The sequence below is a fragment of the Marmota flaviventris genome, chromosome 7 (genome assembly GCF_047511675.1).
Source record: "Marmota flaviventris isolate mMarFla1 chromosome 7, mMarFla1.hap1, whole genome shotgun sequence".
NCBI lineage: Eukaryota > Metazoa > Chordata > Mammalia > Rodentia > Sciuridae > Marmota > Marmota flaviventris.
The window spans coordinates 53,216,904-53,361,082 of NC_092504.1; the positions used below are offsets into that span (position 1 = coordinate 53,216,904).

General features: G+C 34.2%; 1 protein-coding gene across 1 annotated transcript; it reads right to left on the reverse strand.

Moving 5' to 3' along the window:
- Nucleotides 1-28,532: 28,532 nt before the first annotated feature.
- LOC114102097 (transmembrane protease serine 11F) lies at nucleotides 28,533-95,290 on the reverse strand. The gene is made up of 10 exons (XM_027947351.2): nucleotides 95,280-95,290; nucleotides 63,735-63,886; nucleotides 56,497-56,615; nucleotides 43,794-43,861; nucleotides 42,028-42,191; nucleotides 38,856-38,894; nucleotides 37,651-37,852; nucleotides 35,799-36,058; nucleotides 35,191-35,333; nucleotides 28,533-28,691 (listed from the first exon to the last, which is right to left on the reverse strand). Exons 1-10 carry the CDS (start codon nucleotides 95,288-95,290, stop codon nucleotides 28,533-28,535), a joined length of 1,317 nt encoding a protein of 438 aa, XP_027803152.1.
- Nucleotides 95,291-144,179: the final 48,889 nt, after the last annotated feature.

A 144,179-nucleotide genomic window follows, 5' to 3' on the forward strand; every position in this document is an offset into this window, starting at 1 on the left:
AAATGAGACTTGTTTTAAATGAGACTTGTGTTTTCTTTTACTTTTCATGTTCTGGCAAGCTGTGTACCTTGTTTTCATAGCTCCAGAGTGCGCAAATAAGAAAGACATAATATTTCATAGCTGAAAAGTTGGAAGGAAACAGGGTTAAGAAAAGCTGGGGAATGAGCAACCAGGTGGCAGAAATTAAAATATTATTAAAATAACTGATGTTTAATAGATAAGAGTTCAAAAGGGAATAATCAAGGTCAGAGAGTAGTGCTACCCAAATCCTCTGTGCATTAATACAAATTTATTGGAATCATCTTAGGAAAATAGTGTAAGGAAATTTCAGAGAATTGAGATATTTAAAACCCAATAAGGACCAAAAAGGTCATACATACTATTGACAGAAACTATTGAAGACATCATGACTGTTAAATTCCTCTCTAGCATTTGTCAATATTGCTTATTTTTGTTTTATTTTGTTTAATTGCAGGGTGGGTGGGGGAAGTCCTGCTTTTCTATTAATGTTTTCTACTAAGCTTCATTCATCCTTAAAAACCTTTTGTCCTACTGCCATTATACAATGAATTTCAATCTCTACAAGAAAGCAGGGCTTGTTTTGAAAATTCAAACAGTTGGGAAATCATTTTTATTTAAAAATTAAAATTTGAAGCTTGAAAAGAAAATCAACCAAAGTCTTCCTTGAGCGAGAAAGAACTTTTGAAAGAAGTATTTGAAACTGCTGGAATATTCACACAAATGCCGAGAAAGGAAGGATCATGACAGATCATGGATTTGACAACTCCAGAATAATAGCTGTGGAGAGCTTTTACATTCAATGAAAACTTGAGTCTCTAGAGGGTTTCCATCTCTTCCTTCTTGTCTTTCTTCCCTCTATTCTTTCCCCCATTTTCTTCTTTTATTTCTTTAACAACTTTATTGAGATATAATTCACATATTTCTTTTGTTTGGGGTTCTGACAAACTATGCATCTTGTTTCCTAACTATAGGGCTTAACAATTTAAAGTGTACATTTTCAGTGGCTTTCAGTATATTCACATGGCTGTGCAACCATTATCACAGTCTTTTTTTATTTCTTAGTTTATTATTATATTTATTGTTTGAGAGACAAGATCTTGCCATGTTATGCAGGCTGGCCTGGAACTTACAATGTCCTGCCTCAGCCTCCTTAGTAGCTGGGACTATAGGTACATGCTACCATGTCAGGCTTCATAATCTAGTTTTAGTATTTCATCTTCCTCCAACAGAAATTTCATAGTTATTAATAGTCACTACCCATTTACCTTAACAGTAGGCAGCCATCATCCCACTTTCTGTCTCAATTATGGACACTTTATATTAACAGGATCATATAAACATGTTGTCTTTTGTATCTAATTTCTTTCATTTAATATAAAGTTTTTAAAATTCATCCATGTTGTAGAAGGTATCAGGACTTATTTTCTTTTTATTGCCAAATAATATTCGATTTTATGAATTTTCCAGATTTTATTTATCGATTCATCAACAGATAGATATTTAGGTTGTTTCTGCTTTTTGGCTACTATGAATAATGCTGCTATTAATGTTTATGCTAAAGTTTTGTACAGAATACATGTTTTCATTAGTTTAGATTATAAATCTAAGTGGAATTTCTGGGACACAGGATAATTCAGTTTAACTTGTAGTGGAACTGCTAGACTTTTTCAAAGAGCCTGTATCATTTTACAATTCCATCAACAATGAATAATGTAATAAATACTCCACATCTTTGCCAATTTTTTCTTTCCTTTTGCTGTTCCACAGAAGTTTCTGTCTCTCTTTTCTTCTAACTTGTTTTTATTATATATATATTTGTCTTTTTTTTGTCTTTTATTATATATATATTTGTCTTTTTTATTATATATATATTTGTCTTTTTAGTTGTTATTGAACACAATACCTTTAGTTTATTTTTATGTGGTACTGAGGATCGAACCCAGTGCCCCGCACATGCTAGGTGAGCACTGTATCTACCACTGAGCCACAACCTCAGCCCTTATGTTATTCTTTCTACCTTAGTCTGTTCATTTCTTCTCAGATCACATTTCTTATCCCTCTTCCAAGCTCCCTTTATATTCCCTTTTAGTTACAGGTTTTAAAACAAAAACAGGCCTTAGTAAAATTATTCACAAGTTTCCCGATTACCTGCTCTCTGAACTTTGAAATCATATAGTATTTCCCTCTCCAGGTCTCCTTCATCTTATCAGTCCACCTCTGACTTGTTTTCCCTATGTGTCTCTGCATTTCCCTAATCCATCCTACCTCAGGCATTCAATATATTTTCCCTGTACAATTATAGGAGACATTAACTGGTCTCTATTTCCAGATATGTTGTCACTAATTGAATTATCTTTTAAGCATAAATTCTGATGATGTGATTTTCTTTATTCAAAAACCTTATGTTCTCATATAGGCTGTAAACTCTTTTACCTAAAAGTACAATAAATAATTATAGATATCTCATTATGTACTAAAAACTGTGATCACTGCCAGGAAAACTGTCACGAAGAGCACAGACAAGATCCCTGCTGTCATGGAGCTCATAGTTATTAGAGGAGACCAAAATGAACCAATAAAAATAATCAGTTTTGACAGGTGAAAGTAAAATTCATCAATGCGTGACTGAAACCAGAGGCTGGGGGCTGGGAGTATGGGGTGCTAGACTTAAGTAGCAGGAGTCATCCATGAAGAAATGTCATTTGAGCTGAGAGGTGAATTGGAAGGAAACAGGCTTAAGAAAAGCTGGGGAATGAGCAACCAGGAGGCAGAAAGTTCTGAGAGCAGGACAAGAGTGAGCTTGTTGAATTTCTTCAGTAAATGAAGCCAATGTGGCTGAACTGCAGTGAGTTCCAGGAAGGGTGGGGGAAGTTGGCCACAAAGGATCAGATCTCAGGGGCTCTGAGAGGTAAAGGCAAGGTGATACTAATTCTAAAAAATCCATTGGGTAGCTTTAAATGAGTGAGAGAGGTGAATGTAATTTACTTGTTTAAAAGAAAGTTCTTTCATTTGCTGAGTTGAACTGACTTTAGTGCTCTTAATGCACAGAGCTTCCCTTCACCTGTGCTATTATGTTCCTTACATTCACCCAACCTAGTGCTTTGCTCACAACACCTCCTCCATCTGAAATACCCACTCTCCTCTTTCCCCGGCTGCCTGCATTAACATTTCTGGAAATCTTTCAATGTGCTGTTCTAATGCCTTCTCCTTATTTTAAGAGCCATTTCCTTTCATGGATCCTGCACAGTTAACTCTCTTGAAGTTTTCTGTTATTTTTTGTTGCTCCTCATATTATCATATTGGTCATGTCCTGTCTTCTGTTCTGTATACTTGTGTCACTGAGCTTCCCCTTCTATCTACTTTAAGCTGCTCAGTCCCATAGTTAGGCCCTATATCTTGTCATTACCAATAGCTTCAATTTTTCCATAATATAAACCTTTACCGAGGTTCCACTTACTACTGCCTTATACCTTGTTTTTAGTCCTAGTGGGCCTTTAACTCATTGATCCTACCACCTTTGCACTCTATCTCTCTCATTACTCTCAAGTCAGTATCACTCTTCTTTCCTAGCATAAATCCCATGGGCTCTCATTATACTCATTGTCTGACATACAACCTCAGACCCACACTCTCTTGCTCTGAATCACTTTGAAAAGGAAAGTCAAGAATTAAGACAATTATCTAGATAATTAAGATGAAAAGCTGGAACATTCTCTTAATTGCCAGATAGTTTTCTTGATGTTCCACTGATCTGCATATTGTTGTCTCTTTGGGATCTGTCTCCTATTAGGATTATTATCTAGGTTGATGTTTTCTTTTGAGCAAGAACAAGACTGATAGTTGCCTATTTACTCCTTTGCATTTTCCTGCTGAGCTTTATTAAGATATTGACAAAAGTTGTATATATTTAAGGTATATAATATGACGTTTGATATATGTATACATTGTGAAATTACTACCACAAACAAGCTAATTAACATTTCTAGTGCTCCATAGAGTTGCCATTTTTATGTGTGTATGGTGAGAACAATTATTACTTACTCTGCAGAAAATTTTAATGATATAATACAGTATAAGTCCTATATTGTATATTAGATTTACTGAACATTGAGCACTCTAATGTGCCAGACATATAAGAAAGATGTTTGAAGACAATGAGCTAATACACTATTCTAATTATCAATGGGTTCTGGGGAAAATAAGTAATAATGATATTCAACCTCTTTCATCCAATTTGGCAACTCTCACAAAATGTTGAAGAGAAAGTAGGCAAGATTTCTTCCATGTTACTTTTTTTTCTTAAAGGTGGTTGAAGCAGCCTTACTAGCTCTCCAAGAGGTTGTGTATGTGATAGGAAGAACCTGGGTTATTTTCAGACAGGATTCCTTAGTACTCACAAGAGGTGTGACCTAGCCGCACATGTCAGTGCCTGAGGTTATTTTGTAAAAATGGAGATAATCTCTTTAAGGCTGTTGTGAGAAAGAAGATATGGGAAGTGTTCCCTCAATGTTAGCAATCATCAGACTTGATTAAAGAAGTATCTGTGACTGATTGAACCGTGGAATAGAATTTGATGGTTTTAAAAAGTTTAACAGTTGATAGCTGCTCTGATCAAGATGGATAAGCCATAAAAAAAGGGCTGGGGATGTGGCTCAAGCGGTAGCACGCTCGTCTGGCATGCATGCGGCCAGGATTCGATCATCAGCACCACATACCAACAAAGATGTTATGTCCGCCGATAACTAAAAAAAATAAATCTTCAAAATTCTCTCTCTCTTTCTCTCTCTCTCTCTCTTAAAAAAAAAAAAAGTCTTTCTCATTTTGGAGTTTCCTGTCAACATTGTAATCAAGGGATCTCTGTCTAGATAATTCTTTTATCCCCACTTTCCTCTTACTCACCCTTGCATTTTAGTGGCAAGATACCAGCCAGAGGGTGACTGTTACCTCAGCTAAACATAAACGTCATTTGCATACATCTGATAAGCTATCCTAATTGGTGGGAACTCTTTCTGCCTGATGCATTTGCGTGGTGTAATCGGAGCCTCTTAAGAGAGGTTTTCTGTCTTAAGGCCCCAGAAAAGGAAGGGAGTGGTCTTTTACTCAAGGTTGCCCCACCTTATTTCAAACAGGTTTGAGAGAACAACAGGTGAGGTATAGAGGTAAAGCATAGGTTGTACTACTAATAATAACAATGATAATTAGTAGCTTTCATTTATGAAGCACTTTACAGTTTATAAAGTACTTAACATGCTCCATAACTCTTGATTTACCCAACAACTATGTGAAATTCATATGGTAAATATTGTTATGCCCATTTTTCAATTGAGGCTATTAAGGCTAAAGAAAATTTCCCAAGAAAGTAAGAGCAATATCTAATGGATCCCACCTAAATTCCATATCTTCTGTTTATTAATACTTTCCTTTGTACTTTCTAATGCAAAATTACCACTCCAAAGGGACACATTAGAAAAACAGAAGCTTGCAAACTGGGAATAAGTTTTGCTGAGCAGAATTATACTAAGACATAATTTTATTATTTTCAGTAGATTTGAAAGAATTCCAAACTTATGAAAGTGATGGATGGTCAAAAGTAAGAGCACTAGTATTGTCTGTGGTTGTCATGGCAATCAAGGATATCTGCTGGGGCTGCTCAGCAGACCTTGAGAGAGAGGCAGGCCTTGGTCACATGGTATATGTCTTAAGAGAGTGAGGACACTGTCTAGACAGTGACCTTCAGGTCACCCCCAAAAGGAGGATGCTAGGAAATATTTATTCCTTTTGAAGAAGCTAAAACCTTTTAGGGAAGAAAATTAGTTCACTTGCAAACAGAACACAAGAAGCTATTCTTTGGGGTTTGTTCTCAAAATTCTGAATAGGAATCCAAATGAAAAAATATGGTAAAAATATAGTCAGGAAAAAATTTTAAAAATGACTTGGGACAGTGGGTACCAACAAATTTTAGAGTTTTCCTGTGGATGGGAAGAGGGAGACAAGTCATCTATGAATGTGAGGTTGATAGAGAAATTTATTTTCTTCTGGTTTGGAGAGTTTAAAATATACTTTAAATGACAAAAACTAACCAGCAGATATTCTGAAGTTAGGAAGGGCATTGGGTGCAGAGCATTTTTAATGTTCATGAATTATAAACTATTAGTTTCACTGATATGAAATTTATCTTCTATGTAGTTTAAAAGTGGTCATATATAAACTGGGTGCAGTGACACAGACCTGTAATTCCAGCAACTTGGGAGGCTGAGAAAGGAGGATTATACATTCAAGGCCAGCCTGGCAACTTAGCAAGACCTTGTCTCAAAAAACAAACAAACAAACAAACAAAAAAACAATAAAAAAAGGCTGGGGATGTAGTTTAGTGGTTAAGCACCCGTGGGCTCAATTCTCTCTATCAAGAAAAAAAAAAGTAGTCATATATTGACATTTTCATCTGACCCAATCTAATAAATTGGGGAAACTTGTATAACTGTAAGGTCCTCTTGAAAATATGAGTAAAAATGTGAGCAGATAGGTTTGTTGGTTTGATGTGAGGAAGTTGAAGGCATTTTTATCTAGTTGATCAACAACTTTATTTCTTTGAAGTAGTAGAATATGAGACAGCAGGTGATGGGAACTGGAAATTTTAGGAAGATAGAGAAGTTGGAATAGCGTGAATGATGAAAGAGAAATTGGCAAGAGAACTTATTGGAGTTCATGATACCAATAAAGAATTTGTTTAAATAAGGAAACTAAGAATCACAAGAGAAACAAAGATGTGTGTGGATATGTGTACAAATGTGTGTGTGTGTACATGTGTGTATGTGTGTGTGTGTATTGAGGGTGGCAGCTGATACATATAAGGAATTTAAAAATTAGAAGAATAAGTGAGTTTTTAAAAACTCTGGACCATTAGAAGCAAGACTGTAAGAAGGAAGTTTGGAACTGTGATAGAAATCCAAAGTTATGATTCAGATACAATCATTTCCAGTCATGACAACTACAGGGTGGGGATATGAGAGTAGTGTTTGAATAGATTATACAGATGAGAACATCAAGGAAATAAATGACTAGGTTATTGTGTACCTACCACAGGCACTGATGCTACCTAGGGCAAATGTAGGAATTGGAGTGGAAAAGGAGTTTGGGAAGGAAGTGCAAAAGTCTTCAATAAATAGGGGGCATAACCGGGGCCGGTGGGGGGGGGCGGCTAACAGGTTAACATTGAGCAAGGACAGTAAAATTATATGAACCTCAAAATAGATAATTTTACAAGGCTGTAGAGAGTAATGGTCAATGACAAGGATAGCAAAGATCAAACACTCAACCAAGAAGTTATCTTGAATTCTTGGGAGAATGAAAAACACTTATGTGAGAAGGCCATAAAGAATTATATCCTGATCCAGGCACAGTGGTGCACACCAGTATTCCCAGCAGCTTGGGAATCGAGAGGCATGAGGATGGAGAGTTCAAAGCCAGCTTCAGCAACAGGGAGGCACTAAGCAACTCAGTGAGACCTGTCTCTAAATAAAATACAAAATAGGGATGGGAATGTGGCTTAGTGGTTGAGTGCCCCTGAGTTCAATCCCTGGTATCAAAAAAAAAAAATTATGTCCTGAGGAAAGAACTATATTTCAGTTGTTCAGGGGATTACTATAGGGAGTAGTCAATGAAACAAAGAAATTTATCATGTAGAGTAGTTTGTTAATCATGGAATGGCATTTCAGGAATTGTGAAATTGTTTATGCAGAAAAGAATTTGTCTTTAGGAGCCAATTTTGACTAGGCAAACATTATCCAGGGGGATATTTATTACTAAGATAATAATGATTATCATATATGGATAAGTGTAATACTGACTTCAATTCTATTGAAAATTTTTAAAAAATGAATACATTAAAGTATTTTCATGACACTTTCCTGTAAAAATACCTAATCACAAATTAACACAGATATGTTTGTGTCTTATTTAAAAATATATGTGAATATACATATGTACATTCATATGTATATGTGTGTATATATATATATATATATATATATATATATATATATTCTGATATAGTTACAGTTGCATTTTTAAACTTGAAATAATGCTAATTCAGCAATATTAATTACTCTTGTTTGGTTTGGGTCCATCTTCTCATTTTTCATCTAGTGCTACACGGACACTACTGAACTCCTATGACCCAAGGCCCTATCATAAAAGACAAGGGAAGTTTCTCACATGGCAAATTTGGTCTCTAGATTTAAATTACTAGATCCTGTGTTCTACATTTATACCTTTTTCACTTGACAAAATCTTTTTATGTCTGTTGTTAAATCAACAATCTTGATTTTTAATAATCTATATGGAAAATAAATTAAAATTCACTTCTTGGGTGTTACTATATGAAAAGAGACTCTAATATTTCTATATGAGGAAAAGAGAAATGTAAAATTACTCCAACCTTTATTGTAGAAATGAAATCATCTTAAGAGTCTATATTATAGTTACTCATTTTTAGGAAAGCAAATAAGAATTAGATGCTATCAATGTATTTATGCTTATTGACATCATTTTAAATACAAAATGGTTTCCTAGAAAATGAATAAAATATTTCTACATAAAATGTAGCCATAAAAATGGTATAAAATCTATTTGTGTGAAATGGATGAGACCCAAACAACCAGGAGATGCATTGTTCAATGGAAATTAGTCTAAATAAATTTGAAGAACAATTAAGTAATGCCCTAAAATGTGTGCCAAACATTGTACTCAATACTGGCATGTACAACAAAAAATAAGATAATATTTTCTTCACATTACTCTCAGGTGACAAAAACTAATAAAGATCTGTTTGTGTGTTCCAAATGGAGAAAACCCTCCGAAGCACTGATTATTTATGGGAAGAGGAGAAATGGCTTTTCAACACCTCTGCACCCATCCTCACAACTTCACCCTTCACTTCCCTCTGAACCACAAAAAGGAAAACAAACCTGACACTGCAAAAATATATTATGTGAGCATACTAATTATATAACTAGAAAGTAAGACTGGAATTTCCAAGAATCTTTGCCCTGGAGAGGACAGTTTTGAAAATTTTGAAATAGAAGCTAACAGAAATATACAAGCCTAAATGATTGCCAGGCCTATTAACTAGATATAGGTCTTCTGCTTTCCCAGAGTTTTATTTCACTCCATTTCCCCAGTTTCCTTCCTTTTATGTCACTAACACTTGTCTGTCTACCTTTCTTGTGAATTTATTTGACCTTTATCTAGTTGTAGTACAAAATTAATATTTAGATAAGTCCTAATAGAAACATAATTATTGCATGTCTCTCAGGACAAGAATGACTCCTGGTACGTAATAGTACTTGAATCAATGCACAACTGTGAAAGAGAAAATGGATTAATTAAATTATTTTTATTGATATGGCATCATTATTTTTCCCCCTATGGATTAGAGATCCTTTTAAGTAAAAATAGAAAGATGTTTTTCTTTTAACAAAATAAACCTTAATTTGTGGTGAAAAAAGAAGAGCAGGTAGAAAGGGAAACATTTTGTATTATCTATTTATTTTATTTTTTAATTGGTGCATTATATTATACATAAAAGATTCCTTGTGGTATATTCATGCATGCATGTAAGATACTTTGGTCAATTTCACAAAAGGAGAACATCTTAGATCATTTGGAAGAATAAAATTAACTCTTAAGAAGATTGTGGTCTGAAAATCCACTTGTTTCATTGAATTTTATATACAAATATCCATTTATTAATAATGAAGAAAAATGCAATAACTCTGCTTATAAACCATTAAAAAAACATCTGAAATTCCCTCATTATCCTGAGTAGGTTTTACTAATTTATTTCATATTTGTAGGTGAAGAACTAATGTTCAATAATGTCAAAAAATATTTTTAAAAATGCAGAATGCATCATAAAGGAAAATGAGGGCTAAAATATGTTTAAGGTATATTTCTATAGATTTCAAAATCTATTAATTTACAAGAATCTTGCAATTATATTTACTTCTCACTTTTTATATGCTTATATAAAATTATTCTTATATTATTTCTTAATTTTTAAATTTTAAATAGCAAAGTACATCTTTAAATTAAAATTCTATTTTTTGAGTTTCAGTTATATTTATCAGTTTCAGAATGGGATTAAATACAATATTTCCTATACATCTGGATATTTCCTTTCTTTTTCATGAACCAATTTAATGCACAATTTAGGAAGATCACAAATAGTATTACATGTTCTAAACTCTTGAGTAAACTTGAGAAACACTTCCTTCCTTGTGCCATTTCACTGCTATAAACTTACAAATACATGCCTGGCTCTGTTTTTCCTCTCTCTCTGTCTCTCTGATTATCTCATTGTCACATTAAACTTTTCAATTAAAATTCAACAGTAAATTAAATTTTAAACTGATCCAATATTAAGTTTTTAAAACTTAAATGTAAAAATCATTAGCATAGCTTCCTGATAGAGTATTATTACTATGGCATTTTCTCTAATAAAAGAGCAAAAATGATTAGATTGCCAACTCAAAATAATTTCCAATTTGCATTGGCAACCACAAATATTAAAAAAAATCTTTCAAACATGAAATAAAATTAAACTTACTGATACATCACACACTGTTGAGAATGTAAACTCCTCCACCACCACTGTGCTGCTTTGTGATTTCTCGTCAAATGAGTAGTATCCCAGGTACTCTTTCATACTTGTAAGCTGACTGAAGTTAAGAATACTTAAGGATTTAAAAAAAAACTAGTTTTACAAGTTGGGAAGGGTAAATATTAACCAATAGTATGGTTTGAGGTGAAGACTCACTTGATAAATCTTTGTTACAGGAAGTTAAGAATTTCCTGGTTCTGGCTAATTAAAATTAAGTGAGAAACATTTTCAAGTCTAAACCCTAAGCCACACCCTTTGATGCTTTGAGGAGTTTTGTATTTGCTTTTCAAAAGGTAGCAGTCTTCCTTCTGAGTCAGTGCAAGTCTGATCTCTGGCCCAGCCATCCATCTCTACAGGAGGCAAGTCTGAAATAAAATCAGCTTTCATGAATCTTTAATGCTCTTGACTAGTGCAATAAATAGGACAGTGCTCATTATATCTGGCCCAGTGGTTCATTTGTATCTATTCTAAAGGTGGATTCTTTTTAAGGTGGAAAAAGTAATACATATATTGAACCAACGGTCATCTTAAGGTCTTCATCATCTAATCATCTATGCATGCTCAACTTTTCAGCCACATTATTTATTGTCTACTTTCTTTGAATTAGTCAAGTTCTCTCCATCCAATCTTTTTGTCCCTTTGAGTTTTTGTCTTGCATGTGAAAAAACGTCTTTTCTTTATGTTACAGTCTGCAATTCAAAATCCACTTCACTGTTAGTGTCAATTCATATATTTAATTAGGATCTTTCTGCACTGGCTCCATAGACTGAAAGTCTCTAAGGTAATTTCTCTAGAATGTTCTTTCCTCTAATTACCCTAAACATCACACAACCTGGACAATGCTTTACCCACACTTTTCCTTCAAGGGAGCTTCTAACTTTAGTTTGCTTATTTTAGGGTTTTTGAACACATTTCTTCCATTAGTGAATGATTTGAAAATTAAAGTTGTGATGTCTTCCAAAGCACTTCCTAGTACTCTTGCAAATACTAAGGCATTCTGTACTTATTGAGTCTTTCTGGTCATCATTCTGGCAGTTAATGTTCCCATTTATTTCTCTACTCCTTCATTTGAAAAAATGTTTTTGACAGAACAGGGACAGGTTATAATTACAATTAATAAATTAATATAGAGAGGAAAATATTCAAACTGGCTAATAAATTTAAAATTCTACATTTTTGTCATTTTTCTATTATTGTTTGACAACTTACCATAACCTCTCCATCTAAAAATTATTTATTTTTATTCTATAAATCAGAAGTATAGATAAGTTTGTACAGCTCAAGTTTGTTTTCTGCTTAGGTTCTCAGAAATTGGAAAGAAAATTATATACCTGACTATGGTGAAAAATCACTTCTAAACTCATTCAGCCAAAGGCAGAATTTAGTTCCTTGTAGAAGGAGTAAGGGCCCTCTTTCCTTGCATACTGTGAGTCAGAGCTGTCCTCAGCTTCTACATGCTGCCAATACCAATATGCCTTAACACATGGCCCCTTCAACGAAACAATAGTACATCTTCTCACACTTGGAATTTCTTTTTCTGCTACTAGAAAAAGCATATAATTCTAAATTGCTTTATTTATAACATACTACATTAGACCCATTGGATAAAATCCCTTTTGATTAACTTAAAGTCAATCTATTAGTAACTGCTATGATCTGAACATTTGTGTTCCCCACCTCTGCTGCAAATTTATATGATGAAAAGTTGACCACCAAAGTGATGGTATTAGGAGGCAGACTTTGGGAGCTAATTAGATATGAAGGTGCTTAAAAGTTCTAAATGATGCTTACAAAAGCAACGCCGAGCGCTGCCTTATCCCTTCTACCATGTGAGAAGGTGCACATATATGTCTATATAACAGACTGAATCTGTTAGTCTTTTGACATGATGCTTCCCAGACTTTTGAACTTGCCGCAGTCCGGCTGCAGCAAAATAACTGGGGGGTGACGAACGACTTGTGTAGATCAATACAGCAGGAGTGGGAGCCCTTTATTGTAGGACAACAGAGGTATTTATACATTTCACACAGCTTATCTTAATTAACATAAACTAGATACAGCATTCAACCAATAAGGAATCTCCACACTTAATGGCTCACTGGCATTACTTCACAAACCATTCCCTCTGGCATTTTTCCAGGCGCCATCCAGACTTGTTTACAGACTCTAACATGAACTGTGAGCAATACATGTTTGTTGTTTATTATCTTTTTGTTATTGCAACTCTAACACAATTAAATAGTAACTTTAATCAAATTTATTAAATCTCTTTTGCTATGCAATGTAACATGATCAAGGGTATATACCTTTGGGATTTAGGTAGTGGGATTTAGGTAGAAGATCTTGCAGGATTTTTTTTTTTCCGAATGTCTACTATAATACCAAAACAAATGCTATTTTATATGCTTTTAATTATACATCTAATAATGCTAGCTAATTTTAATTAAAAATTGGCATTCCCATATTTCAGAGACATGATAAATTGGTAAAATAGTTTCAGAAAAAAACTTGCATAGAGTCATAAGGAAGAAAGAATGTCTATGAATATGGATTTTGTAGTGCATTAGGCCTTAAAAAAGCACAAATTTTTAAATGCTTTTTTAAAATGAAGAATGAGGCAGAAATTGCAAAAGAGAATTTAAAATAGAAAACAGGAGGAGGAAAATTATAAAATTCTTGCACATCAAGAAAATGAGACTGACTTGGAAGATGGTGGAGTAGAGGAAAGCTGCATCCCAAGCTACACTACAGTGTGAAACCAAATCAGTGGGTGTGCAGCTTCTCAGTGATGTGGGTGAAAGAGGTATTTTCATAAATTTTAATATTGGACATTCAAAGTGGCTTAGGGATACAGAAGTTTGGATACAATAAACAAAGAATACATCGGAGCCAACCTGGTTGCCCCAGAAGCACTGCAGTTGCAGATATACTATAGAGTGTGTTGGTGGGGACATAGTTTTGTACAGAGAAGGCTGAGATAAAAAATGCTGCTTAATCTTAGTGATCCAGAGGCTTCAGTGTGCGCTGGTGCTCAAAAAAAGCATGCTCGGTATCTCAACTTGCCTCAGAAAGTTGATGAGGAGCCATCTGGAATTCTCAGTTGAGTTCTATCGGGCCTTTATAGAAGAAATAACACCAGTCTTTCTCAAATTATTCCATGAAATTTAAAGAGAAGACTCACTCCCAAATACATTTAATGAAGCCAATATAACTTTGATACCAAAACCAGACAAAGGTGCATCAATGAAAGAAAACTATACAGACCAATATCCGTGAGACATCGATACAAAAATCCTTAATAAAATATTAGCAAAATGCATAAAAAAACACATCAAAAAGATAATATACCATGATAAAGTGGGTTTCATTCTAGTGATGCAAGTTTGGTTCAACATATGCAAATCAATACGTGTAATTCATCACTTAAACAGAATTGAGGACAAAATTTACATGATCATTTCAATAGATGCAAAAAAGCTCTTTGGGGCTGGGGATGTGGCTCAAGCGGTAGCGCGCTCGCTTGGCATGCGTGCGGCCCAGGTTCGATCCTCAGCACCACATACAAACAAAGATGTTGTGTCTGCCAAAAATCTAAAGAATAAATATTAAAAAAATTCTCTCTCTCTCCCTCTCTCTCTCTCACTCTCTCTTTAAAAAAAAAAAAAAAAAAAAAAAAAGCTCTTTGATAAAAACTTGACAACCATTCATATTAAAAATGCTACAGAAACCAGGGATCAAAGGCACTTACCTCAACATCATAAAGGCCATTTATGACAAACCCCAAACCAACATCATACTAAATGGAGAAAAACTAAAAGCATTTCCTATAAAATTAGGAACAAGACAAGGCTGTCCATTCTCATATTCTTATTCAATATAGTACTTGAAACATTAGTCAGAACAATCAGGCAAGAAAAGGGAATCAAATGGATATAAATAGGAAAAGAAGAAATGAAAGTATCTCTTTTAGCTGATGATATGATACTATCTAGACCCCCCCCCCCAAAAAAAAAAACTCCATTAGAAGACTTCTAGAGCTTACAAATGAGTTTAACAGCATAGCAAAGACATGAGATAACACCATAAATCAATAACTTTCCTGTATTACAACAGTGACTCAGCCAAGGAAGAAACCGGGAAAATAGTCTCATTCACAATAACCTCAAAATGATTAAATAACTGGAAATTAATCTAACCAAGGAGGTAAAAGAGCTCGACAATCAAAATTGTAAAACACTGAAGAAACTGAAGAAGACCTTAGAAAATGGAAAGACATTCCATATTCTTGGATAGGTAGAAGCGATGTTGTCAAAATGGCCATGCTACCAAAAGCAATATACAGATTCAGTGCAATTCCCATCAGAACACCAATGACATTCTTCACAGAATTAGAAAAACAAGTCTTAAATTAATTTGGAAGAATGAGACTCAGAAGAGCAAAAGCAACACCAAGCAAAAAAAGTGAAGCAGACGCATCACAATACATGATCTGAAATTATACTACAGAGTTATAGTGACAAAACAGCATGGTATAGGCATCAAAATAGACATGAAGACCAATGAAATATAATAGAAGACACAGAGACAAATCTACATATCTATAGCCATCTGATATTTGACAAAGTTTCCAAAAATATATATTGTAGAAAAGACAAGCTTTTAAACAAATGGTGCCTAGAAAACAGGATAGCTATATGTAGAAAAATGAAATCAGACCCTTCTCTCACACCTGCACAAAACTCAAATTGAAATGAATCAAAGACTTAAGAATTAGACTAGAAACTTAAGAAGTGCTAGAAGAAAACATAGGGTTAAAACTCCATCACCTAAATATTGGCACCAACTTCCTTAACATTCACCAAGAATTCACCAAGACAAAGACCCCCAAAGTGCAATAAATTAAACCAAGGATCAATAAGTGGGATGCCATCACACTAAAAAGCTTCTGCATAGCAAAGTAACCGATTAAGAACATGAAGATGTATGAATTGCCAAGATCATTGTAATGTCATGTGTAGCTAAAAAAAAAAAAAAAAAAAGAACATGAAGAGAGAAACTACAAAATGGGAGAAAATCTTGTCCAGTTACTCTTCTGATAGATGATTGATATACAAAATACACAAAGAACTCAAAAAAATTACTACCACAACACAAAACAAATCAACAAAAATCCCAAATCACTTAATCAATGAATGGTTAAAAGAACTAAACAGAAACTTCTCAAAAGAAGAAATACCAATGGCCAACAAATATCCAAACAAATGTTCAACATCTCTAGCAATCAGGGAAAAGAAAATCAAAACTACACTAAGATTTCATCTTACTCTAGTCAGAATGACAATGATTAAGAATATGAACAACAGTAAATTCTGGTTGTGGAAAAAAGGTACACTTGCATATTGCTGGTGGGACTGCAGACTAGTAAAGCCATCTGGGTATGGAGATTCCTCAAAAAACTAGGGACCACCATATGACCCAGAAATCTCACTCCTGGATATTTCCCCAAAAGGTCTAAAGTTAGGATATTATAGTGATATGGCCACCTCAGTGTTTATAGCAGCACAATTCACAATAGCTAAATTATGAAATCAACCCAGGTTCTCATCAATAGATAAATGGTTTAAGAAATTGTGAGACACGCACGCGCACACACACGGAGTTCTACTCAACCATAAAAAAAGAAGGAAATTTTGGCATTTTCCAGTAAATGGAAAGGAGGATGGAAGAATAGGATGACATAAATAACCAATCAAATATAAATTAATATATGAGGTAAAGAAAGTCTAGTAGAGTAGAGGAAGGAGAATGGGACTGGGGAGGGAGGATGGGAGGGAAAAGAGGGAATGAAAAGAAGGGGATTATGAATTGAAATCAGTTTCCATGCATGTATTAGTTTGTCAGAATGAACTCAACTAATATGTGTAACTATAAAGTTCTAATTAAAAATGAAAAATGAATTTTGTCTTTTCCCTAGGTAACAAAGGTCCTTTTTTTTTAACAAAGGTACATTAATTAATCTCTTTTTGTATCATACACATGACTGTCTCTGGAAATCTGGTGAAAATTCTGTACCCCTTTCTGTAATAATGTTTTAGATACACAAAATAGAATACATAGAATTATAAAGTAACCAATATATTGAACTATAGCCATCAAAATATTTTGAAAAATTGTGATATAGTAATAAATCAACTTCTTTACCAATATATTAAATAATAAGATATGGTAATTATGGTGGAACCTGGGTGATCTGGTGATGGCTGGTATATGGGCAGTGAGAATTCACCAAGACAAAGATAAGCAGTTAAGAGAGTTTATTGGAGAAAGATACACTGTAAGGGTGCACTGGGGACACAACAAAGACACTTGTCCGTGGACTCAGAGATCTGGGCTTCATGTGCCTCTGAATTCTTTATTTGCATTTGGCAAACTTTTTGCTAGAAGTAATTTATGCTAAGCAAGAGGTTACTGACAGATTCCTGTGGCTTTCCCTTAATGCTTATTGCACACATACCAAATGTTTATTCACAGTTTTTTTAAATTAAAATGAGTTTCAAGTAATATGTATAGGGTCTTACACAGAGACTTCCCCTTCTTAGGTGACTCTAGGTCAAACCTGGAGTCTCTGCACATGCTTCTCAGGATGGTTGGCAATCTTTTCTGTGACTTGTCCAGTGGCATTCATCTAAAAATAGCAGATCTTGCTGAGGAGCACATACAGCCTTCTGGCTTCTTCTGTAAGGAAGTCTAATCCTCACCAATTTTCAAGGACTATGCCAGTCAGGAAATTGATAGCCACTTGTTCTTCTTCAGTGGCAGCTACATTAGCCTTCTAGGATGTATGAACCATTATAGTAAAAATAAGTTTCCATAGTTCAAGGAGTGGGAAACTTGCAAACCAGAAGTGGCCTCTAAAAATTGAATGTCCTATTTCATGGTTTCGTAGAATGGGGTTATAATGGTCATGACCTTCCCAATCTTGGGAAAGATTGCCTCCCAGAAAATCTGTGCATGAACTCTGAAGACACTGCTCCAGGAAGGAGCCCACATTTGGAATCTGTAATGAGGTTGCCATCTGATTTCTGTAAAATAACTGTTTTCATTAGCATTATTCCTGTGTTTCGTTGAGGGATCTCTTTTAGTTGTGTAATGTAGGGGTCTCTTGGTAAAGGGAATTAGTGTGCCACATTACGTCTTATAGACCATCTGAGGGATAGATATTTGGGCTGGATAAACATACCAGCATAAAACAGAAACACAAATACAATCTTCTTGTGTAGGAGGAAAGAAGATTTGTAAGTTTATGAAATTTAGCTAAGTTAACTCAGAACAAACCTGTGACTTTGAGTCCTTTGTGATAGTTATTATTGGGAACTTCCACACAGGAACCATTTTTTTTTTATAATCTCCTAGTTTTACTTACTTTTGGGTAGACTGACACAAATATACATCTCAAGTACATTAAAAGAACATTGTCTTTTCTTTTAAATATCCATGTATAAATGTGTTGGTTATACTTTCCTGCCAGGTATTTAAGACCAAGTTGGTCAAAAATTGAACTTGTTCTTATGTACTGTTAATTTCAGTTGAGATGCCTCAGTGGTAAATCTTGGAAACTTGTGAGAAGCTGCTGTGTGTCTCTTTTAGTTTCTTTATCTATCAGTTGTGCCATCTTTCAATGTGGGTCAAATTCTTGCTGACCACATGTGGCTTACCTTAGAAGCAACAGAGAAATTTCTCTCTCAAATGATCCTCCTTTTTGCAGAATGTGTGCTGGTTGGCTTCCTGTTCTCTAGGGTCTTCACAATCCCTATGATCAGGAGGTTGGGTGACACACTGGAGTTTCAGGGCCATTTGATTGATTACTTCATTCCCTGAGTCCTGACTGAACTCAAGAGTGTGAGGGTCAAAATATTGGCTGCTTTCTCCTTAGTCCTTTTAATTCTTTGCCTTTGGTCTCTATTTTTTTTTTATGTGTAGCAGGACAGTTTCGACAGTTTTGAAGGAGAGTAATGGGTTTTAATATTAATATCTATAATTTACAGTCCTCCCTTCTGTTTAATTTCAGTTAGTATTAGTAGTGGGAGTCAGTATAATATTCTATCTGTATTGTAGGTGATGGTTTACCTTTAATTAACTCAGATTACTCTGTTAGAAATAGTACATCTGCATTAACACTAGCAGGCAACAATTATAAAATTTTACAAGAAAAATAAAGAATTAAATTAGCAAAAGCAAAAACATATTTAGTTTGTATAGTAGTTTGAACCAAGAAACATAATATCTATTATAATATCAATGTGTCCTTGGTGTCTACTTACCCCAGGTTAGGCCCATATTTGTCAACTCAATTACATTTGAAATCATATACAAGTTTTACTTTCTTTCAAAACTCTTTTAAAACTTGTAAATATCTTTTATAATTTACCCATTTTAATGGTTAATTTTAGGTTACCCATGAGAACCAAGATATTAGACAAACCTAGTTAACATTTTAAGCCATCATTTTTCTGGTAAAAAAAAAAAATTCCTAAGAGCAATGGACATTCACTGTAAACATTTTATAGAAATTAGTGCTCTCTTGATTGGTTGACCACCTAGAAAAATGTGTGAGTTGGTAACATGAAATATATCTTTACTCTGATTTTTTTTTGACCAATTTAAGTCATGTGAATTAAAAGGCATTCTTTTTTTTTAACATTTATGAGCACCCATTTATTTATAAGCCAATTTTGGTACCATGTACACAATATATAGACACAAGCACGCATGTAGACACAATATACAATACACAGCTGGCACAAATATGCATAAAATTAAACAGGAAACAAATATTTTATAGTGTTTTACCCAGTATTAAATCCCCACCAGTAGGAGATAGAAGAGCTACAAAATGTTTGTTACACAGTGTCTATGAGATTTAACTCTTTTAAAATTAAAATAGAGCCTGTCACAGAGTTTTAAAGTATGGGTCAGACATGGGAAGGGCCTATGCAGTTGGGGATATTAGGAGGAGGGTCTGTCAGCCTCACCAATTGCTGAAATCAAAGGTTCAGGTGGCTGCTCATCCAGATTCACTCTCATCCTCACTACTGATTATTTTCCCTTCTCTGGACTCTTCTTCCTCTTTCCTCCTTCCATTTTCCCCTTCTTTCCTTCATTTCTTTGTTTACTATGATAGAAAATTTTTGAAAATTTTTATAGCCTTCCTATTTTCATTTAATTTTATTTTTTAGTAATTTTATTAGGGCATTATTATACATAATAGTGGGATGTACTATGATATATTCATATGTGTACATAGTATAATTTGGTCTGTTTATTTCCCCATGTCTTCAGTTTTTCTCCCCTTCTGTTTCCCCAGTTTTCTTCTACAACTCTACTGGTCTCTCTTCTATTTTCATGAGTTTTTTTTTTCTTTCTTTTCTCTCTAGCTTTTGCATATATAGAAAACATACAACACCTGACTTTCTGAGTCTGGCTTATCTCACTTAGCATAATGTTCTTCTGTTCTATCCTTATTCCTTTGAAGGATATAATTTTATTCTTCATTTTTAATAAAACTCCATTATGTATATATACCATTTTTTTCTCTATTCATCTATTGAGAAACACCTGGCTTGTTTCTATCACTGGGATATTGTGAATTTTGCAACTATAAACATGGGTATGCACCTATCATTGTAGTATGCTGACTTTTCTTTGGAATAAATACTGAGGCATGGTATAGCTAGGTCACATAGTGGTTCCATTCCTCACTTTTTTTTGTGAACTTCCATACTGATCTCCATGTTGTCATACTAATATACATTCCACCATCAGTGTAAAAGTGTTTCCCCCCCCCACCTCCTCTCCAGCTTTTACTATTGTTTATAGCTTTTTTAGATGGAATTGGGAGATGAAAAGAGAGGATGAAAACCCTGGAGAGAGGGGCAAACAATGAACCAAGATCTAAGCCAGAACAGAAAGAGGTAATAGTAAAATGGAGATTCTGGTTAACTGAGAAAAAACACTTTGGTGATACAGAAAGGAAGGAGCAAAAAACATACAAACATTTATTAGTGTAAAAGTGAGTCCAAGGAAGTTATGGAAAATCTCTTTTGTCCTCTTTTTTTTCCCCCTCAACATAATTAGAACCAAAGAGAGGAGGGAAAGCCTGGGCTGAGTACTTATGGTGGGGAAATGTTGACTTCTTGGAACAATAGTTGTAGTAAGAGAAGAATGGAAGCATGTGTTTTCAAAAGAAAATGTAAAGAATTGTCAGGTGCCATCTTACCATTTTACCAACAGCTAATTTAAATTAGCTTATTTAAATTTATAACAGGTATTATAAATTTCCAAATTTATAACTGGTATTAATACATACGGTTGAATGAATGAATTTTTTTTTTAAATCTGTTCACTAATTTCAGGCATAAAAGAGCCATTGAGTTCTGGGATTGATAGGACTGGGAGTTTGCTGGATTGGAAGGCTGCAAACTAAGGATCAGGGAATTGGAAAATGATAATTATGGCAAAGCTGTTTATACTACATGCAATGAAGTCCAACAAGTTTACATTCAGGGGAGTGTGGCTTTTAGGAGGTAAACATACTATGAGAATGTGGGGACCTAGGAAATTTAGTAAATTAGAAAATTAGATTTCTAGAGCAGAATAGAAATTAACTTCATTTGGATATATAAACTCAAAGAATTAGGGGTAAGTGTGGGCCATCCAATAGGAAGCTGAAATTTACCACAATGAAGATGGGAGTTGGGTATAGAGATATATTTTGAGCCAGATGCCTAGTGCCTTAAATGTCAGTAGTGATCTAGAGATTGGAAATAATATGGAGGGACAATATGTGGTATGGCTTGAGGCATGAGCCTCAAAGAAATATATTTTCATACCGTTACACAGAAAAAAAATTTCAGAAGATTACATAAGTATTTGGAAGTTTTTATTGGGACTTGGAGGAATTCTGATTTTGTATTCAATCCAGGAAGAAAGAAAAATCACTTGAGAGCTAAAACAAAGTAATGTTTTAGAAAGTGACCTCCAAAATTTAGTAAGATAATGAGGGAGCATCTGTAAAGAGGTTGAATATATAGGGACATTTGAATAATAGGCAATGAAGACAACATGCTATTATATCAATTTGTAAAATATGTATGCTATATGTGAGGGTTAGAAAATAAAAACTAAAAATAGTATTAAGTTGATACAATTGTGTGCTCTCTGTCCCCCAACTAATATTTGTTATAACACTATTTTTTTAAAAGTGATAAACAAATAATTGCTGTCCTTAACTTCTTAAAAAATAATCTTTATTGTGAAACGCATTTGTTTTTTTTCTATAAAATATTTCATCACAATACTGGGACTGAGCATTTTTCTTCCCAATAGCTTCTTTTTTTATTCTCAAATTCTGTTTATTTCTTCTCTTCACTTTTAAATTTCCCTTTTTTATCAAATGTATCTCTGCTGTTCATTCAAACTTCTAACCCTTTTTCCTTAAGCATTAACATTTGTAGGGCAAAATACTGGTGGATTAAAAAAAAATATTCCAAGATTCAGCAATCTCCACTTAGACCTAAACAGAAAGATAAATGTTTGAAGTTTTACAAAAGTTACTTATTTGGAATACAGATTAAAGATTGTTATTAAAATCATTAAGTTGGCAATTCCACATGTTTATGAAATTTCTCCTAGAAATATTTAGAAGGAGACATCTAAATATCTTCAATGGAAACTACCTGGGTTTGGGGATGGGAAGAGAAAGCAATCAAATGGAATAATCTCCTTATCTTCAAGACTGCATTTTTAAATAACAATGGGGAACACAGATATTGACAGTAGAACAAAATGTATAAAAATAGAACTTAACAGGGAAGCTATGATATCTGGTTAACATATTCATTATTTTCATGGATCTGTGATTTCAGTTAATGAATCTTCAATACTCTCAGTATAGACTAAAATATTACTTTGCTGACTCCAGAATGCTTTTGGAATTTTCCACTGTCAGATACATAATAGACCAAAAATGTTCCAAGTAGATCAACTATGGATATGATATAGTAAAATATGCTTTAAGTAAAATGAAGTTGGATTATATTTATTCTTAATTATATTTATTCTTAATTCTTAAAGCTATCAAGTTAACAATTTCATTTGACTTGTTTTTTTTCAACAAATATCAACCACCATATATTATTATAATATATATGCTATAATATATTTCTCATAAAAAATGTTAAATATAATTTCAAAAAAATGCAGTATTTGTGAACACATAAAACCATGCTATTAACAAAAATATTGTATAAAAACTTCTTTACAATATTAATACAGGTGCAGTAGCACTTGTGCTAATTATCAGTTCATAATAGCATATTAGCATTTTTGAGTAGGCATTAGACATTCTCTGAGTTTTGCACTTTATGATTCAACAAAAAATCCTCACAACATCATGAGGTCCCATAATGATGTTCTATTTGACAGCTTGAAGATAGTTTGGAGCAATAGTATATTACTCCTTTTAAATTTTGTGTTATAACTATATGTTCCACATTTCTTATTGTTTGTAGTTAAAATTTTTTAAACCCATCTGAATTCTGATTTTTCTTTTCATTTGTTTTATTGGTGCATGGTAATTATACAGAATAGTTTGTGTCATTGTGGCATAGTCATACCTGCATATAATTTGATTAGTTTACTCCCAAATACCTCCCCTCTCTCCTAATCTCCCTATTTTTTATCCACTTAATCTACTTCATGGTTTCCTTTCTATTTTCATGACATTCCTGTTTTCTTTTATTCCGTCTAGCTTCCACATGTGAAAGAAAACATACACTTAATTTTTTGAGTCTGGCTTATTTTGTTTAATATTATTCTCTCCATTTTCATTTATTTTCCTACAAATGGCATTATTTCATTTTTTCTTTATGGCTGAATAAAACTCCCTTGTGATTATGCCACATTTTCTTTATGCATTCATCTGTTGATGGATACCTAAACTGATTCCATAATGTGGTTATTCTGAATTGTCCTGCTATAAACATTGGTTTGCATGTGTCTCTAAAATATACAGACTTTAATACTTTTGAATAAATACCAAGGAGTGCTTATAGCTGGATCATATGGTAGTTCCATTTCTAGTTTTTTTGAGGAAACTCTGTACTAACTTCCATAGTGGTTGTATTAATTTACATTTTCACAGTGTATGAGAGTTTGATGTTTCCTTGCATGATTGCCGTTCTGTAGTGAGATAGAATCTCAATGTGGTTTTTTACTTCATTTCCCTAATGCTGAAGATATTGAACATATTTTTTCATATAATTGTTGGCCATTTGCATTTTTTAGAGCAGTGTCTGCATGGTTCACACAATCATTTATCAAATGGGTTATTTGGTATTTTTAAAATTTTTTAAAAATTTGTTTTAATTAGTTTTATATGGCTTTTTGATGTTTTAATTAGTTTTACATGTTTTTTTTTCTTTTTGGTTCTTTCCATATTCTGAATATTAATGTTTTGTCAGAAGAGGAGCTGGCAAAGATCTCTTCACAATTATTTCCTTTGCTGTGAAGAAGGTTTTAAATTATATACTATCCCATTTATCAATTCTTGGTTTTGTTTCCTGAACTAAAGGAGTCCTATTTAGGAAGTCATTGCCTGTGCCTCTATGTTGGAGTTTCCCCCCTATGATTTTTTTCTAGGGGGTGTGCTATTTCTGGTCTTATACCTAAGTCTTTGATCCATTTTTAGTTGACTTCAGTACAGAGTTAGAAATAGGGATCTAGTTTCAGTCTCATACATGTGGATATCCTGTTTTCCCAGCACTATTTGTCAAAAAGGCCAACTTTTTCCAGCATGCATTTTTGGTACCTTTGTCAAAAATCAGATGACTTAACTTTAAGGCAAGGAAAACATCAAAACCTATACAAGAATGTTCATTTTAAGCATTTATGAAAGCAGCTTAGTTAAAACTTTTAAAAATTTTTCTACATATTTTGGGTTTCTATAGTTTTCTTGGTAAAACAGATTTTCTAATGAATCATTACAAAGAACATGAGCAATTTACATTTGTCATTTTTAAAAACTTCAAATCTTTTACTGCTCTTCATTTTAAAATATAATATGGTTTTTTTTTATTTGTAGCATATAAAGGTTTTACATTACTTCATAATTATAAAGCTTAGTGTAGACAATGAGAAAAGGAATGACTGAGGTATGAATTTGGAGGATAAATTTTCCATGGAGTATTATAACTTTCCAGTTTAATTAGCTGGGCAGTATTGCCTACACATAACCATCCTTCATTTCCTTAGGTATAGGTATAAAAAGTAGGTTGTTCTCTAAAGTATAAGACTTGTGGATTGATCCCCAATGTACTTTGGCACATTTAGCTTATCTCACCTTTTTTTTTTTTTGGCGGAGCGGGGGTGGTGGGGGTACTGGGGAAGTAAAGAAGCAATGGTTTGGCAGTGTTCATTAATTTCAGTGACTTCTAGGATCACAATGTCCCTGCCTACTGAGCCTGCATAACTCAGGTTATAACATTTGGGAGAAGATAGGACTGGATAACAAGAACTTCAAGATTTTGTTCCTACACTGGCAATAGCCTACTGTACAACCTTGAAGAAATTCACTTGGTCTTGACATCACACTACTCAAAATAGGAGGTTGATGTAAATAATCACTTAAGTTTCTCCCAGTACTAGAAGCTATGAGTTCAGCATTAATTTCAATCATTTATGGGGGAGTTTATTTTTTATTTCCACAACTGCATGAACAAATGTCTCCCACACATTCTCTATCAAACAAATAGATTAACAAACAAATAAAAATATTAACAAATTTGTTCAGTTGAAAGGGCAGATTCCCATTAATATATTTTTTGTTGTTACTGTTGAGTTGTGAAAATGTCACTGAGAGATAGTTAACCATTAGCAAAAATTTTGGTTCAATCTTCTAGCTTCTAGCTTCTAGGTTATAAACTAGCTTCTTCTAGGTTTTAAAATGTAAACTAACTCTTTAGTACCCATGCTGCACAAAATTCTGTGAATATTTTTAGGGAGTAGATTTTGCATTATTTACTGTCAGATCATAGTTTTGATCTGTCTTTTAAAATCAGTTTGACAAATTGCAGGCTTTTTTCTATGAGAAAATGTGAATATTAATATAACATCACCACACAGGAGGCAAACTTTAATGTTTTGTTTGTTTGTTTTTAACCACAAATATATTTGCGAAATTCACAAAGCATTAAAATGCCAACACCGTAAAAAAAAATCAAACTTATTTATAATCTTAATGCATTTTCAGCATCAGCTGTATTGATATCAGTTTACAATAATATACTTTGCATTTTTAAGCAAGTCTTAAATATTCTTTGACTTTCATCTTTATCACTCAGCAGGAAAGCCTCACAACAATGCCATGAGGTAGATAGCTTAATGTCCCATTTGGCAGAAGGAAAACATGAGGTAAAAGACACTGCATAATTCCTATAACACCATTCAGTAGGTCAAATACCAAACTCGAAAGATGACACATAAATCCTCCTTTAAAAATTCCATTTTTCCATTGCTCAGCTTTCCATATGATCTTTTGTATTTATCTTCTCATTTGTGAATGTCATCAAATTGATTTTAATTAAGCATAGAAATATTTAAATAAGTATACAGTTTCACAGATATATATGCACAAAAGTTATCACAGTCTTGTGAAATATAAAAAAAAATGCACAATGTTACACGTCCATTATTTCAGAACTTACATGGAAGAAAGCAATTTGTTTTTTTGAGGCAGGTTTGCTTTCTTCTATGTACCAGAAGAGGTGTTTACCTTTAATATAAAAAATGTCTAAGATCAATCAAGCACATCTTTATTATGCCAAATGTTCTTTTGAAAGCTTTAGATGTTTTTGTGCTATTTGCAGAGTATAGGAACTTAGAATTAAGGAAGTATGAGAATTTAAGTTTTTACTCTGGTTATTCTGATAATATTTACTTGTTACTAGTCATCATATCAGAAAGTTGATAACTTTCCTTTTAAAAAATGAAGTGTGCATGTATGCATGAACCCTCTGTGCTTATGGTCTTACAAACAATAACAACTAGGAGATTTTCTTTAGTTATGTTTATCTTATTTACACATATTACAGAAAAGTACATATACATACAAACTAACAAAATAAAACAAAACTTTTGATCATTAAAGAACTAAATGGGCCAAGTTTTTCTCTGATAAATAAGAGCAAAAAATCTTGTCTCACATTTGAAGTGGGAATGAATACAGATGCACTTCTGTAGCCACAACCATGGCCCCAGATGGTCATCCTAAGTGTTTATCTATAAGTAGACATAGTTTGAAATAAATTAAGGAATATAAAAGTAATTTTGGTAATCTAGCATAGTACTTCACCTAATGTTTTTATAATGTAATTTAAAGTAATTTGAAATTGATTACATCACTTTAAAGAAGCAAAGGGCAATTTTTAAAAAGTATAGTAAGTTTTATTAGGGCCAAAGCATATTAATAATGATTAACAGTAATCATCCATTTTGAGAGATTACTGTTTGCAGACTCCGATGCAAGTGTTCTACTTAAGTTAATGCATTTAGTCCTTATAACAGCCATATGAGGTAGTACCTTTTTTTCAGTCCCAATTAGAGATGAAAGAGCTAATGAATAGAGATGTTAAGTAATTTGCTGAAGGAAATAGTTCAAATGTGGCAGAGACAAGATTCAAACTCTGGCAGCCCTGTTTCAAAGAGTCTGTACTCTGTATGATTTTACCCATCACTAGGCTTTGAGCTATATTTAAGCCCTAAGGTTATTCAGTTATTTGACAAATTTGAATTCGTTTATCTAAAGCTTGCTGAGGCATTTTTTCCCTTTATTTAGTGTATGCCAGGCACTGTCCAAAGTACTTCATACAAATTAGTTCTATAGCCTACGTTCTGATACACATCTGATCTGTTGGAAAGCTGAGCTGCTGACTTAAAAAAGCACCAGATATCATATGCTGATGTAGATATCATTAAACAAATAAGTGGATGGCTCATTCCATCAAATATTTAGAGTGTTTTTTCCACAAATAATCATTCAAAACCAATTCTGCTAATCTTTGTCCCCTTCTTTATATCTTCCTTGTACTCATGGAAAATTGTTCCCAAGAGTCTTCTTCATTTTGGGCTGACTCTGACTCTGTATAGATGGCAAGATATCATTGAAGAATAAATAAGAAATGCTTCTTAACAACACAACATGCTTCTGGAAGCTAGTCCTTGAGTGCCTAATGCAGTATTAATGGCAAGTTCAGATACATGATAATGCTCTGTACTGCTATATATAAACCCAGGTTAAAGTTCAAGTTATATTGCAGATCCCATGATCCTCCATTCCAGCTATGAAATGTCCAGTGTAGAATCTTGAAGCTCTGAATCTTCAGGAAAGACTGCTGTTTGACTTTTTGCTAGAAGAATCCCTGATGCTTCAGGTGTTAGTAAGGTAAGATTGTGACAGCCTGGCAGCACTTCATATCCTGTGAAAAATGATGATCCCCATCTTCCATCAAGGAATTACACCACTTGTAAGTATTTATCACATTAAGAACTATCACAGTTTCCCAGGTGAGTGAGGAATCAGTGCTAACTGTCATGTGTGTTGTCTTCTTCCCTCGAGGTAGAGTTTGTTCAAAAATTCACAAGATCCACCTCAGAATATTAGATTGGTTCAGGTCTCAAGAGTTTCTCGCCATGTAGCAAAAGCACTGATTCAAACCACATGAGTCTAAATGATAATATAAAAGATGTAGATGTTTCAGTTCTACTTGCCGTCAGTGTAACTCATGGACCATCCATGCTAGATACCAGTCTTTGAGGCAATCCAGTCTCGATACTTAGTCACTCTTGTGTAGACACCAGGTTTTTTGGGAAGAGCACATGATTGTCCCCAACTTACTATACCAACAATGTACCAGATGTCACGATTATCATAAACCAGAGGTCCACCAGAATCTCCCTGGAATAAAAGCAAATACATATTTGAAATTGTTAATTCCAATTTAAGTCGTAGAATGATTATTGTAATCATCTCTTTTCCACAGGGGAAATAAAACAAAATTTGGTACATAAAACACACAGCCAGACTATACATAGACTATACAATGTTTCTTTCAATTTTGTGCTAAAATTTTACATGGAATGTAACTAATTTACATGGAATGGTTACATTATGTCTGATCCATAATCTTTGGATTTTTTTAAAAAAATATTTTGTTTTAGTTGTATTGGACACAATACCTTTATTTTATTTTTTAATGTGGTGCTGAGGATTGAACCCAGTGCCCTGCACATGCTAGGCAAGTGCTCTACTGCTGAGTCACAACCCCAACCCCTGGATTTTTTTTTTGATTAGTTTGATTTAGTAACATTTTGTTCATAAAAATGCTAAATGTAAAATTATTATTTGTGATTGAAAATTTCAATGATTTCTCTTGAATATTGTTAGCTTGACTACTTTATTAGACCTATTCTTGGTCTCCTTTTCTTTTAATGAACTCTTTCTAATTCATGTTTTCTTGTTGAATTTTATAGATGTTCCTTTAAATCTGTTTGGAACAGGGAAAATTAAATAAATAAACAGATATACACATAGAGGTTAAAAGTATGAACTTAGTAGTTGAACTGCCTGAGTTTTAGGTCTAGTTCCATTAATTACTGACTATGTAATCTTGGGTAAAATACTTTACCTTTCTGAGCCTTTGCCACTTACTCTTTAATTTATTCTTTTCTCAACTGTTTATTGAGTTCCTATTATGTGTCCCAGCAATTTTTAGGGATGTTTGGAATACAGTGTTAACAAAAATGCAAAATTAAAACTGTGATATGTGCTATGGAAATATTACAATAGGGGAATGTGACTGATGGGCGAGAAAGGAAAGTTTTCCCCCATGAATCGTAACTGAGCTGATTTCTGAAGGAAGTGAGGTTGACCATGAAAAAGAAAATGGAGATGAAATGCATGCCAGGCAGAGAGAACAGTATTGCAAATATTCTGTGCATAAAGAATCCTGGAATGTTCAAGGGCCTACATGTAGCTGGGGTGGGGTGTGGAAAGAGGAGAACAAGGCAGGCCAGTTTTATGTGATGAGATAGGGGGTGATGAGTCCATGCAGAGCCCCGTGGGTCTTGTGTAGGTGTGTTTCTTTGTTTTGTTTTGTATTTGAAGATAAAAAAGAAAGCCACTGAAGTATTTTAAGGAGGGGTTTGACATGACCAGATTTGCATCTTGTTAGAAATCAAGCTGGCTTTCATTTGATTAATGCACTGAGGAGCTTAAGAATAAAAATTGGGTAATTAACAGGATGGCTGATAGCGTCTACTGAGGATAGAGGAAGGAAGGCAGAAAGAGGGGAGGAAGGCCATGGAAAGATAGTGATGGAGATATATTGAAGAAGGTAAAATGCATGGGATTAGATCATCAACTGCATATGGAATAGGAAAGCTGGGTTGAAAATAATTACAAATCAGGGAAGACACTGTTCGAAGAAAAGGGAGTGATGAACATCATAAAATATTGCTACTAAACCCAGAAAGAATAGGATCACAAATATTTTAAAAACATGAATGCCATTGGTGTGTCATTGGAAAGTTTAGAAAGAGCTACTTTGCTGATGTAAAAAGGCAAAAATCATATAGAAATAGTTTAAAAAAATTATTTGGTGTGAAGAAAATTAGTGTCAAATTTTTCCCAAATATTTCTCCCCAAATAAAGTAACAAGACAGGATGCTATCTGGAAGCATCTCAGTCAAGAAAGAGATTTTCCCCCCTACTTTAAAGCATCTGAGTAAAGAAGGATCTAGTGTAAGATAAGCATTGATTATAAACATAAAAAGGAAGTAATTGCTAGTGTAATCTTCCACAAATGGCCAGTGAGAACATAAGCAGAGAACTTTAGAGAAGAGATAGCTACTCTGTTGAGATCTAAGCTGAAAGTGGAAGCAGTGCGTCCAAGCAAAGAAAGGACGGCATGCTTGGTTCTGGGAATGGGGGAAATTCCCCTCTTATGGTTTCTTCAAAAATTGGAAAACAGCCATTTGCTGAAAGTAAGGGGTAGGAAAAAGTGGAAATTAATTAAATTTCAGACAATGGTAGATCGGGTGGTGGTGGTGGGGGGGGGACAAAACAAGAAAGCAGACAACAACAAACATGAAACAGAACAGAACCATCAGCTTTGTTATCTGGAATCTCTAGTGAAACTAAGGTTCTCTGTGAGGTTCTTTTTTTTTTCAGGAGCAATTAACTGCTTGGGTGCAAGTCAAGAAACACAGAGAGGAAGAAGACAGATACACAAACAGACAGACAGACACACGCACACACACACACACACACACACACAGAAGGAGCAACAATAAACTTGGAGTATACGCACAAGTTTTTTGTTTTTGTTTTTGTTTTTTTTAAATAACAGGTAGGAGTGATGTCAGCAAGATGGAATAAGAATTTTCCTGCTCAGAAATTTCCCTCAGAAATTCCACCAGCAACTATCTACATGAGAATTTTCTCATGAATATCAAGAGTTTGAGAATAAGACTGAAACACCCTTTTGGACCACAGAACTGAGGACAGCAATACAAGAAGTATAACAGGAGCAGTTCCATTTTGGCCATGTTGGCCCTCCTGAAAGCCAGCATAGCACCACACACAGGGGATTCTATGGGACCCTGTTTTTGTAGTGGGAGGAAAGAGGTGGAAACAGGCATTTGCTTCCCCACTATTCTGGGTACCAACATAAGAGACCCTCTCATGTCCCACCCCATTGGAACTTTGGAAGTATCAGCAAAGCTAGACTAACTGAGGTAAGTTAGAAACAAAAGGACTTGGGTGGTGCTCACAGTGACCAGAGGGCTAATCTTGGTGACTCAGTATTCTGGCCATAGGGTGGGGTGGGGGGCATACCACCACTACCAGAGCATAGCCAATAGCATCAAGCTGCAGGAAACATGGTAAATGGGTCTCCCAGACTTGAGACCCTGGCTAGATTCCCCAGCCAGTGTTCTGGTGCTCTCCTTAACTCTTCCACCAACTTTAAGGCAGAAATATGTTGGTGAATATCTACTGAGTGAACATTTGACCCCACCCATATCCAACTGCTAAGCATTAACACATCCAAACCCTGAATGTCTCCAAAAGTCCTTGCCAAGGCAGAAGTCAAGACCAGGTCAGTGAATGTCTGCTGAGGAAAGCATCTGACTTTGCCCAAGCCTATCATCTGAAATGCTATGCTACCAAGCCTTGGTACTCTGCTTAAGTCTACAGTAGGACAGGAGACAACCCCATGTTCATATATATCTGTGTAACATAGCCTCTGGCTTTTCTTCACCTATGCTCACAAGATTTAGTAATGATCTCAGAGCTCTTTCCCAGCCTCTGAGCCAAGAACATGGCCCTGCCCAACTATAGATATCCAACTGCAGAACAGGTTAGCCAGGAAAGTCAACCTATAACACTGCCCAAATAGAGCAATTACAGAGTCCAAATAATAGTTCAGCTTTAATACAGATTCCAGCCAATGGTCTCACTAGACAACAGAGCACAGCTAGCAGTTCTACTTGACCACAGAGCATAGGTAACATCCCATTACAATTAGCGAACACAATACGAGTTGGATGGAATCACTAACAGCTGGCCCCAAAAGAAGTCCAGGTGAGAATAAATAGTGAACTGCCATTGCCAAAGAACACCAAAAAAGCATGGAAGAGGTAGCTCTTTCCTCCAGATTATATATAAGGAACCAGGAACAACTGAAAGATAGTGGGCAGAGGGGAAATACAGGGTTGCTAGTCAAATAGAAAATGGGAATTTGTGCCTTTGAAGATGAAAGTGTTTATGATAACAAGGCCAGATATATAATTCACAATATTCTCAAAAAAAAGACAACACCTGGGAATCAAGCTAACAAAAGAAATGAAAGACCTCTATAATGAAAACTACAGAACCCTAAAGAAATAAATTGAAGAAAACCTCAGAAGATGGAAAGATCTTCCATGCTCCTGGATAGGCAAAATTATTATTGTCAAAATGGCCATACTACCAAAAGCATTATATAGATTTAATGCAATTCATATTAAAACCCCAACGACATTCTTTATAGAACTAGAAAAAGCAGTCATGAAATCTCTTTGGAAAAATAAGAGACCCAGAATAGATAAAACAATCCTTAGCAAGAAAAGTGAAGCAGGCAGCATCAGGATACCAGAACTTAAACTATACTACAGAGCTATCATAACAAAAACAGCATGGTATTGGCACCAAAATAGACTCGTTGACCAATGGTACAGAATAGAGGATACAGAAACAAACCCACATAAATATGGTTATCTCATATTAGATAAGGGTGCCCAAAGCATTCATGGAGAAAAAATAGCCTATTCAACAAATGGTGCTAGCAAAACTGGAAATCCATATGTAGCAAAATGAAATTAAACCCTATCTCTCACCCTACATAAAAATCAACTCAAAGTGGATCAAAGACTTAGGCACTAGAACAGAGACCCTGTGCCTAAGAGAAGAAAAAATAGGCACAAATCTTTACCACATTGGCCTAGGATCTGACTTCCTTAACAAGACTCCTAAAGCACAAGAAGTAAAATCAAGAATCAATAAATGGGATGGATTCAAATTAAAAAGCTTTTTCTCAGCAAAGGAAACAATTAATAACGTGAGAAAAGAACCTACATATTGGGAGAAAATCTTTACCACATGCACCTCCAATAAAGCATTAATTTCTAGGATACATAAAGAACTCAAAAAACTTAACACCAAAATAAATAAATAAATAAATAAATAAATAACAACAACAAATAACCCAATCAATAAATGGGCTAAGGAACTGAACAGACACTTCACAGAAGAAGAAATACAACTGATCAACAAATATATGAAAAAGTGTTCAACATCTCTAGCAATTAGAAAAATGCAAATCAAAACTATTCTAAGATTGCATCTCATCCCTGTCTGAATGGCAATCATCAAGAATACAGACAACAATAAATGTTGGCAAGGATGTGGGGGAAAAGGTACACCCATATGTTGCTGGTGGAACTGTAAATTGGTGCAACCACTATGGAAAGCAGTATGGAGATTCCTCAGAAAATTGGGAATGGAACCACCATTTGACCCAGCTATCCCATTACTTGGTTTATACCCAAAGGACTTAAAATACCCATATTGACATAGCCATGTCAATGTTTATAGCAGCTCACTTCACAATAGCTAGACTATGAAACAAGCCTAGGTGTTCCTCAATAGATGAATGGATAAAGAAAATGTGGTATATATACTCAATGGAATATTACTCAGATTTAAAGAAGAAAGAAATTATGGCATTTGCCAGTACGGTTGGAGTTGGAGAATATCATGCTAAGTTTGAAATAAGACAGTCCCATAAAACCAAAGGCTGAATGTTTTCTCTAATATGTGGATGCTAATTCATAATAAGGCAGGGGGCACTAGGGAAGAATAGTGTTACCTTAGATTAGGTAGTGATGGAGGGAAGGGGAGGGGATGTGGGGATAGGAATGAAACAGACATTATTACTTTATGTATATATGTGACTACATGACCAATATGATTCTGCAACATGTACACTCAGAAAAATGAGAAATTATATCCCTTCTATGTATGATATATTGAAGTGCACAAATGCATTCTACTGTCATATGTAACTAATTAAAATAAGAAGATTTAAATCCCTAAAAAAAAAAAAGAATAGGGTCTAAGGTGACTGAGGAAAAGCCTCAATCACCAGAAAGGAAATGTAGGAACTAAGAGTCCACCATTTAAATGGGTCAGTATTGATACTGCAGAGTTTGAGGTTGAGAGGAAACATGTTTTAGATGACAAAGTTTACAGTGTGTAAGAGGGACAAAGGGGAGTGGAGTGTTTTAGATGTTGGGGGATGATAACATATTTGACAGGTTATGAAGACATGAGTGATGTGCCCTTCAGAGAAGAGGTTTCCTTGTCTTTTGTTTATGACTTTGAGAAAGCAACAATAGATCATAAAAGTAATTGTGTGAACAGAAATATGGAGCAAGCCTTTAATTTCCTAATTTGTTAGATAGGAATAATTATAGTACTGCTTATGTTTCATTATATTAAATGAAATAACATGCAGCAAGTTCTTTTTTTTAATATTTTTTTTTTTAGTTTTCGGTGGACACAACATCTTTATTTTATTATTATTTTTTTATGTAGTGCTGAGGATCAAACCCAGCGCCCCACGCATTCCAGGCAAGCACGCTACCGCTTGAGCCACATCCCCAGCCCCCAGCAAGTTCTTTGTTTTTGCCTTAGCACACACTAAACATAATACAATAATATTTGTATATTAGATAAACTTAGCTCTTAGTGAAGTAGATGACATTTTTTTCCTTCCAGGTAAAATATATGCCAGAGTTAAAAATATATAATGAAAACTTTTCCTTTAAAGTTTTGGCCTTGACTTTAGCCTTACCTTACACGCATCCACTTTCCCTTCCATGAATCCAGCACACAACATCCCTGGAGTTACCAGGCCATCATACACATCCTTTCTGTTACATACATCAGTACCTATGGTTTCCACCCTGGCTTGACGAAGTTTATTTTGTGTAGGTCCTGTTACACAAACAAACAAACAATGTGTATTTCTAATATAATCATATACAAGACACGAGAGACTGCATTGTTATATATTTCTAGGAGCAAAATCACAAGGATATTTTTTTAACTTCAGTTATTCCTTAAGTTTATGTTCTATATAGTAAGTTCACACAAAGAAAAATAATAATCACAACCCAATTTTGTATCATATTGGTGGATCTTTCAGGGCACCCTTAAAACTGTGTACAAAATATTATATATTTTACATATTTGTATATTATAGAAAATATTAAAATATATGCAAATTTTACACATGTATATTTTAATGAGGGGAGTTTCTACAGTTTTCATGAGATTCTCATAACGATGGATCACATCAGTCTTGTCCAACTGGTATATTTTTGGTATAAGGAAACTCAGACCAAGGAAATTCATTGATACCAGGACATAGCTGCATAAAATTAGATTGAAACCACTCACCATCATCTACAATGGAACCAAATCCTGTGACAAAAACACTGGTTTTAGGTGGCAACTTCATAGATGAATCTGGGAGGCATACTCTCTGGACTATATTTGAAAATTCAACTCGAGTTGTGAGCTGAGCCAAAGCAATGTCATTTTCATTCGTTTCTCTATGGTAATTTTCATGGAGGATAATTTTCCCCACACTTCGTATCACAGCAGGTGGTGTTATAGTTGTACCAAAAGTCACAATCCATTGACTTGGGTCCTTATTCCTACAAAAATTTTAAAAAATAAAGTTAAGCACAACAAATCTTACCTTTTAATTTTTTTGGCGTATTATTATCTGTGTAAACTATACTATAATTTTGTCTTCCATATTTAAAAATATCATCATTTTCATCACAACTACCATCAACTTCATATTTCTCATTAAAAAAATTCCTAAAAGTGGTCTTTAAACATACTGCACCCTATCTTCCATCCATTTTTTCTTGAATCCTTTCCCATTCCAATTACACTACCAAATATCTCTCTTCAAAGTCACCAGTAATCTTTACTTTATCAAGCTCAATAGCCAATTGCCATGTATGTCTGTCAGCATACAGAGACCTACTGAAGCAAGTATTTCAATCATTACAGCTTATATTCTTCATTATTTAAAGATTCATTCTGTAAAGCCATAATTCTGATTTTTGTTTGTTTGTTTGTTTTATTTTTTTAGTTTACTTTAAAAGAAATCCACTATAAACTAAAGAGGATAACACTTTCACAAAAAGAGAAGCACAAAGATTAGTAGGATATGAGAACATGAGTAAATCAGAAAGCCTTAACAAGTGAGGGAGATTCAAATTCACCTCTAAGGCGTGTTGCTAGTTATTTTTGGGTCTCATAAATATATATAAGTGAGTCTCTTCTCAGTGAGGGAGTGACAGACAATCACCATAAATTCATTAGGTCATTCGCATTATGTCTACCACATAAAAAATGGTGTAAATATCCTGGAATCATTTGGGTTATTACCCTTAGAAGAATGAAAACAATCTTGGATCACCAAGGATAGGATTCTCTAGAAGGGTATACAAATAGTGGCTCAGGCCAGGCAAAGGGGCTTTATTCAGAACCTTTCTATCTTGAGACTTTAAAGGAAAATTTTCTATACCCTGAGGATAAAACTTCTGGATGAAAAGATGGTTATTTCCCTTATCTCCCGGGGTAATAGGGTGCCTGTGTATGTCTGTGTATAGAATTGACACAGCTAAATTTTGAGAGCTACAACTGTGAAAGCCCAAGGAGATAGCTCCCGCTGGATTATAAATGACCAGCCTTTGCTATTGTGAGGGCAGTGTGACAAAATAGCAGGTCTTGCCCAACTTCCACCTCTCCAAATTATACAAGCCCACTAGGGTTTCTTGGATAATGCAGTGAGAATGGAGAGTATCAAGAGGGATATTTATTATCATTTTTTATTATTTCTAAAGTCACACTGAATATTAACAGAGGGAAGTTAGAGGAATTAATTGGGAGGAAAGGACAGAACAGAAATGGATGACTTTGAGTATATGGAAGAGATTACACTTGTTACATGTATAATATTTAATCTTTGCACTAAAATCATCTGATATCATAGGAAAGATAGTACCGGAATCATGATGACACAGGGGAATCCATGGTAAGAACTACCAATAATTCAAACCAAGCATCATGGATGGGACATAGAGCAAGCATGATGCATTTATGGGACAGTGCCAGGTACATATTGAGTAGAGCAGAGGACAAAATAGTGAGATTGGGCCCTTCCCATGCATTGAATCAAAGGCCAGAGAAGACTGGGGAAATAACGTTCATAAAAGCCTGGTAAACTTACCTCCGGAAACAGTGAGCAGCTGTGAGCAGCCATGTGTTACTGATGAGGCTGGCTCCACACTGATGGCCTGCCCCTATGAGCTGCAGGCTGGCCTGCCATGGCCACTCCCCTTCCATAGCAGTCTCTCTTCCTTGGACAATCCTTTCTGTAGAAGACGATGCTGGTAATGGCATGTTTGAAGATGTCATCCTTATTCCACAGCCTGTCACACAGAAATATATGTTAGTTGAAAAAGGAAAAAGGAGGAAACACACACACACACACACACACTCACACACACACACACTCACACACACACACACATTTGTATTGTGTGGAGATACTTAGAAAATTTATTGTCTCAGCCCTCTAAACCATTCCCAGCACTCAACCTCTGAGGTTATTTTATATTTTGTACAGCTCTTACTAATTATATTGAGGCTCAGAAGAAATATTACCAACATTTGGAGGCACTCAGTCCAAGAATTGATTTCCATCTTTCTATGAAACATATATAGATGGATAATGTAAACTAAATCATAAATGAGATTAAATTACAAGAAAGGACAGTTTTAATTTAGTGCAGAATAGATTCAGAAACTGGAAAACACAGCCAGACTGGACAAGCACTCTGCCATGGGCTTGGGCTTTTCTAACCAAGACAGGTGAGTGGGGCAGCTCTAAAGTGCAGAAAAAGATTTCTGTTCTTTTGACCGTTACCCAGACATTTTGACTTGTATTTTATCAATAAATAGATAATTTACTGAGTATCAAAAATTTGTCCACAAAAGACCCAAAGTTTTCATGGGTGGGGTGGGCAGGGCTGAGAAGGGGGCAGAAAATGTGCATATCAGATATTCCATTAAAATGCAAGAAAACTGAAAAAAAAATAACAAAGTCTCAATTTATTACCAGTTTAAAACACTCTCTTGAGTTGTGAGAGAATATTAAAAGAGAAATATTTAAAGAATGTATTAATGTAATATCTGGAATACTATGTAATTTTTAACTCATCCCATGGATCATAAAAGTTCAAGTTACATTTAGTATAAAGTTATGAATATAACCTTAATTCTTAAAAATAGCAAAGTATAATTAAAGGAATACATGGTTTATAAAAATATAAATGAGCAAAAAAATCTTAGTAAATTATACTTCTGATTTTTCTGTGGTTCTTATTATCTTTACAGTGAAATAAATAGTTAATTGTGGATTTTGAAACTTACGACTATTGAGAAGATTCCTCATCTTTTTGCTGTCAATAGCTGGAAGAAGCAAAAACACAAGTTAGTTGGAAGAATAACATATTTGCATTTTCACGTTATATTGTTAAATTATCATTAATTGAAAAGTTAATTATCTGAGACATCTATATTTCAAGAGGTATAAGATGTTTTTATAACCAAATAATATACAAATAACCCTGTACTCTACTTTGGTTCAAAGTGTAAAATTTCACTTAAAAATAAAATCAGAGAGCATTTTATTTTCTAGTTTTGCTTCAGAAACAGAAAAAGAAATCAGAAAATCAGGAGAGAAAGAATAGGAATGAATATGCCTGGTTACTTTCTTTGAAGGCCCCAGTATAAGTTAGAGAAACAACCTCGAGTCCCATTGTAGTTAGTGTTTACCAAACTTATATGGTTTAAAGCAACTTCCCAATGACCAGAGTGCAGGGGGCATCTCTAAGAAGCAAAAGGTACCATAGATCCCTTGGGGCCCAATTTCAAGGCCCTGGTCTAACAAAAGGTAGGGATTTAGTCTAGGTAAATTGATAACCTTCTCTCATTGAGGATTGTTCCTCCTGATGAGTGCTAGGTAAGTTTGTGACTCAAGTCATGAGCTCTTTCACATACAACAGTCCAAAGAACCCACCCATGCACAAACTCTCACTGTACTTTATGCTTCTCTTTCAAGACATCTTTTCCTTTCAAGACATTTTTCCTTTCAGAGTTACTTTTTCCTGTTCTTCTTAACTCAGCTACATTGGATTTGTGTTGGTATGGTGGCCATTTATTTTGTTTTATTTGTCAGAGAAAATGGAGAATTATACTGTGCTTTTCTCAAGGAAAATGACTTTCCCTTGTAAGAAGTGAAAAGTTTCTTTAACCTTTATAGGTTAAAGGTTTATAGGGTTCCTGAAATAGAATTGACAAGGGTAGATTAACAGGAGAAAGTATATGCATTTATGGAAAAAAAGTGCTTGTATCTTGGAGTCTTCAGATTGAAAAACCCAGGGAAAACCATCTATTTTTATTCTTGTGTCTAATGAAGAATGAACAGTCAGGTACTGTAGAAATGTACCGAACTGAAGGGTGTGAACTAATGCTAATGCATTAAGGTGGGCAGGGGACCGACCCAGCAGGGCCTGACAATTCAGTCTTCTTAACCTCTCTAGGTGAAGTTCCTTCTTCCTGCGTGTAGGGCAGGCCCCTCAGGAAAAAAGGTTTTGTGATCTATAGTTAGAAATCATAGGTCAGAGAATTTATTTATGGCCAACTCCTACAAAGAAGGGCAAGGGAAGGTTAGAATAATATTTTTAGGTTTTACCATTAGTTTGGGGAAAGAAGAGTTCTAGCTTCTATGACTTACCATGGAGGAGAAAGGCCAGCAAAAGAAAGAAGGGATGGAGAAGGACAGAAAGATCTTCAGAAAGATCTCACTTCTAAAGCCTTTTTAAAAAAATCTCTCTTCTCTCTCTCTCTCTCTCTCTCTCTCTCTCTCTCTCTCTCTCTCTCTCTCTCAATGGCACCAGGGGTGGAACCCAGCAGCACCTTACTACCGAACTATATCCCCGGGCCTTTTAAAGTTTTCATTTTGAGATAGGGTCTCACTAAGTTAAATTAGGTCTTGTTAAGTTGCTAAGATTGGTCTCCAACTTGTAATCCTCCTGTCTCAGGCTGAATAGTCTTTGGAGGAGGCTATGCCACCATACTCTGTTTCTCAGGCCCTTTTGATTTCCTTTGGTTCAAAATAATCAGTATGACAAGGCACCATACTTTGAGGCAGTCTGTTCTGAGCCATAACATCTCACAGAGGGATGTGAGCCCCAATCCCTTCTAGGGATTTCCTGGATATGTCTATGTTTTTAATGAATGATATGTATATGGCAGAAGAAAACATATGCATGATTGAGCATGATCATAGAATATAGTTATTTTGGCATTAAAACAACCTGTATAATAAAAAGACTCTGTGCATGACCAGCAAGGCCCAAAATTACTTTTTATAATTGTAAAATAAAAAAGTCTACATTTAAAAAACTCAATAAACTATTAAAATTGATATTTTGCTTTAGAAGATATGATTATGCCTTAAGAACAGTTATCAGGAGTTGAGATTAAATTTGAGATCTCCCTTTACAGAATGTTAGAAAAAATTATATTTTATTTTGGAATATAGCTGATTAACAATCAAGGTGAATACCATACTCTTCATTATTTCTAATGACTTCAAGAAAAGTTATCCCTAATATCTGGAGAGATTCTATCTCAACATTTATGAAATGTTTTTATAAAACATTTTTTATGAAATTTGAAATAACTAACCTTGGAAATACATAACGTAAAATAAGGAACAGAGCTGAAATACCTATTTCATGTGAGTTGTATGCTACAATTGGAGTCAGAGGTAAGAAGATAAAAATACAGTTCCTGTCCTTGACACTTAAAATCTTATTTGAAATACACCATTTTATTTACTAATTGTATGTTGTAGAGGAAAATAAAAATGCCTCTTGGCTTGGATTTCAACTAGATGTAAGGTGATTTTCATTTTAGTTTCCTAAACTTTCTAAACTTAATTTTCTTCTACTTTGGGGGAAAAACAAAAAGAACTTTCCTAATATTTGTATGTGTGTGCACGTATGTGAAAACAATAAGAAAATAAGTGAAAAATAGTTTTAATCGGGAACAAGATACAGGACCTCTTTACAATTCATGTCACTTATTATTAGGCAGGCACACCTTGATAAAGATGTCTGTTTCTTTGACACTATAAAAATGAACCCCCAGATTCACAATACCTATGTTTAATTCTAGCCCCAAGGTTTGCTTATCCTATGTCTCAGAACTTCTCAGTTTCCTTACCTATAAGTAGTGAAAATAGTAGCTACCCTTTGGTGCTTTTGTAAGGATCCAAGTATCATATTATATGGGAAAAAATTAGAAACTTTATCAAAAGACCCTAGTAAAATGTAAAGAAAGTAACACTAAATTTCCCTTCATAGTGAATATTTATTTTACTTTAATTCCACATTGATATATTTATCAGTAGTGAATTCTTTAAATGAGAGAATACATTGACCAAATTCTTTTGAAAAATAAAGGAAATTGAGATTGAAGGGAACTACAAAAATGTACCCCTCCAAAAAGAAAGAAATTAAAGAAAAAGACTTACGTGTGAGTGTAAATGATGGTTTATTTATGGTCAGGGGCAATTGTTTGATCTTCAGACTTTGGTAAAAACTCCTTTCAATTTTTTTCCTGATTATTTCAGTACTGTCAGTAGATGGGTATCGAAACATGAGCACCATAAGAATGTTCACACCTTGTTCATCTGGACTAAGAGCAAAACAGCAGACAAATGGTGACATTACCTATTCAGAATCACTGAATTTAAAGAAACATAATGGATGATATATGATAATGCTTTTAAATTACTTCTAGATAAAGGGAATAAGAATGGCTGTGTAATGATCAGGAAGTGTTGGAAGGAAAGGTAACATGCTAGAAATATTAGGTAAATGATATTTCTGAAAAATCTTTTCCTCCGTCCTTCCAAAGCTAATGGGTTTAGAGAGATTCTTGGGAAGACATATTCATGAAATCATGCTTTACATGTATTTACACGACTTGCTTTTTAAAGAATTATGAGCAGAATTTGTAACTGAGGTCATTATTCTTCAGAGTGGTGTGGCAGAGACAAACCCAATGTCCTCTGCTTCTTCAACACAGAGCTAGACTTCATTTCTAACCCTTCTTGAAATTGACTGAAATGATCTAATGAATTTTGGACAATTGGATGTGGGCAGAAGCAATATTCCCCCATTTCCAGGCCTGACTATTTATAAAACTCCCATATTATTTTCCATGCTCTTGTTCTTCCTTGGTCTGCCAATTGGAAGTGGAAGGTCCTTTGGGCAGTTCCATCCCACAATGACCACCAGCAGAGCCTGGCACACATTGTCCCCATTTCTGCCTCTTTGGACTTCACCAGGAAGTGAAATAAAATTGTATTGTATTAAAGCACTGATATTTAGGCATTTCATGACCAGTTAATAGATGGAGAATTAGAGAAAGAAGTTTGTAAAGGGAGATAATTTGATCAATGATTCAAATACATAATACGTATTGTGATGTGTAGGACTAGAAAGCCTCCAATAACCTTTTTCAGAATGAATTTAACTTATATGATAAAAGAAACAAAGAAAGGAAGAGAGATAGGAAAAGGAGAAGGGTAAGAAAAGTAAAGAAACAAAAGAAAGAAGGGCAAGAGTGAAAAATAGGGATAAGGCCCTTAATCATTTAATCATATGTGTATTTACTTTATCACCACCAAGTAAACAAATTTTACAAATACACACACACACACACACACATCAAAAACAAAAACAAAACAGTATAGAATCTAAGTATAGAAACCCAGTATAGAATCTTTCAAACATACAAAAACGGGATTCTAGTAATTTAGTCTCTGATAATAATTCATGTTTAATTTAAATATATTACCTTTCACAAAAACATCAAAATAAAAAGACATTTAAAATAATATCAAATATGCACTGGCATTAAAGAAAAACCTATTGCACAGAAAGTCATAGTCTGATGGTTGTGTAACTGTAAATAAGGAAAATTTTAAAAAACTTAAGTTCTATTTAGCTCCTTGATTACGAGGCACATTGGTGTTCATAGTCCCGTCGCTCCCCTTTCTGTATCTTTTTCTTTCTCTCTCTCTCTTTTTTTTTTTTTTTGTAAGAGACTCTTTTGTCATTGCACACTTTACATCTTTCTATTGTGGTTGGGAAATGGTTAGGTCACATAACCTGAGTTTTTTGAAATCTTTGTGTCTCTACACAGAATTGCTAAGAGCAGCTCAGAAACCATGTTGATTAAATATTTCATCTTAGCAGTACTGGTTTGAAGTTACAAACCAAATTTACATACCTTATTTTGATAACATGAGATTTGATAAATCTACCCCCTCCAGAAGAACGTCGGAATATCCTAGACATCTGATTTAAAAAAAAAAAAATGTATTAGTCTTAAGAAAAATGTTACTCCTTGTGTTAACTAGAGACTTGGGAAAAGAAAGTTTTTAGTTAATCACTCATCACGTAGATTGGTTTTAAACAATGGTAAGTCTAACCTGAGTTTTAATTCTTACGGAACTAAACAAACTTAACAAAATTTTTCAACTTTGCAAAGTCTCTGTAAACTGAGATAACAACATCTGCCTCAAAGAGTTGATTTGAGAATTTAATAAAATTATGTCACATATTTCAACCAGTCTGCTTTCTAGGAAATGACTGATAATGTTATTTTTAATCACTTTCAAATGAATTAAAGTATGTGCTATTTTTAAAAGAAGCATCTTTATCTCTAAAAAAGCCCATCCTGTTTCTGCACTCAATACGGAGTATGCCATCTAGTCCACTACTCTATGTTTGTTGATTTCTTAAATTATTATGCCATTACTAGATCATTTGTCATAACTTATAACATCTGTCATGTGACTGACACTCCTCACATTGTTAGTCATATCTCTATGCTCTCAGATTTCACAACTGGTACAGGGGTTGATTATAAGTTTCATCACACTTCATACCAAGAGTATTTCATTCCTCAATTTTCCAGCATGAAACTTTGAAATATTTTGTATGTTCAGTGAACTAATTTCCTAAATAGTCCTGATTCCCTAAAGGAATCCAGTTGACCATTGAAGCACTGCCTTAGAGTGGAAGAGCACTGGATTGACAGAAGAACTTACAGACTCATGCAAGTTTATATAAGGTCCATATTGGAAACAAGTTTTGCTCTCTATTACTGTATCCTTTGAGAACAGGAAATATTATCTCCCTTCCCACAAGATTCCTCCCTCCCCCACCCCATTCCTCTGAATTAGTAACAATGTCAAGTAGATTTGACCTCCTAAATATTAAATCTACCTCCCTTGCTTCTATTTCATTGCTATTTTTAAAACTAGTCCTCAGAAACTCAAGTTTATGTGGTTCTACCCTATCTTTTCTCCCCTCATTTGTTCCTTCATAATACTAATAACCAATGATAGCTCTAGCTAGTTGATACATAGCCTAGCTAGTTCATAAATGATGGCCTGAACTCCTAACTGTTCCACATCAACCAGTGCTGCAAAGAAGGGTCCAAACGCGAAGGTCCACCATTCCATGTACACCAGGAACATTCTGAGAATTAGCTAGCTTGATGCCAGATGTCCACTTTTGGAAACAGTTCCTAGTCCAACCTCCCCAGGTATGAATGTAGAATATTTTCCACCAAACAATGAGGAAAAAAAAACACAGAGCAGACAGGAAGAACTAGGAAGTGGTTTTGGCAGAACCTATTACCCTAAGGTCCAGGGCATACAAGAGCACATTCATGCTCACATTTTGGACATCCACTGTGATCCTGGTAATGTCATGAGGCACAGTGATGACCTCACTTCATATATATCTTGTCTGCAGCTGGAACAGGAATGCTGCTGGAAGAGCAGGAATAAAATTATATAAATTTAGACTATCCTAAAGACTTCAGGGTTTTAAGAGCTAGAGAATATCCTCCATATTGAAGAGGATAGCCCAGTAAGGTAGACCACACGACATCAAGATGAGGGTTCCTCTTTGAAGAATGATCCTCATGCATTTCACGTTCTTGTCTCCAAAGGATTGACACATTAGTGTGTCACAAGCCAAAGCTAATTTGGTTTCAGATGAAATCCCAACAGCATTCACAACCAAAACAGTAAGCTTCACAGCATTTCCCTCAATTTTGCCCAGATGTCCACTGACAGTGCTAATAACAAACATCATGGACTATGCTAAGAACACAAAGCCTGTGAATGCAGCTAGCTCAGCAGCCTCCTGCCACAAGTCCTGGGAAGAGCTCCTTTGAGGATCCTATAGACAACTGCCTTGGCGGGGGACTGACCCATAGGCCAGTCAGATTCTGTCTGGGGTGACTCCAGGGATCCACAAGTGGATGTGCAAAGAGGCCTTAATGGCTGGGTGCCCATCTGAAGAGAGTAAGAGCAAGAGGCAGAGGTGGGGAGACAACCTGGCCCTGCTGGCAAAAGTTCCCAGTGCACACATTGCTAGGGTGGGGGAGGGGACAGATGAGGGGCACTCACCACCCAGGCCCCCATCCCTCCCTCACCCTGTCCCTGCCTCAGCCAGGGAGCTGGTCCTATTCTGGCTGTCACAGAATCCCAGGATGTGCATGAGGTGGGGAAGGCAAGGCTACCAATCAATTGCTCTCTTCTAATACACTAGGTTGGTTGGCACCTGAATGATTTTGCACATTCAATTACCTCTTCCAATAACACACTTTTTTGCCCCTAAGTGAATTTCTTCAATTAAACTTTGGTCTCCTTGAGAACTCCAATGACAACTAAGTTAGCTTCTACTTTGTCTCCTTTATTTAGGCCACCCCGGCAATCTTGCCCATGATTCTATTATAGCAATTTTTGCACTGGTATATATAATCTTTCTCCTGGTATAGATTATGAGCTGTGTGAAGTCGGAGTGTATCTGATTCATACTTATATTTCCAGTGCTCCACACATTGTCAGGCCTAGTATAAACACTTCTGGCATGGCTGATAAGTAAATGAATGAATGAATAAATGAGTTTAATTAAGAATCAACAACACGGTAAAGTTTCCAAGTGTAACTCCCCAAAACAGTGTGGGAGCTAAGAGTCCCCAGGGATAAGTCCACAAGGATGGTCATCCCAAGGGTTGCAGTAGTTCTGAATCATGCTAGTTAGGCTTTCATTGAACTTCTCTGAGCTCAATCATTTCCATATTTCAAAGAATGGGAAGAAACATCAATTTTAATTTCAAGAACTTCATTTAGATAAGTGTCCTCTGAAATTTTGAACTGTTTAAATATGACACTTTGGGAAAGGATGAGGAATCTATCATATCAGAGTATAAAAAAATTCCAAGAATCTGTTCAAACCCTGATATGATCAAACACTGGTCTCCTAAGGCATTGATTTATATTTAAAAACGTGTAGAACCTAGTAAATTACAATGGTGTGTGACCACTGATTCGTATGTATTAAGTCAATGCTCCATGGCAGGGATTAAACTGATTCCTTTCTTTAAACATCACATTATCTTGGGAGGAAAGTACTATTCTCATCAGCCCTATTTTTAGATGAAGAAATTGAGGCTCAGTAGGCTTAAACTTGTTTAAGGTGGTACAGGAAGTGGTAGTTCTGATATGTGAACCCAGGGAATCTGGCTTTAGATCTTGTGTTAACTACATTGATTGTCACAGAAAACCCTTAGTTACATACTTGAATACAGTTGTCTACTTTTGAGGGGGAGGATGATTTTACTAGTTATTATTTCCCTTTAAAAAAGATAGTGGCTATAGTGCTGATAAAATCACTTATTCACCATAAAACTAGAACCTAATTGTAGTCCTTGATTTGAACTCCAGCATTAAAAATTTGGGAACAATGTGGGTGGCTCTGACTAAGAGGTCTGGTACCTACCCAGTTACTGTTTTTGGCAAGCCTGAGCTTGCATCTTTCCTCTGGCTGAGAACTACATGCACATTAAGTCTTTAAGAAAGATCAGTAGTCGTTAGATGCTGGCAGTTTCTAGATGCCAGCTAGGGAATCCCTTTGAGGTCCATCCATGAAAATAAGTAAATCAAATTCTTTAGGATTCCTGTTACTTTCAGTGGAATATATACCAGCAAAGATAAAAATAAACCATCAAACTGATTCCTTTTCCCTTTCTTCTCCAGGAAAGTTTCCTACTACCTCAAAGGGATTTCCCCTTCTCTGATTTCAGAAAATACTGATCATTCAAGTCACACATTTTGGCAATTATATGTTGTACGGGGGCAGTTCTGATATCATGTATTATCTAAATTTTTTTTGTATTCTTTCCCACACATAAACTTCCATATAGAAACAATATTATAAACTCTTTTAGGGACGGGACCAAACTTTATTGACCTTGGCATTCTTCACAGCTTTGTACAAGGTAGGTGTACAGTAATATTTTCACTAATGATTGAATTTCCAGCTGTGGTTAAACTAAAGCAACATTGTGAGGAAAAAAAAATACTGGCTTTTGGACCCCTTGGTGATCCTTTCATTATATGTGTGTATCTTTTTTTTTCATTTTTGTCATTTATTTTTTCATTCAACGCAATCAATGATGAATCTCCAATGTTGAGTCACTGTGATAGACGATGTAGAAACACTGTGATAGAGTATTAAACAAAAACGTGTAGGCCCCAAATTCCTAGAATAGAGAGATAGACAGAATCAAGACACATAAATTATCAAACTGTAATAGAGGAAGGGTTCTGAAAATAGGTGATATTTAAGTGATATCTGAAAGATGAACAGTGACCAACAGAAAGCAGGGTCGTGGGGCAATCTTCCAAGTGGAAAAAGAGTATACGGAAAATTCTAAAGAAGACCAATATGTGTAGAGCACAGTTAGGAAGCAGCAAAGTATATAAAATGAAGAAATGATAGCCACAGTTAGTGAGGAGCTTGAATTTTATTCTAAGTACATTTGGAAGCCATTTGTGAAATTTTAATCAAATAAATAACAAAATATGTTTTCAAAGATCATTCTGACTTCTATGTAGATGTTAGTGATAACTGCGACTTGCCCATATAAAGGAAGATACTAGGTAGGTACAGAATGGAAAGAATTAATTGGAAATAGAAACATGACTTGTGAATGAATTAGACATGAGGACAAGAGAAACATAGGCATTCTAGCAATTAGGTGGACAGAGATGACATTTGCTGAGCAGGAACCAAATTATAGAGTGAGACGATGGACGAGGAAATAATAAAATTCAGACACTGTAATTTTGCCATGCCTCTGAGAAATCCAAGTGGAAATATCAAGTAGACTATCAAATGCACAGGTATGACACAGCTTTATCCACATGGTTCAAAAGGAGATAAATTTGCCTCCCTTTCCCACATCCCATAAGGGTGGCACAGTTTTGTCCTCTTGGTAACAGTGTTTAATGTAAATTAGGCCAACCAGTTGACAAGACTGCTTCTTCAAAAATGCATTCAAGGCCAATTTTGAAAATTTTTTTTTTCTTGCTTCAATTCTAACCTAGGAAAATGCAAATATAAAGCAGCTATTAGCTATCACAACTATCATGTAGAGAATAACCAAAAGGAGGAATAAAAGCCCAAAGGCTTGGTTTGATCTCCTTAACTCAGTCATACCCAAAGCCAGATGAGTCTTTAGGGTTTTCCAGTAGTCTTTATTTTATTTATCTAAATATCTTACTTTAAGTTATTAATTTGGTTTCTGTTATTTGCCACCAAAAGTGTCCTATTATGGAAATGGAGGAAATCATTTACAGATGACCAGAAGAAAGAGAAGCAAACCAGGATCACACCTTGGGTGATCTACAAGCCTGGGCCAATGAGGATTTAGTGTTTATATTGCTTAGCAAACAAATGAAAATCTTTTTTTATTTAGAAATTTCTTAAGAAGTTGGATTCACTTACATGTTGATGAATTGTGATGAAAGCAGAGTTGTAGCATGTATTTGCTTTCTACCCAACTGCAGTCAGTGGATGTGTGTACACATCCCCAGCTTCTGTAAGTATTGACTGATATCAACTCATACCTGCACTTCCCCAGAGGCTTGCCCTTGCCTGACCTGCACCACGCCCAGTGATATCTGGGAGGTAATGCTCCACCTTCCCTGGGAAAACCTTTTCAGTGTAAAACAGACAGCCCAGCCCTCATAGTTTTGCAAAGAACCACCTCTGTGATGTACTCTAAGCCCTATCCCTCCAAGAGAAATCAGCTGAGACAGCACTTTTGAAACCACATCTTTGTCTAGCTTCTTCCTTTGCTTTTTTCTGATGTCTCAACTTCCTTACAATGTTTTCTTGAAAGCTCTTAGTTAATGAACCACTTAACTAAGAACATTCAATCACAGATCCTGATTCTTGGGATCAAACCTGTACAAGAATTACTCAGTTGGAGCTAGAGAATGCTGTGCTAGCAATCTATTTCATTGTCTCTATTTCTTTCTTTCTTTCTTTTTTTTTGGAAGATCTGAAATCTTACATTTCTGATTTTTAGATGAGATGTAGCTTATAACTAGGAAAATGATGAATAAACTTTAATATTAATTTTAATATTAGGTGTTTTCAAGGGAGTTTTTGTATTGCAAGTGCTATTTCCTTGAAATAAGAAAAAAAGAAAAAGAAAGAATAAACTTAAAGATGGTCCCTTAAACTATGTTGTAATTTTTTAACATAATAATCCTACACAAAAAGGTTTTATGGAAGCTGTTATTGAAAGATGAGGTTAGACAAGTATAAAGCCAGCATCTGTAGGCTCTAAATAATGTCTTTATTGACATTAAAAATGCAGCATAGCATTTTGATTGTCAATTCATTCATTTATAGTATTAAGTTCTGGGGTTATTCTGAGAATGTATTTCTAAAGCAAAGCCAATATATTATAGATATCATGGAAAAATATCAGAACTGCTATTTATATTTATTTTAACCTAAACAAACAAGTTTTTACAGCTTTGAAATGTAGACTCCTGGCAGAAATTCACTAATTACCTGAGGCTCCCAAGAAGAAAATGGAAATGGGGCTGTTTTAGAATGACATCTAGTACAGTGCTAGTTTTGGGATGAGCACTCAGTAAGTCCTTTTTGTATTGCATCAAATTAGAGTCATACTATAGTCCTTAAACTTAATCTAATGAGCAATTCTTGGTATGTAAACAATTACTATCTTTAATTACTATATTTGTCACATTTAAGTCTGCCAAAAACAATGAAGTATTGTTGAAATATACATCCAGTTTTTAAGCAAAACAGTTTCATGATAAACCCTAGCACATATCTAGCTCTGGGATTTCAGGTGGGCTCTGGAGAACAGAAAGTTGTTAAAGACAATGACTATCTTTAAAATTTTTTTCCTGAAGAAACATGATTTAAACTAATAATAATTAAAAATGTTAAGAAATTGTTAGAAATGGATATGTTTTATTTACCACCTACTTTCTTGGCCACTAATAAAACATAGCATGGTTTTTATAATACCCTTCATTTGAAAGAACTCTAGAGTTTAGCATCTGCTAAATATTCATTAAACAAATACTTTGGCAAATTAATTGATGGATTGATGGCTTAACAGGTAAATGGATAGATGGATGAATGAGTTATAGGCTATGCTTTTATATCATTATCTTCAATAATCATGAAAGTCAAATCTATATTTGTCTGGAATGGAAAGAATCTATTAAAATCAGGAAAAGAATCTGCCAAAAGGAATAGTAATTAAGACTGGAACAACATGTGATAATTTTTACATTTTTAAAAAATATTAATTTTTTTGCTGGGCACAGTATCTTTATCTTATTTATTTTTATGTGGTGCAGAGGATCGAACCCAGGGCCACACACATGCCAGGCAAATGCTCTACCAGTGAGCGAAAACCCCAGCCCAAATTTTTACATTTTGAGAAGCTATTAGTCTAATAGTTTCTGGTGACAAAAGATGAAAGACCAACATATTACTGTCATCACAAAAAATATTGGAGTCAGCTAAAAAACTCATGCTTGCCTGCTATGCACAAGCCCTTACTGCATAAACACCTTATTTTATTTACTGTCCTTAAAGAAGAGCATTGGCATAGCATGAGAAATGACAAAGAGAAAGGGAAATAAAACATTCTGGAGTATGAAGGTATTATTATAAAAGAAATAATTCTAAGGACTAGGGAATTTTAAAATGCTAATTTTTGATACATGTAAATGAAGAGATTTTGGTTCAAAATGACATTTTGACAAAATGACATGTAATTTCTCTTTTTTGAAGACCCCATTAAATTATATTATATATCAAAATAAGGCTAAACCCATGATGCTGACAAAAATAAGAGATATTTCTTTAGTATACAGAGATTCAACTCATGCCAATGGGGGAAAAAAGAGTCTGATAAAGTGGGAGACGACACAGACTAGACCAGTGTTTCTTACCCTTGGCCATTAACATTGGGGGCCAGGTAATTCTTTATTGTGGGGAGGGAACCTGTCCTGTTGAATTGTAGGGTCTTTAGAAGCTCCATGGCCTCTACATACTATATGCCCTTAATACCCCCTCCCCATAGTGTGACAACAAAAAGTGTCTCTGGATCTTCCCAAGTCTTCTTGGGGACAAAATTACTCTTTATTGAGAACTACTACACAGCACTCTGAGTCAAGAGAACTCAGCCAAGGGAAGAATTCATCTGCTCTAAAAAAAATCTAAAAGAGGCCAGGCACAGTGGTACACACCTATAATCTCAGTGGTTTGGGAGACTGAGGCAGGAGGATTGCAAATTCAAAGCCAGCTTCAACAAAAGTGAGGTGCTAAGCAACTCAGTGAGGCCCTGTCTCTAAATAAAGTTCAAAATAGGGCTGGGGATGAGGCTCAGCGGCCAAGTACCCTGAGTTTAATCCCTAGTACCTACCAAAATAGACAAAAATCCAAGAGTTTCAGCCAATAGAACCAGTAAATACAAAAAAATAAGTACCTAGGATTAAGTCTAACTAAGAATGACTAAGACTTTTAAGGAAACAAACGTTTTGTTGAAAACATCAAATAAATTCTAAATAAATTGAGATATCAATTATCTTTACATTGGACTCTAGATTTGAAACAAGTTAAATCAAAATCCCAATATGAAGAAGTGTGTGTGTGTGTGTGTGTGTGTGTTACTTGACATAGAAAAACAAAGAACCAAAAATACCTAATGTTGGGTATAGTAAAGGACAAACCCCAAAATAATGTGGCCCAGTGAGAATGAATGAGGGAGTCACTATCTTTCCCCGTGACAAGACAGACCCTGGGGAGAAGATATCCATATAGTCTGAAATGACAATTTCTGGGAAGAGGCCAAAGCATTGATCCCACCCTAAAACTTACCCCACACCCTCCATCTGGCCCAGTAAAGATAAATCCCTGGTACTGACCACTGACTCCACACCTACAGACCACACACCCTCCATCTGGCCCAGTAAAGATAGCCCAAACAGATATGCTCATTAATTGAGTCACCTCCAAGTGTAATCAATATAAGCCTAACCCTCACCCCCTTTGGCTGGTGGCTCATTTTCCACCAGAAAAAAATGGGTCCGTCAGAAGTGTTACTCCATTCCTGAATAAAAGCTGTGCTGAGCTGATCTGTTTGCATCTGGCCTAGTCCGTTTGAACTAACACTTAAGATACACCTGAAGAAGAACATGATATTCCCAGGTTTACTGGGTTGAATGGTGGGTCCCTGAAGGATAAATCTAAATCCAGGAATCTGTGAATGTGACCATATTTGTAAAAGAATCTTTGTAGATGTAATTAAGTTAAGGATCTTCAGGTGAAAACATCATGGATTATCCAGGGAGGCATTGAATCCAAGGACGAGGGCCCTTATCAGCATGGAAACACACTGAGACAGAGAAGAAGGTCATGTGAAGATTGAGACATAAATTAGAGGTTCCATTTTATGTAGCAACAAGTCAAGAGATGCCCAGAGTTATCAGGAATTTGAGTAGGCCAGGAAGGATCCTCCCTAGAGTCTCCCTAGGGATTGCTAACATTTTAATTTCAAATTTCTGGCCTCCAGAACTGTTAGAGAATAAATTTCTGTTGCTTTCACCACCTAGCTTTGTGATAATTTGCTATAGCAGGCCCCAAAACCAATAAAACAGGGACCAATGCTTGTTGTCAGACAATAGAGGTCAAAGTATTGTGGGTGGTAATGACACAGTGAGAAACAAGGCAGCCAATGGAACAGGTTGGAGAGCCCAGTAACACTCAATTCACTTAGGGAAACTTGTTTTGTGGGAGATATGGCTTGGCAAGTCAGATAGAGAAGGATTGGCTATTCAATCAGTAGTGTTAAGAGAACTGCTTAATATGTATAATGGAAAATGAAGTCAATCCCTAAATTAAACTGACGTGCAAATATCAATTTCATACTGAGTAAGTCTTAAATGCAAAATGCAAAACCAAGATTTTTTTGAGGATAGAAAACATCAGAATCAGGAAAGATTTCTTACACAATCACAGAACGTATTGATAAGGAAAGAACGATACCTTTCAATATTTCAAAATTCAGAACCTCTGTTCATCTATTTCTAAATATAATAGATAAGTCACAAATGAAAAAAATATGCATTTAATACATATAATGGACAGGTGATTCATTTTCAGGCAAACGTGTTTCTAATAAATTTTAAAACGTCAGATGCAATAAGAAATTACAAAAAAATCACAAGTAAGCATTTATAGAAGATGAATTACAAATAGTTGATGATCATTGATGAATCTCATTAATAATCAGAAAGTGCAAATGAAATCCATAATGAGATATTATCACACGTTACCAGCATGGCAAACTGGAAAATCAAATTGATAAGTTTTGAGGAGGATGTAGAACAACATGAACTCTCATGCTTTGCCAGTAGCAGTGCAAATGTTTACAAATACTTTGGAGAATGGTCAAAATCCACTAGAGTTTGACTGAGCATAGTCTATGACACAATAAGCCCCTACTGGGCTTATTCTCTGGAAAGACTCTAGCACACATGCTAGTGCTAGGAGGCATGTAAGGATGTTAGTCATAAAGAGTGGAAAGAAATGTTTGTTAACCATGAAAAGTATTAGCAAATATTCTATTCCTATTAGGGCATTCTACGGAGAAGTAACATAAGCAAGCTCTGGTTTTATGTATCAAAATAGAAAAATCTTGAAAATATAATGTGAGTGAAGTCACAGATGAAAATGATCCCATTTACATAAAATTCAAAAGAAGCAATATTGAGTAGTACACTGTTTAGAGAAATATACATAAGTAATAAAGCTGCAAAGAGTAATTCCAAACAAGAGTTTTTACTTCTGAGGAAAAGAAAAGAAAGAACATACAGAGAGTAGACAAAGTTCTACTTCTTAATTAGGTATTCAATTTATAGTTCTTTAAAATGATTTACATAGTTTTTAAAGCATGATTACATCCAAACAAAAGTGATGACAGAAAACAAAAGCAAACATTAATAAATATTATTGCTAAATTTCAGAAAACTGAAAAAAAAGTATAAAAGCTTCTAGAGAAAAAACAGGTCATCTAAAAAGCAACACAATTCCTCATCTGTCACATTTGATAAAGTAGTAAAAACTGAAGACCTTAAATGGTCTGAGGAAAAATAAGTTTCAATTTAAAATTGTACATCCAAACTATCAATTCATTCTAACATAGGATAAAGGATTTTCCCAACAAGAGATAATTCATAAATTTTACCTCCCATGATTTTTTCCCGCATAGGGAAAAGGCTTAAGGACACAACACAACACAAGAAGTAAAACATGGGATTCAAGAAGCAATGGTTCCCACACTCAAGGGCAGGACTGTGTTAGCCCAGATTTACCTGTATGAAGTAGCCCTGAGGAGCAACCAGTTGAAGTTGAGCAGGAAACATGAGGTTTTTAGAAAATATATTTAAAAAAATAAAGAATTATCAAGACCTTGAAAACATCTGAAAATATAGTTAAAAGAAGGAAAAAAAAAGATGGTGGGGTGGGGGTGGGGGGAGGCGGATGGAGAAGAGAAATATTCAAATTTAACTCTGGGGATATTCTTTGAATGGCAAAGAATTGTGGCATAATTGTAAAAAAACAAAAGCACTGTTGTACTAAACATGTCAAATACTATTTAAATTAACTGTGGAAAGGAAAATGCTGTTTTGAAATTTAGAATTGGCCTGTGTAAAGGTAAATAACAGAATAAAATGCAAATATCCACCCCCACTGTTCATACTGAGAAGAGTATAATCAGAGAAGGGTAGGAAAGCTAAAGTCTTCAACTTTTAATTTAAAAAGAGAATGTCTATAGTTAATCATAAAGAATCATACTAATACAGTGTCTTTTATATTCAGCCATTGCTTCTTTTATCCAGAATAACTGTACACTTAAAGGAGTACACTCTAAGCTAATATGTTGGGGTTTACTAACAATGTTCTCCATAATCATTCTTTTCATTTTATTCTATTTGACATTTGGCCATGAGGAGTAGGGATTAGCTCATCAAATATAGTTTAAAAATTAGAAATGCCTCAGTAAATGTAGAGACTATCAAGAAAAAAAATATTTAGGTGCATAACTAAATTTGAGATTGATACCAAGAATTGTAGACACATCACACCCTTTTATATGACCCTATTAGTACTTTCCAAAGACAAAAGAAAGCAAAATGATAAGGTGAGTATGCCAGTTCTATATTGTTAAAGAAGGCTAAAGAAAATGAACGAAGAAGATCAAATCAAAGAGTTAAAAACAGGGAAAATATGTTTCAACCAACACTTTCCTAAGCTAATTAATTGTCTACTCTATATTTCCAGAAGATAATTAGTTGTCCACTCGATAATCTGCAACATACATTTGCTGGTACAGAGCGCTATTCTAAATTTTTTATAATATTATATATTTGTATAATTCTTACAGCTGTCTGGCCTAAATTCTCCATTTTACAGTCAAAGAAAACTGACACAGAGAGACCAAGTTCCTACACTCAACGTGACAGAAAAATTAATACATAAACATTTAAATTTTCTGTTGAGCTCACCATTCTCTCAATCTGATGACTCCTTTCTGTAAATTCTCTTGAGGATCTCATTGCATAATTTTCTTTATATTTGATATTTGTGACTTTAAAAGAGGCAAGGTAATAGAATGACTTATCATCTGAAAGATAAAATAAAGATCTACGGTTAAAAGTAACAAGCCTGCTAAAAAGACTACTGTGATGCAATCTGTTTCCCCTTAGGACAAAAATCAGTGTAGATACATTTCAAATATTTTCTAATTTCATCATTGCTGTCAGCGAAAATAGAAAATTCAGGTCCCCAAATCACTTACCAAATATTCCATTTATAGATGTTTATGTATATCACAATTTTCATACAATTGGGCATGCAGCATACAATGGAAAGTGAATATTGAACACAATGGCTGAAAAGTCATGTAAAAATAATTTATTTCTCAAAGAATTGCTAATGTACATATATCACACATAAACTGTAATATGAAGATATATTAAATAAAGTATAATTTTTTCTCTACCACTGCTAAGCTTACTTATAAAATATAACTCTATTGTTTTCATGTTCTTGTTTCCCATTCACTGTTAATTCTCTGCAGTCTACTCTCAATATACTACTCAAATAGCCATTGTCAAGGACAGTACTTATAATATTTACTGTTTACTGTTTTGGGTTTTTTCTTTGTTTTACTCCTTGATTTTTTGGCAACCTCAATTGTGTTCTTTAAAACCTCATCTTTGGCTCTACGAAGCCATGTAGTTTTCTTTCTTCCTTCTTGGCCACTTCTCATTTACAATAGAAGGCTCTTTATTTCTGTCCTCATTCTTACCTTCCTAGGTCCCATCCTTGGTACAGGTATTCATACTAAGCACTTCTCAGTGATCTTAACTAAGATGGCTTTAACCACTATTTGTTGGTGTCCCCTAAATTTTAATTTCCAGAACAAATTTTTGTCCTGAGTTTCAACTGCATATCAATTCACTTCAGAATATTCACTGTGCATTCAATAGGTACCTCAAATACTATAATATTCCTAGAGTGAAATAATCATTTACTGCTTCCTTTACTCAAACTGCTCAGCTACCTGCATTTCTCTTTGTGAACAGTACACATGGTCATTCATGGCATGTCTTTATCCTTATTCCAATATCAAACTAATCTTTCAGTCTTTAAATCCAATGGGTGCAGCCCATTTAATCATTCCAATCTCTTACTCATGTTCTCATTAACCACCTAAAATGCTTATTCAAAACAAAATGACATTTCTATTAAAAAGAAATCTCTCACTTATGTTCTCTATCTTAAATTATAATCTACTTCATAACAATCTACTTAATTGCTCAGACTAGATATCTTAATCTTTGATTCTTTCCTAGTTAATCATCAGATTCTGACAATATTGCCAACTAAGGTTTTTTTTTTTTTTAATACGTCCTCCTCACACATTCTGCTACCACCACTGCATGATCCAGTTCATACCCTCATCATTCTTTGCAAAATATAATAGCTTTTTGACTAGTGTCCTGCATCTAGTCTTGCTTTCCTCAAATCCGTTTTCCAGAGTGATCTGCTAGGCTGCAATTTTGACACTATCACTTTTCCAATGAAATTATTATCTATCGTCAATGGAAATGACTTATGGAGTTCTTCTAGGCCTGGAGCCTGCCTACCGCTTCAGTATACACTGTCATGTTCTCCCTAGAATTTATGTTGAAACCTCTGCAAACTGTATTTGTCTGCATTTACTCTGGTGTTTTCTTTCCTTAGGATTTTGCTTTTGTTTTCACTTTGACCCGAAATGTCCTTTCTCTGGACTTCTCCAATCCTATCGCTGATGTCAACACCTACCAAGAAAGTCCCTGGAACATCCAGACTGAAATGGGGACTTCACCTATGTGGCTAAGTATAGCTTTTGGAGCTCTCTTTTGAAGAGCTTTGCCTTGCACTTGGCATAGCATCATAAAGATCTATAGATTGTAGTATAATAGAACATCAGTCTCTGGCAAGAGATATTGTGCAATTTTTCATTCAAAAGGGAGGCAACATTTCAAGTAATGTTAACAAAAAGAATAGTATCTTAAACTTTTTAAAGTAATGAAATAATAAATAATTAAGTATTTTAATATCAAACATTTATTAAGTGTATAATGTATCAGACTCTGCACTGAATATTCTAATTTAGACTTTCATTTTTAATTTTTAAGACTATAAATGCTACATTGTAATCATGAGAAGTATTTACAAGAGAATAAACATAATATATAATCCTAATACCTAGAAGTAATTGATATTATTATTTTGGTTTATTTTTCTCTTATTAAAAATATTGTTTAGTTGGCTGAGATGGATTTTCACCACAGTTTTGAATCTTTCTTTTACTTAAGCATTTTCTTACTTCTTAAAAAAGTGTATTTTGTTCATTCAAAATTAGTTGAGAAAAATGCACCAAGAATGATATGTTTATATATATATATGTATATATATATACGTATGTATAATATATATATATTTTTAAACAAATATATACTATGTGACAATTTGTTGTTTTCTGCTTCTTTTTATTTTTAAGATTATGGCTTAATTCTTATTGATGGATGAATGAATAATTAAATAATATTTTCCAGGGCCTAACAGTCACTAAGCTCTCCATTGTATTGCCTTATTAAATTTAATGGATCCAGGCTACTTATCTGTGCATATCTTGATAAAATTTCATAGCTGAAGTTCTAGTACAAAAAGATTAAAATTAATGTGAAAGTCCAGTTCTAACTACTAAATTCTTAGAAATTTCATGCAACTCTACAAAGTAGGTTTACTTTTTCTCCATAATAAGAAATATAATAATTTCAATTAATCCTAAAAATTAATCCAAATTATAAAAATGTTTGTTGAAAATATAGTTTATTACATAATTCCAATAACTAACAAACAAAACAACAGCAACAAAAATAAAACAACCAAAATAAACCCCAAAAGCAGACAACTTGCAAATTCAAAGTTTGTACTTCCCTAGTTAATGCCATATTTCATGGGAATGGTGGTAATAGTGACTGGCTTTTTCATTAATCTTAAACGACTCTCAAATAGTTGTACAGTATGAAGCTATCACAATCATACATGTACATATATGCCATGAACTTTTCCACTGGCAAAAGATATTTGTAATATATATATATATATATATAGAATATATATATACATATATATTTAATATATATATGTATATATATGTTATATTATATTATATTATTATATTATATTATATTATATTATTATATTATATTATTAATATATATTATATATTATTAATATATATTATATTATATATATTCTATATATATAATATATATACATATATATATTTAATATATATATGTATATATATATTCAATATATATATATATATATATATATATATATATATTCAAAATCAATAAGAAATGACAGATAATTCAATAAAAAATGAGAAAAAAACTTAAGCCCTTAACAATAATAGTAAACCCAAATGAACAACTGATAGATACATTGTTGTTGATCAGGCAAATAAATACAAATTGAAGTTACAGTGATAACACTACAACTTACACCAAATTAGCAAGTATAAAAAGATATGCAGTAGTAAGTGTGAGTGATGAAATATGGAGCTATAGAAATTGCCATAAGGTGCTAGAAGAAAGTTTGGTATTAACCATACAGATAAAAATGACCCAGCAATTAATTCTATATCTACATAGGAAAACTCTTGCATGTGTGTACCAAAATATATGCAGAATAAGGTTCATAGTGATGTTTTTCTAATACCTAAAATATGAAACAATTCAAATGTCCACAAACAGTGAATACATAAATTAATTATAGAATGTTTAAGACAATCATTGAATATTTAAGACAATGTACTAGCAAAAAAATAATGAAAATAAATGCATCAAGGTGTATGACTTCTGCAACAGCTTTCAATAGAAGCCAGCCTCACATAATATGTTAAATGCTGTTATAGTTAATGGTCAAATGGGATTTCACTTTTTTTTGCCAAAATAAAATAAGGATCCAGTTGAAAATCCTGAGGATAAATACCCAAGAAGTTTATCAGTCTTTTCATAAAGATATGTTATAAAATTTAGAGATATGAATTCTACCAAGCACTGCTATGATTTAGGTATAGTTTGTCCTAAAAAATGTATTCATGTGTTAGAATCTTAGTCTCCACTGTGGTGAGATGAGAGGTGGTAGAAACTTTAAGAGCTAGAGCCTGGGCCTGGTGTGCATGGAGCCTGTGATCCCTAGAACTGCAAAGAGAGAGAGAGAGAGAGAGAGAGAGAGAGAGAGAGAGAGAGAGAGAGAGAGAGATATTATGGGGGAACTACACTAGAAAGCAATTAACACTCCAATTTTTAAGGAACTAGCTCACTCTATATATTAATTTAAAAATGTGTTGTTTTAAAGAGTAAACCTGTTTTTTCTTAATTTTTAGCTTCTTTTCTCCCTATGTAATTTCTTCCTCATGAGCTCCTGCAATGACATCATTACCCATGTTGTGACCCAGTGAAGGGGTTCCTCACCAAGTGCCAAACCAAGAGGGCTGCCTCACCTTGGAATTTTTTCTCTTAAACTGCAAGATAAATATCCAATAAGCATCCAATTTCAGGTATTTTGCTATAGCAGCATAACAGGGACTAAGACAAGTACTTAAGAGTCAACAACAAGATAAATTAATTTTTAAAGTAATACCCAATTAGCATAAATATTCATGACTTTATAATGAATATAGGAGAGAAAAAAGTATCCCCTAACATTCAAAAACTGATCTGGTGCTACCAGTTGGGTCTTGAAATTCTGTTGAACATCAGTATCAGAAAAAGCCCTTCTTTGGTCATATTAGATCAAAACAAAAATAAGACCATGCTGAAGTATGTCCGAACTCAAAGACAAGAACGTTATTCAAAGCCACAAAGTAAAGGAAAAAAAAAAGAAAGAAAGAAAGACCATCTATCCTGGCTAATATGGGTGTCTGCTGCTTCTTTAATCCTTAATTGCAGCTTTTGCTTCATTTCATTGTACTTTGCCTCATAGATGAGATTTATTATAATACCCAATAATAGCACTGTTCTAGCTTCCTGAGAGCATCCAATCCAGAGGAAAAACATAGTTCCTTCAACTTTCCCCCAAATCACCCAACACAAAGCAAAATTTTATAGTGCATCATTGTAAATAATCTCTTACATAGTAGCCCTGTGGTTTCCTATAGGATATGCTCTTCCCTGCAACTACTAATACACCCAATCATAGATATGTTCCTCATGATCCACAGCTAGAATGCACTAATAAACTAAATGTATTCTAAAAGTTACTGGATTATTTTATCATTGTTTATTTTGAAATGGCCCATTTTTAATGGATAGTGAATAATTGGTCAAGATTTTAATACAGTGAAAGCCAGTTTCATAACTGTTGAGCTCTTTAGGATCAAAATATCTCCAACAGATATATTTCAACCCTGGTGATACAACTTTTATCAATAATTCCTCTAAAATTCTTATTTCCATTGCAATTATTACATACATGTATTTTTATTCTTCTATCTTCAGGTCTATTCATTTACAACCTTTAAAAGCAATATTTAAAAACATAATTTTTCATTTTATTATTGTCCTAGTTACTAAAATGTGATTCCTTTATTGGATCCTTTGTGCTATGAAAATGTGTATTTCCTTTATACAATTGTGTACATCATCTTAGATGACCCTGACTTATCTCAATTTGCTTATCCTCTGTTATAGTTCACCTTCTTCCTTTACTAAATGTCCATCTCAGAAAACTGTTCACTTACCCTCAAGTAATGTCCTAGTACTGAATCTCTCAAATCCTTGAGTGTTAATCTCTGTATTATTTTCTTACTGCTCCTGTTTAATGACTTGAGCTAATACACACTTACCTTGTACATTTCTGGAGGTCAGGAGTCTGAGGTCAGTTTTATAGCCTAAAATGAGTATGTTGGTGGAGTTGGTTTTTTCTGAGGCTCTAAGGGTTAAACCAGTGTCTTGCTTTTTTCTAGAGACTATCCTCATTCCTGGCTCGTTCCCTGCATCACATTGTCCCATTCTTCCCTTCTGATATATCATTGTTTTTCTCCTCCTTTCACCTTTTCTCCTTTCTCTTATAAAGACCCTTGTATTTATGCGTAGGGCCCTTCTAGAAAATCCAGAATAATCTCCCCATCTCAAAATGTTTGGAGATATTTGGAATGTTTCTTTTGCTGTATAGGTAATAGGATATGGAAAACTTGGGATGAAAATGAGGCATTTATTCAGTCTGTTACAGCTTCTATGGGAAATTCTTCTTAGCTTTTTTCTATTATTATTATTATCATTATTGTTATTATATTATTTTTTCACTTTTTTTCTTTCAAACACCTATAGAATTGGGTCTGGGGGTATGTTAAATACAAAACTACTTGGCTACTTTCTAACCCAAAGGAAATATTAACAAAAAAAAATAAAATTGTAGGGCGTAACTCCATTCATGTTTTTATTTTATTACAGTTTAGGAAGTGGATATTATCAATGCCCCAAGAAAAGTGGGTAGCAGGTAAGCTGAAAATGTTGGACAATATTTTTTTCCGGAGGACTTTCAAATGTGGTTTTATTGTTATGACTGGCATGGGTGCCTAAAAATTTAAGCAAAGCTTTGATCTTCTGTAATTAAAAACACAAATCAAAAGCCAAGGTAAATGAATCTTAGTCCTATTGGCTATCCATTTCTCAATTAACTAGAAATTAATTCTGAACTTCCTCCATCATGAAACAAATCTAGTTGTCCTTCAAAAGTAATGCTTGATTTCTAGCCACTAAAGACTTTTTTAAGGTAAGTTTTTATATATTACTTAAGCTTTTCTTGAGGCAACTCAATAATATAGTGATTCTGATAACAGTATATTAAACTCATCATAGGATGAGTTTAAGGATTGTTTTTACTATTCTTTTTTTAATATATGTTTATATATGTTACTTATCATAGGATGAGTTTAAGGATTGTTTTTACTATTCTTTTTTAATATATGTTTCTTATGGAGGCATTTACCAATGTACTATATATTTAAACCTCAACTGGGTAGAAATACATAACAGAGTTAATTGTGGGAACAAAATACAATTAAACAGCAAAATGTTAACGTCACGCAGATGTAATTTTTTATACACGAAAGAATTTCAAGACTCTAAGTCATAGAGTACTTAGGAAATGGAAATATGACCTGGATACTTACCCTCAACAACAAAATGAGTAACAATACCAATTGAAATTCCTATGATTGCTACAATCGCCAACGTGAAAAGAGCTAGCCTTATTGGGTCCCAAAACTGTTGTCTTCTTTGATATTCAACTCGTGGATATTCAGCTTCTGAAATTTCAACTGGTCTGTGAGAAAATAATATCACAATTACAAAATGCATTGCATTTCTGCTTTATATCCACTTGCTGTGATCCTCTGAAAATACCTTACTTTGCAAAATAACAATAGGATACTTAAATCTGGATAAGAACAGTAGGTTTTAATTTGCATATACTCCCTCAACACCACAATACAGTACAAATTTTAAAGTTCTACTGATATTGACATTCAAGTGACAGTGTTGCCCCACCACACTGTGTCTGGTATACTGGCAATTTGAAACTTTGGTAGTGAAACGCAAAGACTCAACTTTTTAAAACTGTAATTTAGAAATAATATTTTGATGTTATTTAAATAAAGGAACTTCAAGCAACAAAGTTATATAATACTCCCACCAGTTTTACTAGGTTAAAAAAATAAGAGATTTTAATATGACTATTGTGTAAATGACCTGAAAAATTCTTAGTGGTGAAATTTCATCTCATTCCAGTCAGGATGGTAATCATTAAGAATATGAACAATAATTAATACTGGAAAGAATGTGGAGAAAAGGAACACTTTTATACTAATGATGGGAATATAAGTTAGTACAACCACTATGGAAATCAGTATGGAGATTCCTTAAAAAACTAGGCATGGAACCACCATATGACCCAGCGTCACTGATCCTCCATATTTATCCTGAAGCATAAAGTCATCATACTATAGCAATACATGAATATCCGTGTTTATAGCAGCACAATTCACAATAGCAAAATTATTGAAACAGGCTAGGGTCCATCAATGGATGAAATAGATACAGAAAATGTGGCATATAAATAAAACAATGGAGTTTTATTCATTCGTGAATAAAAATGAAATTATGTCATTTTTCAGGAAAATATATGGAACTTGAGATCATTATGTTAAGTAAAATAAGCCAAACTCAGAAAGTCAAGGGTCATATATTTCCTCTCATGTAGAAGCTAGAGAGGAAAAAGGAAAAGAGACATGGTGGGGTGGGGGAATCACATGAAAATCAAAGGGAGGTTAATAGAGTAGAGAGAAAGGACCAGGAGGAGGGAGGAGGGAAAGAAAACTCAAGATAATGAAACTAATATTGGCCAAATTATATTGTATTTTGTGCATGTACAAATATGTAACAATGAATCTCAATATTATGTATAACTAAAATGCACCAATAAAAAGGAAAAAAAAATTCTTAATGTCTTGTTAAGTAAGCTATTGTTAAGTTGTTACTTATTGCAATGGTGGTGGTTATAGTGTTACTTAGGTAAGTAACAATACTACTTTTGAAGATCATGGTTCTTTGCATTCCATTAGCATCTCCCAGTGAAATCACAACTTGTGAATTATACTTGATAGAACTCTAGTATTCAAAACACCAATTATCTTCACTCAACTCTTACCTATGCCCACTTGTGCACTACCTTCTCTTCCCACATCTTATATCATTTATATTATCTTTTCCAAACTTATAAGTTGTCATTTATTTACTTTATTTTCTGAGTCCCCAAAACAGTATTCAATATTATGATATTTTGCAAGTGAGTTTCTTAAAAAGTTTTTGTACTTTTAATTTTTATTTAGTAAATACATATTATAAATTTTCATTAAATTATATAATGGAAAATCCTTAGAATAGAATCTATCACATCAGGATAATGTTTCAGAAACAGTTCTAGATCTCTAGAAGTATGAATATTTCAAAATATTCTCTTTGTCGTTAAGACATTTACATTTGGAAAGGGGAGAAAGATATGGAAACAAGGATTTACAGTGTGAACTGTAAGATGACACTACTAAACACAGAGGAATAAAAGCAGACCAGATTCGGGGAAAAAAAAGAAACCAGAACAGAGAAAATAGCATGTAGAACAACAGAAATAAACAAAAAGGATAGGGTATGAAAAACCATTCATTACTAATAATGAATACTGGAAATAAAAATAAAACATGGGTTTGCAAAGTATGTACAGACTATAAGTCTTTCCCAGCACACTGCTAGAGGACATGGCAGAGCAAGTCTCTGTAGAGTTTATGAGGACATTCGTAACCCAAAGGAAAGGGTTAGAAATTTACCCTGCAGGAGCTGCAGAGTTAATAAAAATTTAATCAGACAGTGAATTTAGAATAATCACAGGTGAATGAGGACAAGGATGAGCTAAGAGGACAGACCAGGTTAGAAGTCTTATTGAAGGTCTAGAGAGGGTGGAGGCTTGAACTAAGGCCATGGTGAGAGATGGAGGGGAGAAGATCAGTTTAGTTCTAGTCCTTGAGCTTTGTTGAGTGATTTATTGTTGTGTGAGATATGGAAAGGATTAATGAACCACTTATTTGGATGTTGTGCCTCCAGGCAAGATGAGGAAGATTAAAGAGTTTCCAATATAGACATCAATACTGTTAATAAAGAAAAATTTGTTGTCTTTATATCTGAGCCTGAGCCAAATGGAAAGAATCTGCTTTATGTCCTTTCTCTGTGACTCTTTTTATTTTAGTTGTGTCACAAATGCCTGTTTACATGGTTCTAATCAAAGCAAGTATTAATGTAGAAAGTATACCCCCCTCCCAAAAAAGGTTACTAGAAATTGCAAAAGAATGCATTGCCTTCTTTCTCACCCATGATGGAAATCTCTATTTCCAAAATCTATGGCAATGCATTTCTTCATTACTTATTTTATAGATGTTTTGACTGCAGCAATTCATTTTTGTTCCCATTCCCGTTTCCCTTAAGCTTTGAAGATTTCATTGCTGTACCCTGAGCCCTTCAAAAAGTGAGAAATGATGAGAATCAAATTTTGTCAAACTCATGGGAGTGATAACCAAGTTTCACAACATGTTAACAATGCATCATTATAAAGATGATTTTCTTTTTCTTTTCTCATGGTCACATTTAATTTTAAAATAAGTTTCTTCTATTGGTGATCAGCTATTTTCAGTGTGGTATAACTGGAATGCAAACTTTTGTCTGATGTAGAAGTTGAAATATTACCAAATATTCATTTTTGTGTTTTGATCCAACAGAAGCAGTATGCAGATAATGGCAAAGGAAATGGTAATTACCATTTCCAAAAATTGCAAAAGAAATGGTATATAATGTAAGGGGGAGGGTAAAAATCCAGCAAAGTATTCAAAAAATAATAAAGCAATTTGTTGGTTAGTCTGCTGTGAAATGTTTGCAGTGGGCATAACAACAAATCAAAATGCATTCAATGCAATTTTATCCAATGAAATAAATGTTATTTTAAAAATTTTTATTGTTGCATAAAATTTTCATAATAGTGGGATCGATTATAGCTATGAATACATGCATATCACTTTCTTTGCTAAATTTCATTCACCAGAAATTCCTCTTGCCTTTCCCTTCTCCCTTGATCTCCTTTCTCTATCCTAGTTGTCCCTTCTGTTTTTGTTATTGTTTGTTGTCCCCCCAACTTCTTCCTCTCTAGCTTCCACAATGGAGAAAAAAACAACAACATATGAATCTTGACTTTCTGGGTCTGATTTATTTTATTTAACATGATGCTCTCTCATTCCATCCATTTTCCTGCAAATGCCTTCATTTTTTTATGGCTAAATAAAATTCCCTGGTGACTATATACCAGAGATTTTTATCTGTTTATTTGTGGATAGGTACCAAGACTGGTTCCATAACCTGGCTATTTTGAGTTATGTGGCTACAAACATGGTTATACATGTATCATTACAGTATGCTGACTTTAATTCTTTTGATAAATACTGGGGAGTTTCATATCTGGATCAAACTGTGTTTCCATTCCTAGTCTTTTAGGAAACTCCATACTAGTTTCCATAAAGATTATACTAATTTACATTCCCACTAACAGTTCCCTTTTTCCTGCAAGGCATTCTTATGTACGTAGTGAACTTTGAGAATCTGGCTATGACATGTTAGATATGATTGTTAAATATATAACTGGCTAAACCTTCAATAAAGATTGCTTTATTTGTAGGATATTTAGAATTCTTAATGCTTTTAAATATTCCTAAATGGTTCCATGATTTGTAAATAACAATTATTTGTTTATTTAAATCCAAATATGAATTGGATGCCGAGTGGAACTTTTTAACAGTCTTTTATGCTATTTCATATTACATCTGTTCTAATAAAGGAATTAAGCATGTTTGTTCTTAGTTATTTGGGGGAGGAGATGTTGTATCTCTTGCTTTGTTTTATTTTCTTTCTTTATGTCAAAGTAAAATGATAATGAAAACCTGGAATTGTATAAATCAATGGAGAAGAAAAATACAACTCAAACATACTATTCTATTTAAGCAATCTTTACAGTTAAATGGAATATGTGTATCTTCTAAATTGGCTATGGCTTTAATGATGGAAATATAAACACAGGTCAACTGAGTTTAATTCTGACTTTGTTATTATCAGCAAGGTAGTTAAATCATGGACCTCAATCTTCTCATTTTACAATGAAGAATTAAAGCCTTTAAGGCTTTATGAATGTTCCAAATAGTTAATGCAAGTAGACTCTGAGGGCAGTCATGCTCATTCCTTCATTGAAGCAAGGGCTATGTTTTGCAATGGTTTGTTCTGGTTTTGGTCTTGATTCTAAATATAACTCTTGAGATAACCTGACAGCTTATCATAAAGAATATTTTTATATTTTCTCTAGAATAATCTAAACTTAGTACAACTACTGTCAAATTACTCATGTATGTTAGTTTTCTTCATAATTTATATGAACCATTGTTTTTTGATTTGTTGCCAAATGAATAACAAACTGATCTCTAGAAAGATAAGCATCAAAGATATAAATCTGTTAGTTTTAATTGCCAAAATTCTCTGACTAGTTTAGCTGGTTCTATATATCAAATACTTGACAGAACTAAAAGACTTGAGCTTCAGGCTGAAGTAACAAACCCACGATATTTAAAAAAATACTCACATTTCTGCTTTAAAAACCTCCTGAGTATATAAGCCCAGAAGTGTTTATAGTTTGACTTTTTTTCTTTAATAATTTAAAGTAAATACAAAGCAAAATGGCAGTGTTGTGAAATTATATTAATGTTGAGATGAATATATAAAACAACTACCATCTTTAGAAGTCCCTGTCATTTAAAAATTTTGCTCAATAAATGAAATACAGAAACAAAATAAAACTTTTTGGTACTTTGCAGAGAAATAATCCTTTAAAGTTTGTAGTAATGTAGTACATATGAAAACAGTTAAAAAGAGCAGTAAATTTAGCATCAGAAATTCTAGGTTCAAGTCTGTTCATGTATCAATTCTCTTTTCCCATGTATGGATTCTCTAAGAATCCCTCATCTATGAAATTAGGATTATGATATCCCCTCTTCAAGGTTATTGTGAGGAATAAATTATCAAGATACTTCACAAAACTTAAAGAACTATATGAACAGAATTAACAGAAATCATAGAAAAGAACAACGTGCTGCACTTTCTTGTATCTAACCATGGTATCTAGCATAATTCCTGACATAAATATTTCTGCTATTTTAATGAATGAATGAACAAATGTTGAATGAAAGAAATTAAGTCTAAATCCTAGCTTCAGAAAATTTGTTTATATCTATAGGCTAAGTAATGAAAGAGTTATTATTATTTAAAATTGAACAATTATTTTAGAACCATCTACTATGTTTTAATCACTAAGGGAAAATATTAGAAATATAGTGAATAATATACAAATACTCCTGCTCAGATGTGACAGCTGAGCAGGCCTTTGAAGGACAAAGGAAGTTTTCTAGCCCAAATGAAACTGGTTAAATAATATGACCACTGAGTTTATTTGGAGTTCAAATAAATTGCTTGAAGATCCCACAAATTAGAAGTATTTTTCAGTACCCTTCAAAAGGATTAGAGATAAAATTGAACAAAAAAACAAAACCGCACAACAATAAACCAAAGCCATATGTACCACATGAAGAATCAGAAATAAAAATTTAAGACAATTTGAGAAGCTATTTTGTTAGTTTAAACAGTCTTTAGCTCAGGTACAGGCTGTGGGCTTCCCTTTGGAAGCTCTTTTTGTGGTAAGGCTGTTGGGAGTGGTGGAAAGCAAGAGTTGGGAACCTCCACAACTGGGTATAATAAAGAGGAGAGCAGAGTGATTCATCAGAACAGCTGAAAAGATATACTCCAGGCTTAGTTACTTTCCATAGTATGAAAACAAACAAATGAATAAAGAAACAAACAAAAAAATATCATACTTCAAGGAAAGCTTCTGAAGGAGACCACCGCAATTGAGCAGGGGATTGATAGGGACCCCCGTGTGGCATGGAAACTCAGGATGGCAGCATAGAGAAGGGCAAGAGGCACTCTGCAGCTATGACCCTGGCTCCTAGCTTGGATCAGCTCACAGCCAGGGGGACTCCCCATTGCAGGGAAAAGGTAAGCACAAAATCCCCACCAGCCTCCATTACAATGGCAGATACTTATAGTCCTAACTACAGGAGAGTCCTGCGGTCCTCACAGACCCCAAGCCCAGTTTTGGAAGCTGCCTTGCTCCAGAGAAAGATCTTACATTGTGTCCCCAGCTTCCTGGGATCCAAGCTTCTACCCAGTATGGCACCATCTTGAGAATGGAACCACTGCTACAATACATCCTCCCCCAGAGGAGTAGTCACTACATCCGCCCAACCCCTGAGGCTCTACTCTTATTCTATCACACAGAAAACTACAACTTCATGACCTCAACCAGACCCAGCAGTACAACAATGACCCCAGCACCCTAGCCTGCACAATGGCCTCAACTCCAAGAAACAAGTATCCAGAAGAACAATGAGGCTGTTCTCAAGACCAGGAGATCTTATGTGTGTTCCCTCCAAGGCCTGAAGATTTGCCCACCAGGAAGCTCCTACCTCTAGTGACTCCACCACCCTTCCACCACCAGCCCCACTGCACTCAGCAAATGCTCCCAAAGATTTGAGGATCAACCCTCTCTGCAGCCCCAGCAAAATCAAAGGACTACCTTTATAAACATCTGCCATCTAGCCCACTGAGAAACTTGCAGCTAAAGTGAAAATCACATGGAGGCTACACTACTGTACTCACAGAACCAAAGCCAAAGCACCTACCCAACTAAATTCCATAACATAGCTACAGGAAGTCTTTCATGCTGAAAAGTATTCCATAAAGTTGGAATAAGTGACTATTTGATCACATGCATAGATAGAGACACGAGAAACATGATATATTAAGGAAACATAACACCTCTAAAGGAACATGGACCCCAAAGGAAAAAAAATGTATGAGATGCTTGAAATTCAAAGGAATGATCTTAGGAAAATTCAGCAACAGGAGCATACCGATAATTCAACAAAATCAAGAAAATGATTCCTGATCTGAATGAGAAATTCAATAAAGAGATAGATATTATAACAAAGAACCAAATAAAAATTTTGGATCTGAAGAAATCAATGAATGTTATACACACACACACACACACACACACACACACACAATTGAGACCTTTGAGAACATACTAGATCAAGCACAGGAAAGAATTTCTGCATCTAAAGACAATCTTTTGAAATAATCCAGTCAGACATTTTAAAAAAAGTATGGAGTGGTGAGGAACTAATTGTGTTATTGCAGCATTTAAAATAATAACATCCATTTAAGTTGTGATGGCATTGGTATTTTCATGATGAGGCAAAATTTCCTATGGACTTGATATGAATTTCAAAGACAAGGAGCATAAATCAGAGGACTATGAAAACTGTGCCAAAAGGCACATGGAGGCACATTCTGTATCATGAAGCTGTCCTGGAGCTGTGGAGCCATGGCTCAGGTGGGCTAAAGCACAGGCAGCAGCTCTGCAGAACCCACCATGCTAGTGTGGACCTGAGGCATGGCAAACCAGGGCTGAAACAAGGCAGGTCACCTCGACCTGTCACCTGCCATGCTAGTGTGGACCTGAGGCATGGCAAGCCAGGGCTGAAACAAGGCAGGTCACCTCGACCTGTCACACTATGACATCCAACCACCATTCATAGACCTCAAACTACACTCCCTTCCTGAACAACAGTGAGAACATGGAAATGGGGCAGACCTAAATGGAAGTTCAGACTCAAGAGTTAATCAGTAGTATTAGTGCTTTTCAAACCCTGATTAGCATCAGTTTGGACCAATAGGGTTGACCCAAGTGCTATATATAAATCCCTGGACTAGCACACTCAGCCAGTAACTTGCTAAGAGGTCCCCTTTTCCCGCTGGAAGAGTTCTGTTTCTATTCTTCACACTTAAATAAATCCTAGTCCTTTCACTCTTGCCTTCCATTGGCCCATGGATTTCATTCTTTGAACTTGCAAGACAAGAACCTGGAAAGAAGTTGGTGATGAGCTGCTGGACTCTATTACAATACTGGAGGGCATAGCCCACCATTTAGAGCCGTAATGCCTAGAGCTGCCACATGCCACGCAATAGTGTAGAAGAATGGGCTTTGCCAGTGCAACCCTTGGAACCAATGAGGGCGGGCCCTCCCTTCTGTGATTAGCTGCTAACACTAAAAAAGGCGTTCTTAACTGAGGAGACCTGCAGCTTACAGACTTCACCCATCAACAGACGCGGTGCATGGAGTTTCATTTTAAACTCCACTTCCTCATGATGATTACTGACTTCAGAAGCATCTAGAACAGGTAATGTGAGAGAAGACTGTAGGAATTTCAAGGATGGTTTAGTCATTAAATTATCTTCCTCTCATCTGGAAATGACTAATATGACAGACAATGGAAGGACAAAATTTCGAAGTATGAACAGAAATTACACGGTATCTAGTGTATTTATTAGGATATGGAAAGTGCTGAGTATGGTGGGGGGAAGATATTAGTCCAACTGAAGTCTATTTTCACAGAATATAATATAAGACATTTTAAGAAATTAGTTACAATGATTTCATGAGTTTTCCAAAAATTACTTAAAAATTTGTTTTACTAATGTTTGGATTTCTAGATTCAGACAAGATCCATCATCTGTTGGAGCTGACCTTCTGAATCATGTTTACCATCTTGTAAGCACTCAGAAGTGAACTCCACCCATAAAACAGTATTTGAAAGGTCAGTTCCACTTCTGATGCTAACTACATGAGCAACTATATTTAGTGATTTGATTTACTTTATGTAAGTATGAGGAACATTTATTTAGTTTTCCTATGTCCTCAAAAATCTATCAGGGTCTTTAAAAATCTTTAATTTTCTGGATCACTACATAAGTTATACTAGAATGATTACATTTTTCAGTTCAAGAAGACATTATGGTAACCATGACAGACATATTGTGAAGAACAGAAGAGCATGCTACATGAATGCAATGATCTCCTTCACTCAACACATGTGCACTTAGCAAAAATTCACTAAATATTATGTTTCAGACACTATTTGAGGTCCTAAGGATATAACAGTACTGTGGATATAGACTATACCTTATGTCTCCCAGTGGGAAACACAGAATGTAAAATAAACAATGTATAAATGAAAGTTCCACGTAGAAAGCTAGAGAACAAATGGGGTGCAGTGTGGGAGGTGGAAGAACACTGAAAAGCTAAGAGAGACAGGAGCAAAGTGAAGAATGGAACCATACAGATATCCAAAGGGAAAGTGCAACCAGCAAAAAGAACAGGTAAGTATATGGATTCCGGGGTGGGAGAAAACTAGGTGAATTTTTAGGAGAACAGAAAGTCTGTGTGGCTAATGTACAGTGGGCAAGTAGAGAAAGGAAGACAATGGGATAATTATGGACCAGATTGTAATTCGGCAGGCCATGATAAGGACTTCTTCAATTTATTCTCAGTAAGAAGGGTTTTTATGAGTGGATTGAAATGATTCTTAAAAAAAAAAGACATCCTGTGGAGAATACATGGGGGTTTTGGGTGAAAGGTGGAAGTAGTAAAGCAATAATTCAGGTGAGAAACCATGGATACTTGCACTAGGATATTAAGTGAGGAGGTCAGAATATATCATTGATTCCGAACATAGATCAAAGTCATAGCTGACAGAACGTGCTGATGTATTGGTTGCAGAGTGTGATAGAGAATTGTTAAGGAGTATTCCAAGGTGTTTAGCTGAACAGGGGAATATGTGATGATCTAGTGGCTTTGAAACACTTCAAAAGTGATGAGACTCATTTCTCAAATTAATCGTACGTGGAATAATACAGATTCAAAACACAGCTGTCTTGAAATGGAGAGGATATAATGAACTTTACCAGTATATGATCTTCACACTGGTGAGAGCCCTGCTGAAGTTCACATCGACATACCAACTCCTTAGCAAACTTGAAGGTCCTCCATGATGGAGCCCTTATCAATCTAATCCAGCACATAGCCTTCGCTCCTTTCTCTTACACTTGATTTTCAAGCCTTTACCTGCCATGCACCCAAGGAACACATCTTCATTTTATAGGTGCCATATCTATAAAGTCTTTTCAACATAGGAAACTCCTGGATAGTCTTGGTTTTATTTGAAAATAAGGAGACAGGCAGTAATTATAGCCATGGCTATTTATTTCCTCTCTGTCCTGAGGCCTCAGAAGAGGTATGCATTAATTCGATTTCCATCCCTGTGATAAAATACCTCAGATAATGAACTTAATAAAAAAAGGTTTATTTTGGTTTACAGTTTTGGAGGTTTCCATCTGTGGTTGGGTTGGCTTCATTGCTTTGGGGCTTGTGGTAAGATAGCATGTGATGGGGGGAGGACATGGCAGAGAAGCTCCTAACCTTAGCACAGATGGAAAGCAGAACCAGAGGAATAAACTGTGGTCCCCAAATCCCCCTGGAAGATATGCCCACAGTCACCTGATCTCACCCAGGAGGCAATACATCTCAGACTCTACCACATTCTAAAAGTGCCAAGTTGGGGTCTAAACGTTTATCACATGGGTCTTTAGAAGACATTAGAGACCCAAACTATAGCAATGTAAAAAGAAAGACTGAGATGTAAACAAGATAAAAAGACCTACTTCTTCTGAGCCTGGTTGCAGATATAATCAGCAGATATAAATGAACTTTAAGTATGGGGCTAAGGATTGGAAGGACTCCTTTCTTGATTTTACCCAGGACTCCTACATAATCATAAAATTTATAATAAAAACATGTTATAATTTATCAACTTTAATCATCCATGCTCAAATACCCTTTATCATAACACCACCAAAATGTTGTCTAGATGATTATTAAAAGCCCTTTCTCCCTAACTTCATGAGGAATCTCCTCTCACTTTCAATTAGACTGATGCTGCTTTTTAGACATGCATTCCCAAAGTTTACATATATTACACTTGCTATTTTATTAGAATATACAACATGGATCTAATCCTTTTGAATAAACCTCTGTAATTGCTCCAAGTTGTTTTAACTGAACACCTACTGTGTGCTTAGCACTATTCTGGCACTGGCTCTTCACTAATAAACAACCTAAGGTCTCTGTTGTCAAATAAATTAAAATCAGTTGGACATTCACAGTTCCTTTTACTAGTAAGCCAAACTCCATGATTAAGTATTTTTACTGCCATGGGGAAAATGTCAAGGACATGCTAAGAAAGCAATTTCCACGTATCTTTCAAAAATTGACAAGTATTAATAGGAATTATGTAACAGAGAAATGTAAATGAGAAAACCACAACCCCTGTAAACTTGATGCCTGCTTTTGCTCATTTAGAATTCAAGGGTTTGGCTTTGTTTTAAAATCAACCATGTGATGCCTCTTGGTAAGAGAGACACAAGAGTTTTTGTTGAATGAATTTGTATATTAATTTGACTCAATAACATGGAAAGAAGGATAATTTGGGAAAGAATTTAAGTACAGATGGGAAGCTCTTTTGTGGGTACTTTGCAAATAACCTTTGATAAAGTATGACAATATTATTCAAATCTTTATGATCACCCTTAAAGGACTTTCTCATTGGGCTGATTCCCATGTTTGTTTCTGATGTCATTAAAATGTTACAAGGAAACACTGTACAATTAATTTGAACTGGGTGAAGTAAATCAGTCAGATAACCGATGACACCAAGATGAAGTTTTAAGTGTGTTACTATCCCTGGTACTAATTAAATGTAAATAACAAAACATAAATTATACACCCTTCTATGTGCAACATAAATATCGGGGTGCTAATCAGATGTTGCCACAGCAGCAACCCTGAGGAGAAATTCTTTCTATGTCTTACACATGTCTTAACATATTTGTATTCAACCTGGAGTATAGATATGCATTAGATATTCTACTTGGGCACAGTCCTCTCTATTTCTTGCCAAAAAGCTTTCATTTCTGGGAAAGCCTGTGATTAGTGTCATCTCTTCATTAACATCTCTTTAGCATGGGTTAACTGAGGTTAATGATCTTCCTCAACACACAGTGATACATGCATGGTAATGGAAAAAAGTTACCAACAGAAAACAAATGCAATGTTCATATTATTTCAGTTTTGAATGCACAGGGAATCTGTGACTCTTAGTAATATCCACACACTCAGACTCTTGCTCCTCAGGGTTCAACCTACAGATATGTGGCAGAGTGGAATTTAAGCAAGGATGGACTGTCTTTGATTGTGATCTGCTCTCTGGCATGGACTTTGTTTTGACAGATTAGATGAGAAAGAATATGGCATAGTGATGAGAAGCACAGATTCCTGAGTCAAGCTGTTATATTGTAAATTCTAACCTGACACTTACTAGCTGTGTGATTTTTAGGTAAGATATTTAACTTCTCTATGCCTCACACTTTTCATTTGCAAAATGAGTATAACAGTGCCTACTTTATAAGTTCCTTGTGAAAATAAAAGGAGGCAAAACAATAAAGTGTTATAAAAGTTACTGCTATTATTAAAATGCTATTAACTCACTAATTCTTGTTTTAAAACACTAAAAGTTTTCTTCTTTTGCTTGCAACATTCCTTCCCCAGAAATGTGTGCATCCTATTGAAGCCAGAAGTAGACAGGCAGATAGACAAGGGTCAGATCCTGAGAATGGAGGAATTGAAACGTAATTCCTTCAGAGCCCTTTCTTCACCCTATTAAGATAACCTGCCTCTGCTCCAACCTGTTGCTAGAGCAACCTGTCCCAGGAATTGCCCCTCCCTACAGGGAGTTATAAAGTTGTAAATTAATTAAAGTTGTTCTGGGCTGCTCTATCCAGCTCTTCCCCTGTCTATCTATTTCTCACTATTGGCCATCCCACCAAGCATCTTCTGGGTCTAGTCACCTACACAGGAAGGAGAAAGATAAGGGGAAGAGAGCAGGAGAACAAAGGAAGCCTGAGACACATAAAAAGGCAGAACAGCTCGCTTCTTGGGATACCAGGATACCAGCTATGGCCCCCTTCTCCCTCCTGGGAGAAGTCTATGTTACCCATTTTTAAATAAACCCTGCTTTATATGCTTGCTTTAGTGTGCTTCTCTAATGTTATACTTCAACATGTGAGGGAGCAGAATTTGTCACCGATAAGTGGCGGTATCACTATTCCCTTATAGGTGACCATTCATAAATCCCCTCAGAGTAGATGTCAGCAACTATCTTAAAGTAGCACAGGTTGCTTCTGGGTCTTTATTGTTCTTAGTTTTATTTATTACTACCTAAATTCTGACATATATTTGCTTATTTTCTGTCTCCTTCATTAAAATATATGTGCTTAGTAGCAGACAGTTGTCAGTGTTAAGTAACTATTTGATAAGGGAATGAACTAAGCTTTGTACCAATTGTTTTTCATAAAAAAAATCACCTATTGCTGTTTCACTATTTTAATGTATAAACTTCTTCACTAGGTAGAATTACAAGTTTCTGCCAAAGATATATTCAGTTTTTTTGGAATTAATTTTTTATATAAAATTTTTATTATAATCACGAGTATATATTGTACAAGATAATGGGTTTCTGTGTAACATTTTCTACACATACGTTACATACTTTGATCATATCTACCCTTTTTATTATTCTCTTATCAGTCTCCCATTTCCATCCTGTCCCCCAATACTTCCCTTTCTAATTCATGTTGTCTGTTTTTTTTTCCCTAGATTTTTTTTTTGTATGTGTGAGAGAAAACCAGTGGGGAGTTTCCTCAGTAAACTGAAAATAGAGCTGCCATATGATGTAGCTGTACCTCTCCTGAGTATTTATCTGAAGGAAATGATTATAGCATTAAAAAAGAGATACCTGCACACCCATGTTTATTACAGCACTATTCACAATGGCCAAGTTATGGAATCAGCTTAGATGCCCAGTGATGGATGAGCAGATAAAGAAATTGTGATATATATGCACAATGGAGTATTATTCAGTCATAAAGAAGAACAAAATCACAGCAAAATGGATGGAACTGAAAATCATTATGTTAACTGAAATAAAACTGACTCAGGAAGACAAGTACTACATGTAATTACTTTTCAAATATACATATATAGGAAGAGACCTTTGGTCACTTGGTTTAAGTATCTTGAAGGAAGGAGTTACATAACACTCATCTGTTTTGTTCTGCACAATGAAGCCACATGGAAAAAATTTAACTCCTCTCAATTTACCCAACATTTAACTCTAAGGGGAAGCAGTTTATGAAGCACCTGCATCATAGTTGGTAATTTTAAAATATTTTAAAAATCTGTGTAAAAGATAGATAGGACTGGTAATAAAACTGTTGCATTAGTGAGCATTTTAGTAATTTTTTTTTTCTAACAGTGATTAAACTCAGGAGCACTCAACCACTGAGCCATATCCCCAGATCTATTTTGTATTTTATTTAAAGACAGGGTCTCACTGAGTTTCTCAGCACCTCGCTTTTTTGCTGAGGCTGGCTTTGAACTCACAATCCTCCTGCCTCAGCCTCCTGTGCTGCTAGGATTATAGGCGTGCACCACCACACCAGGCTTCAGTAAAATTTCTTACAATAATAAGTTACTAGTTTGAATTGCACTTCATGGAACCACTGATGGACACAGGTTAGTCATAATAACATCAACCCTGAAACTCATTATTTTAAAACTGCTCTAGAGACTCATAATAATAATTGCAGGAATAATGCCATTTTCTTTCATTCTTTTTTTTTTGATACACCTCCTTTTTGTTATTAAAAGCAGAGTTATTACAATGTTATGACAGATGTTGTACTGGCCTCTAATATATAAAAGAAGCCTATGTATTTGGAAATTAAGTATTTAACGAAGCATAAACACTTTTCAATATCAATTGTCATGATCTATTCAGGCTGCTAAAACAAAATACCATAAACTGGGTGGCTTATAAGCAGAAATTTGTTTTTTACAGTTCTAAGGGCTGGGAAGTCCAAGATCAAGGTATTCAACATCTAGTGAGGGTCCCAATTTTAGCTCATAGATAAGAACTTCTTGCGGTGTTCTCACATGGTAGAAGTGACAAAGCTCCCTTGGTCTCTTTCATAAGGGCACTAATCCCATTAATGAGAACTCTACCCTTAAAACCTAACCAACTCCTACAGGCTTAATTTAATACCATTACCTTGAAGATTAGGATTTTAACATACAAATTTTGTAGGGGTGGGCAGAGGCACAAACATTTAGACCATTACATAGACCAACAATCAGTGAATCATGCTTTTAATGATAACCTAATGTTCCAATAGTGTTCGTTCAACCTTTATTTCCCCAATTTTTCAATCAGCAAATAGTTACCTGCTGTACGCTCTAGGCAAAAGGATAATACCAGTGAACACAACAGATAAAACCCACCCTAATATAGTTTACAAAGGATACATTCTTCCACTCCATATGCAACATTCACCAATAAGGAACACAATCTGGTCTATAAACATGCTACAATAAATTTTTAAAAATCTTATAAAATATGTTCTCTGACCATAGAAGAATTATACTACAAGTTGTTAACATAAAGACAATGGAAAATTCTCCAAATATTGGAAAATTAGATATTATTCTTCTTTCTAAATGACTTATTTTAAAAACAAAAACTCAAGGACCTTAAAAAATATTTTGAATTAAGTAAAAAGATTTCAAATTGATTAGTCCAAAATAAGTCAGAATAACAGTAAACAAATAAATGAGGAAAATATACATGGCATAATAGATAATGGCAATTCCTATGGACGAAAAAAGAAAGAGCAAGCCTAATAGTGATCCAGATAGCTGGAATTAAAGGGTGGTCAAGGAAACTCTCACTAGGAAGCTGACACTCGAGTAAGACCATAATTAATTGCATGAATAACACATGCAGATGGTGGAGAAATATGTTCTCAGGTGGGGCAATACCTTATGCAACAACCCTGAAACAGAGTGTACCTAATGAGCCTAGTAAATAGTGGTAGGCATGATGGATAACTTCATTATTTTTAATTACTTTTAAAAGATAATAGTATAAACAGAGCAAAATTATTAACAACAATTTTGGGGTGTACGTATGGTGAGACTTATAATATGAGAAAAAGAAAAATGCATGCAAGGACTAACACAAGGACTGAAAGAAAATTAACGTAGCATACACTTTTATATTATAAAAAGTAATATAATATTATTTGAAAGTAAAATTATAAAAATTTTAAAAGGTATATTATAAGGGGAATAAAATGTTCAACAACCTAAGAATGCTTCAAATACTGACAACTGAATTTTGATGATGTGGGCAATATTAAAAAGAATTCTTAAGAAAAAAATATAGGAAATCATATAATGGCATTTAACAATTTTAAGAAAGAGTTATAACTTAAAGGCCAAAATAGAGATGATGGAAAATCTAAATAATTGATTAGTCCAAAATAAGTTAGAAAAGAGTAAAAGTATATAAAGAACAGATGAGAAAAAAATAAGTAATCAGAAAAACAGTTGGATTCAAATCCAGGCATACAATTATATTAAATGTAAATGATCTTAAAATCCCAATTAGAAGGCAGAGATTGTCCAAGTAATATAGAAGTGTGATAGTAGGAGCAAATGTGACTCCATTTTGTTTTATGACTTCATCCTGTAAAACAACCATGCCAAGTAGAAGAGTCATGACTGGAGCAAGATGTTCTTTTCCTTTTGCTATAAAAACCTTTAAGAACACGGAACTACCTAATGGGGTATTGTTTCTGTAACTAGGGTAACAGGGCTCTGTTTCTGTAACTGGGGTGACTGGGCTAACTGTGATTGGTTAGGCTTCCCTCCACTTGACTGCACTGTCCTGCTTCTGTAACCTGGCTTGCTTGCATTGGCTAGACCCCCTGAACACCCCTTTTGCGGTTTTCAGGCTTATAAGGAGTGCCCTTGCAATTGTTCGGGGCTGATCAGGGGAATAGCTTTATGTTCTGGTCAGCCACCACAGGTGTGCTTCAATAAAGGCTTGATTCGATTATACGTGAGTGGTCTGGAAGTCAGTTTATGAAACCCTGGGACGAAGCTTTAACTACAACAGAAGAAAGACCAATTATATGCTATGTACAACAAATCAATTTTTAATATAAAGATAATTTAAAAAGCGAAAGGACAGAAAAAATATAGTTTATATAAACACCAATCAAAAGAAGGCTACAATGGTTATGGTAAAATCACACAAAATCAACTTTAAATCAACAGATTTACCAACGACCAAAGAAAGAAGATACATAATCATAAAGAGGGTAACTTCACCAAAATAACAATGACATAACCCTCTTAAATGTGTTCACAAAGAACAACAAAACTTTGAAGTACTTGAAACAAATACAGTTATGATAAAAAGGACAAATAAATACACATTTGTAACTTAAGAAGTCAACACGCTTCCTCATTAACTGATAAAAGTAGAACAGAATAGTAAGGACGTGTAATACATCAGCAACATTATTAGCCATCTTTCTCTTTAGTTGATGTGTATAGAACACTCCACCCAACAACTGTATAGTATACATTCTTCCACTGCATATGCAGCATTCACCAAAAAGGAACAAAATCTGGTCTATAAACACACTACAATAAATTTTTAAAAATCTTATAAAATATGTTCTCTGATCATAAAAGAATTATATTACAAGTTGTTAACATAAAGACAACTGGAAAATTCCCCAAATATTGGGAAATTAAATATTATTCTTCTAAATGACTTATTTTTAAAACAAAGACTCAAGGACCTTAAAAAATATTTTGAATTAAGTAAACAGATTTCAAAAAATTTATTGGATGTACCTAAGGCAATGTTTAGGGAAAATTTTGTACTTATAAATTCTTACGTAAGAAAAGAAGAAAACAATAATTTAGTCTCCACCTTAATACATTAAAAACATCAGAGTAAACCAAGAAAAAAGCAGAATAAAGGAAATAATAAATATTGGAAACAAATGAAGTTGTAAACAGAAAAAAATAAAGAAATCAATTAAAATAAAAGGTCTTTATAGCCTTATATGAAATTTTACAAATCACTACCTAGAATTAATTGCAAGAAAAGATGAAGGGGAAAATATCACTATAGATTCTTTGAACATCAATAGGATAATAAAGGAATATTATGAAAAATTTTATGCCAATAAATTCACTTACATAGATGAAGGAGATAAATCTTTGAAATACACAATCTACAAAAGCTCATTCAACAGGATGCAAATTACATGCCTCAAAATAATAACAATTAAAACAGACTCTGCCAGAAAAGAAGGGAACACCTCCCATGTTTTTTATGAATGTTATTCTCACAGCAAATCCAAAGACATTATTTTCAAAATCTGACAAATTCCTATAATCAAATAAATTAAAAAAATTAACAAAATATTAGCCAAAGAAATTCAGCAATGTTTACAATGGTTATTACATAAAGATAAGTGGAATTTATCGTAGGAATGCAAGGTTAGTTAAAATTTGAAAATTTATCACTATCACTCATCCTATTTACAGTCCAAATCAAACCAAATAAAAGCAGAAAATAAAAAGTGATCATCTTAATAGATTCAGAAATAGTATTTGACAAAATTCAACTAAGACTATTTTGTGATTTAAATTAAAAAAGAACAAAACAAAAATGTTCACCAAACTAGAAAGAGAGGAGAAATTTTTAACTTGATAAAGGTCTTCAAAGGAAATTCTGTAACATATAGAATGATGAAATATTGAATGCTTTTTCCTGAGATTGAAAACAAAGCAGGGTGTTGGCTCTTATTACTTCTATTCATGTTGGAAGTCCTAGCAAATGCAGAAAAGCAAGAAAAAGAAATTTTAAAAACCCCAGAGGAATAAACTGCTTTTATTAACATTACTATATAGAAGATTCCCGAGAATTTACCATAGAGGGACTCATATATAAATTTACAAAGGTAGATGGTCATATATAAAAAATCAAACTATTTTCATATACTCTTACTGAACATATGGATACTGAAATTACGAAAGCAGAATAATTTACAATGACATTGAAAATCATGTAGTATTTATGTATGAATCTAATAAAATTTGTAAAACATATATATATATATATATGAAAGTTTAAAACATTGATTTAAAAAAGAAAACCATTAAAAATCGAGCAATATATCATGTTCATTGATTTAATAACTCAATATTGTTAAATTTGACAATTATCCCAAAATTGAACTATAGATTCTCAGAAGGAAACCACAAAATGTGATTAGAAAAATGTGAGTCCTTCACCTTTTTCTTTTTCAAAATTACTTTGGCTAACCTCAGTCATCTGCTTTTCCATATAAACTTTAGAATTTCTTTTGGATTTTCCAACATTGTCTGAAAGTATAAAATTTATAAAAAGACACAGAAGAGAATATTCCTGACCCTGAAGTAAGAAAATATTTCTTAGAGAGGAAATACACAATCCACTACTGAACCGAAGTGAAAGTCTTTTTTGTTTTAATGGAAAATAACTGAAGCACTTATACATTGGCATTGGAAATGCAGAATGGTACTTCCTAGAAAATGGTTTGGAAGTTTGTAATAAGGTTAAACATATAATGATGATGTGATTGGGAGAGAGAGAGAGAGAGAGAGAGAGAGAGAGAGAGAGAGAGAGAGAGAGAAAGAAGAAGAAGAAGAGGAGGAGGAGGAGGAGGAGGAGGAGGAGGAGGAGGAGGAGGAGGAGGAGGAGGAGGAGGAGGAGGAGGAGAGAGAAAAGATAAGGTGAGATGGTAGGAAGGAAATAAGGAAGGAAGGAAGCCAGGACAACAAGTGCTAGTGAAGTCATGGAGAAAGGAGAACCCTTGTAAACTGTTGGTGTAAATATAAATTGTTTTAGCCACTATTAAAAAAGGAATGAAGTTTGCTTAAAAAATTAAAAGTAAAGCCAGGCATGGTAGTTTATGCCTATAATCCCTTCCACCTGGGAGACTGAGGCAGGAAGATAGCAAGACTAAGGCCAACCTGGTCAACTCACTGTGACTTTGTCTCAAAATAAAAAATAAAAAATAATCAGTAATGTAGCTCAGTGGTAGAATTCTTGCCTAGCACGCAGAAGGCCCTGGGTTTGATCGCCAATAGTGTGGGCGAACCACCTGCTCCACCACACACACAATACAATTACCATTTAATCTACTAATTCCACACTGAAACCATAAATAATTGAAGTGAGGATATCAAAAAGATCTTTGCATCCCATGTTTTGTGCAGCATCATTCATAATAGCTGAGATATAGAAACAACATTAATGTCCATCAATGAGTGGATAGATAAAGAAAATGTGGTGTACATAGAGGTAAAGATTATTTGGCTTTTTTAAAAAAGGAAATCTTGATATTTGTGATAACATATTTGGAACTAGAAAACACCATGCTATGTGAAATAATCCAGACACACAAAAATAAGCACTGAATGACCCCACTATATGAGGAATCCAAAGTACTCAAACTTCTACAGAATAAGAGAGTAGAATACTGGTTGCCAGGAATTTGGGGGAGGGACATGGAAGGCTTCAGCCAAAGGGTACAAAGTTCAAATTATGCAAGATGAGTAAGTTCTGTAGATCTACTATACCATAGGGCATATTGTTAGTAATACTGTATTCTATAGTTTTAAGTTTGTTTTAAGAGGGTGGATCTTATGTTCATTACTCAGACCACAAAAGAAAAATCATTTAAAAATTTCGTAAATAGAAAAAAATAAAATAAAAGGGCTTTAAAAGAAAAGAGCATTTGGAGATGGTGGACAAACTTATAACCCTGATTGTGGTGATAGTCTCATGGATATATACTAATCTTCAAATTCATCAATTAGTATAAACAAATGTGTACCTGCTTTCAGCAATTTGTTTAGATCTGAAATGTCCCAGAAATGTCCATCTATTAAAAGCTTGCACCCTAGACAGTGGCACTACTGGGAGAAAATAGAATTTAGTAGAAGGATGTTGGGGGATGTGCCCTTAGAGGAGACATCCAGACCAGACCCCTTCTTCCCTCTTTTTCTTCCTGGCCACTATAAAGTGAGCCTACCTCTTCCACTTCATGCTCCTGCCTTAATGAGTCATGCCCCACAGGCCCCAAACAGCAAGATCAAAGAGTCATGGACTAAAACCTCCAAACCATGAACCAAAATAACCTTTTCCTTCCTAGAAAAGGTTGAGTATCTTAGGTATTTTGTCTCAATGACAGAAAGCTAATGTAAATCATACTTCAATTAATTGAGTTAAAATAAGCAAAAGAAGTTGTGTTGATAGGAAACATCAGCACAGAAAAAGATTATTTGTATATGTTTGTAAATATTGAAGCCATAAATGACAACTAAAATACTGTTGAGGTATATTTAATCTTCAGAATTGATAATAGGAAGGACATCAGATTACGATATGCTACATCTCCTGGTGTTGCCATTGGCAATATGTCATTAAGATGAATGGGCTCCTAGGAGTGAAGTTATTGGCTAGGCAAACTTACAATCAAAATGAGCCCCATAAATCTAAGAAAAGAAAAGCTAATTTTCTTCTCAAGCAGATATCTTGGTGGGTTCCATGCTTATGTGGCAAGTATCCTTCCATAATTCCATGTGCATTATACTTGTCATTTTGTTGTTGCTTAGAATCTCTTCAACTAGGACCTTTCTTCTTACTAGGTGAATGATGAAGTAAAACTTAGACCATTCCATTTCTACAGGCTAAATTATAACAGGGAAAAAAAATATAAAAATAGAGTTCACTTAAATTTTGCACAATGGCATGAGATATTTTCAGTGCTTATTGTTTCGAAATGTCTAGGTTAGAATCTAGAAGGACCCCATATTTCAAATGGAGAATAGAAATTTGTGATTATAAATATTTGTTTTTCAATTTTCTCGAATACCAAAGGTGAGGAAGGGTATTCTCAAGGGTAAAGCAATAGTGTGCAGGTCAGGTTTATTAAAGAAAAAAACTTTCCATTTATATTTAATGCAATTTGGAAGCAACTTTTATATATGTTGGATATGCTAATTACACATATTTCTTGCAATTCTTTGAAAATAGGTCTTCAATCCTATGCTTAGTAAAGAATGTTAACACACACACATATATGTATTTATTTGACAAATAATAATTGAAAATTTTTGCTGGTTGGAGCTGGAATGTTTAACCAAGCACACCCAGAGTTTACAGCTAAAGTGAGATGCACACATTTAAAAAATCATAGAGATATGTGTCTAATTATCACAATGAAAAATGGCACAGGAAATGCAAGGTGCTCTTATAAGCCTATAACAGGGAAATTTATCTCAAGCAGGGGATTAAGGAAGGTGTCTCTAAAGACATTGAAACTAAGATGACCTGAAGGAGCATCTAATTATATGAAATTTAGAGGGAGGAGCAGAATATGCAGAGGAGGCAGCTTATGTTACATGAATAGGTGTGTGACAAGCTCATATCCTGAAATAAATCAGTGTTGATAAAACTGGTGAGTGGGAAAAGAGCAACCTGGAATAAAGCAAAGAGCTATGCAAAATAAATTCCGAAAAATTGGATTTGAATGTGAAAATAAGCAGAATAAATCTACCAATGTCACAGCATATAGAATTCATCAAAGAATAATACTGTAAATATATAGAGTTGCATCATGCTTCTCTGAATATTTTAAATTTTGGTAAAGATGAAAATGTTAGAAAAACTCAGTAATAACTGGGATGCTGTACAAAGGGAAACTTTCTAGCAATAATTTCCATGATGATTATAATATAAACATCCTAGCATATTATAAAGATTATTCTGTCCTTCCCTCTTGTATTTTATAGTCTATTACACTGTACTCTCGATTGCATGCTAATTTATTTTTTGCTTATGTGTGCAAAGTTTATTTCTTCAACAAAAATGTAAGCTCCTGAAAGACAAGTTTGTATTCTGCTTCTTTTATACAGTTATATATATATATATATATATATATATATATATATATATATATATATATATATATATATATATAATGTCAGTTACTTAAAAATCCTATTGACTAGAAAAATTTCAACTGTGAATATGAATCTGAATCTCGAATGAACATCAGGCTCACAGCTTGCCAGAATTTCCCATAGATAAACTCAATGTTTGGCACACCACAATTAAGAACAACCATGATAACTTCCCACAATCAAATCAAGAATTGTGTTTTATTTCGTTCTCTGAGACTGTGAACAAATAATGACAGGCCTTCTAATATAATATGGAGAACAGCAAGAATTTTCCTAGGGTTTAAACTTCAGATAAGGCAAAAGGCAGAGCATTTATTTTTTTCCCTCGAATATGACCTCAGAGATTTTATTTTCATATACTGACATAACAAAAATTGAAAAGAAAAATGCAAAATGATAGGGAAGTACATATCAAGTCTCACCTCTTCTTCTATATGACAAACCAAGCTGACTGAATCCATACCTCCAAACCTCTCATGTCAACTTCTTTTTAATTTTACCAACTAACCCAATTCTTTGGTATTTTTTTTGGCCAATAATCTTGCATTATTATGCATTCTTTCTCAAGAAATTATCTTTTTTAACTCAAACCCAATTGTTCCGATTAAAATAATTTTAACCATTCTCATCTCCTACCCAATAAAACATTTTTCCAGAAATAAAATTTTAATATTTGTTAATTGTGTTAACTGAGTCTACGTGAATATGTCAGAATACAATGGCAGAATTTAAATAGTGACTGAAAAATATTTCATAAACTGTTAGCCACACTTTCTTCTGAAAAGTATTTGTATTACTTATCGATGTTGAATATTTTTGATAAGCTATCCTTAAAATGTTAAATATTTTGTTTCTTATTTAAAAATTAAATAATTATATAAAGAGCTATGAGTTGCATTAAATTTAAATTTATAATAAATCCCAGTTCTCTCTCTTTCTCTGTCTCTCTATATCTACATCTACATTTATTTACACTCCATGCATATAATCTGTGCTTATATATGAAGTATAGATGCCAAACAGAATGTGCGATTGCTCTGCAGTTTCTGGCAAAATAACAAAATAAGTAAATATGTGTTTTTAAAACACAGTTGTTTTAGTTAGCAGTCAATGTTCTTCACTTAACTTCCTGTTTGATTGCCTAGTATAAATTTTGTATTTTAGTGGCATTTTGCAATCTCCTCCAGAGGGAGGAGCTATGATTAAGATATAAATGTCCTAGATAAAAGAGATCAACAATGTCTAATTTACAACTCATGTAATATACATATTAAATAAACAACATTAGCATGTCCCAGAATCTGTCCACCACATTACTGAAGGGTCATGTGAGAGATAATGAGCAGGTTAGAATGCTCCCTTCAAAGAAGTTTAAGAGCCTCTCATTCTTGTAATTTTCCCCTCTAATACTGAGTTGCCTTAACTTGACTAATTAACTAAACAAGCTCACAAGTCAAATGCTATTTCATCAGATTTATAGTTTTTTCAAACAATCAGTTTTTATTTGTTGAAGGTCTGAGTGTACATTAAGTGGTTCATTGATACCTAAAGTTACCTAGGACTAAATGTGTAGTTCAGTGGTAGAGTGTTTGCCTAGCATGTATAGGACCCTGGGTTCAATTTCTAGCACTGCAAAAAAATTAAATTTAAATTTAAAATAAAAACATAAAATCATACCAAGAATTGTGGAATAACAACATAATAACTTAATTTAAACTTCTGATCTTTTAAAGATAACTTATAAACTCTGTGCTGTGTAGTTTAAGCAATGTAAGAGAATTTGTATAAGAATACCTAGGGTTCCATTATTACATCTTATTTTCTGATAGATACAACTTTTATTTATGTAAATAGATCAACAGAAATTTACTTTGCTTGAAGATTCATTAATCAATGTATACTGCTACATCTGGATGTAGATAAAATCCCAAAAGGAATTCCAGTCAGAAAAAAAATCTTACTTCACAGCTGTAGGAATAGTGACAGCCATATTTCATTGTAGGATTTGGAACCTAGTTTCCATATATTTTCTCCTATGCAGTTCAAGCAGTTAAATATTATAAATGCAGGATTAGCTTCCTCAATATCAGCATATGAATCAAAGAAAATGCAATTCTAATAAGTAGATTCCATTCTAAATAATGTTTATGTTAATTATTCTAATGCATAGATAGCACCTAATTCACGCAGATATTCCAGTTCTAGTCACCCAGAACAACTCCTGATATATGCCTGTGTACATTATGTAAAATTTATTAAATAACTTCCAGGAAGACAGTCATGAATATGGAGCATTTTATTCTTATTGGTTGAGAGATATGGACATTTCAGTGCTGTCCAAATTCTCGGTTTGCTTCGATTGTGTGTGTGTGTGTGTGTGTGTGTGTGTGTGTGTGTGTGAATGCAGGGTGATGATTAACTTTGACCTTGGGAATATTCATATCAGAATTAATACCTAGCTCAGGTTGGGTAATAAAAATATTATATTAGTTTCCTTCATAATAAACTGCAACTTTACCTTAGACATTAAAATTTTTAACTAATGGACATCTCTAGAAGATATACATTCCCCACACTACAAATAGATATACACAGAACTACTCCAAAGTTGATTTAAAGTTTATAAGTTTGTGAATATAGAAGAAATCAATAAGCCATATTTTCCAGGTTTCCACAATTTAGTTACAAGTAATGTTCAGTGTTGTTTTTTTTTAAGCTGCTGTCACTAACTAAATGAGCTGAAAAAAATATAATGGTTTTGTCAATTTGAAGAAGTAGAAAGTACTGATTAAACTCTTGCTTCTCTCATTGGGCAAGGGAGTAAAACACAGGAGCAATCCTAAGAAAGAGTTAATTGCCCCAAAAAGAATGAATTATGAATTGCAAGGAATCTAAGGCTGTGTTCTCTAAAAAGGACACATTTCATGAGTTAACTAGTGAAAATAATTCTGCTCATTCTGAGAAAAAGACAAAGACACTTATCTCAACTATTTGTTTATTTATTTTTCATAGGGGTGGTACCAGGAATTGAATCCAAGGGCACTTAATCACTGAGCCACATCCCCAGCCACATCCCCATATTTTAAATATATATATATATATATATATATATATATATATATATATATATATATATATTTTAATTTAGAGATAGGATCTGAGTTGCTTAGGGCTTCGTTAAAGTTTCTGAGGCTGGCTTTGAACTTGCAATCCTTCTGCATCAGCCTCCTGAGCTGTGGGATTACAGATGTGTAACACTTCACCTGGCCTCGACTAATTTATATGACAATATTCCAAATACTCAATTATATTATCTCATTAGTTCATACTTTTTTTAAAAAAGTGATATGATATAAAAGCTATGAAAAAATAAATTGATCTTTCCTTTACCTAGCAGAAATGGTGACCCATACCCCTTAAAGCAACTAAAGTTTGAGAATGGTAATGAAGTTATGATCAAGTACTAGTAACCACCAAAGGCTAAGATGATCATGGAAGGATGAATGAATAGAAGGAGAGAAAGACGTGCAGTAGGGTCATAATGGGGCCTCACCAGTGTAGTAGAGAGGAGAGCTAAGATGATGCCTTTGATATAGCTTCGAGGTGATATCTCTACCAAGAGATCAAACTCAGTGCTCAACGGTTCTCTACAACCTGTTCAGATTTACACATATTATTCAGTGTGAAAGATGGAACCTAGTACATAATAAATTTTAATCTGCAAAACTATTTCATATGATTCTTACTTGTTCATCATACTATTCATTTTCTAAAGTTATATCTTAAATTAATGCATTTTTGCTTTACATAAGATACCTAAGATGAGGGCTGCTCATCTAATGACAATGTCAAACTATGGAGAATTTTTTTAAGAGTCACAGTTTGGACACACATACTATTGGAACAAAATATAATGTATAGAATCCAAAGCAGCAACAAATAGCAATGTATCTGAATGGTCTTTGTATTGGACATTGAACTTGGATTTTGAATATGTCTATAAAATGCTAAGGCTTTACAACGGCTTAATGATTGTATGATTCAAAAATATGAAAATGTTCTTGCTATATTCCCCTACATATCCAATCCCACAGTACTCCAAAAATAAAATATTTTTTTAAAAGACTACTGCAGATAGTTGTTGCAAGCCATAGAGATGTGTCTTTCTCATCAAAATACTGGTTTCCATTTTTGTCTTGCTACACTCATTCAATGATGGTGAGAAGTTCTATTTAGATTTTCTCAAGGCTTCTTCAAGCACAGTGGGAAACTATATCAGTATCTAATATTTTAAAAACACATTTCACAAATGTAGCTTTCATTTATTTGCAAATAGACAAGAATGAGTCATAGAATGAAAAACTGAAAATCTACTTTTTAAAAAGGCACCAGTTAAAGAAATTAAGTGAACCAAACTATGGATTGAACTCAGGGGCACTTGACCACTGAGCCACATCCTAGCCCCATTTTGTATTTAATTTAGAGACAGGTCTCACTGAGTTGTTTAGCGCCAGCTTTGGCTTCGAAATCACAATCCTTCTTCCTTAGCCCCCAGAGCTGCTGGGATTACGGGTGTGCGCCACCACACAGGACTCAAAATTTTTTTGAAAAAGTACAAAATTTTATCTTGTAATTATCTCGTTTTTAATTCACATGATTTGTCTAATTGTTTATTTGCTTTAAGATTGTAAGCACTGTAAAAGTAGTGACCATATTTGTTGTGATCTTATACATGTGTTTTCATTTATATACATTTGTTTACATACACTATATACACACAACACATGAGTATATACAACATCTGTAGGTATTTACATATAGATGTAAATTTACTTCTAGCACACTATAGACTAGTATAATAGGAATTTATTGAATGAATGAATGGATGAAATTTAAAATATCGTTTATGAGCATTTATTTGATGCTTTAATCTCTTCAACAATAAATCCTCATCCAGCACCAAACATAAATTTACTTGGAATAAATTGTCTATACTGTTTTATTCACCTACTGAATTACTGTATCTCAAATATTTCATAGGCCTTCTTTAATAGACATGTAATAAAAAGTAAACTTAAAATTTCATTTACTCCTAGCCTTTCCTCTTTTTTTTTTTAGTATCTGTTCTTTGGCTTTAGTCATTTGTAATAATGTAATGAAGCAACATGCAAATGTTAAGACTCTACAGGCAAAGTGTTTGGCACTAGTAATACAGAGAGCTCTCTAGTTAACTGGGGAGATGATTTGAAACAAGTAACTAAACATACAGAGAATGCCAACAGAAGTACGCACATGTGTTATGTGAGTTTGAGGAGAATGGCTGTGTTTCAGGAATACTTAAGATGTCAGAGCATGAGAAAAATGGCACGGAAACTTTGATTAGAATTTTGAAGGAAGACTATGGACTATGGGGTCTTATTAAATGTGAGGAAGAAGACTCATTGCAGGCTGAGGAAACAGCACATGAACACGTAATTTCCCTGCTGTCCACTCTCTTCCTCCAATTCTGCAGATGACAGTGGAACCACCCAAGTGCACTGGTACCCCTAACAGTTCTAGTTTGCAAATTTCATCATTTCTTCTTTTTGCTTAAATTTTTACTGAATTCTTGTTTAAAAGTTTAGAAGTTTTTAATCTGGTACACAAAGCTCTTCATAAAAGTGATCACTTTAGTTTCAGTAGACAGTTTTCAACATTTATTTGCAAGCATGTTTAAAGTTTCATAGCTTTTACAAGGACTCTGTTGTCTTAGTCAAGAATGCATTTTTCTTTTCCTCCAACCACTTTCTACTTTTTAAAAGATTAAACTCAATTATTACATATCTAGAAAAGCTTTAATGAGGTTACCCCCCCTCCCCACAACACCCTGTTTATGCTTCTTATTTTTGATTTATCAGATTGTGCCATTAGGTGTGACTTATTCAATTGCCTTTTGACACCAAGATCTACTTTCTGGCACTCATACCTCTTATCTCTGCCTCACTTTTGGAGGGCATCAAATGTAGGTATTACTGAAAAAAATTAAATAGTCTATACTCTGGAATAATTTAGATGGCTCACTTATGCCTTAAGTTAATGTTCTCCATATTAACTGGCAATTAGCTGTTTGAAATTATAGATTTAAAATATTTGAAAGGACTTTAAAACTATCTAATAAAGTGTTTTAAAAAATATTTTTGACCATGACCCACAGAAGAAATGTTTGACATCACAACATGGTACATGCAAAGATTTACAATCTGAAATATTTCCACTACATAACACTTAGACTTACTACTAAAAATATAGCAAAATTAATATCAAATGTTTTTGCATTACTACTAAATGTAACAAAGTTTATAATGTCAAAAGAAACCAAAATCAGTTTCCTATTTTCCTGTTTATCCACAAAAAATGATTTCAAGTCCCATTAATGTGCAAATTCCTCATACTATTTATTTAGCTGTAGACTCTCCCCACATTTTACAGGTAAAAGTGAAGTCTTGAGAGAGGTAAGAAAAGTAAGCACAAAATTGGATCTAGAATATATCTAAATATCATGCTGGTTCTCTTTTTACTTTGCTAAGAAGCTACAGCACACATGACTCCTTTATTCTAGGAGACTATATCCCTTGGGCAAAATTCTTTTACTAATGTGTTCAGTGAATCTTGTCTTTATGACAATCTGTACACTTTAGAAAAATATGTGTGTTAAAAACAGTAGTGGTCTGGAATCCAATTAGAAAGGATACATAAAATCATCAGACCTATACACACTGAATCAAAGCTGATGAGGTTTCAATATGGACATTTCATACATCTATAACGATACTTTCAGAGCGGTAAAGTGAGTGAGTAGAGATGATACTATAAGTTGGGAAGAGAAGAACCAGTTGGTCGAAAAGCCATACTGCAGAATCCTGAAATAAAGGAACATGAAAGATCTTAAAGTTCTTTGTTAACTGTTTGAAACTGAAATTGTTAGATGTCATATTTATATGAATGTTTATTAAACATAAAATTTTTTATGTACTGCACATTTTACCTTGTTCTGACCTTATCTTGGTATATAACAAGTATACTTTCTTGTATTTAACATTTAAAAAAATCAAAGGGGAGATTATTAGAGTAGAGGAAATGGACCAGGGGAGAAAAGAGGGAAGGGAAAGAGGAAATTAAAGAAAAAGTACAGATATTATGCTATAAGGTGCTGTCATGAAAGGGTCTGTGGGGGAAGCTTTATGAAATCGACAGTCGTTAAGGTTCGTGCTGTTATTGAAAAGTAAAATAGGGAGGGGAAGAACACTCTTCATTTAAGAGCGCAAGAGCCCACAGGCTTAACATATTTTATTTAATTGAAAACAAATCACTAAGCAATTGCAATTATCAGAGAATCATGATTAATACTAGGAAGTTTGTATCTGTAGAGATATAAACATCTCTTTGAGAAACAAGTTTAGACTAAGCAGGAGTTTGAATGAAATCACTCTTAAATATCATTTATTCATTTCTGAGTCTGAAAACAATACCTGGATATTACCTAAATGTAAATATACATATAAATGTTTTTACCTTAAGATCATTAATTTATCAATTATTTTGGAGTTTAATTATGACAAATGTTATATGGAACCTAAGTTTTGTTAGTTTAATAATTATATATTAATTTTAATATTTCATTCATATGATACAATAATTCCATTTCTGTTACATTTTCTTTTATGTAAAATTCAAACAAAAATTCTAATAGATTGTCTTCTTCAATTTATGCTTTGCTGTCTCAAGAGATAATTCAAAAAACAAAAGTAATAAAACTTACATCATGCTATTGACAATACTAAAGAAATTAAATGAAATATATTAAGCACTTTATGTTTTGAAGTACTGATTTTTCTGTGTTAAATATAATACAGTTCACATACTACTACATCTTACTATTTCCTTTATCTAAAAAGAAAAGACAATGGCACCTTTTGTTTCAAAAGTCTTACATTGAACAACAACAACAAAAAAAAACACAAAATACAATAACACACATAAAAATAATCTTATTTTTAAAGTAATCTGTACGAGGCAGCATCTGCACAGCCTGTCTCAGGAGTGGCGAGCATCTGTTCCCATTGATAACTCTTACTGAGAAAAGCTGAGTACTTACGAGTACATCATGGACCCGGACTGGGGCAGGTTCTATTCAGTCACCATCTGATCTGTATCAGCCAGGTCAGGGTTGGGAGGCTGTAAAATAATGACAGTCACTAGCACCAGAAAAGAAACAAGTCTGGCCAGTTTAATGACTGAGGTTTACCATCTTGATATAGTCTGATAAGAACATGATCAATTCTGTGCCAGCTGTTTCCACACAATGAACTGTAAATACCTGCACAGAGAAACTCCAAGCAGTAGAGGGCTCATAAGGTGCAACTGGTGATGATTCAGAAGGCCACACTTTTCCGGTTGGGGAGGTATGATCAGCATTGAGGTAAGGTGTGGTCCCAATTTGTTTTAAAATATACAAAACATTAGAGTACACTTCTTACTTCCTCATTAAAATATTCCTTCTCTTCCCTTTGAGGGAATCATGAAGGTGTGGTGGAGAGAAGTCTTGGGTTCTAGACTAGAGCACCTGTTTCACCTTAGTAATGTGACCATGGGCAAGCTGCTTAGCTTGTTGAGACTTATTTCCTAATAAGTAAAAGGGCTTATATTTAATAATATATCAGGGCTATATTTGTCTTTTCTAATATTTCCTGTTTCACTCTGAAATAAATGATTTTATTAAAAAAATTTATTCAGCCCCCCAAAAAACAAACAAAAAAAATAGAAAAAGAAAAAAAAATCAAAACTTTGTTTCACCTTCCCATAATCAGGAATAGCTTAGTCCATTTTACTGGTGTTGAATTCCTCAGCATTTATAATTAGTCCCTTTACATATTTGCATATATTTATGGAGTTTTTAGAATGAATACATGAACTTTTAATAAAGATCAGTAAAACTGTAGCATAGACATTGGAAATTTAAGAAGTACTTTTAAAGATTCAGAGTGAGAAGATGGAAAAAAACAACTCTGTACATGTACGCTTTTGTTATTCATGCAGAATAATTTTGTCTAAAATACTCAAAGCAAAAATGAATCTAATCTTAACATTTTATAATAATATTCTTCTAAGGTATTAGTAAAAAATACATTTCCCAAGATTTTTGGCAAATGAAAAAAACGAAGCAGATTCTCAGTTTGTATAACCATCAACAATATGAAAAAAAGACCTAATTTTTAGTAACAATAAAAATTTCTAAACAAATAATTCACAAAAAGTTACCAATAACTTTAACTACATTGAAAACTATACTTTAGCAAAAATAACTTTGCTCTTTGGAACATTGATTTATTTCAAAAGTAAAATTTATAAAATCAAACAAAAAAGTGCTAGAAAAATCGTGTCAATTTTAGTAAATGACTATATTCTATTATTGTTCTCATAATCCTTACTTGTTAAAATTTAAAAAATACTACCAGCCCCTCTATATTAGTACAAACCAATGAGGTAGAAAATAAAGTATGTGGCTTAGGTGGAGAAAATTATGCCATACAAGAAGCAAGTTCATGTAAGTATAAGAATCAGCTTTGAGGATTCTGAAATGAGGTGTGGTATATACATATTTTTTCTGTTAGTTAACCAAATCAGCATTTTCATATTGAATCATAGCACTTACGAGAGAAGAGCTTAAGTGATACAGCAATATGTACTTTCACCATCCTTAAGCACTCAAAGATTGCAACAGAAGCAGTCTAATATTTAAAAGGTCAAAAATAGGTTAACTATCTCAGGAAAACTTCCTGTTCAGTGATTCTTTCAAATTTTCTTTTATTTGGTCTTAAAGCTTGAGTCTTCCCCCCACACAATCCTTCTGCTTTCCATAAATATGTAAAGATGACTTGTTTTTATATTCTGTGAGGTAAAGTCTTTGCCATGGTCAGGTGGCAGTACACTAGGCTCCTGGAGGAGACAGGCCTGGGTTCATTTCCTGGCACTGTCATTGATGACAGTAGGAATATACTTGGGAATATTCTTAAACTTCTAACCTCTTAGTTTGTCTCTCTGTAAAATGTAGATGACACTTATAATTAGTTTGATAATAAAATTAGTGTCTGGGCCATAATAAAGACCTCAAAGTCTTAGGTACTTTTTTTCAACTCCATTCCCCACCCCCACCCCCGCCTAGAATTAGCACTCTTTTGTTAATTGTTTTCAATAGACTTCAAAAGTGATATTTTCCAAGCTCTTCTGCCATATGTCTTCCTTTTCATATTGCCTTGAGTTCTTTGTTTTGTTTCAAATAATTAAAGACATAGATGTATTAGGCACTAATTAATGTAGCATATGAAGATTTTTAATATTCTTCATAAGACTGGATAACTAATTCTGAGGGTTGGTAGGCATTAGTAATTTCTATTATAAAAGTGAAATTATTACATGTGAATTTTATTTAATTGGCTCTCGATACACTCAGACACATGTTGCAGCATGTGGGCAGGTACTTTAGTGGTTTCTATTGTTACATTGTTGATTGATATTATTATCATTCAAAAGGAAATGAGTATATGTTATAAAATGCCAATGGGAAAAAGTCAACAATGCTATTATGATAAGACATCAGGAGAAGTTAAAATACTCTCAAGTGAATCACATCTCTTTTGTGTCTAAAAGAAAAGAAAGGAATATAAAATATAACTTTTAGAGCACAAGCTATAAAAACATTGTGGACACTTAACTGTAATTGCAGATCTTAAATTCATTAAATTTTAAACTTAGTAAATAAATGAGTAATGAGCAAATAAATAATTTAACTTCATACCTACTGGTAGCCTACAAATTAAAGGTTGATTTCAGTTTTGCTTCTACTTATAAAGCAATCAATATACTATTTTTTTCAATAAAGAAGGAATATAAGATCAAAGCTTAATACAAGACCACAACTTCCCAAGTGTGAGCACTTGGATCTAAAAGATGCTAGGATAGAAAAATGAGACTAGCCTGAACGAGCTTCATGGATTAGAATGCATGTATCATAAGCCTTAGAAAAAGAGACTAAACTGAGTGGCCTTTATCTAATATATTTTAGCAATTAATTAACACTATTTGTTTATAAAATAATTAGAGACAGTTCAATTTCAGGACACTACTGTAAGGTTAGCTTATCTCTATGGATCATTTCCATGTGCTCAATTAAATTCTTGAATTAAAAAGCTCAAAACATATGTGTTTTTTCTTTTTTTTAACCCAAGAAGGTAGGACTTGGAGTTTTCACACTGATGCTTAAGTAGATTTTTTTCTTGAATTCTAATTGCTTGTTTGAGAAAACTTTATGGTTAAGCAAAATATATATTTTACAAATTAGAAAGTAATCACATTGAAATTATCACATAAATAGTTTATAACTACCTTCAAATTGTAGACAAGTTCTATTAACATTCAAACAAAGTATTAAAATGATGTCCTTATAAATATCTGTATTTGTAGCTAAAACAACTTATCTATCAGTTTGAAGAGTCCAGCAAGACTTAAAACACTAACCTATACAGCATTCTTTGGATGGTCTCCTCATGGTTTTTGGGGTTTCTGTTTTCTATCTTTGTAGTATTATAATCAAGTTCATCAATAATGAGTGATATATCAATTTTTTATGTCCTAGAAGTTTTCAAATTTTGAAAATTTTACAGTTTCAGTCTTTATTATTGAGCACTCTCTATATTTATTTGAGTTATTTTATGATAATTATAAGATGTTTCTGTAACCCCATATGTAGAATTCACTTTTTATATTTTGTGATCTAGCTAATTCTTACCTAAAATTTAGGAATATGGAAGATAAGTTAAGAATTAGCAGTTATATTAAAGTTAATAAACTAATATTAGTAACACTGAAAATATGTTTACAATAGTCAAATAGCCATTTATTTTTATTATCGAGTGATTTTATGAAAAAACATTTCATGTGAAAATGGTTTATCTCTTTGCAAAACATTAGTAGGTTCTGTTGTAATAGAACTCAGCTTCAAGACAATTTGGGGGCAATTATTTATATCTTCAGAATCTATATTTATATATTTTCTCCTTTCATAACACTTTCAATCTGGTTTGCTAAAACAATAGGTCTCATAAATAAAAGGCTTAATAGCATCTGTGTTAACATTTTTTACGTGGTTAAAGTAGTCTAGGAATGTATGTTTCTGGGGTTGCATGGTAATTGGCTATATTTACTGATTGATTAACATTTGCCATCTTATACAAAAATCTTGAGCATAAAATACAACTTTATAGCCAGTTTTAATGCTAAAAGGTGATTAACAATAAAGGAAAATTCAAATTAACACAAACTTCTAATGCAAAGGATCCTTCTACCAAAAGAATTTGTCTTCAAAATTTCTCTTCTAAGCACAGTGAAAGCATCCAAACCAAACCTCAAAATCACAGGCATCTAATATTAATGTGCCAGAGACTTATGCAGGAAAGAATCCCCTAGGGCTCACAGAGAGGCTGTTCATCCTTCTCCATCATCAGAAAGAACAGATAGTTAATGCCCGGGATCATTCAAATAGCCAGTGACTACAGAGTGACCAAACTCATGGGGAGCAAAAAACAAACCCCACAGTGAAGAGCTTTATGAATAATATGTTTGCGTAATTGTGCAAAACTCTGAAGTGGATAGCATGACCCCCAGGCAAGATTGCATTTCTTCCATACATCAAAGTGATGAACTGGGAACTCCACATCTAGGTTTTTGCTTCATCTCCCAAGTTGGTATATCCAAGCATGTAGTCTTCCTCAAGAACTGATGCTCTTCCTGGAAGAGTCATCTTTGCCTTTCATTCTTTTTATTGGTATTCACTCTGCCTGAGGGTCATGATACGTTTTCAAGTCATTTGCTACTTGGTCTCCACTTATTGTCACAGTTGGCAACTTGCTGAACCACAAGTCTGGGATAATCCTGAGCCTTGCCAGAATGCTTTTGCCAAATTTAAGCTGTCTCTCCTGGAGCAGGATATTTTTTTCCCTCTATAGTAGTACAATACTATCTACTTGGCCATCTTATTTATGAATTTGTATTCTCTTATTTATGAAGTTACACTTTGGAAATGCAGCATTTGATAATGTTCCCTCTGTTTGAGTCAGCAAAGTATGCCAAGAACCACAGGAAATAATTACAGGAACCCTATGGCACTGATCTAACACATCACAAGATTTCTTCAAGAGATGTGTGAACTGAAGCAATCTTTTATTGGAACATATATTAGTTTACTAATAGATGGCAGTAACTACCCAAAAAGTACATCTATGACAATGTCAGAAATGTGGGGGAAAAATCCTAATTTTTTCTGGGATAAGGAATAGAAAAACCATGAGGAGGAAGCTAGGATGCCACCCTAGAATTGTATGTCTAAACATGAGGATAAATTCTCTAGACCAAATTTTGTAGGTAGAGGGTTGTGGGTAAATAAACAAGTAGATAAGGAGGAAGATAGATAGATAGACAGATAGATAGATAGATAGGTAGATAGATAGATAGATAGATAGATAGATAGGGAGAGGAGAAGAGAGGAGAGGAGAGGGAAAGAATTATAATTCCAGGGCTTGCACTAGGTCCAGGCTATGCTGATGTGTTTCAGTTGCATTTACTGAAATTATAAAATTTTGTTTCTATGTATGTATGTGCCTTTTTCTAAAAGTTTTATCATTCTTATCAGATTCTCCATAGAGTCTATGACATAAAACTCATTAAGAACTATTGAAATAATATGAAAAAATGTCCATCATTTCTAGCAACTAGAGAAATGCAAATCAAAACTACTCCAAGATTTCATCTCACTATAATCAGAACAGCAATTATCAAGAATACAATAATAATTGTAAGTGAGGATGTGGGGGAAAAGGTACACTCATACATTGCTGGTAGGATTGCAAATTGGTTCAATCACTATGGAAAGCGGTATGGAGATTTCTAAGAAAACCTGGAATAGAACCACCATTTGACCCAGCTATCCCACTGCTTGGTTTATACCCAAAGGACTTAAAGTCATTATACTATAGTGACACAGCCAGATCAATGTTTAGAGCAGTTCAATTCACCATAGCTAAACTATGGAATCAACCTAGATTGGCCTTCAACAGATGAATGAATAAAGAAAATGTGGTACATATACATAATGGAATATTACTCAGTCTTAAAGAAGAATGAAATTATGGCATTTGCCAGTAAATGGATGATACCAGAGAATATCATGCTAAGAGAAATTATTCAAACCCAAAAAACCAAAGGTTGATTGTTTTCTCTTATAAGCAGATGCTGATCCATAATGTTGAGAGGGTAGGGAAGAATGAAGGAACTTTGGATTGTGCAGAGGGGAGCAAGGGGAGGGGAGAGGAGGGGATGGATGGGAATGATGGTGGAATGAGACTAACATTATTACCCTATACACGTCTATGATTGCACTACTGGTGTGACTCTGCATGTACAGCCAGAGGACTGAGAAATTGTGCTCCATTTGTGTACAGTGTGCAAAAAGGCATTCTACCCTCATGTATAACTAGTTAGAATAAATTAAAGAAAGAGACAGAGAGAGAACTATTGAAACAGATTATCTTTGAGATTCTGTTGGTTAATTATGTCCTATTTTTCTAATATGTAGTACCCAATCCAACACTGATCTGATGTGCTAATGGATTTTATTTGCTTGACAATTTTTTCTCCTCTTGGAGCTTCAGGAGGAAAGTGCATAGGGAATACTGTTTCTCTAGGGGAAACACGTTGTTTCCAAATTTTCAGGATAGTCTTGATGACACATGTCCCCTTGCACTATGCTTTCTTTCTTCTTTTCTTTTTTTTTTTTCCTTTTCTTTTTCTTTCATTCTGTACATGCAATTGCACTACCTGGTGTGAATACAAATGAATATTCCAGACATTAGAAGAAGCAAATGCAGGAGAAGCAGGATGAAGAAAGACATGAGCAAGAGTAAAATAAAAAGACCCAGAGACTAGCAAGAAAATGAAGAGTAGGAAAAAGAAACCAAAAAAAAAAAAAAAAAAAAAAAAAAAAAAAAAGGGAGAGAAGGAAATGGATGGCAAGGAATTGGGGAAGAGACAATCAAGAGTACAACAGAAATAGTCTCTTGGACATATGGTTAAGATTTTTAAGATCTTTCATAAGAAAATAAAAATGCACATTTAGATTATATCTTATATGGTTGCACATTCATATGTGTATGAATGTAAATAGATGGATGTATGTTTTTATTTTTTATTAATTTTTTTATGGTGCTGGGGATTGAACCCAGGGCCTTGTACACACGAGGCAAATACTCTACCAACTGAGCTATATCCCCAGCCCCCCTGTTTTTAATTTTTGAAGTATTTAATAATTATACTTTTCTGTGTTTCTCAGTCTAAAACATGCATTTATATAAAATAATCAAATTATTTTGTCATTTTTAAAAATTTTAAAATTAAGCATATTTCTAGATACCAGACTCAAACTTTCATTTATTCATGCAGTCATTAAGCAATATTTAGTGAGCACCTGCCATGTGCCACACAGTGTGTTAATTGCTGAGCAAACAACATTTATTTCTGTCTACAAAGGCTTGACATTGAGCAAAGATGACCAGTAACAAGCAAATAATTAACAATTACAATTATTATTATTGAACTTTTGAGTCTAAGCTACTGCTACCTAAGAGGAAGTTAAATTAATCATGAGCTGAAAGAATGATGGGAGAGCAAGTAAGATGTAAATACAGTTTGATAATAGAAAACTGACTTCTACTTCCAGAACCTGTCATGAGTCCATCAGCTTATTTACATACAATATATAAAACAAAGGATTGGGTAAAAATTCCTCTCCCCCATCCTTTCTACTGTATCATTTAATCGGGATTACAACTCATGAATTATGAAAATAAATAATCTATATCTATAAAATATCCCATAGATGCATATGATAAGTGTCTCCCAAAGCTTTTACAGAGATTAAAGACTATCCTATTTGGTATAATATGAAATGCACAGCCAGTAATATTTGAATATTTTAAATACAGAATGAAATAAGACTATGTGAGTATTCTCCTAGAGGAAACGTGGCTTGTTTGGCTCCTCTGAACCCCAGAATCTTCACTGTACTAGTCAAGCACGTTGTATTTCTGCTATGTAAATTGTTAGACTTCAGTAGGATGCTGTAATTTCATGAGAAGTCCACATTCAACATGGTCTTGTTGATTTGTGTTTAAGATTATATCTTGAAAGTATTTCCTGCTCTCAGAAATTCTGAACCATTTCCAAGAGTAAGCTTTGATTTTTGTCAGTTTACTTCTAATTACGGACATTTGGAAAGCATCTAAATGAGACAGGTGAGGCACAAAGTCATTAGCAGAGAGGTGGGAGGAAACTCCTAGAACTTACTTTTACATGAATTAATTAAATATAAAGAATACTGAGAAGATGAAATGCTCTGACATTGGCATCTTCATGCAGTCTTGGATGTCAGACGGTCACGTGGCACATATGGTATCCTACATACCTGATGAAAGACTCATGGTTCAGCTGATGCTGACACTGACATTTGTTGATTTGCTTTCTTCAGATTTTGTTGCATTGCAATTAATGTGTATTTGATTAAGTGAATTATTTAAGAAAAAAATTTATCTGGATTTAGCTGAAGTCCCTTCACAAAATAGAAAAGGTATTAAGAGTATTTGTGGAAATAAAATATGAATTAAAAGGTAGTACAAGAGTCCCTATGTCTAGTTAAGCTTTAAAAAAAAAAAAGCAAGCAGTCGTTTTCCACAGAAAACCATTTTTTTCATTGAGGTCAGAGTAAGCTCCCCGATATGTGTGGTGCTACCTTTGATTGTAATTAAAAACTGTGAGGTCTTTGAATACTCACAAAATACATTTTATTTAAGTTTTTCAATTTAAGTGTTCAGAATCAATATTGGAAAATATAATTCAAACAATTGTAGATCTTTGTATTTTTTTTTCCCTTGTTTCCATGGTACTGACTACTGATTCTTTATTTCTAATGTAAACTGTGTGGGTGTGCATATGTGCCTGTGCACTTGTGTGATTATCTCCAATGTTTCCTATCTACTAAGAAATCAAAGTTGCCTACAAATGAAATTGTATATGAAAATGAGGACTATGTCAAACTTATTTGTAACATCAATAAAGTAAACTCTGAATTAAAAAAATGTAGTGAAGTAGAATATAATAAAGAGGTTCAAGGAATTTCCTAGCTATCAAAATTTGGTGAATGGGTAGATATGTTCTAATATACAGACACAAAAATTGTCCTGAACACCTACACAAATGGCCCAGTAAGTCATATGTTTCTACTTGTGTTTTTAAGGTAAAATGGAAGTTTATGAACATCTGAGGTCATATTTTTAACTCAAAAATTCAAAGTGTTCACATCCAATAAAATAACGTTTACCAGCTTAACATTTCATATTGTGGGTAATTTTACTTCTCAATGATGGAAACAATTCCCTGGAAAACAAAAACAGATTAATTTGGGTCATTCTTGCTTTACAATATTACTTTTATTCCTCCTTTGTTCGTTCTGACTGAAACTCCCTACAATGGTTACTTTGTATATTTTTTCCCCACATTTTTTTTTGGTGCATTATAGTTGTACATGATGGGATTTGTTGTTACATGTTTGTACATGTAAACAATATAACTATAATTTGGCCAATATCACTCAAAAGCACTTTTTCTTCCCTGCCCTACTTTGTATATTCTTTTCTTTTTTTTTTTTTTTTGGTAATGGGGATTGAACCAAGGGTGCTTATTTACTTACAGACAGGGTCTGGCTAAGTTGCTGAGGCTGGCTTTGAACTAGTGATCCTTCTGCCTCGGCCTCCCACATTGCTGGGATTTTAGGAGTATGCCACTAGGACTGGCTACTTTGGACACTCTTGATATAAACATTCAGTTTTAATATTATTCTCAGTCTCACGTTGACGAGATGCTTTATCTTCCTACTTCTGAAACTATTCAATCCATTTTATGAGGATTTCCCCTTCAACACATTTTTATCACTATGTGTACAATAAAATTTAAGATATAATAGGTGTTCAACAAAAATCTATGAACAACTGAAACAATTTTTTTTTTATAAATTGAGATTATTTCACGTGGAAAACAAAATACAGAAGAGAAATAATACCTTTTATTTTTTTCTTTCTTTTTTTGGTACTGAGGATTGAACCAAGGAGCACTATACCACTGAGCATACTACCTCCTCAGTACTTTTTATTTTTTTATTTTGAGACAGCGTCTCAAAAAGTTGCTGAGCCTGGCCTCAAACTTGCAATTCTCCTGCCTCAGCCTCCCCACCACAAAGAATGCCTGTCAAATGCCTGTCTCTCTTCAGAGATTCTCTTATTTCCTTCTGTCCTGTAGTGATAAAAAAGACCAATGAATGGAAGTTACAGAGACAGATAATTTGCTATTTTTTAAAGAAGAGTTTTTATTCAATTTATAATTAGTGTTGACCAAAATGGAATTACCTTCTTAACCATGATTTCATACTCCCTGGAAATGTTTAAACAGAATATGAATAAAAAATTTACTAAGGCTATTTTGTATTTGTAGTAGGTGTACATACTGGATAGTAAATTGGATGTTTTATTTTATCTAGTAATCTATTTTTCCATATAATGTATTGCCTACTTAAAAAAATCTATAATTTCTTTCTCCCTTTTCTTTTCATCCACTTCTTTAGTTTTCAGGTTGTAAGTACTCCCCAGTGTGGTATAGTAGAAAAAGATTTTTGAATTAAAACATATCACACTTAAATTTTTTTTTGTAGTGCTATGGCTGAAACCCAGGGCTTCACATATACTATGCAAGTGTTCTGTCACTGAGCTATATAATCCCTAGCCCCAAAAGATATCTCTTTTGAATAAGCTTTAATTACCTGCTTTGTAAAACTAGGCAAGCTTACCTGACTCAATGAATCTCAGTTTTCTCATCAGTAAAAGAGGGATTCTAATATCTACTCTACAGATTTGAATAACAAGTGAAAGAATGAATAGTTACTTCAGGAATAATCCTCCAACTTGCTGGACAAGTATCAGATGATAAGTAATATTTCTCTCACTTTCAAGAAATATTTCCCTGAATGACTGATGCCACCAATATTTGATTCTTAACTACCTTTTCTTCTTCCTAGTTCCTTTCATCTCCTCTGCTTTCAATATGAAATCCTAGTCATGATCATGATCATTGTGAATATCACTTACATTGTAGCTTACAAATGACTTTTTCACATACTTCACATACAAAAGTCTCTCAATTCCCAAAGAGTTGGAGAGTGATACATAGAAACTGAGGCTTGGCATACTCTTCTGTTGTTCTTATCTTTCTAATGATAGCTCTTTTTCCATTCATGTCTTCAAGACTTTAAGTGAGACGTTTTCACACTAGGCCATTGAATTTTTCTTTTCCAAAAAGAAAAAAACAATGTGTCTTTCATGAGTTAATCCATTCTTATGATCTTATAGAAGTCTCTTCTTTCAGACAACTCCTTAATCTTTATCTCACTTAACCACTATAGTTGTAGTTTTATTAGATACCTTACTAAGGTTTCATTATTTTACCATGACTTTGTTTAGAAAAACATATTTAAAGAATATTTTATTCTCCTAGTATGTGTCAGGCATGGTGCCTGGAGCAAAACTACAGCTAAAATGGTAAATATGACACCACTCCGCTCGGAGAGAATTTACAGTAGTCAGGTATCTCATATTCCATCTTTCTACTTCCAAGCTTATCTGTGTAAGTCAGTGGCACCATCCTATGTCTAATCACTTGCTTTAAAAAATTGAAGGGTATATATATCACATGTTCTTTGTCAATTCATCTGTTGAAGGTTGGTTCCATAGTTTGGCCATTGTGAATTGAATTTCTATAAGCATTGGTTATAGAAACTACAATGGTTGCACCACTGTAGTATGCTGATGTGTCAAAATGCATTCTACTATCTTTAGGAATAATTAGAACAAATTTTGAAAAAGAAAAAAAAATGAAAGGTATCCTCCATCTAGGTTTCTATGTCATTTTCTGTATCCATTCAATGATTTGGATAATTATTTCTTCAAGTGGTTTCTTTAGCTCATATTTTCCTCTCCTTTCTTCCTAACCTAGCTTATATTGTTAGAACAGTTTTTTAGCTGAGCTCCATAAGCCTTATTCTTTTCTATTTCCTGGCATTTATGCTAACAATTCAAAAACAAATTGCCCATATACATGGATTTTGACACATGACAATTAAAATATTTTAATGGCTCCCTGTTTTATACTCATCAAGAACTGATGAATGAAATTCAGGATCCTGTAAGAATCGAATTCATTGCAATTTCATTTCTCATGATATATTACATCACAAACTTCCAAGTCTTATTAAGCTTGTCATCCTTAAAATATGTAGTACTTATTCTAACTATGTGATTTCTTTTCTATTATCACAGCCTCCCTCACATTTAGGTGTTCTCCCTGATCATATTTAACTCATTTAAATATGATCCTGTCAAAGTTCAACCTAATTATCACCTCCTCAATGAAATCTGACATTTTAAGTAGCATTTTAAGGTAAAGTTCCAGAGACAGATTGCTTGGACCCAAATCCTTATTCTGCCACTAATTTTGTGGCCTCAGGTAAGTCCTTTAATCTTTCTGTGCCTCCATTTCTTCATCTGCACAAGAAGATGAAAACAGCATCTATATTTTAGAACAATTGTTAATAACAGATGAAATAATGAATGTATAGGCCTTGGAATGTTTATGACAAAAGTATCACTCAATAAATATTACATCATCATCAATAATTTAGCAGTTATTATGTTATTCCAGAACTCTTAGCCTCTCTTCTGGTATACTGTTTTATCACTTATAATCAATGTTGCACAATTTAGTCCTGAATTATATGCAGGATTGTGTTATTTATTGTTGTTCTGCATATTTTAGTTTTGTCTCTAGGGCTCCATTTTAAATCCTGAAGAACATAAATGGAAACTTTTGTTTCTTAGTTGTCATCTAGTGTCTGGTACAGACCTTGGTAGGCAATCAATTAACTCTGGTTGATTTGTCCTATACTGTTCTGGAATTTGGAACTATGGTATGTTCCCTCTTCTGCTTTGGCCTAGGAAGTGAAAAAAAAATCATATATACAAATTACATTCTTAGCTTTCTAGAATTCTCTAAGGACTTTCTTTCTTAACTGATAAAAAAGAATCTTATAAGAAATTATTCTTAAGATCAGGATAAACAGTTTCCTTGTTTTATTGGTGGCTGATTTAGGTTTTTCTAGTGACTTAAATAAAGACTTGTAACTTGATGAAAGAGACTGACTTTGGTATGTAATAACATGGAACTTCCATTGCTGTTATTAAAGCTGGAGTTAGGTATTATAGAAGCAGTCTATTCTGCATACAGGAAATAAGGGAGTCTATTATTTATAAAGAATTTAAACTATAAGGAAACCAGTTAAAGCTGGTGTGGTTATTATCACCACCCTGTATCAGCAGTTCTAAACAATATCATTGATAAAATGTTCCTCCCTTCTGGAGGTGGATAGTTCCCACAACCACCCCCACCCTACCTCCTTCGTCATTGCTCTAAATTTATCTTTGTGAAAATAAGATTTTTTCTGGTCAATATGGAGGTTCTGACACATCTTAGTGCAGCATTTTTTTTTTACTATTTTCCACAGTAAAACCACATTTTACTTCACAGAACTATACACACATAGATATACATATGTTTGCAAAAAAATAAAATATTATTTACAGATAATGGCATTAATATTGAAAAATATTTTGCCAACCAAATGGGAATTACCAAGAAACATTTCCAGAATTAGTTTCTCTGGGGCCTTCTGAACTAGATACAATCCAAAATTGAAATTAGTTAGGCTAATTAGTTAGGAGCGAAAACAGAAATGAAAATGCTGATTTATTTTATTTGGCCTATTTTAGGAGCAGCATAGAAAACAGAGATAATAAGCAGGAAGGCCAAATCCTAGGATGAGGGGTGGGTATTACCCAAAGGCTCTCCATCTTTACCCTTTGAAGTTCCTGTTTCAAGTTGGGCCCTGTCCTGGGCTTCATTTCAATTTCTCCTCCACCCCTAAACCCTATCCATAACATACTTTTTACTCTCATTGAATTCTGGCCAATTTCCTATTTGATTTCCAATTCACATGAAACTGATGTTCATTACTATCTATCCTTTTCTAAACCATGTGTTTTGTTTCATTCATCTCCAGTGAGTGTGCTAATTCCTTGGTTATCTCTCTCATTATCTATGCATAATCCAAGTACCTGTCACTGGAGAGGTTACTTTATGCCTGTAATTCATGAATGATACCAGTCATGATGCAATTTTGCTGGTTGGGATTTCTTTATGAAAACTATAGTTAGATGCCCAACTAACAGCAAGATGAGAAAGCTATGTTTAGTGACACATCTCAAATATTATATAAATTATTTTCTTTTATCTGCTCTTTGCTTGAGGATAAAGACCAGTAGTAAACAGGGTCTTAATTAGTATTATATAATTTCCACAAATTTATTATAAATAATTAAAATTTATCAAATATCTTCAGGTAAAGATTTAAAAGAGGATTATTTATTCCTAGTTCTATATAAATAGTCAAGACAGCTATTTTACATCAAGGAGACAATAACTCCAAACCTATGTCCATAAGAATTACAGGCATTGATTACTGATATATATACTTTTTTTTTCCCTAGCTAGTGTTAATATAGGCTATTATTTCTCCTGAATTGTGTTTTTTTCCTCATTATTACAATAAGAAATGTAAATATCTACAGTTTTCTACATGTCCATGATACTATGATATGACAAGAAATCATAAAAGGACATTTAACTACTAATAAAGGGTAGGTTAAAATACTATTTGCAGGTGATGAGATTTTCATAGAAAATACAAACTACTTAAGAGAAAAACTACTAAGAAAAAATATTTCAGAGGGTTGGGGATGTGGCTCAAGTGGTAGCGTGCCCACCTGGCATGCGCGAAGCACTGGGTTCAATCCTCAAAACCACATAAAAATAAAATAAAGATATTGTGTCCACCTAAAACTAAAAAATAAATATTAAAAAATATTTCAGAGACTTAATACAAAAATATAAATATATCAAATTTAATAACTTTATCATTATTAGCTAGCTGTAAGTAATAAAATAACTTCATTTATAAGAGAACAAAGAATGATACAATATAACTAGTAATAGCCTTAAGAAATGTGCTGGATCCATGTAGGGAAAAATATACATGCATTTTAAAGGGAAAATAAAGTACTTGGAAAAATATTACAAAAAGGACACATTTATATAATATTCAATTTCTTTGTGCAATCACTCATTATAGGCACTTATTTAATCTAATCTGTAGATGGACACAATACCTTTATTTTATTTGTTTATTGTATTTGGTGCCAGGAATTGAACCCAGTGTCTCATGCATGCTAGGAAAGTGCTCTACCCCTGAGCCACAACCCCGGCCCCTCTAATCTATTTTTAATGCAAACTTCATACTAGATTTTAAGATGAAGAAGATGATGAGTAGTAAAAAAGAGAAGAAAATGGGTAGGAAACAATTTTTAAAGAAGGTAAAAAAACCATAAAATATTCTGGAGATTACAATACTCAAAAAGTTTCTTTAGGTATAAACTTCAGAATGTTTTCAGATCATAGCTCTTCAAATATTATTTCCTGTAACTCCCAGAGACACCAACTTAAGTAGCAATGTTCTCCAAATAATCACAGTAAAATATATTTTTTTTCAAAAAAATAAGTGTCATAGCAACAACTAAGGCAAATCTGACTCTCAGCACAGAATTTGCCAAACTCTAATGCCTCAAAACATTAATTTAATAAAATTAACCCCTCCTAGTGGACTGGCTGAAAGAGTAATGAAAGTTTCAGAGAATACTGATTTGGGTCTATGGAATTGCTACAAAGTAGTGATTCAATATTTCTTACTCAGTATCAAAGATTATGCATACCAAACAGAGGAGAGCTATAGACAATAAGTAACACTAAAGATTTTTTTTTAAAAGCATTTAATTAAGAAACCTGATACCAATTTCTGAAATTAGTCACCGACTACCTCATATATTTCTGCCTTTTTCTGGATCTGATTTAATTTCTGCCAAAAGCAAGTTTAAACTTCATTATTTCTGTTATCTTTTTCTGTTCTAAAATAATTATACTTTTTTGAATCTAATAACCTAATCTAGGAAAAACCTAGGACTATTTTTATGAGAATGAAAAAAAGTTCTGATCATCAAAAAGTATATATTGCTAGAGATCCCCAGTATGATTGTGGAAATGACTAAAATGTTAAATGCCTAGGGACAGGAAATAAACATTAATTAAAACAAAAAAAATACCACATAGAACACAAGCATTACACTTTTTTTAAAGCATTTGATCTGTCTAGTCATTAGATGCATCATCATTATGATAAATACAGATGAACTGAGTCACTGAATGAAAAAATAACAGTAACTTTTTTGTGGGCTTATCTGTTTTTGTAACCTGGCTTTAAGTCTAATAAATGAACACCCTATAATTGCATAATTCTGTTATGACCAGAGTAAAGAATTAATGTAGGTTTGCCCATCCATTTTGATATTAAGATCCCTTCATATTCCTAAAAATTATTAAGGACTCCAAAGAGTTAGAGTTTATATGAGCTATCAATACTTATTTTGTTAAAAATTTCAACAAGGAATTTTAAAGTATTGATTAATTTATTTGAAATAATAATGAAGAATTACATATATCATATTTATATGGAAATTATATTTTATCCCCCCTAAATTATGAATTCCATTTTCTGTCTATTCCCTTTTGAATTCAATGTATAGCAATGTTTTGTCTTATATGAAGCATTTTAAGAAAATCCTGATTCACACAGATATGTAATTAGAAGAAATATTCTAATAGGTTTTTTAAATAATTGTGGATATGCTCTGATTGTACCCTAAAACTAGGAAAAGATTGATTTCTTAAAGGTTACTTGTAATACAGAATCTGAAGTACTATAAATGAATGTTTTTCCCTCTGTTATGTTAAAACTCATCGATCTCAATCACAATGAGTGGATCTTCTATATTGTTTTGTAATATCATGCACTAGCTATTGATAAAGTACTGATTCATTTCATTTACAATCATGCAGTTCTCCCAAGAGTTGAGACATTTCATTATGTAATGATAAAAATAGCATTCCTTAATATCAACATCAATTTCATTATTAAAAAATCTTTTAAGTATTGGGAAACACTCAAATTCACAAGAAAGTACATAAGCTTATTAAAAATTTCAAGTTTCATATAAGAGTTTGGATTTTATCACTAAAGACAAATTATTAATTTGTTTCTTGAAGCGATACTCTCATGTCACTCATTTTTAACAAACTATCTGCCAAAACCCAAAGTCTAAATAATCATGGTGTGTCAGTAGTTATTTCAAGTAAAAATGGTGTTACAAATTAAATAATGAGATATTTAAGCTCTTAACTGACCAAAAACTTCCCTAAAGACAGTCACTGTTCTTCAGTATGTAGGTTTGTACATGCTTTTCAATTTGTCATCCAACCAACTGAATAAAATCTGTACAAAATTATCAAGGTTTAATAAATTATTAATTTGCACTGCTTCACCAAGAATAGTCCTAAGTGAAATTGGACTTCAAATTTAATGATACCTGGCAATTTGTTGACACTGTCTTGATTCACCCTACAATATCAGTAGTTTTACTCCTCATTGGTTTTCTCTGTCAGTACAAATGTTAACAGAGTGAAAATCTCAAATGATACTTGAATATTATTATGAAATGGTGTTAAGTTCAACAATCCATAAGAATCTCAGAGATCCATAGGTCACTGTGGTACAAACTTTGAGAAGCACTGATTTAAACTTTTCATACTCAAAACAAATGCCATTATAAACTTCTGAAAATATTTCTAAATTGACAATAATTACATTTCTTAACAATAAATGACAATGTGTAATTATTCATTTAAGGTTTGAGCAGCAAGAATAAATTTTGAATGTGTGAGAGTTTAAATATAAGTATCAGAAATATTTTTTTAAACCCACGAGAAGAAACTTAACAGAGCAGAGGGAAGGAATACAAACAGATTTTTAAATAATGTATTAATTGTTTTCCATACCTTGCAGTTTATAATCTTGAAATAGTTCCAACATCAGATAGAATTTGCTTTTTTTTAAGCTGGTAGCAGTTGAAAACTGTCCTGGAATGAAAAGTCTAGAATCTTACCCCTGAGATCCAAAATAGAAGAATGACATGTAGTCACCCTCCTTCTTCCAGGACTTAATCCTTTAAGCCTGACTCAGCCATGGGCTACAGATTCAAAAGTGTTCTTATCTAACTGAAGCAAGTCACATGCCATCTTTGCTTAGCCAATCATAGAGCCATGCTAAAAACAACAACCACTCAATTAAGACATCATCTAATGATCTGTCATTATCTGTGGCTCTCTTCCAGAGAGATCTGAGGACAGCATATATTCCATCAGGTCTTACTGCTTCCAAAATGTAGAAAGAAATATTATTGTGTTCATTTTATACAAGGGTCAAAAAATTTGATCAAAATCTCATAGAATCTCAAAGGCAAAAAAAAATATCAATCAAAGACCTTAGATATGGGATCTTTTTATTAAAAAATTTTTTTTTAGTTGTAGATGGACACAATACCTTTTATTTTTATGTGGTGCCAGGAATCGAACCCAGTGCCTTACAAATTCTAGGCAAACACTCTACCACTGAGCCACAACCTTGGCCCTGTGGATATGGGATCTTTATTTCAAGAAATATCTTTTTGTTTCTCATCTGTATGCTTTTGTGCTCCTAACGAAAATGAATGAGAAGTAATCTCTACAATAATAATTTTTGGAGTGTTTTTGCTAGTACATAAAATGACTTTGCAGTAATTAAATGTCTGCTGATGAAACATGCCCTCATAAAACTAACATTTATTCAGTTCCTACTATTGCAAAATGTGCTTTTGGTCACTTAAATAGTTTGAATGTGTCCTCTAACGTTCATGTGTTGAAAACAACTGTTAACACAGCAGCCTCTAGAGGTACTTAGGTAATAAAGGCACTGTGCTCATGAATAGATTAATGTCGCTATAATGGAAATAGCATTGTCATCCTGAGAGTGGGCTTGTTATAAAAGTGAGTTCTACCTTTTCTTTTCACCTCTCTCTCTCTTTCTCTTTGGTGCCTTCCACCATGAGATGATGCAAGATGTCCCTTACCAGATGCCAGCAAGGGACTTCCTTGATATTAGACTCTCCATTCTCCATAACTGTGAGCCAATTGAGTTTCTTTTTTTTACTAATTACCCAGTAAGCTTTATTTTATTATAAAGACACAAGCTGCACTAAGACAATAAGAGTTGAAGGATCGAGTGATATTAGTATTACATAAATTTTCACAATACTGTTAGTGTTTGATTTGAGCTCTAGTTCAAAAGGTTATTGAGCAACCATCTCAAGAAAATAATTAGAGCTACATTTTGACTGTAAATTATTGCTAAGTAACAAAGACGGTATGTTTAAACAACCACATACTATGCTATTAGCGTAACTTTGGCAGTAGTAGATCGTATCTAATACTTGAAAGATGAAACAACTAAGAGTTATAAGCCTCCTTAACAACTGCTTATTACAGTGTAACTTTTTGCTGAATCCTCTACTGCTTTCCAGCCACTAAGTCTTTCAAATTCTCAGGCTCAGCTTTCACATATCTTTTCTATCACATTTACTCTTATCCACAAAAAGATTGCTAGAGTTAATAAATTTGGCAAAGTAGTGGGTTACAAAATCAACATAAAAAATCAATAGCTTTCCTATGTACCAACAATGAGTCTGCTGAGAAAGAAATCAGGAAAACAATTGCATTCACAATAGCTTCAAACAAACAAACAAACAAAATCTCTAGCAATAAATCTAACCAAGGAAGTGAAAGACCTCTACAATGAAAAATACAGAACATTAAAGAAAGGAATTGAAAGTGAAGACACAAGATGACGGAAAGACTTCCCATGATGATGGGTACGCAGAATTATAATTATTAAAAAGGCTCTACTACCAAAAGCAGATTCAATACAATACAGATTCAATGCAATCCCCATGAAAATACTAATGACATTCTTCATGGAACTAGAAAAAAGCAGTCCTAAAATTCATTCGGAAGAATAAAAGACCCAGAATAGCCAAAGCAATCTAGGACAAAAAAGCAATGCTGAAGGCCTCACAATATCTGACTTCAAATTATATTACAGAGCTATAGTAACAAAGATTGCATGGTTCTGGTATAAAAAAAGACACATAGACCAATGGTGCAGAATAGAAGACACATATCCCCAGTCAACTGATCCTTGACAAAGTTGCCAAAAACCTAAGACATCCTTCTTAACAAATGGTGCTAGGAAAACTGTATAGCCATATGTAGAAGAATGAAACTAGATCCTTCTCTCTCACTCTACACAAAAATCAACTCAAAATTAATGAAAGACCTAGAAATTAGAACCAATACTAGTCAACTCCTAGAAGAAAACGTAGGGTCAACACTCCACATATCGGCACAGGCAACGACTTTCTCAATAGGACCCCTAAAGCTCAGGAAATAATGTCAAGGGTTCATAAATGGGAAGGAATCAAATTAAAATCTTCTTCGCAGAAAAGCTAAGTATTAGGAATATGAGGACAGAACCTACAGAATGGGATAAAGTCTTTGAGAGTACTCTCTGACAGAGAAGTAATATCTAGAACATATGAAGATCTCAAAAAACTTTACCCCCCCCAAAATCAAATAACCCATTTAATAAATTGGCAAATGAATTAAACAGATACTTCCCAAAAGAAGAAATACAAGTGGCCAAGGAATATATGGAAAAATGTTCAACATCACTAGCAATTAGGGAAATGCAAATCAAAACTACACTGAGGTTTCATCTCATGCCAGTCAGAATGGCAATCATCAAGAATACAAATAATCATAAATGTTTAAAAGAATGCGGAGAAAAAAGAACACTTTTACACTTTTGGTGGGATTGTAAGTTGGTACAAACACCATGGGAATCAGTGTGGTGGTTCCTCAAAAGAATGGGAATGGAACCACCATATGATCCAGCTATATTACTCCTGGATATTTATCCTAAAGAATTAAAGTCATCATAGTACAGTGATACATACATACCCATGTTTATAGCAGCACAATTCACAATAGCCAAACTATGGAGCCTAGGTGTCTACCAGTGGATGAATGGATAAAGAAAACGTGGTATATATTCACAACGGAGCTTTGTGAATATAAAGCCATAAATAAAAATAAAATTATGTCATTTTCAGGAAAATGGATGGAACCAGAGACCATTATGTTAAGTGAAATAAGTCAAACTCAGAAGGTTAAAGGTCATGTTTTCATTCATATGTGGAAGCTAGAGAGGAAAAAAGAAAATAAAGGTGGGGAAAGATCTCATAAAAATGTGGGGGAAAAAACCTCTTATTAATAAAAAGGAAAATTCTAGAGTATCCACCTTCAAAATGTATTTTCAAATCTGACTGCTTCTCACCATCTTTGCCCAATATAATCTAAAGCCCTAGATATTTGGGGGCAATTGCTATGAAAGTTGGGTTTTGGCCTCCTGGAGTAGTTGTTGCAGATATTGGATGGGCTCTCTGAGCTAGTTGCTGCAGGTGATGGGTCAGAGTTCCATTTTCTAAATGACCTATTTTTGTATAATTTCTACTTGTACACACTTGCTAGATAAATATTTAATAAGCTATGTACAATTGATGACATACACTTTTTAAATATTTTGCTTTTATAATAATACTTTAAAAGTGTCTCATTAAATATTTTTGTTGTCTTTAAAATCTTGAGTTAAAAAACACCTCCAAGGATTACTATGAATAAATATCTAGCTATGATATAAGGAGGCTGATTCATAATGGGGTAGGGAGAGGGAGCATGGGAGGAATAGACAAACCCCAGATAGGGCAGAGTGTTGGGAAAGGAAGAGAGAGAGCATGGGGTTAGAAATTATGGTGGAATGTGATGGACATTATTATCCAAAGTACATGTATGAAGACAAGAATTGGTATGAATATACTTTCTATACAACCAGAGATATAAAAAATTGTGCTCTATATGTGTAAGAAAAATTGTTATGCATTCCACTTTCATATATAAATTAAAAAATTAATTAAAAATAAATATCTAGAACGAATACATTAATTTAATAGCAATAGTTAATATTCTGGGTCCAAGAATTTTTATTTAAAATGGCAAGGATATTAAGCTAAAATACCCATAAAGAAACCAATAATATGAAAAACATATTTCGTTGGCATTATATAAGGAAATACTGGAGATGAAACAATGTTTGAAGAGATTTCTAAGAAATAATGGTGTAAATTTGCAGATCTGAGGACACAAAGAATTTTAAGTAGAACAAAATGTCTTAAGCCCTTGTCCATAAAATATTTCAGGAGACTTTAGGAATACTGATGACTAAGAAAAAAAATTAGAAAGTAAAACAGCTTAATATTAGAAACAGCATGGAAAAGAAAGAAATTGCAACAGGGGTCCACTTCATGCTTTGAACATAACCCTTGCTACTCAGTCACTGCAGCTTATTTTAAAACTGACATGCCCTCCCTCTTTCTCTTCTCCCTCTCCCCTTCCCTAACATTTTTCCCATCCTCAGGCTTTGTCGTCTGTCAACGACCATGCACAGCACAGGAGTGAAGTAATTCAGACTTTGGGATGGTGGCAGAAGACCTAAGAAATAGCTATCCTCAAGTTCACAAGTGAACTATGACCTCTGAAAAGGCACAGCTGTGATCAAGCCTTTGAATTATTGCTTTAAAGCTCTCCATTCCCCTTGATCAGAATCCAACTCTGGGTTAGGAGTTTCCTTTGCTTCTCCTTTGTAGCAAAACAATAATGCTTCATCTTCCCTTTTCTCAAAAGTTTACTCTCATTACTGTATGGGCACTGGGGACAAGGACCAAGTTTTTTTTTTTTAATTATATATTCTTTTTTTATTATTAGTTGTTCAAAACATTACAAAGCTCTTGACATATAATATTTCATACATTTGATTCAAGCAGATTATGAACTCCCATTTTTTACCCGGTATACATACTACAGATTCACATCGGTTCCACATCCACTTTTCTACATAGTGCTATACTAGTGTCTGTTGTATTCTGCTGCCCTTCCTATCCTCTACTATCCCCCCCCTCTCCCCCCCCTCTCCTCCCATCTTTTCTCTCTACCCCATCAACTGTAATTCATTTCTCTCTCTTGTTTTTTCCCCTTTCCCCTCACTTCCTCTTATATGTAATTTTGTATAACAATAAGTGTCTCCTTCCTTTACCATGCAATTTCCCTTCTCTCTCTCTTTCCCTCCCCGCTCTCGACCCTGTTTAATGGTGATTTTCTTCTCATGGTCTTACTCCCTATTCTGTTCTTAGTTGCTCTCCTTATATCAAAGATGACATTTGGCATTTGTTTTTTAGGGATTGGCTAGCTTCACTTAGCATAATCTGCTCTAGTGCCATCCATTTCCCTGCAAATTCCATGATTTTGTCATTTTTTTAGTGCTGCGTAATACTCCATTGTGTATAAATGCCACATTTTTTTATCCATTCATCTATTGAAGGGCATCTAGGTTGGTTCCACAGTCTAGCTATTGTGAATTGTGCTGCTATGAACACCGATGTAGCAGTATCCCTATAGTACGCTCTTTTAAGGTCTTCAGGGAATAGTCTGAGAAGGGTAATAGCTGGGTCAAATGGTGGTTCCATTCCCAGCTTACCCAGGAATCTCCATACTGCTTTCCAAATTGGCTGCACCAATTTGCAGTCCCACCAGCAATGTACAAGAGTACCCTTTTCCCCACATCCTCGCCAGCACTTGTTGTTGTTTGACTTCATAATGGCTGCCAATCTTACTGGAGTGAGATGGTATCTTAGGGTGGTTTTAATTTGCATTTCTCTGACTGCTAGAGATGGTGAGCATTTTTTCATGTACTTGTTGATTGATTGTATGTCCTCCTCTGAGAAGTGTCTGTTCAGGTCCTTGGACCATTTGTTGATTGGGTTATTTGTTATCTTATTGTTTAATTTTTTTAGTTCTTTGTATACTCTGGATATTAGGGCACTATCTGAAATGTGAGGAGTAAAAATTTGTTCCCATGATGTAGGCTCCCTATTTACCTCTCTTATTGTTTCTCTTGCTGAGAAAAAACTTTTTAGTTTAAGTAAGTCCCATTTGTTGATTCTTGTTTTTAACTCTTGTGCTATGGGTGTCCTATTAAGAAATTTGGAGCCCAACCCCACAATATGTAGATCGGAGCCAACTTTTTCTTCTATCAGACGCAGAGTCTCTGATTTGATATCAAGCTCCTTGATCCATTTTGAGTTAACTTTTGTGCATGGCAAGAGAAGGGGATTCGGTTTCATTTTGCTGTATATGGATTTCCAGTTTTCCCAGCACCATTTGTTGAAGATGCTATCCGTCCTCCATTGCATGCTTTTAGCCCCTTTATCAAATATAAGATAGTTGTAACTTTGTGGATAAGTCTCTGTGTCCTCTATCCTGTACCATTGGTCCACCCGCCTGTTTTGGTACCAGTACCATGCTGTTTTTGTTACTATTGCTCTGTAGTATAGTTTGAAATCTGGTATCGCTATGCCGCCTGATTCACACTTCCTGCTTAGAGTTGCTTTTGCTATTCTGGGTCTTTTATTTTTCCATATGAATTTCATGATTGCTTTCTCTATTTCTACAAGAAATTTCATTGGGATTTTGATTGGCATTGCATTAAACCTATAGAGAACTTTTGGTAATATCGCCATTTTGATGATGTTAGTTCTGCCTATCCATGAACAGGGTATATTTTTCCATCTTCTAAGATCTTCTTCTATTTCTCTCTTTAGGGTTCTGTAGTTTTCATTGTATAAATCTTTCACCTCTTTTGTTAGGTTGATTCCCAAATATTTTTTTTTGAGGATATTGTGAATGAGGTGTTTTTCCTCATTTCCGTTTCAGAAGTTTTGTTGCTGATATACAGAAATGCCTTTGATTTATGCGTGTTGAATTTATATCCTGCCACTTTGCTGAATTCATTTATTAGTTCTAGTAGTTTCTTTGTAGACCCTTTTGGGTCTTCTAGGTATAGAATCATTTCGTCTGCAAATAATAATAATTTAAGTTCTTCTTTTCCTATTTTTATGCCTTTAATTTCTTTCGTCTATCTAATTGCTCTGGCCAGTGTTTCAAGAACTATATTGAATAGAAGTGGTGATAGAGGGCATCCCTGTCTTGTTCCAGATTTTAGAGGGAATGCCTTCAATTTTTCTCCATTCAGAATGATGCTAGCCTGAGGCTTAGCATAGATTGCTTTTACAATGTTGAGGTAAGTTCCTGTTATCCCTAGTTTTTCTAATGTTTTGAACATAAAGGGATGCTGTACTTTGTCGAATGCTTTTTCTGTGTCTATCGAGATGATCATATTGTTCTTATCTTTAAGTCTATTGATGTGGTGAATAACATTTATTGATTTCCATATATTGAACCATCCTTGCATCCCAGGGATGAATCCTACTTGATCATGGTGCACAATTTTTTTGATGTGTTTTTGTATCCGATTCACCAGAATTTTATTGAGGATTTTTGCATCTAGGTTCATTAGAGATATTGGTCTGTAGTTTTCTTTCTTTGAGGTGTCTTTGTCTAGTTTCGGAATCAGGGTGATGTTGGCCTCATAGAATGAATTTGGAAGAGCTCCCTCTTTTTCTATTTCCTGAAATAACTTGAAAAGTATTGGTATTAATTCTTCTTTAAAGGTTTTATAAAACTCCGTTGTATACCCATCCGGTCCTGGGCTTTTCTTGGTTGGTAGTCATTTGATTGCTTCTTCTATTTCATCCATTGATATTGGTCTGTTCAAATTGTGTGTATACTCCTGACTCAGTCTGGGCAAATCATATGACTTAAGAAATTTATCGATGTCTTCACTATCTTCTATTTTATTGGTATATAGGTTTCCAAAATAATTTCTAATTGTCTTCTGTATTTCTGTAGCATCTGTTGTGATATTTCCTTTTTCATCTCGTATGTTAGTAATTTGAGTTCTCTCTCTTCTTCTCTTCGTTAGCATGGCTAAGGGTCTGTTGATCTTATTTATTTTTTCAAAGAACCAACTTTTAGTTTTGTCAATTTTTTCAATAGTTTCTTTTGTTTCCATTTCATTGATTTCCACTCTGATTTTAATTATTTCTTGCCTTCTGCTACATTTGCTGTTGTTTTGCTCTTCCTTTTCTAGGGCTTTGAGATGAAGTGGGAGCTCATTTATTTGTTGGTTTTTTCTTTTTTTGAGGAATGATCTCCAGGCAAGGAATTTCCCTGTTAAAACTGCTTTGATTGTGTCCCATAGATTCCGATGTGTTGTGTCTGTATTTTCATTTATCTCTAAGAATTTTTTGATTTCCTCCTATATGTCTTCTGTAACCCATTGATCATTCAGTAACATATTGTTCATTTTCCATGTGATGTAGGATTTTTCCTTCCTTCTTTTATCATTGATTTCCAGTTTCATTCCATTAGTATCAGATAAAATGCATGGTATTATCTCCACCCCTTTATATTTACTGAGGGTTGCCCTATGGCATAATATATGGTCTATTTTTGAGAAGGATCCATGTGCTACTGAGAAAAAAGTATGTCCACTTGATGATGGTTGATATATTCTATATATGTCAGTTAAACCTAGGTTATTAATTGTGATATTGAGTTCTATAGTTTCTTTATTCAACTTTTTTTTGGAGGATCTGTCCAATGGTGAGAGAGGTGTGTTGAAGTCACCCATAATTATGTGTTGTGGTCTATTTGATTCTTGAACTTGAGGAGAGTTTGTTTTATGAACATCGCAGCACCCTTATTTGGTGCATAAATATTGATAATTGTTATGTCTTGTTGGTGAATGGTTCCTTTTAACTATATATAATGTCCTTCCTTATCCCTTTTGATTAACTTAGTCTTGAAGTCGATTTTATTCGATATGAGGATGGCCACCCCTACTTGCGTACGAGGACCACGTGCGTGGTATATTTTTTCCCAACCTTTCACCTTCAGCTTGTGTATGTCTTTTCCAATCAGATGCGTCTCCTGGAGGCAGCATATTGTTGGATTTGTTTTTTTAATTCATGTTACCAGCCTATGTTGCTTTATTGGAGAGTTTAAGCCATTAACGTTTAGAGTTACAGTTGATATATGGTTTGTACTTCCAGCCATGTTTGATTATTTATCTTTTTATTTAATTTGGTTTGTTTCTCCATGATTAGCTTTCCCCCTGCCCTCTGGCTCTACTGAGGTACTTCCCACTGTTGGTTTTGGTTATTGTTTTTCATTTCTTCCTCGTGTAGTGTTTTGCTCATGATGCTTTGCAATGCTGGTTTTCTGGCTGCAAATTCTTTTAACTTTTTTTTTATCATGAAAATTTTTATTTTGTTGTCATACCTGAAGCTTAATTTTGCTGGATACAAAATTCTTGGTTGGCATCCATTGTCTTTCAGTGTTTGCAATATGTTGTTCCAGGATCTTCTCGCTTTCAGCATCTGTGATGAAAAATCCGTTGTTAACCTTATTGGTTTACCCCTGAATGTAATCTGCCTCCTTTCTCTTGTAGCTTTTAATATTTTCTCTTTGTTCTGAATATTGGATGTATTCATAACAATGTGTCTTGGCATTGGTCTACTGTGATTTTGTATGCTCGGTGTCCTGTATGCATCTACAATTTGTACATACGTTTCCTTTTTTATTTCTGGAAAGTTTTCTATAATTATTTCATTCAGCAGGTTGCTCATTCCCTTGGTTTGAACCTCTATACCTTCCTCTATCCCAATGACTCTTAAGTTTGGTTTTTTTATGTTATCCCATATCTCTTGGATGTTTTTCTCGTGATTTTTTACCAGCCTTTCTGAGTTGGCTAGACTCTTTTCAAGATGATATATTTTGTCTTCATTATCTGACATTCTGGCTTCTACTTGCTCCACTCTGTTAGTGATACTCTCATTTGAGTTTTTAATTTGGTTTATAGTTTCCTTCATTTCTAGAATTATTGTTTGATTTTTTTTATAATCTCTATCTCCTGATAAAGATGCTTATTTGCTTCTTTTATCTGTTTATGTAATTCATTTTCAATGTGTTCTTTCATTGTTTGAATTTTCTATCTCATATCCTCTTTAAGATTCCATTCCATCTGTCTAAGGTATTCCTTGAGTTCTTTATTTGACCATTTTTCTGATGCCTCTAGGTCATCCTCAATATTTAGGCTCTCCTGCATTGCTTGTACTCCTTTTCTTTCTTGTTTTTTCATGCTGCTCATGTTACTTCTTGTTCTGTTTGACTGCTGAGTTATTGTTTACTCCTATAAATTTATTTGATGCTTGGGAGGAAAGGTATTAGAAGGGAAGGGAAGAAGTCACTAAAGAGAATGAGAGTAAATGGGTAGAATTCAAGGAAGGGGAAATAAGGAAATTGAAAAGAAATGTAAAGTCAAAAGAAAAAGAAATAGAAAATAAAAGAAGAAAAAAATTTAAAAAATAATCAAAAAAATAAAAATATAATAAAAAATATTTAAAAAAATAAAAAATGAAACTGAAAAAAACCCAAATAAAAAAAAATTAATAAATGCAGTCTTAGAGTTTGATTAACTTCTCTTCCAGTAGGTGGAGCTGTGCCCACCGGGCCAAGCTTCTCCTCTCAATACGCAGGAACCAATCACTGTGCAGCAGCTCCTCCTCCCAGACTGGGCAGGTCTCCAATCCTGAGTGCCTAGGGCCTTTTCTGTGTCTAGTCACTTCCCCACTTTTCCTCCAGCCAGGTCCCGCTCACCGGTGATGCTCACCACAATACTGGCTGTCCACCAGGTCTGCTGCTCCCGGGAGCCCTATTTTCTTGAACGACTGGGCACACTCTCCCTGTTTGCCATTCCCTCAGACCCTAAGTTTGTGGAGCTTGGGGCTGAGAACCCTCAGCATATTTTGCTTGCCTTCCAGTAACCACGCCCCCAGTAGCTGGTGCAAGAGATCTCAGTTGTCAGCACTGGTGGGAGTGGTAGCCGGGGGTTCTGCGTCGCGGGTCCCGCGCCACTCCTGATTCCCTCGGTCTGACTATCGCGCTCACGGGAGAGCTGGGAGGGGCCCTTATGGGAGAGCTGGGAGGGGCCCTTGAGGTTTCCCCCGCTGTGTGGAGAGGGAAGGCTAGGGGGTTACACACATGTCGCCACTGGTTTCAATGAAGTTATCTCCTCCGCCGCATTCTGGTGATGTCAGTTCTCTGCCATGATGGTATCCCATGCAAATGGTGACAGTTTGTTCCCTTTGCCGGGTGAACAATGCAACGGGTAGGTCCTGACTAGCTCTCCCAAGCCCCGTCTCAATCCTGTGGCCACTGCCTATGAAGGCTCGGTTGGTATTAACCTCTGCATGTTCAGAAGGGCCAACCAGTTGTTTCAGTGGGATCGTTTAGTGCTGAGTCACAGCGGTTTGTCTGCGAGACGCAGGCGAATGGGAGGTTGAATTCAGCTGATCCGGGCTCAGTGTGTGTTCTGAGAGGCACAGACTGTTCGCCCCAGATCCACGTCAGCTCAGCATTGCCTAGTGATCCTGAGCAAACAGCATTTCGACGGTTTAAGACTCCCTATGCCCGCGCAGCTGAAGAGGTCAGAAACTTGATCTCTCCACACCCGCTGCCATGTTGGATCCAGCTCCCGGACCAAGCTTTTGGTAACAAATTGGCACCTAAAGTGGAGCCTGAGAAGAATCCCCACTCCAAACTTCTTGGGCAAGTCTAGCAGTCTGAGCATCCCCCTTCCATGTTGAGGATACAAGGTGGCTTGTAAGCTAGTTGGGAGCTCATGGCTGGAGAATCAGAAGACAGGGAACATAGGAGATATAGGAAAGTAAAAGAGGGACTGAGGATAGTCCTAGTAGCTGCCAAGGTTCCTATTCCTTTGGTGAACTCTCACATTTTCTTCCTGAATGGTATGGGTTGCTCCACCATTTAAACTACTTTGAGAAAAAGAAAACTGAGCTCACTGAAGTCATGACACCTTGGCCATCTGGTAAGTTCCCCCAGCATGTATGCAGAGCCCCTTGATGCCACACATATGACCTTCACAGGGATATCTGGTTCCTCTTTGTAGGAACATCTGGCCCCTCTGTGGGAACATCTGTTCCACCACTGGAGTGGGAGTCATAGATGAGTGGGAGTAGAAATTTAGGGATCCCCCATCTGTTTTAAAGGTTTCTGTCTGTGAGCCATGGTTTGGGGCATCTCCTTTGTTTGTATGTCTCTGTGTTTTTGTTTGTATCTGTTATTGGTTCTTAAGACATGGGCAATGCTTCCGTGATCCTCCTGGTAGTCTCTTGGGAAAGATTTTGGCTAAAAGGGCCACCTCTAGGTATAAGCCTATCTAAGAAAATGATGATGTTATATTGTAACACAATCTGGCCATTTAATGTTTTTCTCAATTATATAATTTATCAGTTGGGATTGGCCTGTCAGAGGCCTGGAAAAACAGTCATAAACTAAATTGATTGTGCAAAAAGTTACTGCCTCTGGTGTGCAAATATAGCAGGACATCAGAAGAAAAGGTTAACAAAGATTTAAATCCTTTCAATGCAGTGCTGGTAGACCTGGCACTGCTTCTTAGCCTTGCCTTATAGATTATCCCGCTGTGAGTCATGAACACCAGCCCTGGGCTCAGGAAAAATCCCAAAAGAGCTTCCTGGCTGTAGAAAAATGGGCAAAGAGGACTTGGCCTCTGCCCTGCCTTCCCATCCCTTTTGCCCATGGGGAACAGAGTAAAGGTGGCTGGCTAAAAAGCATGTGCAACGAGCACTAGCTTTGCTAGATTCTGATATGGGGACAGGAATAGTCTTCCCTTTCAAAATCTGACAGGATAACACACTTGGTCAGGGATTACCCATCACTTGGGCAGAGCAATTCTTGCTATGAAAATATTTCATCAACCTAAATTCATGGGGATACGAGTAGGATAAACAACTGTATGCAGAAAATGAAAAAGGAAAGAAACAGCTATGGCTCAAAAGCAAATGGCTAGAGTAGAGAAAAAAACTGCAAACTCTTGAGCTCTGGACAATTTAAATAGTTATGAAAATTGAGTCCAGTAAGGACAGTGTCCTAAAGTCCACCAAAAACAACAACAACAACAAAATTAAAGACCCTGGACTGCTCTGGCTATACTGTGACTATCCCACAAACAACAGGTAGGGGTGCCACACTCACATAAAGAGGAGCCACCTGTCTGGCCTCACCACCAGGGTCAAAGACCCTCAGGTCCTGACTATAATCTGAGGGTAAAGCATCCCAGGAGAAGTAAGGCCCCCTGTATATACTCCCCTATCTTGTATGCTCTGAACCAATCACTGAGCTCTTTCACCTACCAGCAAACACTTCTGAGTGGACCCCTACCTGCTGCCTGCAGAGCTCAGATACCAGGACCTCCTGAAGTCCCTAAGTATGCAGGCACCTGCCTCTTGACTCTGATGGTTTCTGTAGAGAGAAGTTCTTAAAAATTCTCTCCATAGTCCATGTAAACTTCATTGGACAGAGTTCACTGGACAAAAGAAGAAGGAAAAAGGCTTCAGTGGGTGGTGGGTGCAAACTGACATAAGTCCCTCATAGCTAGTTGATTAAGGCCTTCTGGTGCATAATGCCTAGAAGGAACAGAAACCAACACAACAACTCATGTTTGTTTGTTTGTTTGTTTGTTTTGTAAATGGACAAAATGCCTTTATTTTATTTGTTTATTTTTATGTGGTGCTGAGGATTTAACCCACTGCCTCATGCATGCTAGGCAAGTGCCCTACCACTGAGCTACAGCCCCGGCCCAGAAAACTCATGTTTTATTGGCAGTCCCTGCAATGGATCTTCAAGGAAGCCTAAAACAAAAAAGGAAGTATATGGCTTCCCTTCATTAAATATCAATATACCCACTGTAAATAAAAGGCTCAACAAGACCCTCTGGGTACAATTGACAGTGGGGAACTCATTTAAAATTGATGGCATTGTGGCAATGTTGAGTGACAAGTCAAGCTTAACATATTCTGTCCTCCAACCTCTTGAATGGTTGAATACAACTGAGGAAAAAATGATTAAGGCTCAAGATTATTTTCAGTTTTGTTTGTTCGATTTTGTATATGTTAGATTGTCTGATCCCTCCCCTGAGACTAAATTGATTGTGTAAATTAAATACTCAGATAACCTCACCTAAAAAAGCAATATCTCCATTTGCAAGAGTCACTAGAATACATGCTGTGGTTCTAGCTCTCACTTGAGAAAGGAAATGGAAACTTAAGTCTTCTGCAGGTCTACTAACTGAAGGGACCCTGGCAAGGGAGATGAATTTATCATAACTAAGGTTTTGTTTAAGGAGGAGGTAACTCACCCCAGGAAAAAACAATATCCCCTTTAAGAGAAAGGTATTGATAGAGATCCAACTGCTTTGGGACAAATTTTTAAAATTATAAAACATTTGGCTTCACCAGATAACCTACAATATGTCTATTCTGTTAAAAAAAAAAACCTTACATTGATGAGTACTAATTTGTAAGACTTGAGAACTATAAAAAAAATATTGTTTAGGGGATTAGGGTTGTGGCTCAGAGGCAGAGCACTTGCCTAGCATGTGTGAGGCACTGGGTTCTATTCTCAGCACCACATATAAATAAATAAAATAAAGGTACACTGAGAACTAAAAAAATTATATAGTTTAGGATATTCAACCCACAGTACCAAAACTATACTCCACTGACTGTGAATGGTGGATTCACAGTGCTATATTTAAAGGAGGCATTCTTTTCTATTCCCCTGAAAAGTCCTAACTAACAGTGGTCTGAGTCACCTTTGGGATATAGACTTTGCTATTCTGAGGCTTATTTTTAAAGAACATTTTTTTTTCTTTTCTTTATTCTCTCTATCTCTCCTCTTTCTTAATAGGACTGGGGAGACAGGAATATCTTTTCTTCCCCAGCCTAGACTTATTCATCTATCCTTGAACACACACCCACCACAGGAAGGAGATGGCACCAGAAGATCTAGGAAATAAGTATCTCCCAAATTAGCAAGTAAAATTTAACCTACCATCAGGGCACATCTGGAATGTAGCTTTTAAACCCTCTTTTAAAAAAACATTGTGTTCTCCCTGATAGGCAGAATCCCAGCCTTTGGGACAGGAGTGCCCTGTGCTTCTCCTTTGCTTGCAAAGCAATAAAACTTTATCCTTTTTCTCAAATTCATGTCCTCATTATGAAACTGTCATCTGGGACAAGGACCAAGCTTTCAGTAATGCCCATTACTGTTTGCTTTTGATTGGCAGAAACTTGATACCAAAATAATTAATAAATATTATTACACTGTCCTACCTCAGGGATTTAAAACCTCCCCTACTCTGTAAAATGAGAGTCTAACAAAAGACCTATAATAATTACAGATGGATCAAAGAATGCCATTGCAATATGTAGGTGATCCACTTTTAGTCAGCTCCAACCATGATCACTGCCTTTTTATTGTACTAAACCTTCTTGCCTTGTGTAGATATGAGGTATCCACTAAAAAGACTCGGTTTTGGAAAACAAGTCACAATCTGGGATTCCAGATTAACCAGCAAACCAGAATGTCAGACTGAAAGCAATCCATCTTGAGCCTTAGAGAAGCCAGGAATCAGAGACAGTTATATGGGCTCCTGGGAATATCAAAATTCTGCCATATATGTGTCCCTAATTTTGGATTAATTGCTAAATCTTCATATGAGTCTTTAAATATAATATAAATAGAACTTGATTTGGACCCCAGAATGCTAAACTGCCTTTGAGAATTTAAAACAAAACCTTATGATAGCCTCAGTTCTAGGCCAGCCTGATTTACAAAAGAAGTTCAGACTCTATGAATGGATAACAAGATACAACTCTTAAAGTTCTCTTATAGACATTGAGAGACATACTGTGGATAAAAAATGCCAAGAAACCTACCTGCAATGGGATAAGTTGTGGCCAATTTCTCTCCTTAATAAAGGTATCTCCAGAAGTAGGCTTACCTTGAAATAAATAGTATATTAGAGACCCATCTTGGTACCCTGGGGAGAGGGGAAAATCTGACTATTGTGAAAGAAACTAGATTAAAATGGTACGTAAAACTATCAAATATCAATTATTGTACAGGAGTGTGCTTCTTCCAGGTCCCCACCAAGGTTGGAGTCACCTTTTCATCTCTTCCAGTAAAAGTCGAAAAGAAGAAAATGAAAACAGGTAAAAATCTTCCATTCTAAGACTCCCTTCATCACCAGGTTTCAGCAGGAAGTAGCTTGTTGATGTTATCACCCATTTTTCCATAGAAATTGAAGGTAGAAATTGACAGTGGGAAAATGTAATAGGGGTCTACGTCATGCTTTGAACATAACACTTGCTGCTCTTCCACAGTGGCTTATTTTAAAACTGAGATGGGTGGGATTTTTTGTTTTGTTTTCTTTTCTCTTCTCCCTCTTCCATTCCCTAACCTTGGGAGAAGCAAGGTTAACCTCTCCATCTTAGGCTGAGTTATCTATATTGAACAAGCATACACTCCACAGGAATGAGCTAATTTGGATTACAATGGTGCAAGAAGATCTAAGAAATAATGACCTCTCAAGCCTTCAAGTGAATTATGACCCCTGACAAGGCACAACTGAAATGTAGCCTTTGGATCACTTCCATAAAAGTCCTCTGTTGCCCCTAATGGTTAGAATCATAACATCTGGGACAGGAGCCCCCTTGTTTCTTCTTTGCTAGCAAAGCAATAAAATTTCTTTCTTTCTTTCTTTTTTTCAAAAAATTGTTCTCAGTATTATATTGGCACTGGGGAAAACCACTGAGCTTTTGATAAAACTAGAATAATATAATAATATTTTTAAAGATTAATAGGAAATAACAGAACCTAGAATTCCATTTAGATAGATGATTATTTAAAGGTCCACTAAGAGGTCTGAGAAGCAGCAATACCTCAAAAGTGGTGATCACACCCAGCATTCCAGTCTTAATTTTTAAATCCTATGCTTCACCAAAGGAACCAGAGTTCTTTGGAGAAATAGCTGATTCTAAGGTTGAGTCATAGAAATTACAAAATGAGTTTGGAACATTTTGTTCATCCAGAAAGTATGGAGTTACTCAAATGTGTAGGGACATGTCAAAAAGGGCAAAAGCCAGTATGAAGGGGTTCCCACTGACCAAATTTGGGACCATTTTAAAATCACAATAAATGATAATCATACTGCAATCCATTAAACAACAATAAACTGAAAAACAATGTTGTTATAAATAAGTAAATGAACCAAGAAATGGGCAAAGAGGTGTTTTAATAGGAAGAGTTCTATCAATAAATGTAAAAATAATAATGGAATTATAAAAATCACTTTTTTGTTGCTGCCTAACTGGTTGATTCAAACACAAATGGGTGCTATATATAGTAAGCAAAAGGTTGAAGAAGAATAGACAATTTGCATAGATTAAACATATCCCCCACAAAATACTTATTAATTACAAAAAACATGACAATGGAACATTCTGAAAAACATCTTCTTAATCAAGTGCTCAATGTTAACATCACCAACAATGGGAAAAATTGAAATTGTGTTCTAACTGAGAGAATATAACAGGGAAAAATAGCATTATTTTTGTGATGTTTCTATCAAAATATGAAATATCAAACTGACAAATATCCTGCAAAATAGGTGGCTTATGGTTTCCAACATATCAAGGTCATGAAAATCAAAGAAAGATTTAATTCTTAACAAGAGTTGGCACGATTTGATGTGTACTAGGCCACTCAATCATCTTAGATAATTCTGGTTATGCTAATGTTGCAGATAAATATCTACTTATATTGAATTATGCAACTCTACTAGGTTTTTAGAACTTGTATCTGCAAGTTTGAAAATCTTGTTTAGTATTGATTTCGTCATACTATCTCTTTGGTTTTCTGTATTTTTTAATTGATTCTTTCTAGTTATAAATAGCATTAGGATACATTCTGACATAATCACAAAAGCATGAAACATAATTTGCTCCAATTCAGTCCCCAGCACTTTTCCTCTCACCCCTCTTCCCTTCCTGGGCTCTTCCCTTTACTTTACTGATCTTTCTGCAATTTATTTATTGTTTTTTTTTAATAAATAGTGTCTTGTAGGTATACTTGATATTGAGATTGATATTGATATTGAGTCAAGGTATACTTGACTTGAGACTGATATTGAGATTCACTGTGTGAAATGTATAGAGAGATGTATATATTTCATGAATATAGATGGTATATTCATGTATAAAACTACAAAAGTTTACATTCCATTGTTCTTCCCTTATCCCATCCCTCATCTCCCTCTCAGTCCCCTTCCTCTACTCTACTGATTTATCCTCTATTTTGGTGAAATTCCCTTTCCTTTCATTTTTTTTTATTCTCTCTTTCTCCGCTACCACTCTCTTAATTTGGATTAGCTGCCATATATCTCAGAAAACATTCTACCTTTGACTTTGGGAGACTGGCTTATTTTGGTAGTCTCCAGTTCCATCCATTTACTGGCAAATGCCGTAATTTCATTCTTCTTTGTGGCTCAGTAGTACTCCACTGTATATATATACCACATTTTCCTTATCTATTCATTTGTTGAAGACCACCTCGGTGGGTTCCATAGCTTGGCTATTGTGAATTGTGCTGCATCACTGTAGTATGATAATTTAAAAATCATTGTATATATACTGAGGAGTGGGATTTCTGGGTCAGATGGTGGTTCCATTCTTAGTTTTTTGAAGCATGTCCAAAATGTTTTCCAAAGTGGTTGCACTAATTTGTAGTTCCACCAGCAATGTATGAATATACCTTTTTCTCTTCATTCTCACAAACTTTTTTATTATGCATATTCTTGATAATTGCCATTATAACTAAAATGACATGAAATCTCCATGTAGTTTTTTCCTAATTGCTAGAGATGTTGAATATTTTTTCCTAATTGCTAGAGATGTTGAATATTTTTTTCATATATTTGTTGATAATTTGCATTTCTTCTTTTGAGAAGTATCTGTTTAGTTCTTTTGCCTATTTATTAATTGTGTTATTTGGGTTTTTGGTGTTAAGTTTTTTGAGTTCTTTGTTTATTCTGGATATGAACGAACTTTCTGAGGGGCGGTCGGCAAAAATTTTCTCACATTCTGGAGGCTCTCTTCATGCTCTTGTTTACTTTGCTATGCAGAAGTCTTTTAATTTGATTCCATCTCATTGATTGATTGATTTTTATTGTATTACTTGCACTTTAGGAGTCTTGTTAAGGAATTCAGTTCTTGTGCCAATGTGTTGGAATGTCGGGCCTACATTTTCTTCTAACAGTTACGGGGTGTAAGTTTTATTGCTAGGACTTTGATCCACTTTGGATTGAATTTTGTGCAGGGTGAGAGAGGGTCAAATTTCATTCTTCTACATATGAATTTCCAGTTTTCCCAGAATCATTGGTTAAAAAGCTCTCTTTTCTCAATTGTATGTTTTTGCCACCTTTGTCTAGTATCTGATAACTTTATTTATTTGGGTTTTTCTCTGTATCTTCTATTCATTCCATTGGTCTTGGTGCCTGTTTTGTGTGAGTACCATGCTTATTTTATTACTATAGCTCTATAGTACAATTTGAGGTCTGGTATAGTGATGCATCCAGTATGGCTCTCTTTTGCTAAGGATTACTTTGGCTATTCTGGGTCTCTTATCTTTCCAAATGAATTCCAGATCTGCTTTTTCTAGTTCTTTGAAGAACATCATTGGAATTTTGAAGGGAATTCCATTGAAGTTGTATAGTGCTTTTGATAGTATGGCTATTTTGATGATATTAATTCTGCCTATCCAAGAACATTAGAGTTCTTTCCATCTTCTAAGGTCTTCAATTTCTTTCTTTAGTGTTATATAGTTTTCATTGTAGATGTATTCCACCTATTTTGTTAGATTGATTCTTTTTTGTGTTCTTTTTTGTTGTTGTTTGTTTTTACTAGACTATTATGAATGGGATAGTTTTCCTAGTTTCTTTTCAGCAAATTTATTATTGGAGTATAGGAACATGATTGATTTATGTAGCTCTTGTGTCTTGCTGAATTAATTCATTTGTACTCTCTAGAAGTTTTCTGGTGGAATTTTTTGGGTATTCTAAATATAGGGTCATATCATTAGTAAGCAGAATAATTTAAGCTCTTCTTTTCCTATTTGTATCTTTTTAATTTCCTTCTATTTGCCTGATTTCTCTTGCTAGAGTTTCAAGGACTATACTGTATAGGAGTGGTGAAAATGGGTATTTTTGTCTTGTTCCTATTTTCAAACGAAATACTTTTAGTTTTTATACATTCAGTACAGTGTTGGCCTTGAGTTTGTCATATGCCTTTACAATATTAAGGTAAGTTCCTTCTATATCTAGTTTTTTTCTGGTATTTTAAACATGAATGGGTGTCAGACTTTGTCAAATGCTTTTTTCCTGCATAAATTGAGATAATCATATGATTCTTATCCTTAACTCTATTTATGTGGTGAATTACATTTATTCTATAATTCTTCAGTAATTTAAACTTTTCTACCTACAGATAATTTGCCTAAAACAAATAGATATTAACCATGTGCTTTCTAAATGTTGAAAAAAATCCTATTTAAGAATAGTATTTTATTAAATGGCTATATCAAGACTTATGAGTTTATGAAGAATACAATTTATGATCAAAGATCAAATAATGTTGTTTATGTAAAATTAGGAAAAATTAAAAATCACAAATGGGCCAAAGTATACATGATTTCTTCCTTCTTAAGTAATGTTTTGGTTGCTTGTTTTGTTGGAGCCTTCAATTATTTTTGTAGTTTGCTTCTTTTGTATTCAAGATAGAATGATTTGGATTGTTGCCCCAGTAGGAAATGATGTTTGTAAAATACTGTATTTTGTGAATTTATAATTTGTCATTGCCCTTGATTTCTTTTCTGATAGTGCATGATATCAAAGTTAACTTGAAAATATTGCTTACATCTGGTAAATAGAGATGGCAGATATAAGAAAAGACTGTGGCTTGAGATTGGGATCTACATATTTTCTTTTGTTCTTTATTTTTCTTTTTTATGAATGTTGTTTAATCAAAATTTAGTCACAGCACTCAGATATGTAAGGAAATATTTTTTTTTCTCTTTTTCTGTCAAAGATGTCATCTTTCTCCTGATGCTCCTTGGCCTTGCATGGTATATAGTATGATTTGAATGCCCACATCTTTTCTTTTACAAATTTTCAGTATTTTACTTCTTAACCGGACTATATTTATTTATTGAATCCAGAGTTCAATTTCCCATCTGAGCTGGTCTAAATGTTTATTATCGGATAAGTATTTTTATTATGATTCTTTTCTCTATTTCTTAATCCTATCCTGCTTCTCTCTAAGACAGTATATTTATGTATGGGTAAATATTGTTTGTGACCGCAGCAGCTTAGCAGTAGTGGTTTCAGAGTCATGGAGGATATTCATGATCTTTGTTGTTCTCTGATCTCACCCTTAGACTTGTTAACACTGAAGTGTGACACATCTTATTTGGCTTTGAGGATACCATGCTGGCATCCCCCACTGTAGGCTGGTCTTGGCCATTTGCTTCTGGTCAGAGTCAAACAGTTTGAACCTCAGTTGCTATCATTTCCTGGACCCTAAGCATCTCCATATTTCCCTGTGAAGTTCATGGGATAGTTATTTCCCCTATACCTATGGAATAGGCAATGAGCAATAGGCCTCGGGTTTGTCTATAAAGCCATCTTCCCCCATCAAGTGTGCAGTAGTGCTACAATATCATGCTTGAAAGCCATAATATTGCATCATCTAGAACTTCACAGATTGCCTTAGCTCTCACAGCTCTGTTTGTGGGCCACCCACTCCTCTTATTTGTCTCTCCACTCACCCTAAAGTTCCACCACAGGAAAAAGCATGAGGAAGTATCAAACATCCTTTTCCATACTCTGTTCCCGCTTTTGGGGGGAAAACCCCAAAATTCACCCAATCAGAAAGGATGGAGAGTCCACTTCTTCCTTTTCTCCAACATAGATTTACCTTACTTAATAATTTCCTTCCCCGAGGGAGTAATTCTCAGTTTGGTTTTAAAGAAGGAATATACTATTTACAACTGTGGAAGGAATTTAATAATTTTTCCAGGCTTGGATTTAGAACTGATAATTAAAGCTAGAAAAATTTAGAAAATGCTTTTCTTTTTAAACAAAGGTTAACTTTCATAATTTTTTGCATCGTCTCAACTATACACTAATCTTACCTTGAATTTTAAAAGTTGTATATTTCTCTTACAAAATTTTCATTGTAAAAATCCTAATCCAAAGCAAATAAATATGCTTGGCATTGGCAAAGGCATTCATGCATGAAAAAAGGTAAAAAAAGAAAAGCATACTATTGAAACTTTAAAAGATCTTATTACATATGACATCTTTTATTTCCTCGATACTGTACTTTTTAGAGAACAAACTAATAGATTCTTCTGAGATATAAAAATGACTAGATCTTTTAGTCACTTATCTTCTTTTTTTGATCCTCCCCACCACCACCTCATCTGTAACCTCACTATGCATCTCCTTATTGACTTACTTGGATATAGGCTTCTGTGATCAATTGTGGTTCATCTTTTAACCTATTTCTATAGTCCTAGGACTTCCAATCAAGAAATTTACAGGAAGTAAAGGGTATCAATTTAAATATCTTATATTCTGGAACTCTTTGAATTTTTTTCTCAAATCATCTGATGTCTTTTTTTTCTCTCTCTCTTAAAATGCAATGGTGTACATTATTAAAAACCATGTGCCTAAAATGCCTTCAAAGATTATGGTATGAGGTACCAACATAATATGGATGTGGTTAATTTATACCTTGGTTAGGCTACAAGTAAGAATAGGGAAAGAAAGAATGAAAGAAGGAAGAAGAAAAAGAAAAAGAAACAAGACTGACATTTACAATACCTCTGGGTTTTTCCCTAACTAGGATCTTAAGTAACACTGTAAAATTATTCACTGTGTATTCAAAGGAGTTATCTTGTGATGAAATTATATATGACATATGGCCTTATCAGAATAGCTAAAGGACACATCATTGCTTCCCTCAGTTTCTCATATGTCAATTTTTTTTGGATGTAATCAAATCACTAGGAGAGCTAAAATTCACAGTTGGAATAAGAGTTTTGCTCATTCAAGAAAATATTTTATTAAAAATACTTAACCTTGAATTTTCAGTTAGGATAGTAGAAGATTAGAACTATTTAGTTTCCATAATGTGCCATGTGGCACATTATACCACCTTTAATTCACAGAAGAACACACACAAAGTTTTATACTCTTTAAAATATAAAGAAACCAAGGCTCAAAGAACAAAATAGAAGGCATACAGCTAATAAACAGTAGAGTGAAGATTTTACATTGCAAATATTTACTTTTTCTATTATACTATTTTATCTATTAATTTGGAGAGGGATATTAATATATGTTGATCTTTCTTCTATATGTCTCCTTTCCAAAAGTTAAGCAATGGCTGTGAAGTATCAGTAACTATCAATATCTCACTTCTGTCTCCAATTCCACAGGTATAAGAACTGTTAAATCAAAGATGGTAAATATGAGACTTCTCCAGATATACAAGGCTGATTCTCAGATGAAGAGATTTAACTCATTCTTGGCTCCACCACTATTTTTTGAAAGTTAATTTAAAAAAATATCTAATGACTTTTGTCTAAAAAATGTGATGTGATAGGTGAGATTAAGAGTCAGGTGAGAAGCTCAAATGGCAAATATCTCTTGACCAATTTTAAAGGAACTACAACCCAAAATAAATAGTATGTACAGCAAGAATAAGTTGCAACTCTTGATACCCAAATAGGGTGATCCTTCAGCTGAAAATAAACCAATGAAAATGCTAAATAAAGAAAAAAACAGATAAAGAATATAAGAATCAACTCAAGTTCAACTTGACTCTTAAAGAAAAAAAGTTTTTTGTCAGTACAACTGATGCCAGAGCATTTGCCCAAGAACTATCATTGATGATTCAATAAAGCAGAGGAAGGACCATGGTTCATGACTCACACGGTAATTGGAGACAGCTCAAACACAAATGGACAGGAAGAACAGGATATGTTACTCTGATTCAAACTATTTTACTTTACTTCCGTAGTATTATGTTTTAGCTATGTTTTCTTACTCCCTTAGAAAAAATATTATGGACCGCAAGAAATAATGGAGACAATGGGTCATTATGATGGTGAAAAGAAAGAGGTGTGGTGGAAAAGGGGGGAATATTCCTGAGCATATGACTTCCCGAGTGTGTATCATAGAACAAGAGGTTGGGGCTGGAGGGTGAGCAGAATTATGTGTTTTAATCTTTGAGAATTTTGCTTTATTTTGTGGAATAATATTGAGCTACTGATATCTACATTTGTGGCTTTATGGTAATGGTTTCATGGGTGGAAATTTGTCTTTGAACTTATCAAGATGCATACATTAAATATGTATAGCTTTTTTAAATTTCACTCACACCTCACTTTAAAAATTTGAAAGAAATTTCTCCCATTTAACTTTATCAGAGATGAAGTTAAAAATAGTGGGGGAAGTGAGCATTACTTATACATGTTTATGTATACATATAATATATATTAATATGGAAATTTTACTCAAAGTGTATGATTGATAGATTGATATATGTTTATATTTTTCTGAGTTTATATTGTCATCAGTCCATGTATGATTTAGAAAATAAGTAATAATATGAAGTATAATCTTTTTAAAAATCTCACCATTTAAAATTTGGGGTTTTACCCCAATTTTTCTTAACTCTGTTCCTTATACCCACAAATATGAAATGGTTATGAAATTTTAAAGTTACATAAATGTTAGAATTATTACTTAAGATATGACAGGCAATTTACTAAAGTGATTTTTGTGAATGACCTTACCATGTCCTCAGTAAGAACCCAATGAGGTAGGTACTACTTTTTCTATCATTTTACAGATAGGAGAAGAGAAATCAAGCAACTTTTCCAAGACTATCCACCAAGTAAGCAGCCCAGCTGTGATTTAGGACTGGTGTATGTACTATACAGCTTCTCCAAAGCTTCCATTGAGAGAATGAGCTTTATTTACATCCATTTGCTCATTCTAAAAGTATTTGCTAAAGATACAAGTGCCAGAGAAAACATTTGCCTTTGTTTTTTGGGGATTGGCTTACTTCACTTAGCATGATATTCTCCAACTCCATTCATTTACCTGAAAATGCCATGATTTCATTCTCTTGTAATGTTGAGTAATATTCCATTGTGTGTGTATATATATATATATATATATATATATATATATATATATATATATATCACAGTTTCTTTATCCATTCATCTATTGAAGGGCATCTACATGGTTCTACAATTTAGGTATTATGAATTGTACTCTTATATGATAGGTGGATGCTGATCCATAATGGGGGTCCAGGGGGCATGAAGAATGGGAGGAATGGAGAAACATTGGATAGGGCAAAGGAGAGGAAGTGAGAGGGAGGGACCATGGAGGTAGAAAAGATGGTGGAATGAGATGGAAACCATTACCCTAGGCACATGTATGAAGATACGAATGGTATGATTCTACTTTGTGTAAACCAGAGAAATGAAAAAATTGTGCTTCGTTTGTGTACTATGAATCAAAATACATTTTGCTGTCATGTATAACAAATTTGAACAAATAAGTAAATTAGTTAATTAAAAAGAGAAAAAATGGATACAAGTACCACATACCTCTTTTTTGTTTTCTCATTTTGTTCTTAGTGATAGGAGCAAGTCATTTTCCTGTAGTAAAACAGTGCTATTGCTTCATTAGAATAAACATCTGCAATTTGTGTGATTAACCAGAGGTTTAAGAAAAAATCTTTTAGTAATGAGTTTTCCATATGACATAGTACCATAACTAAGAGCTTAATTTCTCAACTGGATATGCTGAGATTTAATTCCCAGCCCTGTTATTACTGATTACAATTTTAGGCAGTTGACTTTTTGAATCTCAGTTAACAAATTTAATTTTGTTTTACAGTTGTAGATGGTCAGCATGTCTTTATTTTATTCATTTTTTTGTGTCATGCTGAGGATCGAACCCAGTGCCTGGCACATGCTAGGCAAGTGCTCTGCCACAGAGCCACAACCCCAACCCCAACCCCAAAATTTTTAATAGGATTAATGAGTCCCTACCACAGAGATGACTTCAGAGGAGTACAACTCATGTAATCTCCCAAAGTACCTCCCACCGGAAGGACCCTTATTTGTTTTGATGTTCTTCTGTTGCTGTTCTGAAATTCATAATGATGTTATCTTTCAACATGCATAGAGTAGAGGCAATATATGGATGATAGTCTTAGCATATGGTGCTAAGGAGGCAGCAAGCTGTGGGCCTGGTTGTCCTCTGTGTACATGTGTACATGAATACCTGGGGCAGTTCAGGATACTATAGACCTGAGCAGCTGCCAGAATGAGATTGAGCTCAGATGGATCATACCAATGGTAGCAATAGCAACAGAGGTAGCAGCAGCAGTTAACAGTGACCCAAGAAAGATGCAGATCTCCACATAAAGACAGGGCTGAAATGACCTATAGAAGATCAGCTCATTCCTAAAACTGTCCCTTCAGTGCCTGCACAAATATTAACTCTCCAGTCTGAATATTGGCATAGGGACTATTACAATTCATCAATAAACTTGACTGATAAATTATTACAAAATAAAAGCATATACATGGGCATTTTTTTTATTTTTGTTTACTGCTTTTATTTTTTAAATACATGACAATGGAATGCCTCACAATTCTTATTACACTTATAGAACAATTTTTCATACCTCTATTTGTATATAAGTATGTTCACATCTCATGTCTTCATACATGTACTTTGGATAATGATGTCTCTCACATTCCATAGGGCATTTTAATGAGGCCTATCAAGAAGTTATTAAAATTCTCCAAAGCAGTTAGGATCTCTGGTTTTTTTAAAAAGTTCTGAAACTTTAAAAAGTAAATATCTTTAAAAAAAGAAATTACATTTAACAATGATCACATTTGATGGAAAAGAATGTTACTTTTATGTGAAGCTTTTTATCTAACTTTATTTATTTATTTTTATGTGGTGCTGAGGATCCAACCCAGGGTCTTGCATGTGTGAGGCGAGCGCTCTACTGCTGAGCCATAACCCCAACCCTCATGTGAAGCTTTGTATATAACAATTATTAATGAGAAAGACAACTTTAAAATTAACTTTTCAGATGCTTTGAGCTATGCAGAAATCATGAAGTCTTTTTAAATTTCTCATATTACTTTATAAGTTACAGAAAATGTCAAAAGAAACAGAACATCATTGTATAAATTTATATTTAAAATTAAATTTAGTCTTGCACAAAACTGATTTTATGAAAGTTAAACCTTTTTAGAAAAATTCTTCTATGAGACCAATTTATTCTAGATGTACTAGAATGTATATTTTGAAATACTTTATGAGAAATTTTCCCTAATGTTGTCAGGTTTGATAAAGTACATTTAACATCTCCAGTAGCATATCCAGTAAAAGTTTTGGTTAAATTTTGAGAAAAAATAGGGCTTTTTCAAATTACAAATGCTCAAAAATTTTAAGACTAGAATGTCCCATGTGGCAATGGTTAGACTTAGAGAAAATCCATATGAGCTCATGTTTGACTTAATGGAAATGCAGAATGCATCCTGTAGAAGCAGAGAGCTTTGCATTTTCATTTTTCACTAGACTCTAAGTTAGGTAACTGGTCTGTTATTACCTAATAAGCTAATGGAAAGTTAGATAAAATCATCCATGTTTAATCCTTAGCTAACCCTTCTGTTACTTAAGTGCTTGATAAATGCTATTATTAGTGAGTTATTTACAGTGGCCAGATAGTAATACTCAAGAACCATCATTCTTCAGAAAATATTCTTAATACATATGTAGATTTTTAATTATTTCACAGAAAAATCACTTTAATATGCAAATAATTGGAATTATGTAGTTGGTGGAAAAGACTTGCATAATATTTGTACATGAAATCAAATATTTGAGATATAAAAATGTCTGAAGAAGTGTGACACAAGAGTAGGTTTGATTTAATTAAATTTGCTGATTTTCTGTTGTTGTACAGAACACTTTCAGAACCTCATTTCCTTAATTCTTGCAGTGATGTGAAGAGTACACTATTATCACTGTTGACCTGAAGACCAAACTGGATTCAGGAAATTAGTATATTTATCAGTTCATAATATGAGTAAAATAATTGGGATTGGAATCCAATTTTTATACTTCCAAAGAGTTCTCTTCATGTCTCTCAGTGCCTCACATTTCCCATGGTTCAGGTACTATTTACTTAGTTTGGTTAACATTCCTTTGCTTTTATGAAAAATGCAAAATGATTGATACACTTTTAAAGGTTAATTTAAGCAAGAACAATTTATTCTCCTGCTTCTTTTACAAGCTCAATTTCCAGAAGCAGTTCTTTCTTACAACAACTATATCCTTCATTATGGGCTCATGCAATTCCAGTTTTACTAGGTCACTGGCTGAACCCAGATTTTATGGATTCTTTGGATTCTTGACTTTTTGTAGAATGCTCCTGATGGTACTCCAGAAGATTAACAATACTTACCACAGTAGGGTAGATGATATAGGAGGAATTTCACACTTTGCTGGGGAAAGCTTGTTGGTACCTTCAATGGGGTATTAACAGTGGGGACTCTGTTTTCATAATACTCTTCCAGCTAATTTCTTAGGAGGTAACTGTTCTCAGTTCCTCATGAGATGTCTCAAATAAGACTTAACAATAATCGTGCCTCACTTTTTATGCTCCATTTCTTGCCTCCCACCTGATGTTTTCCTGCTGCCTTTAAGACACTGTGGAGATGCATTGACTTGACCAACTGGTCTGAAGCTACAGAGTACATGACAGATGTCAAGTGTCACTGACCTGTTTCCATTTACTAGCTCACTCTATGCTGTATGGCTGCTACTGTGTTTGCTTTCTCTGCTATTCTGAGATATAGTCTCCTCATTACTGCAAGAAGAGCCAAGTGGTACAACTCTGAAGTATGTCATAATTCTATCAAAAGTTTATAAGATGAACTTTTTCCAATGGCAGTTAAGAGGACATAAATGAATGTGCCTGTCTTTCTATCCCTGCATAAACTATGCAGAAACACAGCAGATCCAACAGTCTCTCCAACGATATCCCACTGGCCTGATTTAAAGCTCTAGTGAGGTTGATATTTTACTATTTACATTTGATCTCCATCTCTTTTTCAGTCCTTCCCTAGAATTGCTTATCTTAAAAAAGAAAAAATAAGTGGTGGTTGTTGTTTGCCTCAGGGTCTTTTTTCTAGGAAATCAAATGAAGATAATTGTGATCCTAAGATAAACCAGCATTAGTCTCCTTTCCTAGAATCAAATTGTATTGTCTTATTAAAAAGAAACAGTAACAGCTGTAAATTATAAGAAGGCAATCTTTTTAGACTTAATTGACTGAAAGACAAAAAGGGAACAGAAATGAAAACCATGCTCATTAAGCTTCAAAAAAGTAGAGAAGGTTATCGCACTAGAAGAACCATGTGGAATTTTCTGACTCTACTTGGGCACTTTGTATGTAAGAGACAGCATGGTGGGTGGAAGGGAATTACACATGCAACTATTCAAGTCACTGGCACTGAAAATATTTTCCCTGATTTGCAAGAGGTGGAGCTTAGGATTTTTAAGAAATAGACATGTCAGAAATAACTGTGATTTAGCAATAGGTCAATATAGATAAACAGATTATCCCACATGTAATCGTTTGCTTGCTATTGTGATTTATATCACTGCATACTATGCATTCATTACAAAATATCCAGAGCAAATTTGCCAGTGTACTGTGTTTAAATAGTAATAGCCAAAATTAGGAGGAAAAAAAGAGCATAGTATGCACACTACGTTTCTCTCACAGGGAGAGAATAGGGTGAAAACATTATCCTATCAAATTCTTGATAGAAGCAAGTTAAGTCACATAAAATACTTTTAGCAATTCTATCAATTATTGCCTTGCAATTAGTGATAATCTAATTGATTTGAGAATGCAGGTGTCAGGATAAAGGACAGGTAACCCAACATGACAAGGGTTCAAGTAATGTGACATTGATAGTAAAAATTCAGATAGTCTCTGATCCTTACGTGTGTGTGTGTGTGTGTGTGTGTAATGAATATACATATATTGAGTACTTTCAGTCATATCAAATTTCTGATCAAATGCTAAATATATGGTTTGATGACTGATTAACACATAATAATAGATCTTGTTTCTATTATACATAAGTAATCTCATGACGTGTACTTTGTCTTGTGGCCGAGGTTGTAAAAGTTCAAAATGTGTAGGCATCCAAGTGGCAGCACACATTATCTAATCATAAATAGCATGTTAGAGGTTTAACTATTTGATATTAGAGGAAGTTCTGATTAGTATCTTTATCATTTGACCCCTGAAATGAACAGTTATGTCATGTATTTGTATCTAAAAAGCAATGCTTCTTTACATGTTTAAGCTGCATGTTTTAGAGCAAAGAGTCTCTCATATGTTTTAGTATAACTAGCCAATTTTTCTGTAGTATCTCACTTACCAATAAGAATTTCTCCTTCAGGAGAAGAGCCACTAACAGTGACAATAAGAGGAAGTAAAAAGTCTTCTGATGCTTTTTTGGGGGGTGAGGGGGAACCGATTGAACTCAGGGGCACTTGGACACTGAGCCACAACCAAAGAGACTGGGTTTCACTGAGTTGCTTAGAGCCTCACTT

What these genes read in the sequence shown, in the direction of transcription:
- LOC114102097 (XM_027947351.2), bottom strand. An exon ending in GAGGAATCTTCTCAATAGTC is followed by an intron (nt 37,853 to 38,855) that starts GTAAGTTTCAAA and finishes TCTGTGTGACAG; the next exon opens with GCTGTGGAATAAGGATGACA. An exon ending in GCTGCTCACTGTTTCCGGAG is followed by an intron (nt 36,059 to 37,650) that starts GTAAGTTTACCA and finishes AAATTTTTGTAG; the next exon opens with GAATAAGGACCCAAGTCAAT.